This window comes from Lynx rufus, unplaced genomic scaffold (assembly GCF_022079265.1).
Source record: "Lynx rufus isolate CCGP_SWC_20201006 ecotype Redwood Valley unplaced genomic scaffold, mLynRuf1.p SCAF_25, whole genome shotgun sequence".
Taxonomy (NCBI): domain Eukaryota; kingdom Metazoa; phylum Chordata; class Mammalia; order Carnivora; family Felidae; genus Lynx; species Lynx rufus.
The window spans coordinates 8,821,326-8,943,221 of NW_025814840.1; the positions used below are offsets into that span (position 1 = coordinate 8,821,326).

A 121,896-nucleotide genomic window follows, 5' to 3' on the forward strand; every position below is an offset into this window, starting at 1 on the left:
CGGCTCAGGTCATGATCTCGCAGTTTGTGAGTTCGAACCCCACGTCACGCTGTGTGCTGACAGCTCAGAGCCTGGAGCCTGCTTTGGATGCTGTGTCTCTCTGCCCCTCCCTCACTCAGGCGCACTTGCACGTGCTCTCTCAAAAATAAATAAACATTAAGAATAAAAAAAAAAACTTTATTTCTAAATTATGCTAACCATCATCTGAGCTTTCAGGGAGGCGTAACTTTTGGCTGGTGAAGGCTCCTGTCTCAGTGCTGATGGCTGCTGACCCATCACGGTGGTGGTTGTCGAAGGTCGGGTGACTGTGGCAAGTTCCTAAGGCAATAGTGCAAAGTTTGCCACCTCAGTGGATTCTTCCTTTCATAAGCAGTTTCTCTGGGGCATGTGCTGCTGTTTGCTAGTATTCTGTTTCAGGTAGAACTTTCAGATTTGGGGTCTATCCCTCTCAGACCCTGTCACTGGTCTATCAACTATGTTGTGAGATATTCCAGATCTTCTGTTGTCATTTTAGCAGTCTTGATGGCATCTCCATCAGGAGCAGATTCCATGTCAGGAAACCACTTTCTTTGCTCATCCATAAGAAGCATCTCCTCATCTGTTCAAGTTTGATCATGAGATGCGACCATTCAGTCCCGTCTTCGGGCTCCACTTCTGAGTCCAGTTCTCTTGCTCTTTCACCACGTCTGTGGTTACTTCCTCCCCTGAGCTCTTGAACCCCTCAGTGTCATCCGTGAGGGTTGGAATCACCTTCTTCCAGACCCCTGTCAATGTTGATGTTTTTACCTGTTCCCGTGAATCACAAAGTGTTCTTATTGACATCTAGAATAGGAAATCTTCCCCGGAAGGTTTTCGATTACTTTGCCAGATCTATCAGAGAAATCACTATCTCTGGCAGCTACAGCCTTTTAAAATGTATTTCTTAAATAGTAAGACTTGAAAGTCAAAATTATTCCTTGCAGCGTGAGCTGCAGAATGGATGTTGTGTTAGCAGACATGAAAGCAACATTAATCTCGTCCATCTCCATCAGAACTCTTGGGTGACCGGCTGCATCGTCCACGAGCAGAATCTTTTTTATCTGGGTGATAATTGTCAGCAGTTGGCTTAAAATATTCAGTACACTATGTTGTAAACAGATGTGCCATCATGCAGGCTTTGTTCCATTTATAGAACACGGGCCAAGTAAATTCAGCATAATTGTAAATGACCCTAAGCTTTTTGGAATGGTAGATGAACATTGTCTTCAGTTTAAAGTCAGCAGCTGCATTAGCCCCTCACAAGAGTCAGGCTTTCTTTAGAAGCTTTGAGGCCCGGTGTTGACCTCTCTCTCCACGGCATCTTGTTCCAATAGAAGGCTGCTTTGTCTACACTGAAAATGTGTCCGGTGTAGCCGCCTTCCTGAACTCTCTCAGCTGGATCTTCTGGAGAACTTGCTGCAGCTTCCACACTAACACGTGCCCCTCCACCTGGCACTGTGATGTCACGGAGGCAGCTTCTTCCCTTAAACCTCATGAACCAACCTCTGCTAGCTTCCTGCTTTTCTTCTGCAGAGCACCTCTCTCTGCTCTCACGGAATCGAAGAGAGTCAGGGCTTTCTCTGTAGTAGTCTTTGGCTTAAGGGAATGTTGGGGCTGGTGTGACCTGTCCAGACTACGCAAACTTTCCCCACATCAGCAACAGGCTGTTTTACTTTCTTATCACGTGTGTTCACTGGAATAGCACTTTTCATTTGCTTCCAGAACTTTTCTTTTGCATTCATAACATGGCTGACTGGCACAAGAGGCGTAGCTTTTGACCTGTGTTGGCTTTTGACGTGCCTTCCTCACTATGCTGAATCATTTCTAGCTTTTGATTTAAAGTAAGAGACATGCGACTCTTCACTTAACACCGAGAGGCCACGGTAGGGTATAATTGGCTTAATTTCAACATTGTTGTGTCTCAAGGAATAAGGAGGTTCATGGAGCGGGGAGAGAGATGGGACGGCTGGTCGGTGAAACAGAACACACACATTTATGATTAAGTTCGTCATCTTGTGTGGGCACGGTTCCAGTGACCCCAAACAATTATTATACTGACATTAAAGATGACTGATCGTATGACCATCACAACAATAATAATAATGAAGAGGTTTGAAGTACTGTAAGAATTAGCAAAAGGTGACACAGAGACAAGTGAATAAATGCTTTTGGAAAAACGGTGCCGAAAGAGTTGCTGGACACAGGATCGCCACAGAACTTCAATTTGTAAAAAATGCAGTATCTGTGAAGTGCAGTAAAGCAAAGTAAAATAAAACGAGGTATGCCTGTATTTGAAACTTTCTCAAATTTGACCGAAAACATAAATGTACAGATTGAAGAAGGAAAATAAACCACAAGAGGATAAATTAATATAAGTCAATGCACAGACACGTTTGATTAAAACTCTAAAAACTGATAGTGAAGAGAAAATCTTGAAACAAGTTCGAGAAAAACTGTGTATTAACTTTTAGGGAACACTGATACAAATGGCAAGAGATTTCTCCTCTGAAACCTTGCGAGCCTAGAAAAGTATATGGCATAAAATTGTTCAAGTGATGAAATAATTGTCTACTGTGAGCTTTATATGAAAAATAGCTTTGGGGAAACAGATAAAGGATAACAGAATTTGTTGCCTGGTGACCTGCCTACAGACAGTGGCTAAAGGAAGTTCTTCAAGAAAATAGTAACAGAAGGAGTCTTGGAAATTCAGAAAAGAGAAGGAAATGGGTAAAAATTTGGTAAGTATAAGGCTGTTGTCATAATTTTATTAAATTATTTCATATTGAAAACAGACACACAAAAAATAACACCACCTGATTTGGTACTTAGTGTATGTAGAGAAAATACTAAGGGCAATTAGATTTCCAAATAGGACCTGTAAAGAAATTGATAATTTTCCATACTTCATTCGAAGTTTTAAGACATCACTACCAGTGGACTATGAGCAAACAGTAAGAAAATGGTAAAAAAAACAATATATTGAATGTGAATTTTGCCCAGGCCGTCCCTCAGCAGGATCTACTCTGAGGTGCATCCCATACAGTTACCCAGAGTCCACAGTGGTGTTAGACGCCGTTCCTCCAGTGGCGCTTTATTCACCTTCCCTGCTTTCCTGGCCAACTCTATCCATCCCCCTCTGGTTTTCCTAGGTGACATCCAAAATCAATTGTGTGCCCAGTTCCTTGTCTGTCTCTGCTTTCGTTCCAACCCAGAGCAGTAGTGTTGGCGCCACAAGTGGGCCTACAAATGAGAAGTTGGGTTTTGGAATCTAAAACTAGATCGCTTATTAGTCAGATGGCAGTGAAGTCCACATTGCTGATGGTAAGTGGTAGGAGGCTAACCCTCGTCCCGTGAAAGAAGGATTCTCGAATGTGGTAGAGTAGGGTGAGGAGGGGTAGGCTGGTCTTCCGCAGTAGCTGCAGCACTTGAACAGGATGGGGCAATGATAAGTTAATGAGTTGTGGAGTTACTGACTTTCCTGCCTTAGGAGCCTTGAAGATGGGTTCAAGTTAACTGTCAACACAGGGCACACAGTAAAGGACAGCAGACCGCCATAGAAGCTTTCAAAGGAGTCTTCTATCCCGAGATGTAAGGCCATGTCCCGTAAGTCATGCCCCAGCTTTAATTGCGGGGGAGCAGGAGCTCGCCATGGTGCGGGTGTCACAGACCTCTTGTGTGAAATTCAGGAACCTCCTGAATGGGGGTGGGAAATTGAGATCTTGAATGGGGAAATTTGCAGCCGTACACAGGAGACTTGGGCCTTGAGGTTCCCTTAAACTCTTCAGACGGGCAGAAGAAGCCATTTCTCCTTAATAGAAAGAAGGGCACTACCATTTCCTAGAGACGGTGTGGATGCCCTACATGGGGCAGATGTCTTTCAAGATGGTACTTGGCCTTTTCAAAATCTACCTTCCTCTCTTCATTTCTTACATGAAGATGTAATGTGAATTATTGGTGGATTTAGTTCTGTAATTTCATTATTTATGATTGGTCCCTCTGTTGTTGTTGTTCTGATGTCTTGCCTCTTTTACTGTTGAATTTGAATATTTTTTAGAATTCTACTTTAATTGATCCGTTGGCTTTTTATTTTATTCATTTTTTAAAATACATTTAAATGTTTGTTTTTGAGAGAGACAGAGCGTGAGCAGGGGAGGGGCAGAGACAGAGGGAGACACAGAACCTGAGGCAGGCTCCAGGCTCTGAGCTATCGGCACAGAACCCGACGCAGGGCTCAAATCCACAAACCATGAGATCATGGCCTGAGCCGAAGTCAGACACTTAACTGACTGAGCCACCCAGGTGCCCCAATCTGTATCTCTTTGTATTGTATGTTAGTTGCTCTAGCAACTACTTTTTCAGTGTGCATTTCAACTTTTCACCTTCTAGTTAGAGTTAATAATGTACCATTTCGCATAAAACGTAGAAAACTTGCAACTGAAAAAGTCCATTTACCTCCTTCCTGGCACTGTTCTTTTTGTTGTAGTTGTCATATGTGCATTATGAACTCAAGAAAGACGAGGTAATTTTTGGTTTCTAGCTGTTACAGACTGAATGTTTGTGTCCCTTCAGTTGCTGAAACCAAGCCTCCCGATATGATGGTATTAAGCATTGGGACCTTTGGGGACTAGGATTAGATGTGGTCATGACGGTGGGGCCCCCATGAATTGGATTTGGTGTCCTTGTAAGAATCCCCAGAAAGCTTGCTTCCTCTCCTCTGCTCCCTGCTACATGAAGATTCAATGAGAAGTCGGGTTTGCAATCCAGAAGAGGGTTCTCACCAGAATTTGACCACGCTGGCTCCCCAGTCTTGAATTCCCCAGCTTTCAGAACAGTGTGAATAACATTTCTTTTAATTATAAGCTACCCACTGTATGATTTTTTTCTTTTTCTTTCTTTTCTTTCTTTTTTTTTTTTTTTTTTTTTTTTTTTGGTAACAGCCTGAAATGACTGACATGGGTCCAAGATTTTTTTTTTTTTAAAAGGGCCACAGTTTTTTTTTTGTTTTTTTAATTTTTTTTTTTTAACGTTTATTTTTGAGACAGAGAGAGACAGAGCATGAACAGGGGAGGGACAGAGAGAGAGAGGGAGACACAGAATCGGAAGCAGGCTCCAGGCTCTGAGCCATCAGCCCAGAGCCCGACGTGGGGCTCGAACTCACGGACCCGCAAGATCGTGACCTGAGCTGAAGTCGGACACTTAACCGACTGAGCCACCCAGGCGCCCCAATGGGTCCAAGATTTAAAGATTAATGTGTTGTCCATAAGCCGTCACCACAGACCCCTGTGAGTGGAGGCCCTCTCGTTGCCTTTTGGTCCTGTGCCCTGTATAGTATTTTACTCTCTGTACTTAAGACTGTTAGTCTTGCCAGCTGGCTTCTATTTCGGAATTCACCATCTCTCTTGGCATTTGTGAGAGCAGTTCCATAGCAGCGTCTCCCACCATTAGACTTGGCCTCCAGAGGAGAGTCCCTGCTAAGCTCACTCATTGTCCCTGTGCTCCCCTCACGGGTATGTTCTTACCACTTCATTGTCCTCTGGAACCTAACAAAATTGGTGCCATCTCTTGAGAGGACCCAGCAATCCCATTCCTCTTTATAACTCCTGGAGCTTTGGTTTAAAATTGTAGGATGACATCCATGAATAGGTCGCAAAGTTCTTTCCATGGATTTGGGCAAACTTTTCATATACAACACTGAAGTACAGTATAAAACTGCATTATAAGTAGCGAAGGTATTCTTTCCAGAAATTTTTTTAGGATATATATTTCTTCAGTTGTATTTGTATATACTAGAAATAGTTTTTCTTCTGTCTTTAATGCTCTTACTCTAGATTTTAACATGACACATCCCCGTATGTACTTCCAGTGTTACGTCAGTGTGACGTCAGTGAGGACTTCCTTGATCACGCACCCGCCTCCGTCAGTTCTTTAGCTCTCTTAGGTTTTCATCCTAGCACTTCCTGCAGTGAGCCATGAGTTTCTTACTTTTTGATCCCTACCCTGTCTTCCCCACCTAGAATTAAGCCTGTGCGAGCACACGGAGCTTTCTTTTACTGCTTTAAACCCTATGCCAAGAATAGTGCCTCGTACGTAGTAATTGCTAAGACGTTGTTGAGGGTATGACCACATTTAAGTTTTTATTGTCATTGAAGAATACCACATTGCTTAGAGGGAAGTGAAGTTAAAAAAGTAGGGGAAAAAAGTGTTTGGGAAACAAATGAGTTTGGTTAGAGAAACTCATAATCTAAGACTTAGTAAGTGCTCATATCAATAAGTAAAATGGTAAAATAGAATTGATTATCAAATATAGTAATATGTCATAGGTGGAAACGATACTGTTTAATGAAACAGTATTTCAAATTGATATACATATATTCATTTATGAATATGTGTGAATATACATATATACATATATATATATATTTATAGCATTTATCATATATTTACATATCACATGTTCCCACATATATCCACAAAGTTCACTTACTCATTCTTCAGCTATTGGCTGGAATGTCATTTTCTCTGTGAGACCTTCCCTGACTACCTTTTTAAATTCGAATTCTCTCTCTATAATTCTCTATCCTCTTTTATTTTTTCAAATAATGCTTGCCATCTTGTCTACTATATGTTTTACTTTTTTACATTTCCTAAACTCTCTTCCTCCCCCAACACCTTGCGCATCACTACAATACAAGCATTATTAAGGTAGAGATGTTTCTATTCGCTATTTCCAAGTGCCTAAAATAGTTCCTGATGAATGGTAGGTACTTAACAGAATTTTGTGAATGAATTAATTTAAATTTGTGTGGTTATGCTGGGTCATGAAATACAATAAATTATTTCTTATAGTGTGTTGAGATTTTTTTAAATGTTTAAAATTCTCTATAAAGAAATTCTTACTCTGGGCACCTGGGTGGCTCAGTCAGTTAAGCATCTGATTTCAGCTTGCCATCTGTGAGTTTGAGCCCTGCGTCAGGCTCTGTGCTGACAGCTCAGGGCCTGGAGTCTGCTTTAGATTCTGTGTCTCCCACTCTCTCTGTGCTTTCCCCACTCACATTCTCTCTCTCTCTCTCTCTCTCTCTCTCTCTCTCTCTCTCTCTCTGTCTCCCTCTCTCTCTCCCTCTCTCCCTCTCTCTCCGTCTCAAAAATAAATGTTTTTAAAAATTAAAAAAAAAGGGATTCTTAACTCCTCAGCAATGAGCAATAATTACATTCAGCTGTAATAGTGAATCTCTTACTCCTTTATATAATGAAATTATATTTCCCTTATCATAAAAAATTGGAAACTAAATGTTCTACAACTGAAAAGATTCTTGTATGAAGTAGAATAGTATGTACTAGTTTCATCAACTTGACTGTACATAGATCATATAGATAACCCTGAAAACCATAGAATTGAATAGCAAGGTTTAGAAGAGCTTACATGCTACCATAGATAGAAAAATTGCAAAGCAAAAATATATATTATTTCTAGTGTTGTTGTTGTTGTTGTTTTAGTGTTTATGTATTTTTGAGAGAGACAGAGACAGAGTGTGAGTGGGGGTGGGGCAGAGAGAGAGGGAGAAAGAATCCGGAGCAGGCTCCAGGCTCCGAGCTGTCAGCACAGAGCCTGCTGCGGGGCTCAAACTCACAAACCACGAGATCGTGACCTGAGCCAAAGTTGGACGCTCAACCGACTGAGCCACCCAGGCGCCCCAAATATATATTATTCTAGACACAAACATACAGACTAAAAGTATAAGTAGATACAGAGGATAAAGGAGTTTAGAATAGCTGAGAATGGAAAGGGTACAGTGGGGTGAATGATTTTATAAAGATCGGCATGGGCTTTGGTTTTTGTAGCCTTTTACTTGTTAACAGGGCATTAGGTGATCATGTTATTCTCGATTCTTTTCTGCTTGCAAGAAATATTTTCTTCTTAAAATTACCAGGCTTCCGATACCCGAAAAAGGTTATCTGTAGCACAGAACCTTGCACCTCCCCTGACCATATTGCTTTTCTGGGAATTGGATTGGTGACCCCCAGGGCACATGTCATGGAAGGTTCCAGGAATGGCAGTCCTCCAGCTTCATGTTCATGAACATTTTGCACCTAGAAGAGGCAGGGATGGCCTGCGGTGCTACCTCTGGCTCCTCTCAGTCTCTCTCGGGGGAGATTGTGGCCAATTTTAAGCTCCCCTAGGGAGGATTCTAGAATGAAATAGACCAGGCAGGCACTATGTGGAAAGCGGAGGCCAGTCTTCTGACAAACGTGAGATGGGAAGGTCACAATCTTGTGAGGATTTCCCCCAATGTGACGAGAGTTTGAGAGGAAAGGAACGGAATTTCAAGCCAAGGGAATGATGAGGTGAAGGTACTAACTGCTGATTATGATGTTGGAGCCTCTCCAAGGATGTCTGTAATTAGGGAGTCCATATTTTGTCAAAGAATTACTTAAGAGATATTTAGCATTCTGTACACAAATTTACTCTGGTATCATTTACAAATTATACCAGACAGTTGTGCCAAAATAAAGGATTCATTTATGAAGATAAAATGGTAAATCGTAGCTACAATGAGAACAGTGAATCTTACCTTTTTACTTTTTATTTATTTTTTTCTTTTTAGGTAAAGTGAGTAGCTTGGCAGCTAACAGAAATCAGTTTGGGAAGTCTGTCTTTACGTAGCCTATCCAGGACATCCAAGAAAAGATGAGTTTTTATAGATTGTCTGAAAAAAAGTGAGAGCTGGGGCGCCTGGGTGGCGCAGTCGGTTAAGCGTCCGACTTCAGCCAGGTCACGATCTCGCGGTCCGTGAGTTCGAGCCCCGCGTCGGGCTCTGGGCTGATGGCTCAGAGCCTGGAGCCTGTTTCCGATTCTGTGTCTCCCTCTCTCTCTGCCCCTCCCCCGTTCATGCTCTGTCTCTCTCTGTCCCAAAAATAAAGAAACGTTGAAAAAAAAAAAAAAAGAAAAAAAAAGTGAGAACTTAACTGTTAAGTACATGTGACAGGTTGTCTCTATATAATCGGTCAGTGTCCTTCTATGAGCAACTCTACATTAGATCGATATCATTTTCCTCATTAGAAGTTTTCAAACTCCTTCATTTTGGACAAAACAGTTTTGACCATAAAGGCTTTAGTCTCTTTAGTGCAGAATCATCATTTAATGGAGGCTGAACATACTGGCCATGTAGCAACCTTTAAGCACCTGGAAATCAGACATCTAGAAAGATTCTGTCTGTCTACAGTATTCAACATCAATTTTAATTTCTTGGTATTACTCTAATGAATGGAGTTATTTCAGTCTGTAGGACCTTTGTGACTTAAGACGTTTCATCCATTTGTTCCAAAGTCAGAAATAAATGGATGACCTATTCTGGTAATTTTCCTCCATGCTTTTATTCTTGTAGCATTTAAGAATATAAATATAGGAAATGGTCCTTTTCAGTGTGATTTTAAGACTAACATTGATTGGTGTCTCTTTTAACATATATAATATCTTTGTAGACTTTGTAGGTGTTCTGGTGACTTTACTTTTAGAAATGCAGTTTTTACCTTTCAGGCATATGACTGTGTACATGACATTGGCTATTTGATAAATCTAAACTTAAGCTTTATGAGGGGAAAATTCAAGCCAAATCTCAGATCATTTAGTAACAATTTTATGAGAATTTATAGGGATTTTATTCATTTAAAACTTTTTTCAGTGTTTATTCATTTTTTTAGAGAGAGACAGAGAGAGAGAGAGCACAAGTGGGAGGGGCAGAGAGAGGGAGACACAGAATCTGAAGCAGGCCCCAGGCTCTGAGCTGTCAGCACAGAGCCCGACGTGGGGCTCGAACTCACAAATCGTGAGATCGTGGCCTGAGCTGAAGTCCGACTCTTAACTGACTGAACCATCCAGGCACCCTGTGAACTTATAGGGATTTGAAAAGTATAGGGGCACCTGGGTGGCTCAGTCGGTTAAGCGTCCGACTTCGGCTCAGGTCATGATCTCACGGTCTGTGAGTTCGAGCCCCGCGTCGGGCTCTGTGCTGACAGCTCAGAGCCTGGAGCCCGTTTCAGATTCTGTGTCTCCCTCTCTCTCTGCCCCTCCCCCGTTCATGCTCTGTCTCTCTCTGTCTCAAAAATAAATAAACGTTGAAAAGTATAGATCACATTGTCATTATCGTTAGTAATAGTTGTAGAACTTTGGGCTAAGGAATACTAAGCATTTCTCAAAGCATCGTGTATTAATCATGTTTTTTCATTTTCTGTAGTTTATGTTTGACAGCTTAAAAAGCTTGTTGGCCAGGGAGAGTCTGCCTCCCTCAGAGACCGCACAGGGCTGGGCCTGGAGCACCTCTTGCATATGCAGACCAACTAGTAGCAGCCCCAGCCTCCTACTCTCTCTCATAGAATATAGTTCCCCTGCCCTAAATCAGCCAGACAGCTAGAAATACCCCTTTGGTCCAGCGCTATAATGCTCGAAGAGGGAGGGCCCCTAGCCCTGTGTGAACTTTACAGATACAGCATGATCTGGTCAACTGTTAAATCTCTTAGATAGAATCTTTATTGTAGGACAGTGTCTGGACAGGTTCCCCCCTGCACTTGGGTTTAGTCTTTCTAATACTCAGCATACAGCTGTGGCTGGGGCAGCAGCATGAGACAGTCTAGTTTAGCTAGGATTGCTTCTTTTTCGTGGCAATAGATTGTGGTGTGTGGGCAAATCCTTGTTAGATGTCAGATTGAATGGTGGTCATTGTGGTGTTCTTCATGGCAGCAAGACTGGCGCTGCGTGTACCGTCAAACTTTTATGAAAGGAGACTGGTCAGTACGTGAAGCAAGCTTGACTTCTGGCTCCCTGTCGGTTTCACTCATCTATCACTGTGTAACAGGAACACTCAAAACTTCATGGCTTTTATAGTGATTTGTTCTTGTAGGCATTGGCGGAAGTCTCGCTTGGCTGGGCCGGAAGATCTAAGAGCCTTCGCTTCTGTGTCTGGGATTATATTGGGCTTTCACCTCTAGTAGCCTGAGTTTCTTCACAGCTTGGTGATTCCAGACTACTTGGACTTTGTGCACAATGATTAGCTTCAAGAAGGAAAGAGGAAACTGCCACACTTCTGAAGGGTTGGCCTGGAATCTGTCACATTCTAGTGAAGCCAAAGCAAGTCAGGAGGCCAGTCCAGATTGAAGGGGATGAGGAAAAAAAAGTATCTTTTTAGAACGGAGTAAGGAAGGGATTGGTTCTGTCCACCGTTGGCCACCATACTAACCAGAGAAGGGCTATACTCGTAAGTCAGTCCGGGAAAGTAAAGTGATTCAGGGTTTGGGAAATGGATTCAGGGATTGGCAGGCTTTTAGAAGCAGAAGTGTTGGGGGACTGACTTGCTGGCTTTCAGTTGTAAAGGTTTGGTCACTGGAGTGAGGCTGCACCTGACTGACGTTCGAGCACGGGCGAACTGAATGCTGGTGCTGATTGGCTTTCAGAAATGTGGAACTGTCAAGGTTGGCTGGTCTTCTTCATAAGCATGTGTGGTGACAAGACACCGATCGTTTCTCTCTGATCCATCAATTCTCGTGGTTACTAATTCGTGGCTTGAGGCTCTTGCCAAGAAGCAGTCCAGTTCCCATCTTGAATTTGAAGACCAGGAATATTTTATTCTCATCAGAGTATTTTTAGAAGATTTTCATTAGTACAGACTTTATCCTTTTTTTCCTTTTTCGTTTTTTAATGTTTATTTTGAGAGAGAGAGAGACAGTGCGAACAGGGGAGGAGCAGAGAGAGAGGGAGACACAGAATCCGAAGCAGGCTCCAGGCTCTGAGCTGTCAGCACAGAGCCGGATGCGGGGCTCGAACGCATGAACCGCCAAGATCATCACCTGTGCCAAAGCTGGATGCTTAACCGACTGAGCCACCCAGGCGCCCCAGTACAGACTGTATTCTTTTTTTTAAATATGAAATTTATTGTCAAATTGGTTTCCATACAACACCCAGTCAGTGCTCATCCCAACAGGTGCCCTCCTCAGTGCCCATCACCCACCCTCCCTGCCCTCCCACCCCCCCCCCCCCCAGACTTTCTTCTTAATAACAGGTTTGGCAGAGTTACTGGACTTTCCCCACAAAAATACTAATTTTTATTTAATTTTTGGCTGCGAAGCCAGGGGAAATTTAGAAATATATTTGCTTTCAAAGCAGGTTGAAATAAAGAACTACCCTAAAGATGGCTGTAGTCAGGATGGCTTACTTATGTCAGTGTTGGGTAGAATATTGGTAACAATATTGTATTTGAATATTCGGAAGTTCTATAAGTCATGCAGTCACTAAATATGGTAGGTATTCATTAGTGGTAAACATTAGACAAATCAGAAGGAGGCATGCGTAAGAAGTTGAGCATCACCAAAGTCATCGTTAGGAAGGGGAGGTAAGGGCAGGATATAGATTGGAGCAGCATTTGACAACTGAATGAAGTTCAGGCAGTTCAATGATTTTACTAGTAATGTAGGGATACTAGTAATGCAGATTACTGGTAATGTACCTGGTGGAATTGGGTTGGGTATTGTAAGGGTTTTGTTGTTATTAAATTAGGCTAAGTGTGACATAAAGATGGTATTTTCTCATGGGACAGGGAGAAAATTATAAAATGAAACAGGGAAAGTGGGCCAGACTTGTAATAAAGTAAAGGAATATTTTAAGTAGGGACAAAGTAACAATTCTGTTTAATTCAGACAATGTTTATTTCATACATGTAGTGCTACATTCCATCAGAAGATGTTTGCATTTTATGACAGTTCAACAAGTAAAACACATTTCTTTGAAAAAAAATTCTAATGCTTAGGCTTTTAACATATAAATACAATGTACAAAATAAATACACCACAAAAACCACCCACCCACAAACTGCTGTGTGCATCACTCCTGGAACATGTAGCATATATAAAAGTACACTGTATACATTGATTGTGATGTCTTCAGTCCTAAGTAACAGAAAAACTTGACTTTGTAAAGTGCCAGACAGTAACTGTCTTAGGCTCTGTGAGCCATATGGTCTTCCGTCAGAACTACTCAACTCTGTTCTTATAGTGCTGAAGGCAGCCTCGGGCAGAACAGAGACAGCGGTCTCTGTTTTATTACTTTATTAGTGTTCCAGTAAAACTTTATTTATGTACACAAATCTGAATATAATCGGCACATGTCACAAAATATTCTTTTTTTTTTTTTTTTCAACCATTTAGAAACGTAAAACCACTGTTGGCTTGTAAGGCTACAAAGACAGGCAGCGGGTCACACGTGAGTATCTGAATCATTCGTAGGAAAATGCACAACCAAGCCAAAGCAAGGCACTACAGCAAGAAAGTGAGTGATGAATGCTGGGAGCCAACCTTTTTGTTTTCCAGCATCGTTCAAGAAATACAATTATAATGACAGTCGTAGCCAACTTACGCTTTTCTCGTGTCTCAGACGCTATTCTAAGTGCTTTGAAAATATTAATTCATACCTCCAAGCAATTCTAACATTCTCACTTCTCTTATAGAAGAGGAAACCGAGGCACAGAGAGGGTAAGTGGCATGCCCCATGGGATCTGAGCCTTGGCAGTGGGAGTCCAGAGTCCACACTCTTAACCGCTGCCATGTTGTGTGAAGAACATCCTTCCTCACACAAAATTGTCCTGCAGATACCTCTGCACCCTCCTAAAACATCAACAGTAGGACAGACACTACTTCTTCACACAGCACTGTTTATCATACAGACTGTTTTCATCAGCTGTTTTTAAAAATAAACTCAGTCTGGGGCGCCTGGGTGGCGCAGTCGGTTAAGCGTCCGACTTCAGCCAGGTCACGATCTCGCGGTCCGCGAGTTCGAGCCCCGCGTCGGGCTCTGGGCTGATGGCTCAGAGCCTGGAGCCTGTTTCCGATTCTGTGTCTCCCTCTCTCTCTGCCCCTCCCCCGTTCATGCTCTGTCTCTCTCTGTCCCAAAAATAAATAAACGTTGAAAAAAAAATTAAAAAAAAATAAAATAAAATAAACTCAGTCTTTTCTTAGGAATAAATGTGTCCCTAATGCAAAATTTGGCTGACCACGAGACAGCTGGAGAATTTTACAAAAAGACTTTTAGCTTCTTTCTGAAGGATCAGTTCAGGAACATCTGAATTCACTTAAAAATGCCAGGAAATAGAGATGCACTAAATTTTAAAAGAACAGTACACTTAAAATACACACTGGAACAACAGGAGTCGATGCCGAGGGTTGACGTGGGATCTCCTCACGCACGTGAGAGCTGCGGAGCTGAGGTTACGGATTTTCCTGTGTACACTTACGGATGGGATCCGTGTACGCACAGACATCTGTGATCGGCCTAGCAGCACGCGGACACACGTCAGCTCCACTCAAGGACTTTTCACGTGTGTTTAAGGATGTCACCTGGCTTCTCAATGAGTTTGTGCTTTTTAAAAAGCTTCATCTATCTATCTATCTAGACATTTGCAGGTTTCTTCAAAGAAAAAAATAACCCAACCCTCACAATCCAGTCGCTGCAACATGACTTCTGGCGTAACTGTCACTCTCACCCAATACAGATACTGAGTTTTTGTCAGGAAACTGATGTATTTGAGATGTCTGCGATGGTTCTATCCTGGCATCGCTCATCTGAAGGTCACAGAGACGTCACTTCTCAAGAAGGGCTTCTGGATCTGTTTCGACGTCTGGTCACCCCTTTGAGCGTTGGGAGTCCACCTGTAAAGTATTTCTGAAGCTCAGGATGGACACGGATAAGAGGCTCTCATTCACGTGAGCTTTGGGATATCTAGTGATGGCTGCCCTGACCAGAAAGTTCCTGACCTTCTTTCGTTTGTTCTTCTCTCATGTGATTTCTGTGTTGTACAGTATACTGTGGCTTCTAAAAGAATGGTCTCTCTCACGCTTTACAGTTTGTAGAGTGTCTGACACTAAAGTCTAACATATGGTAAAAATTTCTTCCTTCTAGATTCAAAGAATTTTTGTGTATTTGCTGTCAAGAAAAACTCTTATGACTAAAACGTTCCCATATAGATGATATTCCTAAGTTTTTTGGTCTTGTGTGAATTATCTGATTATTCTGATGGATGAACTCAGAAAAAAGTTCCCAATTCATGCTGTTTATAAGCTTTTTTCCTCTGTGTGTGTCTTCTGATGGGCAGTGAGTTTTGATTTCTGGATAAAAGTTTTCCTACACTCCTGACATTCATAGGGTTTCTCCCCTGTGTGTTTTCTCTGATGTATGATAAAATGTGACTTCTGAGAGAAGGATTTCCCACACTCCTTACATTCATAGGGTTTCTCTCCTGTGTGAGTCCTTTGATGTAATCTGAGGACTGAATTCACAGAGAAGGATTTACCGCATTCTTGACATTCATAAGGCTTCTCCCCTGTGTGTTTTCTCTGGTGTTTAGTGAGGTCTGATTTATAGTAAAAGTTTTTTCCACATTTATTACATTCAAAGGGCTTCTCCCCTGTGTGAGTTCGCTGGTGCACTGTGAGGGCTGACTTCTGGTAGAAACACTTCCCACACTCCTTACATTCATAGGGTTTCTCTCCTGTGTGAGTTCTCTGATGAGTTTTGAGGTGTGAATTTCTAGAAAAGAATTTCCCACATTCCTTACATTTATAGGGTTTCTCCCCTGTGTGTGTCCTCTGATGTACCGTGAGGTGTGATTTCTGGGAAAAGGATTTCCTACATTCCTTACATTCATACGGCTTCTCCCCCGTGTGTGTTTTCTGATGTACCATGAGGTATGCCTTAACATAGAAGAACTTCCCACACTCGTTACACTCATAGGGTTTCTCTCCTGTGTGTGTTTTCTGATGTTCCACAAGGTGTGGCTTCTGGTAGAAGGATTTCTCACACTGATTGCATTCATAGGGTTTCTCCCCTGCATGAGTTCTCAAGTGTCTACTAAGAGAGGACAGGTGGTAGAAGGTTTTCGTACATTCTTTACATTCATAGGTTTTCTCTCTGGCTTGACCTTTCTGTTGTCTTGTGAGGTCTCCATTCCTAGGGACCGATGTCCCACATTCCCTGGGTTTGTCCTTTGAGTGAGTATGCTGATGTATTAGGAGGATAGACTTCTGGCAGAAGGACTTTCCACATTCACTACATTTATAGATTTTCTCTCTGGCAGGAGTTTGCTGGTGTTTTTTGAGTTCTCCATTCCTAGAGAGAAATTCCCAAAGTCAGTAATACATAAGGTACTCTAGCTGAGAACCCATTTCTAGAGATGTTCCCATACTGATTCGATTCATGGTTTCTCTACTATGAATGTTCTGACACACACTGTGGTTTAACATTAAGTAGCAGGAACCTTCCTTTGCATTGTATGCAGTCTCTTAATTGCCTGAGATCTGCTTTGGTTAACAAAGCCTCCCTTCCTGTGCAATTGAAGAAATGAAAGACTGCTTCAAAGTTTGAATCTCCTGGTCCTACAGAAGATCTCCACTGGGGAAGAGGGCTTTCCCATTTGGAAAGTGAATTCTTTGGAATTCACTCCAGTGTTTTAGTTTTCTCACGTTTAGTATGAACTAGTGAGTGCCTTCCCACTTCCAGTACTCCCATCAACACTTTTTTTTTTTTTTACAAGTCTTTTCATCTTAAAATCAAAATCTTGAACTTGCCTTGAATTTTCAGCTTGGCTTCCCTGGGATCTTGCTCCTAAGTCATGAATCTTCCAAAGGTCTTCTACAAAGGAATTCAAAATTTAATACCATTTAAATCTTAACATATTATTATGGTTGTAGGGCTGATTCTTAGGCTTCAGGCCAATCTCCCCAAATAAAGGAATTCTTATATGCAAATTTCCTCTATGTCTTTGGTTTAGAAAAAATATAAACACTAAAGACGGTTGGAGCAGACAAGGGAAGAAATGTCATTATAAACCCAAGTACTCTGACACTTTACAAACATTTTAAAAACCTGGAGAAAAAGTTAAGGACAAAGAAAAAGAATGGGGAGCAGAGAACAAAAGACATTCAGAGTGCTGCACAAGAATCTGGGACTCAGAATGCGGTAAGCCCATTACAGACAATGAACAGTAAGTAGGGTGAAAAGAAAAATTAGTAGACGACTGTGTCCACTGGAAATATTGGGGAAAGATGAAATTGGATGCAAAGCTAAGCCTTTGTCAGCCAGAATGTAATTTACTGTTCATTAGTGACTATAAACTTCTACTTTATTTCCTCTGTACCCACACACGACAGTCTAGATGCCTAGTCTAGTCCCTACAGTGACTACATCACAACGTGTGTGGAGGAACAGTTCCACACTCCGGGCTCTCTCCGTCTCACTGGCGTAATTTTCACCGGGACAGAAGACCCAGGAACACATACATCCCAAAGGAAAGATGATTAAACAGCAGTGTGCAAGCCATCGTACAACAGGATGAGTTTCCATTTGTAGCACAGACGTTTTCAAGCCTGACCACCAAAAAATACTGCATCTCCAAAGTAGCGTTACCACGACCCAATGCCAGTCTTCCACTGCATTCCTGTCTTAGTTTTGACATTTCTGCTTCAATTTACTACATGATCTTTAAGGAAGAATTATTGAACATGATCCTGGAACCTTTACTGACCTTTAGATTTACTCCTCTTTAAAGGCCTGAAAGGAAGCGAAAGATAAAGAGCAGGGGCTTGGGGTAGGAATTTCATGGCCTTTGCAGGGAAGATATAAGAAGTTAACGTGATGGGGACATGTGCAAGGCTAAGTGAGATGCACAGGAAACAAGAGCCTGTGTGTCTTTGGTCTTAAGAAAGGATGAGCCCTTGCAGGAGTGACTGTGAAAGGCACAGAGCAGAAGAAAGGGTCTGTCTCTTGTGAGTTCAGATTGAATATTTCCACAAACATCTAGTGAACAACTAAGAAATACCAGGCATTGTTCCTAGTCCTGGCAACGCAGAAGCTCACAAGTACAGGAAAAGCATTTAAGGAGCAGAGTGAGATCATCTTAGTGGGTTTTCTGTTTTTGTTTTTTTATCTTAGTGTTCTAACACTCCAAATAAGGTGCAGATTTTAGGAGGGATAATCAGTACCTGTGTGAAAGACAAACACCATCTAAAAGGAAGTATCAACTCTGAAATAATATAACTGATGAAAGGCATAATGACTTGTAACCTAATTTCAGAGTTTAAAGAGAGAATAGGAAGTTAATAAACTGGTGCTGAAAATAACTGAGGCACATTTCATTGTTAATAAAAGGTGGGAAATGGCATTCGAAGAAAAATTTATGGTCAGATTTAAGATCTAACACTTTAGGGGTGCCTGGGTGGTTCCGTTGGTTAAGCATCTAACTCTTAATTTCAGCTCAGGTCATGATATCACAGTTTGTGAGATTGAGCCCCACATTGGGCTCTGTGCTGACAGCACGGGGCCTGCTTAGATTTCTCTCCTCCTCTCTGCCCCTCCCTTGCTCATGTGTACACGCATTCTCTGTCTCTCTCTCAAATAATAAACTTAAAAAAAAAAAAGAATTTTTTTTAAAAAATTTTTTTTTTTTCAACGTTTATTTATTTTTGGGACAGAGAGAGACAGAGCATGAATGGGGGAGGGGCAGAGAGAGAGGGAGACACAGAACTGGAAACAGGCTCCAGGCTCTGAGCCATCAGCCCAGAGCCCGACGCGGGGCTCGAACTCACGGACCGCGAGATCGTGACCTGGCTGAAGTCGGACGCTTAACCGACTGCGCCACCCAGGTGCCCCAAAAAAAAGAATTGTTAAGATTTAATACTTTAAGATTACAGTGTTCTAGAATTCCCACTTAATTCCCAGGTACTGGAATAATGGGAATTCCAGAAAAAAAGACAAACATCTAAGACAAGGTTAGGCAGGAATTAGTTTTGTATATAGGAAAGAAAAGTAAATCTATTTTACAAAGTCTGGCAAAGGACGAATTTATGTGGAAAGAATGAAAACTGGAGGTGCGATTTATGTTGCTTGCATACGCAGACCAAGTGCCCTCAGTCATTCCCAGATGTATAGGGCATTTAAAAAAGAGATTCCTGAAACATATTTCAGAAGGCAAAAGGCACCAACCACCTCACTAGCGACAAGGGTTCTAATTTCTCTCTCACCTGGGTAGTTCCGACGTGGAAATTCCACCTCCAGTATCCACGGTTCTTTTCCTTGCTTCAGCTTGAAGACTGCATTTGGCTTATTCACACAGTAACCTATGAATGGAGAAGAAAACACGGTTTACTTGGGATTTAGGGCCTGTGAAGGATAAGGAAGTACAGTTTGAGAACACTGAAGTCCTACTTTGGCTCGGCAAATTTAGATTCTTTCACCGGCGAGGGTGGGGACACGCATTCTTTCTGGTGCCCGAAATGGCCTCATCACATTTGACCCCTGAAACAAAGCCAGTATGGCGCAGCCCTACAGGGACCTTACGTGTTGCAGCCACTGGGAAAGGAAATGCGAACTACTGGCAGTTCCACACGGGGAAGTTTTCCTCACCCACTGAGACTAGGTGACCGTAGTTCTCCCGCATCACTTCCTTGTACAGGGTCCTCTGAGCAGCGTCCAGTAACTGCCACTCCTCCCGGGTGAATTCCACAATAACATCCTTGAATGTTACAGGTCCCTGTAACAACATATTTTGGTTGAAACTGAAGTATTCAGAGTGGAGTACCATGAAAAAACCACTTGTGAACTAGCTCTTAACGTGCCATCAGGTTTACTCTAGAAAGCTGGATACATGGCTACTCTGTACATAGATAAAATATCTGCTCACTCTATTTGCTGAGCTACCGCTCCATGCCTGGAATCCTGCCAGGAGATACGTAGATGAAAGAAAGCAACTGTTCCTGCTGTGAAGGAACACACAGTCTGACAAGGAGGCAGAGGCGTAAATACTCAAATGCAATACACATGGCAGGTGCTCTGACAGAAACATGTACGAGATATAAAATGGTCACAAGAGGGAGTGGTTACTTGAATTTTGTATTATCAAGTTAGATTTTCTAGGTTAAGCTGACTAATGGAAACTTTGGGAGCAAAGAAGACAGAATTGACAAAGACATGGATGGATGCATGAAAAATGGCAAGTTGAGGAAAATTACAAAGAAGACAGTCTGATACGAGAATAGGGTGTTGGACAAAGATTAGTTAGAAGGTAATACAGTCCGGTCCGGTGACAGAATATGGAATAATTCTGAATGTGTCTCTGGACCATTAAAATGTATTTTGCATACCCACTGAATTGGTACCTGCTTATTAATTTATATTTGTAATAATCTGTTTATTAAAAATTGGCAAGTTTTATTTCTATTTACAATTAAAAAACTAATTCTAGTATTTTATACTACGTGGACTGTCTTACATGTTTTTGGGGTGTTCACCCCTTCACTTTGTAGATGCGAGTATAGATAACAGAGCTACTGAAGTGATACATGTGGGTAGTAAGTAGAGCTACAGGAGTAGACTGGTGCTTAGAAGAAAACACTAAAGGGGCACCCAGGTGCCTCAGTCGGTTAAATGACCAACTCTAGATTTCGGCTCAGGTCATCATCTGGTTTGTGAGATCGAGCCCTGCCCCGCGTAGGCCTGCTTGGGATTCTCTCTCTCCATCTCTCTCTCTCTCTGCCCCTCCTCCACTCGTGCTTTTTTGAAGTTAAAAAAACACTAAAGAAGAGGCAAGAGCACATCAGAAATATGGAGTGTTACAAAATTAAGAGGCATACATGAGCAATAAACATTTAAAGTAGCAGCAGTGGGGGCACCTGGGTGGCTGTCGGTGAAGCATCGGACTTCGGCTCAGGTCATGATCTCACGGCTGGTGGGTTCAAGCCCTGCATCCGGCTCTGTGCTGTCAGCTCAGAGCCTGAGCCTGCTTCAGATTCTATGTCTCCCTCTCTTCTCTGCCCCTCCCCTGCTCACACTCTTTCTCTTTCAAAAATAAACATGAAAAAAAAAATAAAGTAGCAGCAGTGGGTAAAAAATAACTTCCTTGGAAATTAATTATTGAGAGAAGGGGAGGTTACTTCCCATAGTACCTCTATAGTTTGATAATGGCTAGAACTATAATGCTAATTATTTTCATTCTCTCATTTTTATTGACAGGACTATTTAGGGCTATGAAATTTCTTCCAATCGTTGCTTATATTTCATAAAACCTGAAATGTGAAAATTTGAGGAACTTCGTCATTGGATATAAATTCTTGCTTCACATTTCTTTCCTGAAAACACCATCCTATTCTTTTACATATAAGTTGCTAATAAGAATTATGTCCATTCAAAAAGAAAAGAGTTCTGTCAATTTTATTTTCTTTCCTTGCCAAGAGATGTAGACTTTGTTCTTTGTGGCCTACAGGACTCTTTTTTTTCCCCTCTGCTTTTAGGTCTAATAGTTTTACTAGACTCTCTCTTGGTGTTTACCATTCTGGGTCAGTTCTCTCTGGCACAGAGAGTCTTTTCAGTATGTAATTCAGTTTTCCTTTTCTTTATGGAAAGTTTCCTCTGATTAAGTATTAGTTTTAGATTTTGTTACTGACGGATCCTACTTCAGCTTCTACTTCTGTTACCCTGTCTTCCTCTTCCAGTTAATTCTTCCCCCTCCCACTCCCTGGGGTCTCTTTTCCATTTCTCCTGTGTATCATTTATCAGGCGTTCATTCATCTTCTCCCCAAGGTGCCCTGAAATTTAATCTTCTATTCTGAGATGATGTGCTGTTCTACCATTTCTTTCCTGAGTTAATTTGCTTGCATTTTATATCTACTTGTTTTTCCATTTCTGTTCTGAGGCTTTAATCTCTGGGGTTCAGGTTCTTTCCTGTCTGAAACACGTAATATTGGAAGGCTGTACTCTCCTCTACTTTGTGTGTGTTTGGGGGAGGAGTACTGACGTCAGCTGAAAAAATGTCAGTTCACACATTCCAATTTTTCTTGTATTAGCATTATATACATGTTGAGTAATATTTTTGGTTCATGATAAAATGAAGATAAAAGTTTATTTTATGTTGGGGAGGGGTGGAAAGTGTTACTTAGTTCAAAAACGTCTCTATTGGCATAGTATGTTCACATTTTTTTTTAATGTTTGTTTGTTTTTTTTTTTAACGTTTATTTATTTTTGAGACAGAGACAGAACACGAACGGGCAAGGGTCAGCGAGAGGGAGACACAGAATCTGAAACAGGCTCTAGGCTCTGAGCCATCAGCACAGAGCCCGATGCGGGGCTTGAACTCACGGACCGCGAGATCATGACCTGAGCCGAAGTCGGCCGCCTAACCGACTGAGCCACCCAGGAGCCCCATATGTTCACATTCTGGAAGAAAGCACTACTGGGGGAGGTATCTTTAGATTCTGTGTAGTGTTTTTTGTTTTTGTTTTTTTTTAGGGCACCTGATTTCAGCTGCTTGTTTTCTTACGTGCTTTCAGTACGGGCACACAGGAATTCTATTTGTTTTCCTCTGAGTTGCTGATGTTCCTGCACACATTCTGAGTCCCTTCTTTTTTAATCCCGGTGCCAGTACTTGGACCCCACGATTCCAGACTTTCCCCCATCTTTCCCCGATCAGGGTGAGCGCCTCTGCTTGTGGCAGAGTCCACTTGATCTTCTGTTCCTTTACAACTGTGACCTCACCATCCTTTGTCTTGCATCAACCCCCTCCTGACTTCCTGCTCTGGGGGGAGCTCCCAGCTGCTTCTGCTCTTGACAGTGATCTCCCAACTTATACATAAACTGAAGTGTCCTGCTTCCTAGCTATACAGCAGGTTGTGGTGTGTGGAGATGTTTGTATTTTGCCAGCTAACATTATTCTATAAAAGAAATTGAGAAAATGAGAAAAAGAATCAGTTGGGCAGAAAGAGGCAATGAGTTGAATTTTGTTCACACTGTGAAGTGACTGTTGAACATACAGCTGGAACTGTCCATTTTGGCATGTAAGTGAATTTCCACAAATAATACTGTCATATATATTTAGCAGGGTTCTGGAAGAGTCCAAAGAAAAAAGAAAAAGAAGTCTGTGGAAATAGGAATTTTCAAGATGATGGTAGGAGAAACTAGGCCAAGACCGAAGCCTGACGGAACTTCTCTAAATAGAAGAGCAGGCCAGGAGGAGGGTGCTCAGAGACCAAAGACAGACAGATTCACAACAAATGGGCAGTTCTACTGTGAAGCCAAATGTAAACATCCAAGGTAGAGTAATTGGGTAAGAGCACAGCAAGGGAGTGAAAGCTGTAATCATTAAGCACGATGATTGGAGAAATTTTGGGAAGACTTAAAATTCTTCAGAGAAACCAGCTTTTGGAAGCACATCCTAACAGCTCGGGAAAACAAAGGCCTGGAGTTTGATAAGGACAGAACAATGGATTTGGCAGGGAAACTGATCAGAGTCAAGCTTCTAGGATTCCTTGTCCTCACCCCCTTTTTAAAGAGCATTCAGTTGAAGACAAGAACTGGTGAAATGAACTGACCACATAAAGCAGAGGAAGACACTGGCTCTAAGTGTGGGAACACAGCAGCCAGAAAGAGAAACACAAAATGGTGTTATACACATTGTATTCCCTTGTAATACAAAAGGGTTTTTGTTTTTGTTTTGTTTTGCTTTACAAGGCAACACCTGTGATGAAATACTTACAAGTACTGTTTTCTTATAGCAATATCGCTTCGGCAATTAAGAGAATACCTAAGATAATAAAATGGACATGTGACTTTTCATATGCGGAGCCAAATGCTGCAAGACAAAGAAGGAACACCCACAAAGATCTAATGAAAAACGTTTTGACTCTAAAATCCCATGCCTTGCCAGATTTTCAATCAAGGATAAATTTTAAAAAAGATGTCTTCTTGGGCACCTGGTGGCTAGGTCGGTTAAGCTTCTGACTGTTGATTTTGCCTCCGGTCATGATCACCTGGTTTGTGAGTCAGCCCTGTATCTTGGGGCTCGTATGTATCTCTGTGTGTATCTTTGTGTGGAACCTGCTTGGGATTCTCCTCTCCCTCTCTCTCTTTGCCCTCCCCCTGCTCATGCTCACTCACTCTCTCTCAGGCTTTTTAAAAACAGATGTTTTTGTAAACATAAGGATACTAAAAGCAAACAAACTGTGCAAGTATTCTCCAAAGTACTTGGATACACTGAAAAGGAAACAAGAAGGAAAAGCACGTGGTAAGCCAGAAATGACAGCTAACGGATATGAGGTCACTAAGAACTTCTTTCTGGGACAGCCATAGTAGGAAGCTGTGGGGAGTTAAAACGGACTGCATTCGGAGGCCATGAAAAGGAACAGACTGTTGCGCATACTAAACAATCACACTGTCCTTTCTAGGTACTGATGAGCATGTTAACAACGTGCTCACATCTTTTCATGGAATACTGACAAGATCATTTTCTGACCAGAAGACAAATCTGAAAATAACTGAAATCATATAGAATATTCTCTGCCCACAGCTGATTTAAACTTAGAAATCAATAACAAAATTATGTAGGAAAGTGCCAAATATTTGGAAATAATATTTGAGCACTTTTGTTTAGTGTTACTGGAAAACAAAAAGTTCTCTGAATGATCAAGAAAACTGATAAAATTATATCCAGAATGATGAAGAAAACAAAACAAGTTAACAATATCAGAAATGAAAAGGGTGACAATTCCTATAGGCCTCGCAAATGTTAAAACAATAATAAAGAATACTGTGAACAATTCTAAGTTTATAAATTTGACAACTTAGATGGAATGGACCAATTCCTGGAAAGAAAATATTAAATCTCACTTAGAAATACCTAGAGCTGAATAGTCCTATGTATTTATTCAGTAAATTGCTCTTGTAGTTAAAAACCTTTCGATGTGAGTGATGGTAGAGAGCTTCAAAAATTGTTCCCTCCAACTGAGGCAACCATTAAGCTGGCAAAAACTGACAAAATCAACTTTTTCAGAACTCTAGAATCTAATTCTAAAAACAAATGAAAAGCTTAGAGCAACTAAGAGGTACCTAAGAAAGAGGATGCTAACCATGAAGAAAGCACTGGCATTTCTGCTCGCCCACCTACCAACCCCCTCTCCAGGGTAGCAAGGGCAGTAGGGACAGTGCCTGTGTTCCTGGTGCAGATTGACCGGGTGAGACAACACAGATTTCGTGTTCAAAAACTGCTAAGTGTATTGATCTGTCTAGTGGTTTCCTGGTGGGTGAGTGCAGAGGCTTGCCTGCCTTTTGCCCTTCTAGGTTTGGACTGGCATCCTGGGCCAGACTCAACGAAAACTACGTCACGACATGTACGGTCTGTGGCACGGTGCTGGGAAAAGCAGAGACAACTCCAGAGGCCCGGGAAGGTGGAAGCTGAGGAGGAAGACAGTAGGAGAAAAAGGGCCTGCACAGACGACAGTGCATAAACCAGGGACTCCAGAGAGCAATGTGCATGCCCAGGGCTGGACACAGGCTCAGACAACACTAGAGAGGACACTGGGCCGACATCCATCTCTGGCTAATCTTAGGGCTCTTCAAAAGAGGTGGAGGGTAAGGCAAAAGGGTAGACAGCATGGTTAATGGAGAAGGAGTGCCCCAGTGCAGAGCCACTATGTAAATATCGAGTGAGTATTTGATTTTTCTTTTTGGTTCCAGAAGTTTAAGGAAATCTCTGTCACATCACCGGCTGACCTCTGAGATAATGGAACAGAAATGGCAATGACCACACTTGACAAGAAACATAGCCTTTGAAAAATTGGAGAGTAAACAAATGAACAAGTCCAGCCTTCAGCGAGCAGCAAAAGCAAACCGTGGGGAGGGGGACAACCTGCTTTCCAGAGTTAAGCACATTATAATGTTTATTCATATTACAAAACTTCTAACCAAAAGGTAAAGGCATAAACAAGTAGGCCCATTCACAGGGGGAAAGAAAAGGAAATTGACAGGAATCATCCCTCAGATTATGCAAATATTGGATTTACTAGACGAACAATTTAAATCGACTCTCTTAAGCATGCTCAAAGGGCTACAGGAAACCACTGACAAAGAACTGAAAGAAACTAGGAGAACAATGTATGAACAAATAATATTAAAAAGGTACAAGTTATAAAAAGAAACCAAAAAGAAATTATGAAATTCAAAGGTACAGTAACTGGAATATAAAATTCAATACAACACATCGAAACAGATTTGAGCAGGCAGAAAAATCTGTAAGACTGAAGACATTTGAAATGAATCAGTCTGAGGAGAAGGAAACAAAGAATGAAGAAAGATGAACAGAGCCTAACAGGACCTGTGAGGGCACCATTAATCATACCAACAGAAGTAAACTGGGAGTCCCAGAGAAGAGGCAGGAAAAGAGACATAATATTTGAAGAAATAATGGCCAGAAACTTCCCATATTTGATGCTAGACATAAATGTGTACACACAGGAAGCACAGTGAACTCCAAAAAGGAAAACTCCATACCAATATACATTATAATCAAATTGTCAAAACCAGAGACAAAAAGTCTCTTAAAAGCAGCAAGATCCTCACTATGATTAAATCCTCAACAGAAACTTGGAGACCAGAGGCACTATGATGCATTAAATTCCTGGAAGAAAAAAACTGCCAAACAAGAATTCTAGCAACACTGTCCTTCAGTAGCGCAGGAGAAATTAAAAGGTATTTGAAGATAAAGGCTCAGGGACTAGCAGGCTTGCCCTACAGGAAATGTCAAAGGGAGTTCTTCAGCTTGAAATGAAAAGACATTAGACAGTAATTCAAGGCCACATGAAGAACACAGGTAAAGGTGACCGTAGAAAAATATAAAAGCCTGTATTATTGTATATATTTTTAATGTTTGTTTATTTTTGAGAGAGTGAGACAGATCTGAGAGAGGAAGACACAGAATATGAAGCAGGCTCCAGGCTCTGAGCTGTCAGCACAGAGCCCGACACAGGGCTAGAACTCACAAATCACGCTTACGGACTAAGCCACCCAGGCGCCCCTAGTGTATTTTTTATTATAACTCCTCTTTATGTGCTGTATGGTTTAAAGTCAAATGAATAAAATAATTAACTGTAAATCTAGGTTAGTGGGCACACAAAATATGAATATATGTGACACTAACAAAATGAAGGGGGAAGAATGAGCTGTTTCAGGAGTTGCTGTTATGCAAGTGAAGCTAGATTTGTATCACTTCAAATTGTTAGGAATTAGGGATATTAATTGTAATTGTCAGGGTAACCACTAGAAGATAACTTTTAAAAGGCGAAAGATTTATACGATCTGAAGAGAAACCAGAGTATGAAGATAACTTTTAAAAGTAACAGAAAAATAAAAGGAAATGAGTAAATCAAAATGGTACACTAGAAAAAATTAAACACACAAAAATAAGACAGTCTTAGAGAAATTAAGGGAAATGAAGGAATACACCCAGAATAGATGTCAAATTGCAGAAGTAATTTAATTTAGGGTTTATGCTGGTTAAACTGAAGATTATAGGTTTTGAGGGAGAATAACAAAGAGTCCTCATCATAATATATCAGTATGGGGGCGTCTGCTTGGGATTCTCTCCTCCCTCTCTCCGTCTCTCCTGCTCACATGTGTGCGCATACCCTCTCTAAATAAATAAAACTGAAAAGTGTATAAAGTATAAAAGTATATATCAGTGTGGGTCCATAATACCACTGGTGATGATAACCTAGATTACTTTGTTAAGGTAGTTTTTGCCAGTTTTCTCCACTGTAGAGTAGCTTTTTCTTTTTCACACTGTATTCTTTAAAAGAAATTTACTAAGTCCAGCACACACTCGAAGAGGGAGTAGGCCCCACCTGTAGAAGTTGGCACTATCTACATATACTGTAATTTTTCACAAAGAATATCCTCTTCTCCCTGCTTACTTATTTGTTCAGTCATTTATTTATATCACTATGGCTTCAAGTATTTAATGTTTTGCGTTAGAATCCAATAGTGTGTGGGGCGTCTGGGCGGCTCAGTAAGTTGAGTGTCCGACTTCGGCTCAGATCATGATCTCGTGGTTCGTGAGTCTGAGCCCCGTGTCGGGCTCTGTGTGCTGACAGCTCAGGGCTTGGAGCCCGCTTCGGATTCTGTGTCCCTCTCTCTCTGCCCCTCCCCCACTCATGCTCTGTCTCTCTCTCTCTCTCTCTCTCTCTCTGTGTCAAAAATAAACAAACATTAAAAAAATTAAAAAAAAAGAATCCAGTAGTGTGTTATTTTGTTGCTCAATTGTTCCAGCTTTGCCTACGAGGAGGTCTTTCAGGCTGGCTCCATGTCCCCTTGACACGTCCTCATCTTTCTGAGCACATACGTTGTGACACTACAAAATTATATGGGCTTATTTTAAATTTCTATTACCTCATCCCTCAAATCAAATATTTCTCCATGTTATTCTAGTTCCCTTTCATTGGAGGATGGTAGTTAGAAATCAACACCTGTGAACCACGTATGATTGTTGCTACTAGACCGTCGTCACTGTTTACAGGCACTTCGGCAGAGTTAGAAAATATATGTGTATGAACTCGTGTATACACACATCCGTAATCCTTTCTCTAAATACATATATGTCAAGCTAGTATATATTAAGGTAGTGTATATACATTTGCTTTTCAATAAATGGGAGCTGGAATAAATGAGCATCCGTATACAAAAAGTGAACCTCAGCCAATAGCTTATACTTTATATACAAAAATCAACTCAAAATGAATTATAAACCTAAATGCAAAGTGTAAAACTACAGCATTTTTTGAAGACAGGAAAAAGTCTTCGTGACTCTGAGCTAAGCAAAAACTCTTTAGATACAAGACCACAAAAAATTTAGAAAGAAAATTTGGAAGTCAGAAAAATTTGCTCTGTGAAAGATATAGTTGAGTGGAAAGAGTAGGCATAGAAAGCGAGCAAATATTTGAAAATCACAGAGCACTCTCAAAATGCTTTGATCATATAAAGAACTCAAAATTCAGTAAGAAAATAACCTAATTTAAAAGATTCGGGCAGAGAAGATATATAGATGGCAAATAAGCGCATTAAAACATTTCCAGTATATTAGTCATTAGGAAAAATGCAAATTAAAACCATGATGGCCTACCACTACATCCCTATCAGCATCCCTTTTTTTCTTGAAAAAAAAAAAAAAAAAGAAACTGACAATACCAAATGCGGACAAAAATGTGAAGCGAGCAGAACTCTGCACTTTGTGGTGGGAATACAAAACAGTACGGCTACTCTGGAAACGGTTTGGCAGTTTCTTATGAAGTCAATCAAATACTTACAACATGACCAAGTAAGCACTTGCCTAGGTACCTATCCAAGATACATGAAAATCTAAACATACAAAATCTAAGCACAAAAATCTAATCACAGATATTTGTAACAGCTCCTTTCATAACTGCCAGAAACCCAAATGTTTGTCAGCTGGTGAACAGATTAATGAATGGGGTACATACATACAAGTCCATAGTCTCTAGCAATGAAAAAGGATGAGTTGCTGATACTTGGAACATGATTAAATCTCATGCATTATGCTAAATGCCAGTTGGTAGTCTTAAAAAACTATATACCATTTGGTTCAATTTATATGACATAACAAGAAAAGGCAAAATTATAGGGATAAAGAATAAACTGGTGATTGCCAGGAATTAGTGGTGGTGAGAGGGACCAAGAAAGTTTTGAGATGATGAAACCGTTCTCTATCTTCACTGTGGTGATGACTGTGCCTTTATGCATGTGTCAAAACTCACTAAAATGTATACCCAAAAAGAATGAATTTTGCTGTTAAGTTAAATAAGGAAGATAAGAACACAGCACAAAACAAAAACGACTTTACACCACAGAAGATACCAAGTATTCACAAGGATATCGAGAAACTGGAACCCCTGTCCGTTGCTGGTGGGAATGTGAAATTGTGCAACTACTACAGAGGATATGTGTCGATTCCTCAAAAACCTAAGCCTATAATTAACACATGATCCAGTAATTCCACTCCTGGTTATATATCCAAAAGAACTCGGAACAGGGACTCAAACAGATACCTGTACACAAGTATTCATAGCAGCATTATTCACAATAGCCACAAGGGGCAAATGTCCCAGTGTCCATGAAGACGAACGCGTAACAGAGAAGCTGAGAAGATGGTGGAGTAGGAGGACCCTAAGCTCGCTCCATCCCATGGATACAAGTAGGTAACACATCACTGTGAATAACTCAGCAAACAACCAAGACAAGCAGAACAAACTCCACAGCTAAAAGTAGAGAAGAGGCAGGTGCCTGGGTCTGTTAAGCATCTGACTTTGGCTTAGGTCATGATCTCACGGTCTGTGAGTTTGAGCGTACGTTGGGCTCTGTGCTGATAGCTCAGAGCCTGGAGCCTGCTTCTGATTCTGTGTCTCTCTGCCCCTCCTCATGCTCTCTCTCAAAAATAAAGACACATTAAGAAAATAAAATATTTTTAAAAGTAGAGAAGCAGCTCCATCACAGAAGTCGGCTGAGAATATTATCAGAAGTGGATGCAAAAGTAAAGATGGAACCCATTAACTCATTAAAAGTTATAGAATCTTGATTCTTAATAAAACATCAATAGCAAAAAAAAAAAAGATGAATGCATAAACTAAATGTAAATACAAACAGATGAATATCATTTTAAAGTCTTTAACAGGAAGGAAATCCTGTCACATGATACAGTGATGACACTATGCTGAATGAAATATGCCAGTTAAAAGGGGCAAATACTGTATGATTCTACTTATATGAAATGCCTAGAACAGTCAAGTTCATAGGTGAATAGATTGGTGGTTTCTAGGGGAAGGGGGAAGGGGAGTTACTGCTTAATAGGTAGAGTTTTAGTTTTGCAAGATGAAAAAAGTTTCAGAGATGGATGGTGGTGATGGTTGTACCATGATGTGAATGTACTTGATGTTACTGAACTATGCAATCAAAAATGGTTAAAATGGTAAATTTTATGTATATTTTGCTATAATTAATAAAAGCAAAAACCAATACCCACAAAATGCACTAAAAAAACTATAAAAGTATCAAACGTTGGCATACACACCAGACTTAGAGGGATCAAAATCCCAGAAAAAAAGAAATTGATTGGAATGAGTCCTATGCCTTTAATTCGTATTCTCAGGGTATTTTCAAATTTCATAAGCAGGGAAAAAATGCAGGGCAGAAAATATCTTAGAGCTGGCATCTCAGGAATAAGGATAAGAAGCTAGTTCTGAATAGAATGTAGAAAAGGAAAAGAGAAGCTGATCTCACTATAACCATGAGAACAAGCCCCTAACCTAGAAAATTACAAGTTTTCCAAAACCTCGAAGAGAACCAAGAATCCAAAGATGAACAAAGGAAAAAAACTCAGAAGAGAAAAGAAAACCACAACTTCTTTCACTTTTGGGGGCTAGTAGGGGACAGAGAGAACCAGGCCAACTTTTCGCAAAATGTTCATGTTTGCTTGCGGGCTTCTGTGACGTATTAGAATCGCTAAGAGCTTTAGTCACAAAGCAAGTGATCGCCAACCTGCCATTTGATACTATCTGGTTTCATATTCAAAACAGAAGCCTGGTGTCTGCCGCACTTTTACTTCCCAAGTGTCTCAAGGTGACCAATTTATTTTGAGTTGGAGAACCAGGGAATGTTTCAGCAGCACATATAATAAGTTGGGGAAGCAGTTTCTAGAACCAACTAGGAAGGTCCATAACAGACAAGGATGCTCTGAAGTACAAACAGCCACCAGTTTTCCCCCCGAGCCCTCTACTGAGTACGTGGTGTCAACCCTCCAATGGCTGGGGGCAGAGACGATGGGCAGGACGAGAGGTCGCAGATGGGGAAGGCTCTGCAGGAACTTCTCAGTTACTCCTCAATAGCCTAGCTGGTGGCTAGGCTGCACAGCAGATCACTGGAGACCTGGTGGCGCTCAGATCCCAAGCTGTGCTGAAGAGAAAGCCTGCATCCTGCCCTTAAATCATCTGAAGCCAGTGGTGAACTGACCCTAATGTCCAGGGTCAGCTCAAGTATATCTTAGATCAGTTTAGCAACCAGACTGATGAAGGGATGTGCCTTTTTCTGGAGCTATTATTTACTTTGACCTCTACTGTCCCTTTATAAAATGTCTAGCACATAATACAGAATTAGGGGACATGCAAAAAAGTAGAAAATTTTGATACATACTAAAAAAAGAAGCCTAGGGGCGCCTGGATGGGTCAGTTGGTTAGGCGTCCATTCAGGTCATGATCTCAAGGTTAATGGGATCAAGCTCCATATCAGGCTCTGCATGGGCAGTGTGGGGCCTGCTTGGGATTCTTTGTTTCTCCTCTCTCTGCCCCTCCCCAGCTCACACGCATGCACAGATTCTCTCTCTCAAAATCAGTAAACAGACTTAAAAACAAAGAAGCCTATTGAAGCAGACACAACCTAGATGTTGGGATTAGCAGATAAGGACTTCAAAGTAATTACAATAAAATGTTAAATGACTTCACGAAAAAACAGACTGGAAATGAAAGAATGGGGAGTCATAGCAGAAAAAACAAAAACCCAGGAATTTTTAGAATTAACAGATACAGTATCAGAAGTGGATTCTGTGGGCTTATGAAATGAAGAGAATTAACAAAACAGAAGGAAACTATGAACTTGAAAAAAACTCTGTTCAACAGAAATATTCAAAGTAAAAAACTAAAATAGCCTCCAAACTAAATACAGCATTTGAAGATATTCAGGACAATATGTACATGGTGTCTAACATTTGTGTAACTGCAATCTTAGATCTTAGGAAGAAAAAGAGAGAATGGGACAAAGAAAATATCTGCAAGTGTTCAAGAATTTCCTGAAATGATAAAAGGAACAAACCATAAGTCTTTATCATCCCAGAGGGATAAAACAAAACAAACTGTACCTAAGCACATCACAGTCTAACTGTCAAAAACTAAGGATAAAATGGAAAATCTCTTTTGTTTTTTAAGGTTATTTATTTATTTTGAGAGAGAGAGGGAGAAAGAGTACAAGTGGGGGAGGGCCAGAGAGAGAGGGAAGAGAGAGAGAATCCCAAGCAGGCTCCCTGCTGTCAGCAAAGCCTGATGCAGGGCTCGAACTCATGAACTGTGAGCTCATGACCTGACCCAAACCAAGAGTTGGACACTAAACCGAATGAGCCACCCAGGCGCCCCAAGATAAGACTGAAAATCTTAAGCACAAGTGGAGGAAAAAGACACATTATGTTCAGATGAATAACAATGAGACTGACATCTCAGAAACAGAAGACAAAGGCATCCTATAAAATGCAGAAATGAATAAAATGCTCAGCATAGAGGTCTATATTTGGCAAAAAAATATCCTTCAAAAACCAAGGGGAAATAAAGACATTGTCAGAAAGACAAATGAAGTGAATTTGTCGCCGTCACTCCTGCACTACGTGAAATGATAAAACAAGCTGCTTCGGCTGAAGGGAAAAGACATCAGAGCCAATCCCAGACCTGTAGGAAGGAATACAGATACCTGTATATGCAGATATTTGTATAAACATAAAGCAGTATTTTATGTGCATACACACATGCATACTCAAGTTACTTTAAAAAGTCAATACCGTTTAAAGTAAAAATAACAAATATTTGGGGTTAAAACTGTATGTAAAAGTGAGATATAAGACAAGGACCACACGGGTGGGAGGATGTAAATTGAATTATGCTGAAGAAAGTTACTATGTTGTTCATGAATAAATATTACTTGAAGACATAGGTGATAAGTTAATGGTGCATACTGTAGTCGCCAGGCTAAGCAATAAACAAAATAACACAAAAGTAGAGCTTAAAAGTCAATAATACTCAAAATGCTCAACCTACACGAAGCACAACAAATCTCATTAGGATAATGAAAAATCCACACACAAACGTACTAGAATAAGATCTTAAAAATAGCTAGTCCAAAACACACAAATTTACTTTAGATGTCTGACAAATTAATAGGTGAGTTTTCAATAGTATAATATACTGAATGCTTTCAATGTTTTAAAACAGAAGAACTTCCAACCCAGAGTTGTATACACAGTGAAAAAGTTCATTTATATTTCAGAAAAACCAAAGTGAGAATTTTCTACCAGCAGATCCTCACTAAAACAAGGAAACAAGCAGAATAAAAACAATAATTATAAGGGCACTTGGGTGGCTCAGTCGGTTAAGCGGCCGACTTCAGCTCAGGTCATGATCTCAGTTTGTGAATTCAAGCTCTACGTCGGGTTCTGTGTTAACAGCTCAGAGCCTGGAGCCTGCTTCAGATTCTGTGTCTCCCAATCTCTGCCCCTTCGCTGCTCATGGCTCTGTCCCTCTCTCTCTCAAATGTTTAAATAAACATTAAATTAAAAAAAAAAACAGTAATTATAAAGGGTGTTTTCAAAGAAGAAATTTATGCCAACACAACTTTAGGGATAAAAAAGATCTAATTTGACCAAAATGGCTATGAACAAATAAAAAAATACAGTATCTGCAGACAATGAACTTTTCTAAGAGTTGGTCGTGATGACTGTACTCAAAGTTACTTCAAAAAACAAAAAGGCTCGCTAGTCATTTCTGCTGTCCCAAACTGACCGTTCAACTCAGCAATTAGTTACAGAGCCTAACACAGGGGAAACACTGTAGCACCGTCGAGTGAATTCTGGATCAGGAGAATGGCACATAGATACACATTCAAAACTGACAGAAGCAGAACTGTAGAGTAGGTAAGTTTGGTTTTGTTTGTTTGTTTTTTTTTTTGAGCTTCCTCCTACATTATTTCTCCCTCTTTCCAAAGCCTCTTTCTCCCACTATCATGCCCAAAAGCTACAATTTTTAGTTAGTAACAGATAATGTCTACATAGGGGGGGTGCCTGGGTGGCTCAGTCGGTTGAGCATCTGACTGGCTCAGGTCATGATTTCACAGTTCGTGAGTTCAAGCCCCGCATCAGGTTCCACGCTGACAGTGGGGTTCTCTGTCTTTCTCTCTCTCTCTCTCTCTCTCTCTCTCTCTCTCTCCCTGCCCCTCCCTACTTGCTCACTCTGTCTCAGAATACATAACAAACTTAAAAAAAATCCAATACCAACAAGCCCTGTGTAATAACTGGCTGTAAAATGTTTGGGGCACTGGGTGGCTCAGTCAGTTAAGTGGCCAACTCTTGGTTTTGGCTCAGGTCATGACCTCACGGTTCACGGGTTCAAGCCCTGCATCAGGCTCCACACTGAAGCTGGGGGCCTGCTTGGGATTCTCCCTCTCTCCCTCTCTCTCTGCCCCTCCCCTGCTCATGCTGTCTCTGTCTCTCTCAAAATAAATAAACTTAAAAAACTTCAGCTTAAAAAAAAAAAAGATAATGTCTGTTCAAAAAATTTATGATACAGTAGAAATACCATGTCAGAAGTTGGGCTGTGAGAGTTATGTAAGACTGACTATGTCAAGTGCTTACCAAAGGGCTGGGAATTTAAAACAAAGATATGGTTACCACAGAACTCAGCATTCATTTTTTTCTGGGTAATGAACGGTGAGAGGAGATTAAGGTGGGGCACACAGGGGCTTCCAAGATACTAGTAATTGTCATTTCTTAAGCCAGATAGGGGATACAACTGTGTTTCATTAATATTCCCTAAATTTTACATATACATTATGCACATTGTTTTGAATGACTTTTAAATAAATAAATAAAATAAAATAAAATAAAATAAAATAAAATAAAATAAAATTGAAATTCAGTGTTTCTCCAGCCCACAAGGTCCTACATATTCTAGCCCCTTCTACGTCTTTGATTTTACCTCTAGGTTATTCTTCCCTAGGTTGCCTGTAGCTTCAATGTCTTGAATACTGTTTCTGGAACACGCCTCAAGGTGCTTGTATTTATTGTTCTTCCTATATAGAATGCTCTTCCCCTAGAATTCTACTTGGTTCCCTTATTTAATTTAAGACATTTCTCAAATATTACTTTAAAAAAAATTTTTTTTAATATTTATTTATTTTTGAGACAGAGAGAGACAGAGCATGAACGGGGGAAGGTCAGAGAGAGAGAGGGAGACACAGAATCTGAAACAGGATCCAGGCTCTGAGCTGTGAGCACAGAGCCTGACGCAGGACTCGAACTCACGGACCGCGAGATCATGACCTGAGCCGAAGTCGGACGCTTAACCGACTGAGCCACCCAGGCGCCCCTCAAATATTACTTTTTAGAGCGGCATTCCCCAATCAACTTATCCCCTGTTCCTCACTTCTCTGTATCATGCTGTCCTTGTAACTGCTTGTTTACCTCTGAGCACATACACGAGGAATATCACTCAAATGATGACACATATAGAAAATATATCACATTTATTCGTATCCCCACCAATCTCCTCAGAAAAATCTCATATATTAGAAGTTGTCCGCTTCACGGCGGAGGATACAAGTTTTCCAAAATTCTAAGTTTCACTTGAAACCTCAACTTTTAACATTGGCAATAAATACCAAGAGTCATTTTCCTTGAAGTGACAGGCTCACTTCAGCCATTTTTGGGAAAATGGTAAATACTTCTCCGAATAACTATAGTTTGTCTGACAGTTGCTCTTTCAAGCAAAAAAGGTGGCCAGGAGAGCTCACAAATCAGTTGCACAAGTGCTTTTCCTAAATGACCAACCATCATTCCTCAGTATGCAGCAAAAAGAACTGTATGTGCACTTCCCATTTGGTCATACTGAATAGTAAAAAGGGGTGTGTTTGGGGGGCGCCTGGGTGGCTCAGTTGGGTGTCCGACTTTGGCTCAGGTCAGGATCTCACAGTTCACGAGTTCGAGCCCCACATTGGGCCCTGTGCTGACAGCTCAGAGCCTGGAGCCTTCTTCGTTTGGATTCTGTGTCTTCCTCTGTATCTGCCCCTCCCCCACTTGCACTGTCTCTCTCTTTCCAAAATGAATATTAAAAAAAAAAAAAAAGATGGGTATTCGGGGGGTCAAAATGTAATAAAATTAGTTACTTTTACTGTTTCATCAAGGCTGTCCTTAAGTGAAGGTGAATTTTTTACTGTTCAGTACACTGATGAATAGTCACCTGCTATCATTGTCTCATTCATGTCCAACAGCAATCTATTCACCACTGCTTTTACACCATCAGTGTAAAAGGCAATTTGCATCTTAGTATTAGGTTCTGACCTGATACACTCCTTTGAAAAGGTCTTGGGGAAGCCAGGGGTCTGCATTCTGGAACTGCTGTGTTATTCAAACAGTATTTTCCCTGAAGGTGATTTTTAACTATTTCCACTTTTCTAGTTTAATATATGGGCTCTTTTTCATAAAACTCACTGAAAATACACACACACACACACACACACACACACACACACACACACACACACACAGGGCTAAATAAATGACTCACCTGATACTTGTTCATTTTCTGCTGCTCTTGGGAAAGGATAGAAACTATGAAGCCAGAACAGGGAAAGGTGGAAGACAGAAGTCTTAAGAGACCTTATCTTGCCGCTCAGGAATCACCTGTGAGAAATTTCCATACATTTTAGTCAAACATAAACCCCTAGGAAAATATCCCTTTGAGCCATGAGAAGGAATAGAAAGGGGCATGATAAAGGAATACCCACCTGTCCATTGGTGACTCTGATACAACCTCGATGAATCTGGGAAATTTTTGAGTGAACCTAAACATTTCTTTCCTACTAGCTGTTTTGCAAATTATGTACCCATTTACTAAATAATACAAAAGAATTGAAAACTTCAACATCCAATAAGAGCAAGTTAGGCAAAATGTATAACACATATCCAAAGTGTGGATCCCTATGCTGGCATTACAAATGATGTTGAAAAGCACTGATAAAGAAGTGTTTGTTACATAATAATTGTTCCTATTAACATTATAAACCCCACGAAGTTAGAAAGTCTTCAGAGCTCTCAAAAATTAACATGTCTCTTCTCCCTAAATTGCAGTTTCTCAAAAATCACTTCTCTAAGACACCAGTTTTGACTTAAGCATGGTGCAGTGGACCTGGAGACTCTGGTTCCGTGCTAGTCTCTGGCATTAACAAACCTAGTGACTTCGTTTCAGTGGTATTATATTTAACGTGAGGAGGGATTAGATCTAATTTTGAAACTTTCATGTACCATTTTGATTCCGTAAATTTTCACTCAGTGCCACAAATCCCGACAGTACCCTGGAATTCACTGTCCCCTCCGAGCCTGGGCTGGGCCAAGGGTAAAATTTAATTAGGCCTCGAAGAATTATGACAGGGACACAAATCTAACTTCTAAAATAACAATTTGACACCATAAATCCCAGAACAGGCCCTTGATGTAGGTAAGGAAAAGGTAACTAGATGCCATAATGCTGAGATAGCAGAAAGCTCTTCCCGATGGCCTGATGCTTACAAAAAGGCCTAATAATAAGCCCAGATACACCAGCCAGAGGCATTATGATAGCACCTTAATAACACGGAGCAAGGATGAAATTCCAGTTTTTGTCTTTTTAACAAAGTGTGTCCCATCCCCCCTCTAGAAAGTAGTCTCCGGCTTGGAGAGGATTCCCAGCTTCTCCAATAACACGTAAGATTCAGGGCTCAATTTACATGTGTAACAGTCCTCTGAGAATACAAATAGGTTGGAGAATGAGGGAAGGGCCTCAATTATCCTTTTGACACAAGGGTTCTGAGGAAACCTCAAGAATTTTTGTTAATTGAACACTAGGTTAGGTCCATTACACTCCACAGTTATGCTTAGGGGCAATTATTGTACTAAATACAGCCCAAGGCTGTAGGAAACCGCATGAACCAAAGAGTAAATAAAACGAATTTACCCACCCCCGTCACCGCTAACGCTGAGTAAACCAATCAATTTCCGACCTTTCGTACTCCTGTTTATTAAAATGGAGGTGGTCAATGCCGATTCAAAGGATGGTCATGATGATTATGATTAAATGAGCCAAGAATGAAAAGAACAGCATACCTCGGTAATAATAAAAGCAGCTCACCTTTATTGAGTCCTTATCAAACTTTATATATATACGGCCCTATTTAATACAGCAAACAACCCCAGTAGTTAGTGTGGTTATTTTACAGATGAATGTCCGAGTCGTACCCAGGTCATCCCGCCCAGTTAAGTGGCGGGCACCGGACGCGCGCAGGTCCCCCGGGCTGACACCGCCGCGGCGCCGACAGCCACGCCAGCAGCCACGCCAGCGCGGACGCGGCGGGCCCGGGGTCCACGTCACAACAGCCGTTCCCCCCGCGTCCCTCCCCGCTGCTCCCGCGCCCCGGGCCAACTCGGGCCGCCCGGCTCCGCAGGTCGAGAGCCAGGCTTCTGGGGAGGGGCGGCAGGTGGACAACGGGCTTCCCCGCCAAGCCCCCTGCCCGGCCCCCTCCCCAGTCCTCGGAGGCCAGCCGGGCGCTCAGAGGGGGGCGGCGCCTTCCAAGTTCTCCGACTCGTCGCAGCCGCGGAGACCCGGCTTCCCCCCGCCCCCAGCCTCGCACCCGCAGAGAGGCCTCCGACACACCTGCAGGGGCTCGGCCACCGCTCCCGGCCCGCGCAGGTTCCAGGCCCCGCCCTCTGCCGCACCGCGGAGACCTGCAGGCCCCGGAGTCCTATCCCGCCCTGGGGCAGGAGACAGAAGATGGCGACTATCAAACGGAGGTGGAATTGCGCATGCCCCAAAGCCCCGCGCGCCTCACTCTGGAACTACGCTTCCCAGAAGCCTCGATAGCACCTCCATTTTGGATGACGTATGATAATACGGCCTGGCCTCCTCCAGCCGCCTGAGCGCTGCTGGGATTTTCGGGACGCTCCCCCCCGTGCTTACTCACAGTGACAGCTGGTGACAAGTGGCAGCCGGTGACAAGTGGCAGCCCGCAGTCAGGGGGCTTGAAAACAGATAACTACCCGGAAGCGGTGCGAATATTGATCAAGTACTTGGAACCAAGTACAACAATACATTCAAATGATAATGCCCACTGACATCTGACTTTTATTTTAGGAATGCTAGTTTTCAAAATTATGCAAATGACACGTGAAATTTGTAATAAGGAGAAAATACGTATAGGCTAAAACAGAAAACTAGTACCACACATGCCATTGCCCAAAAGAAAGAAAAGTTTAATGTGAGTGCACAGTCTGAGATTTTTTTTTTTACTCATTTTATGCTAATAGTATAAGATAACTCCTTTCACTAGGGAATATGCACTGAATATGCAGTGATTTCCTGGTCAGTCACATTATGACATTAACTTAGTTTTGTGCCAACAGAAATGAATTTCCATTCAGTGTAATGACAAAAAAATTTTTTTTGGTAAGATTAACTTTAAAACCTAAAATCCATGTAGACAAAATATACATACACATTTGAGTATGTGTATATTATGTATACATACACACATAGCTGGCTCGCAGGGTGGAGCAACTGGATGTGGGAGTCCCAAACAGACCAGATTCAGCCACCAATTGCTGAGAAAATCCAAAGGCAGAGAGACCAGCAGTAGTGAAACAAGAAAGGAATTTACTTTTAGTGAGGCTAACACTGGGAAGACAGCGGACTAGCATCTCAAAGACTGTCCCCCAAGTGCTAAAAATCCTTCCAGGTTTATTTTTCAAAATGTGGGGCAAAGGATGGTGGGTACTTCAGGGAGGCAGTGAGAGTCGAATGATCATTGTCTTGGAGTCAAACATGGGTGGGGTCTTGCAGGCTCGGGGTAGTCCTTATTCCTTAAAAGGGTACTGTCAGGTTTGGGGGGGGTGGATGCTTGGTCCTCAGGGTCCTCCACTCGAGCCATGAGACCAGTTGGAAAGAAGGATGCGACTAGAAAATCTGAGGTCAAAATGGAGGCAGCCCAAGTCCTCTTTCATATACCCCAGTGTTCTGGATGGGAGGTGTTGGAAAAATAATTAAAAATAAAGGGTCATCTTAATTTTGCCTAAACGAGTGATTTCAGATTTTGGCCTGCAGAACCATGGATGTAGTTACTAGTTACCGATGAAGGATAATTCACCCATAGATATACAAGTATTTTTACACAATAAATGTATCATTTTTATTTACTGTTATATTTTATAACTATATATATATATATATATATATTTCTTTTTTTGTAACTGTTTTATATATTAAAGTACCTGCCTTATTCTCAAGAGAGTCTGTGGTGGTCACTCCCACAAGCGATGGACACACACAAATATACAAGTCATACAGAAATAACCTCTTTAACAAAAATGCATACACCCAGACTCACTGACACAATAAATACACTTACATAGCCTGAGTGGAATGATGTCTATTTGAGTCCTTACCTTGTGACAGACACTGTCATATCTCCATGAATACATACATACGTTTCATAGATTGCACCATGTTACTGGCGTGTGTGTTGTTTGTTATTTTTTATTTCAGAATATATTTTGAATATCCCTTGTATGATTTAGTATACTTCTACTTTATCACATTTATTTTTTTTAAGTTTTTGTATTATTTTGAGAGAGACAGAGTCTGAGCAGGGGAGGGGCAGAGGGAGAGAGAGGAAGACAGAGAATCTTAAGCAGGGTACTCATGGTTCCATGCACAGAGCCCGACATGGGGCTTGAACCCACAAAACTGTAAGATCATGACCTGAACCGAAATCAAGTGTCAGATGCTTAACCAACTGAGCCACCCAGGTGCCCCCACTTTATTACATTTAAAGGCTGCTGCTAGTTATTGTACTTCATGGATTAGCATATTTACCATAAAATCTACAGAATATTTGTATCGACTCAACTGAACTGTGAAGGACATTCTTTATATAAATCTTTGAATTATATTAGCATATAACCCAATAAGTGGAATTACTCGAGTGAATTATTGCTTATTTAAAATCTTTTTTATTAAAGTATGCATATATTTTCTGGCTTATTTAAAAAAAATATTGCGTCCTTAATTTAGAAAAGTTATTTTCCTTTTCTTCAATTTCGAGACAAACTCTGCTTGGTAGAGATGTTATTTTTTTACTGTATTGCTGGATTCCATTTTTTAACATTTTAATTAAATCCCCTATTCACAAGAACTGATAACTGATACATGCTTTCCTATCAGTTTTGTGTCTAAATGATACTCCCAGTTCTTTTTACTTTTGCAATCTTTTATTGAAGTTTCTATTTTCATTCACAGAAAAAAGGGAGCACTCACATACCATTGTCTATATTGGACAAATTTCACCTTTTGCCGTATTTGCTTTATCTTATGTTTGCTGAAATATTTTAAAGTAAGTTAGGTATATTTCACTCCTTAATACTTCAGCATGTATCTCTAAAACTAAGTACATTCTTTAATAGCGCATCTATACTCAAATTCCCATAATTGTCCGCAAATGTCTTTTAAAGATTTTTTTTTCCAAAACTAGGACGCAGTAAAGGACCACAAATTACATTTAGTAGTTCTATGTAGGGCCAGAACCACAGACCTGCCGCAGTAACAATCCCCATACCCTTTGAATGGGATAGGTTTATTTACATTTTTATTTACAGGAGTGCACGCGAAGGATTATGGTAGACGTAGTCTTGAATTTTATTTGCTTACCCAGCAGTACTTGCGCCCTAGCCGTGGAGAGTGCTGCGCAGGCGCAGCTCCGCCATCTTCCTGGTACCCCTCCTACGCCTACAGGTTTAGCGAAGCCCTATATTCCGTTTCCAGGATTTCCCAATAACTCTCAAGGGCCTGGTTGCCCACCTTCCTAACAGCAGAGGTTAGAGCGTGGGCCGGGTGGGAAGCGGCGTTGACCCGCGGTGGGGAGGAGCGGGACCCCAGACAGCGGGCAGGGGCGTCTAGGTCCGGACCATTGGCTTGGGTTCGAACGGCCCCCCAGCTCTAACAGGGTGGTTCTGCCGGTGCGTCCGCGGGACGGGGGTGGGGGGCGTGCGCATGCGTGAGGGTGCGCTCTGCTTGCGTGGAGAGCCCCGTGACTTTTGAACTTGGCTGACAGCTCTGTAACAAGTGCCGTGAACGTCATCACCTTTGTTTTTGTCCTCAGTGGCCCCAGTATCTAGAGGGACAAGAAGTTCCAAGAGGTGCAGATTTGGGGTCCTGGGTGAAGGTTCCAAATATGAATTTGCCTTCTAATCTTATATCCTAATTTCTAAAGAACCTGTGGGTTCTTGTGAGGTTAAAGACCTGGGTCTCCAGAAACAAATCGCATCCTGAAGAGACCCTTGGAACATTTGATCCCTCCCCAGAGTTTCAGTCCCAGAAAGGGGTAGATCCTGGAACTGCAGGGCATAGCATAGGAATTCTTTGTTTTCCTGTTGCGTAAGGTGCCACTGTAACCGAACTAACCTGAGTTCACTCCTTGGCGAGTGACAGATGCAAACTACACCAGGTCGAGTTGTACAAAGGAAAATTTGCAGCAGATAAGGAGCTCATGAGGCATAACTTTCAAAGCCTTGACTCCCTGAGTAAGTTTGAAGGGGTTCCTTTTATTTAGGGTTAGGATGAATATTTAGAAAGGGGATCTTTGTCATTGTATTGTAGATGGAGTAAGGTCCTGCAGTCGCCTTAAGGCAACCTACCTATACTCACACACATTCTGTGTTATGTAAATGGTACTCCTATTTGAACCAAGATGTTAGTATTATAATATGGTGCTTGCCGCACCTTCTAGAGGTCACTCCATGATCCCGCCTGCTCAGGGTTAAGCTCAAAGTGGTCCTGGCGGTGTTGGGGCAGTTGGTATTGGGGCATTCGCTATCCCTTGACAGGTGATTCCAATTTCCATTTGCCTGCGTTTAGAGAAGCCGGAAAGAGCTTAAGGAAAAATGTGGAACAGAGATTGGTGAGTACAAACTGGTGAACAGTAAAGGTTAGGTGTTAGGGTCTAGCAGGTGACAAATCCCTCCTCTAGTTTTTTGTTTTTTTTTTTTTCCTCTTCATTCTTGAGGGGCACAGGGCAAAGGTCCATCTTCTGTAGTTGTTTCCTGGTGGACATGGGCTTGGTCATTAGGATTGTTAGTAGAACAGAATTTTCCCTTAGCTCATTTTAGATATGTCTGTGGATCACCAGGTTTAACCTCAAACTACTCATATATTTGTGTTATGACCATCTGTAATTTTTGGCCTTCACGAATTTGCATGTGAATTGTACCAGCCAGTTAACTGTGCAAGGTCCAAACAGCAGTAAGAGCAGTTGGATTATTAGTGGCCACAAGAAAAGGTGATCAACAAATTAAGGTATACATACCCTGGGTGTCCTGGGTGTGCACAGGGTTTGCAGGCTCTACTGAGGTAAAGCCAGTTAAGCAGTTTTGGGCTCCAGGAGACTAGGGTCCATTCCCTGTATTACTTCGTGATTTACTGGATCTCAGGCCCTCATCCTCAATGCCTTGGGTGGCAAATAAAGCAGTTCCCAAACCCCCTAGGTCTGGCCAGTCCTGTTCATGCTCTCCATTTGATTTTTCCATGTCCCAGCAGTACTGTGATATTTCTTTTCTGCACACTAATGGGTTTTGTTTGGAGAGCAATCATCATTAACGTCAAAGGTAAAAGGAACTATAGTTGTTGGGACTTGGCTGTCATTCCCTATCTCAGGAGTATACTTGTAGCGTGGCTTTTGCTTTGAGGTGGAATTTAAGTATCATGTTATCCTCTCTGCATCATTAATAACTGGAGTAAGGTGGACACTTTGAATTGCCCTGTGGGAATTGCTTAGTTGTATAGCTCTGGAAGGGGGGTTTTCAAAGGATTTAGGGGAGCTCATAATGAAGTTAATGTTATGGTCATTTTTTATCGGGTGGAACACAGGCCATACGGTTCTTTAGTTTGTTTCCGTTTGCTATGATCCTTCTTATATCTACTAGAGAATTTCGCTCCCAGGGATGCTTCTCTGTGTTTATGGCTTTTGACATCTCTAGCATATTGGTGACAAGAACTAATATTAAGAGGGTATTCATTATAAAAATCAGAACAAAGTAGATTGGGCTAGATCATTAATAATCACGGAGATAATGATGGTCTATTATGGGACCTGACAGCAAACAATACAGGCTGAAGAAAAAAAAATTATTTAGAGTTGGGAAGCCTTTTTCTTTTCTTTTTTAAGTTTATTTATTTTAGAGAGCGAGTGAGCGAGGGGTAGAGAGAAGGAGAGAGGGAGGGAGAGAGAATCCCATGCGGGCTCTGCACTGTCAGCCTGAAGTGGGCTGGAGCTCACCCGAAGCGGGGCTCAAACTCTCAAACTATGAGAGCACAACCTGAGCTGAAGTTGGTCGCTTAATCGACTCAGCCACCCAGATGCCCGGAGAACTCTGATTCTTTGAGGCTGCACTTATCTTGTGTCTCTGGAACAGAAGTTTCAGGCCCTCGAGTGGTTCACTGGAGTCTCTGTTGTCATCTGGCACTGGTAGCGTCTCCTTCTGGGTCTCTGGTGCAGACGCCTTCTTTACCATGGTGGATCTAAGGTACGACTCCCTCTAATTTTAAGGAGGGGTGTGTGGTTCCTAGTACTGGGTGGGGCCCTGTCCATATAGGGTATAGGTGATTCTGAGGTGCCCCACTTTTCCAAGTTTGAGGTACACCCAGTCCCCAGGGTAAAGCTTGATCTCATTGGCTAGAGGGAGGCCAAAATTCCCGTATTTGTTGAGCATGTCCATCACCTGTCGGGGATTAAGTATATGCTTAGTGTCTACAGAAACCTCTGGGTCTGGAGGTAAAAAAAAATCAGAACCTTTTGGGAAGGGCCTCTTGTAAGTCATTTCAAATGGGCTGAGCTTTAGTTTGCCCTTTGGGGCAGCTCTCATTCTGGTGAGAGCTATTGGTAGTATCTTTAGCCAGTTTTCCTGTGTTTCCTGGCATAACTTTGCCAGGGTGTTTTTCGGGGTTCTGTCAGCACATTCTGTCTTCCTAGAAGACTCAAGTCTCCAAGCAGATTGTCACCTCCACTTGATATTTAAGGTCTTAGCTATCTCAGAAATAATTATTGATGTAAACGTTGACCCGTTATTACTTCGGATTGACCTTGGCAATCCAAATCGAGGAATTATCTCTTATTACGGCCTTTCTTATTTCATTAGCTTTTTCTTTCCTACAGGAAAAGGCGTCAGTCCATCCAGTGAATGTATCTATAAACTCCAAAAGGCATTTAAACCCTCCAGGGGCCATTGGCATTACAGTGAAGTCTGCTTGCCACGCCTCCCCTGGTATTGTCCCCCAGATTTGAGTTGCTCTAACCAGAGGGAGTACCTAAGGTCTGGTTTGTACATTTTGTCCAGCAATAGGCACATTGGTTTGTTATTTTCTCAATAATTTCTTTCACCTTCAGGATGCTCATGATCTTTATTAACCACAGGTATAAAGCTCCTTTACCATAATGGGTTGAGTCGTGTGCACTCTTAGGGAGGCCCCAGGCAGTCAGCTTGGGTACCCAGATTCTTCCATTGTTATGTATCATCCACCCTCTGATTAAGAGACCATTGGTAGCCCAATTTTAAGCCTCCTCTATCTCCTGGGGGTAGGTGGAGAAAACTTATTTAGTGATAGAGACAGAATTAGAGCTAGCTGCAAAATCTCCCTCCTTGGCAACCCTTTTTGCGGCTGCATCAGCCAAATTATTTCCCTTTGTTATCTCTGAATTTCCCTTTGGATGGGTTCTACAATGAACCACTGCCGCTTCTTTAGGCTTCTGTACAGCTTCGAGCCGCCTGTGCATTTCCTTGCCATATTGAATTTCTCTATGGTTGCTGTAGTCCTCTTTCCCTGCGTGTGGCTCCATGGACATGCATTATAGAGAAGGCATATTTAGAATCAGTGTAAATGGTTAACACCTTGTCTTTACCCAACTGGAATGCTCTGGTTAGTGCGGTTACTGCTGCTGCCGTTTGGGCTGAGGTGCCTGGGCCCAGGCCTTTAGCTTCTCTAGGACGGTTTAAGGGTACTACTGCATATCCTGCCTTCCTAGTCCATTTTGTGTAAAACTGATTTCTTCCGCACTGGATAGACAGGTTCACTCTTGAGATCTTTGTGGCTAGAGTAAACTTGATCAAACACTTAGGGACAATCATGGATAATCATCATCAGGGAGTAGGGTGGCTGGATTTGAGGTGTGACATGGCCTCAGTTGTGTCTGGGGGGCATCTCTCAGCATGGCCTGATATCCTAGCACTCTGTTTTGGGACAGCCACTGATACATCCCTTGCTTTCCAGTGAAATAGAAACGTGGTGTGGGGTCCGAACAGCCATAGGTTGGCACGTAGTTTTTCTTCTTTTATCAAGATACACCGCTACAGCTCTTAGGCAAGGGGGCCAACCCTTGGCCATCATGTCCAATTGCTTAGAAAAATATGCCACTGCTCTTTTTACAGGCCCCAGCATTTGTTTTGATATCCCTACAGTTGCCTCTCATTAACATGCAAATCAAATGGCTTAAGATCTGGCAGTGTGAAGGCTGGAGCCTTCCTAAGCAGGGCTTTAAGTTTATTGAAGTCTTGGCCCCAGGACTTATCGCTTGCAGATGAATCTGTTTCAGATCCCCAAAGCTTATTACTAAGAGGTTTTGCAGTCATCCCCAAAGCAGGACTCCAAACACAGCAAAAGCCAGCCATTCCCAAAGACTTATGCAGTTGTTTGCGGGTTTTTGGTGGGGCTAGCTGACATACTACCGTTTTTCTCTCTTGGAGGAGGCTTCGCTGTCAGGTTCCTTAGAAATTTGGGCCTTTTCCTTTGAGACCATATACCATGTCTGCCAGGAAATTTAACATGGATCAACTGTTTTTGTCAGAAACTTTCTGGGTGGGACTAGTTATTGAAATATCATCTACATATTATAATACAGTGCTGTTTTTCTAAATTTGACTCTCTTAAATCTCGTCCCAGAATTTTCCCAAAGATGGTGGGGGAACAGTTCAGCAGTACTGTTGTGTTTGATGGGAGCCAGGATCTTCCCACTCAAAAGCAAATAGTTCTTGGAATTTAGGATCTAGTGGGATACAGAAAAAGGCACCCTTTAGACCTGACACAGTGTAATATTTGCTGTTACTCAGTAAGTTGGTCAGTAGAGTATAGGGATTGGGTACTATAGGATGTATGTCTCAAACAGCTTCATTGACAGCTCTGAGGTCTTGAATAAATCTGTATTCCCTACTTCTGGCTTTTTAATAGGTAAAATTGGGGTGTTACCTAGGGATCTACATGGCCTAATCAACCCCTGTGTTAAGAAGATCCCTTGTATAGCATCTGGTTTTAAAGGGTATTACCTTACCTGGGGCCGGCAATCTAGCTGTCTCAATTTTACTTTTACAGATGGGGCGTTAATGGCATGCCCCCACCTGCCCTTACACCCAGACTTTTCCAGTTGACTTGGCTTAAGGTTTTTTTTTGGGGGGGGTGGTGGTGGGGATTTTCTCTCTTTTATTTTTTTTTTTTATTTTTTTATTTTTAAAAATTTTTTTTTTTCAACGTTTATTTATTTTTGGGACAGAGAGAGACAGAGCATGAACGGGGGAGGGGCAGAGAGAGAGGGAGACACAGAATCGGAAACAGGCTCCAGGCTCCGAGCCATCAGCCCAGAGCCTGACGCGGGGCTCGAACTCACGGACCGCGAGATCGTGACCTGGCTGAAGTCGGACGCTTAACCGACTGCGCCACCCAGGCGCCCCGATTCTCTCTTTTAAATACTGGCATATGTTGTAATAATGCCATGAATTCGGTTCCTTGGTATCTAGGGAGTTGAATTTGTAATTTGCTCTGTCCTGAACTTAGAGTGACCCCTGTTTTGGCTAAAATATCTCATCCTAAAAGAAGAATGGGACATTCTGGCACAGATAGAAAATAGCGTTTTAACATGTTTTGTCTTATTTCACAAGTCAAAGCGTCTAAAAACTTTGGTATCTCCTTTTCCCGAGACTCCTTTTATATTACAGTTTTTGTTAGAAAGGCTACCCTTCTGGGTGTTCAGTACAGAGAAAGTAGCTCCGGAATCAAGTAAAAATTCAACTAGCTCTCCTCCTATTGGTAAGGTCACCTGGGACTCCTCGTAGGAGATGAGGATCTAATGGTCCAAGACCAGCTGGGGAGCCCCATGGCCCTCTCATACCTTCAGTGAGGGACAAGTGAACTGATTCAGCTTTTTGCTTCTTCCTTTCTTTCCAAGAGCAGTCTGAGCAATCCTGTTTCCAGTACCCTTCCTGCTTCCAGTGTGCACATTGATTGGACCCCAACTTTGTTTCTGGTCTCTTGGTCCCGCGGAGGGGGCTGGGAGCACTCACCCTTGGGGTGTCTTTCCTTCTCTTCCTGTAGGCCGGAGAGCTACCATCAAAGGAGACCTTGCTTTCTCATTTTCTGGTCTTAACGTCTTCCATCACATTCTTTCTATTGAACACCTCGAAAGCTAGTTCTAGAAGCTGAGGTGTTAGTTTTGAGACTCACTGCCAAATTCTGGAGTTTCCTTTGAATGTCTGGAGCAGGTTGAGGTATGAACTAGGTTATTAAGGACCATATAAACTATGCTGAGTCTCAGGGTCCCAGTTTGTATTTCATCTTGAGCAATTTTGCAGCCTTTCTGTAAAGGCTAATGGATTCTCATCTGTCCCGTGTTGAATCTCCCTTAAATTTAAGGGACCAATTTATACGAGATATGCTTATCTCCTTCATAGCTTTTTATAAATATAATTTATTGTCAAATTGGCTTACATACAACACCCAGTGCTCATCCCAACAAGTGCCCTCCTCAATGCCCATCACCCATTTTCCCTTCTCCCCCAGCCCCCATCAACCCTGTTTGTTCTCAGTATTTAAGAGTCTCTTATGGTTTGCCTGCCTCCCTCCCTCTCTGCTTGTAACTTTTTCTTTTTTCTTTCTTTCTTTTTTTTTGTCCCTTCCCTTCTCCCATGGTCTTCTGTTAAGTGTCTCAAGATCCACATATGAGTGAAAACATAGTATATCTGTCTTTCTCTGACTGACTTACTTCACTTAGCATAATATCCTCCAGTTCCATCCACGTTGCTGCAAATGGCATGATTTTATTCTTCCTCATTGCCAAGTAGTATTCCATTGTATATATAAACCACATCTTCTTTAACCATTAGTTGATGGACATTTACGCTCTTTCCATAATTTGACTATTGTTGAAAGTGCTGCTATAAACATTGGGGTACCTGTGCCCCTATGCACCAGCACTCCTCCATAGCTTTTAAGAAAAGCCCTGATATGCCCTAAACTTTGTCTCCCATCATGGGAGTGGGGATCCCACTCAGGGTCAGCTCTTACCACTGCTGCCTTGTTCGGTCTTCGAGGATTTGATCCTGGCTGATTATCAGCTTCTTGTCTGGCTTATGCTAACAAAGCAAATTTCTCTCGTTAAGACGGTGGTTAGCAAAGCTTGAATATCTGCCTACATTGGATTGTTGGTAGAAAAGACACCCTGCATTAACTTTGTAAATTAATCAGGTTAGCCCATAGCCCTTTACTGTGCCTTCCAGTAATACAGGTCTGAGGTAAAAAATGGAATGTGGACATTATAGAGACTCCTGTCTCTTTCAGACTCCCATCGGTCTCTGTCTGTCTCAATGGAAACATCCCATCCCTGGCTTAAAATTGATCCCTAGTCTGGTGATCTGGAGGATAAAGGGATACAGGAGACATAGGGGAAGGTTTGAGGATGTTAGTCAAGGTTTAAGGGCTGGTGCTTATAAAACTGGGGGAGCCAAGGCCTGAGTACCAGAGGAATAAGGCTGATTACGATCTAACGACTTGGAGGAGATGGCAATCTGGGCAAAGATTCCCTGACTTTAGGTTTTCTGGAGCAGGATATAGGAATATAGGAATATAGCAGAATATAGGAAGCATTTTTAGGGTTTTAGGTTCAACCGTCATTTTCCAAATCTTAGAATTCCTTTGCAACCCCGCATTTTGATACAATGCCATAAAACACTGACCATATGAAATCTCTTCCCATTTTCTCTCTTTTACAGAATAAGCTCAGAAGAAAGTCCTATGTTTTCAGGTTAAGGGGGGGTATTTGAATAAATGGTTTCCATTTCTGGAGGTTATAGCCCAACGGCCTCTCCTTCAGAATAGAATTCATCCCTCCCATATTCTGGGATTCTTTCTTAGGGTTTCCTCTTACCCTCCACAAAGTAATTTATAATGGTTAGTGGTGACACAAATGCCATGCAACCTCACCCACAATATGTATGAGACTCGGTTGACTTAAAACCAGGCTCACAAGGAGAGAAAGTTAATGCTAAGGCGTCTAAGTGGGTGTGGGTAGTTGTGCCTTCCAGAGTAGCGGCTGGGGCACAGGCTGCCTCTTCCATCCCCTCAGTGTCCAGGTGGTCCCAAAGGGCAGAGTGACCTAGGGAGAACCTGGTTTAGATTCAATAACTTAAGGCACACTTCCCCTTTTAAGAGGAAAAACAGAGCAGTACAGGTGTCCCCAACAGACAGATCAAACAGGTCAAACGGGTAAGATGGAGATATCCTTTACCATGACTGATTCTAGACTAGTCTCAGTTGGGCCACTTTCTCGTTTGCCAGGCTGAGGCACTCAGTCTCTGAGTGGCCAGGTCTTGGCCTGTGCCACTCAGGGATGTCTGCACCTGACTCTAATTGAGTGTTCAGTCCCCCAGAGTGTTTACTGGAGAGGCCCTATTCTTAACTGACTGCCGGCCTGCCAGGCTTTGTGAGACAACTCAAAGAAGATACTCTTCTAGTCACACCATAGGATCCATACCACCTACCTACCTCTGTGGAGAGATTTCAGAGCAAGGGGCTCAGGGCAGCCACAGTTCCTTCAAGGGGTCAGCAGCATCAGTCCAGAGGCACAGACCGCACAAAGGGAGAGTCCCCTCCAAGAATTCCTCTCCCAGTCCCCAGTGTGGATGCGTGAGCCCAGATGAACCGCTGCCAACTGCTCCATCGGTGGGGAACCAGGTAAGCAGACGGCAGGACCTCAGAAGGACAACAGTCCCATCTGCATTGCCAGATTTGTAACCCAAGTAACAAGAGTTTGGTCCTTGGTGTGTCCCAGATAGAAACTACATCAGGTGGAGTTGTTGCACAAAGAGGGTCATGGCGAGTGACTTCCAAAACCTGACTCCCCGAGCAAGGGTAAATGGGTTCCTCTGTTTAGGAATAGGATGAATATTTAGATAAGGAAGCCTCGTCCGCCACAGCTCACACACACACACACACACACACACACTCTCACTCTCTCACTCTCGCACGCGCACGTACTTTCACTTTAATAAACTTTCCCACTGTGTTGTGTCTGTCCTTGAGTTCTTTCTTGTGATGAGACCAAGAACCTTCGGTGACATCTTTGGGAGGGCTCTGGGGTCAAGGCTCCATGGCCCAGGATCTCCCCAGTTCACCCAGCAGCAATTTCTATATACCCCATGTTAATTTTCCCTATTTCTAACATCTTACGTAAGTGTGGTACATTTGTCCCAATTAATAAGCCAATAAAGTCTGTATTTTCTCATATTTTCTCAGTTTTTCTGTACTGTTATTTGTTCTGTGTTCCTTTCTAGGATACTGTACTACATTTAGTAGTCTTATCTGCTTAAGAGCCTCATGGCTGTGATCAGTTTCAAAACTCTCACTTCCTAATTAATTTCCTTCCTTTTACTCATATCTCAGTTCTCTAGGCTATTTATCTATCAGTATGGTAAAAATACTATATTTCTTCCCAACTCTATGCAGTGACATCATGTGGGTAGTTTGAAATTGGCCATGGCAGGAGTATTTATGCCTCCAAAATTGGCAAAAAAGTCACAGCTTTTTTAAAAAAATTATTTATTTATTTTTTTGAGAGCCTGTTATTCGATATTTTCCTCTGTTGGCACTACGTCTACGTGGCCGTCTCTTTTCAGGAGCCAATAGGACAGTGTCCCATAGGAAGGCATTTTACCCACTGGTGTACAGAGTATTTGTAGGCAGGTAAATCCAGGAGCTGTAGGGGAGGCAAGATGTAGGGGAGTCATTTATGACTCATCTCTGTTTTGTTATTTCTCAGTTGTATCTGCACAGGACTCTATGCTTTTGTAAGAACGGCAGAAAATGGACAAATCCCAGGTGAGTTGTTTTTTATTATTATTTCCTGCTTTGTTTACATTAGATCTTCTGAATAAGGTATAACCATTAAGATGTAAATGTAGAAATAGGTACATGTCAACTTAGGAGGAAATATGGAGTAGCAGATTAGTAGCAGAGCTAAGGGTACAGTGTGGCAGTAACCTTCAAGTGCTTGAAGTTTCTATGCTGAGCTCTACATTTGTCTTGGATAGGAGTAGCAACCATTACTATAGGGAGTAGCAAGCATTATTACAGGAAGTGCAATGAAAATAAGAATAAACCATAATGATTCTTAATGGGACATAAAGACTGTCCTGAAACTGAAGTCTGAGAACATGGTAGAAAGAGAGGACATATTGCCAAAGCATAACTGGTTTAGATTATCAAGAGATCATACTACTCAGATCTAAACAATGAGCTGTTCATGGTCCACTCGAATCTGGGATAAAACCTTCTAGTATCTTGAGAAGTGATGAAGGGCAATAGAAATAATTTACTGTAACTCTTCATGAAAATGGTTTTGGTTTTTGTTTAGAATTTCATGTGCTGGTTTTCAGCAGGAAGTTCAAATTATATTCCCTGGAAAATATTTCTGCACATCATGTTTCCATTTTAACCCATTGCATGCAATTTTGGTTCTTTCCCACCACCTGCCTGAATTTGTTCTGGTGAAAATTCACCAGTGAATGTGATCTTACTGCTTGGCAACATTTCTTCTTTTCCAATAAAGCATTTAATATTTTAAATTTCCATCTAAGCACTACTTTAATTGCATCTCACAAGTTTTTGTAAGTTGTGTTTTCACCTTGATTCCACCTAAAATATTTTCTATTTCCTTTGAAACTTCTGTTCAACCCTGGGGTTATGTAGAATTGTGTTATTTAATTCCCAAGTAATTGGAGATATCCAGAAATTTTTCTGTTACGGATTTCTAGTTTGGCCAACAAACATAATATGTATGATTTCCTTCCTTGTAATTTCATCGAGATTTGTTTTATGGCCCAGAATACAGTCTATTTTGATGACTATCCCACTTGCGCTTAAAAATAAAAGTATATTCTACAGTTGTGGGGTGGCATGTTTGGTAAATGTCACTTAGGTTTAGTTAAGTGATGGTGTTGTTTAGGTCTCCTGTAGTCTTTCCAATTCCCTCTTTACTTCTGTTAATTACTGAGAGAAATATTGAAGTCTCCAACTGTATTACTCTGTTTCTCCTTTCAGTCTTATCAGTGTTTACCTCATATTTTGAAGATCCTTTGATAGGTGATATATATTTGATTTTGTCTGGGAAAATTGACGCTTTATCATTAAAGTAACATGCCTACTTATCTTTGATAATATCTCATATAGTCTATTTTGTCTGATATTAACATAGCTACTCCAGCTTTCTTTGGATTATTGTTTGTGTTGTATTTCACCATTTATCTTTTTTTTTTAATTTTTTTAATGTTTATTTATTTTTGAGAGAGAGAATTAGACAGAGCGTGAGTGGGGTAGGGCCAGAGAGAGGGAGACACAGAATTGGAAGGAGGCTCCCAGCTCTGAGCTGTCAACACAGAGCCCAATGTGGGGCTCAAACCATGAACCGTGAGAACATGACCTGAGCCGAAGTCAGACGCCCAACCGACTGAGCCACCCAGGTGCCCCATCCATTTATCTTTAATGTATGTATTTTTTTTTTTTTCCAACGTTTATTTATTTTTGGGACAGAGAGAGACAGAGCATGAACGGGGGAGGGGCAGAGAGAGAGGGAGACACAGAATCGGAAACAGGCTCCAGGCTCCGAGCCATCAGCCCAGAGCCCGACGCGGGGCTCGAACTCACGGACCGCGAGATCGTGACCTGGCTGAAGTCGGACGCTTAACCGACTGCGCCACCCAGGCGCCCCAATGTATGTATTTTTATAGGTAAAGTTGAGTTTCTTCTAGACAGTATGTAATTTGTCCTACTTTTTTTAAAATCCAATCTGACAATCTCTTTATCTGGTATGATCAGAATATCCACATTTAAAAATTGATTATTGACATGTAGGTTAAAATCTTCCATTTTGCTAGCTATTTTTCTATTTGTTCTTTATCTTTGTCTTTTTCTTTTCTTGGATTTTAGTTGAGTGTTTTCTATTATTCCATTTTATCCTTCCTATTAACTTATTATTTATACCTCTTTTTTTAAGTTTTAAAATAACCAAGGACTTGGGTGCCTGGGTGACTCATTTGGTTGAGTGTCTGACTTTGGCTCAGGTCATGATCTCACCTTGAGTTTGAGCCCTGCATCAGGCTCTGTGCTGACAGCTCAGAGCCTGGAGTCTGCTTCAGATTCTGTCTCCTTCTCTCTCTACCTCTCCCCGCCCCTCACTCTCTCTCACTTTCTCTCTCAAAAATAAATAAACATTAAAAAAAAATTTTTTTTAAATAGCCAAGGACTTATAACACACATTTTTAATCAGATTTATTAATTTAAACCAAATATTAAACCACATGATGGATATAGTATAATGACCGGACAACAGTATATTTCCCAGTTCTTCCTTCCTGCCCTTTGTGTTATTTTTTACTTTACTTTAACATATTTTATTTTTTACTTTAACCTATGCTATATACACATAGTACAATTCTACTATTTTTCTTTTGGACAGTTTAGCAACCTACAGTCCCCGTGCAACCACCAGTTTGTTTTCCATGTTTATGGGTCTGTTTCTCTCTTTTTTGTTGTTGTTAGGAGTCTTTTTTTTTTTTTCTGTTGTTTGCTCGTTTTTTAGATTCTACATGTAAGTGAAATATAAATGAAATTATGTGGTATTTGTCTTTCCCTGTCTGATTTCACTTAGTATAATACTCTCTAGGTTCAACCATGTTATCACAAATATGCAAGCTCTGATTCTTTTTTGTGGCTGAGTAATAATTCCATTGTGTATGTATACTACATCTTTATCCATTCATTTATCAGTGGATACTATTGTTGCTTCCATATCCTGGCAATTGTAAATAAATACGGGAGTGCACATATCTTCTTGAAGTAGTATGTTTGTTTTCTTTGGGGGGATACCCAGTAGTAGAATTACTGGGTTGTATAGTATTTCTATGTTTAATTATTTGAGGAACTTGTAGATTGCTTTGCATAGTATGAAAAACAGTGGCGGCAATGTTTTACTTTCCCACCATTCTGCCCACTTTTTGCTTGGACTATTTAGGGTTTTTTAATGTTTTTAAGAATGCTTTATATATTTTGGGTATTAACCCCTTATCAGACATGTCATTTTGCAAATATTTTCTCCCTTTTATTTGGCTGCCTTTTTATCTTGTTGTGGGTTTCCTTCACTGTGCAAACGCTTTTCAGTTTGATGTATTTCTGTTTATTTTTGCTTTTATTTCCTTTGCATAAGGAGATTGATCCAGAAAAGTATTGCTAAAGTTGATATCCAAGATATTACTTTCTGTATTTTCTTTTCAGAGTTTTATGGTTTCAAGTTTTACATTTGGGTCTTTAATCTATTTTGAGATTATTTTTGTCTGTAGTGGTCCAGTTTCTTTCTTTTGCGTGTAGCTGTCCAGTTTTCCCAGCAGCATTTATTGAAGCAGATGTCTTCCCCATTGTATATTCTTGCCTCCATTGTCATAGATGAAGTGGTAGTGTGTGTGTGTGTGTGTGTGTGTGTACACATACACACACACAGACACGCACATACACATATAGGTTTATCTCTGGACTCACAGTTCTGTTCCATTGACCTACGTATGTATTTTTGCAACAGTATCATACTGTTTTGATTACTCTGTCTTTGTAGTATTTCTGGAAATTTAGGATTGTGATACTTCCAGCATTGTTCTTTCACGACATTGCTTTGGCTATTTGAGATCTTTCATGGTTCCATACAAATTTTAGGATTTTTTGTTCTAGTTTTGTGAAAAACAGTATTGGTATTTTGATAGGGATTGCAGATCTGTACACTGCATTGCATAGTATGGACATTTTATTTTAATTTTTTTTAATGTTTATTTTTGAGAGAGAGACAGAGCATGAGAGGGGGAGGGGAAGAGAGAGAGCAAGGGAGACACAGAATCTGAAGCAGGCTCCAGGCTCTGAGCTGTCAGCACAGAGCCCGACGTGGGGCTCGAACTTACAAGCTGTGAGATCATGACCTGAGCCGAAGTCGGATGCTCAACCGATTGAGCCACCCAGGTGCCCCGTTTTCTGTTCTGTTATTAACGCAACAGATTTATGTGATTGATTTTGTATCCTGCAACTTTACTGAATTCATTTATTAGACCTAATAGTTTTTTGCTGGTGTTTTTAGCTTTTTCTATATGTAGTATTATATCATTTGCAAGTACTGACAGTTTTATTTCTACTTTACCAATTCAAATGCCTTTTATTTCTTTTACTTGTCTGATTGCTGTGGTTAAGAATGCCAGTACTATGTTGAATAAATTGATGAGAGTGGACATTCTTGTCTTGTTCCTGATCTCAGGGCAACAGCTTTCAGATTTTCACCATTGACTATGACATTGATTGATTTGTGTATATTGAACCATCTTTCCATCCCTGGAAGAAATCCCACTTGATTGTGGTGAATGATTTTTTGAATATATTGTTGGATTAAGTTTGCTAGTATTTTGCTGAGGATTTCTTTTTGTGTGTGTGTCTTTGTCTGGTTTTTCTATCAGACTAATGCTGGCTTCAGAGAGTAAATTAGGAAGCATTCCTTCCTCTTCTCTCTTTTGGAATAGTTTGAGAAGGATAAGTATTAAGTCTTTAAATGTTTGGTAGAATTCACCTGTAAAGCCATCTGGTCCTGGTCCTGGACTTGTGTTTGTTGGGAGTTTGTTTGGTTTTTTTAAAGTTTATTTTTGACAGAGAGCTTGCATGAGCCAGGGAGGGACAGAGAGAGAGAGCATCCCAAGCAGATTCCACGGTGTCAGTGCCGACCCTATTGCGAGGCCTGATTCTACGAACTGTGAAGTCATGACCTGACCAGAATCAAGAGTCGGATGCTTAACTGACTGAGCCACCCAGGTGCCTCTGTTGGGAGTTTTTTAACTTCCAGTTCAGTTTCATTTCTAGTAATTTTTTTACCAGGTTTTTCTGGTGTTCTAGGAATTTATGTTATGTTATTTATTTATTTATTTATTTATTTATTTATTTATTTATGTGTTCTATGTTCTAGGAATTTATTCATTTTTTCTAGATTGTCCATTTTTTCTAGGTTGTCCAGTGTAATTTTTATAGTAATATAATCCTTTGTACTAATGTGTCATTTTTAACTTAGCTTCATTTCTGATTTTATATGTTGGAGTCTTTTCACGTTTTTTTCTTGATTAGTCTGGCTAAAGGTTTATCAATTTTGCTTATTTTTTCAGAGGACCAGCTCTTAGCCTCATTGATATTTTCTTTTTGTTTCTTTTTAGTCTTTATTTCATTTATTTCTGCTCTGATCTCTATTATTTCCTTCTTTTGTGCTAACTTTTGGTTTTGTTTGTTTTTCTTTTTCTAGTTCCTTTAGATGTTAGATCATTTATTTGAGTTATTTCTTGATTTTTGAGATAGGTCTTTATCACTATAAATTTCTCTTAGTATTGCTTTTGCTGTGTCTCAAAGATTTAGGACTGTTGTGTTTTCATTTCTGTCCAGATATTTCTTGATTTTGTCTTTGATTTCTTCATTGACCCATTGGTTGTTTGGTAATATGTTGTTTAAACTTACATTTAGATTTTACATATTTGTGTTTCTTACAGTTTTTTTCTTGTAACTGATTTCTAGTTTTATCCTTTTTTGGTTGGAAGAGATACTTGGTATGATTTCATTCATCTTTAAATTGTTGAGACTTGCTTTGTGGTCCAGCATGTGATCTGTCCTGGAGAATGTTCCATGTGCACTTGAAAAGAATGTGTATTCTGCAATTTGTGGGTAGAATGTTCTGTAGATGCTGTTATGTCCATCTGGTCTAATGTGTCATTCAAAGCCACTGTTCCCATATTGGTTTTATGTTCTAGCGATTTATGCATTGATGTAAGCGAGTTGTTATAGTCTCCTACCATAGTATTAGTGTCAGTTTCTCTTTTCATATGGTAATATTTCCCTTATATGTTTGGATCCTCTTTACATTGGGTGAATATATTTTTTCAATTGTTATATCCTTTTGTTGGGTTTGATCCTCATCCCTTTGTTATTGTTAATGACCGTTTTTGTTTTTTGTTACCGTCCTTGTTTTAAAGTGTATTTTGTTTGATTTTGATAATCCCTGGTGCTTTTAGAATTATTATTTCATTTGCTTAAAGTATTTTTTCCATTCCTTCACGTTCAGTATCTTTGTTTCTTTAGTTCTGAAGTGAGTCTTTTGTAGGCAGGATATAGTTGGGTCTCGTTTTTTTATCCATTAAGTCACCCTATGTCTTTTTATTGGAACATTTAGTTCATTTACATTTAAAGTAATTGTTGATAGGTATGTACTTACTGCTATTTTGTTAATTGTTTTCTGGTTGTTTTGTAGTTGTTTTCTGTTCCTTTCTTCTCCTGCTCTCTTTCTTTGTGGTTTGATGGTTTTCTTTAGTGTTTTGCGTGGATTCCTTTCTCTACATTTTTTTGTGCATCTGTTAAATGTTTTCAGTTTGTGTTTACCATGGGGTTAAGGTACAATATCCTACGTGTATGGTACTCTATATTATGTTGAAGGTCACTTAAATTTGAACATACTATAAAAGCACTAAATTTTTACTTCCTCTTCCGTGTTTTACGTATGTGATGTGACATACCTTTTTATTTTGTGTATCACTTGAGTAATTTTTGTAGATATAATTGATTTTACTATTTTTGCATTTTAACTTCCATAGTGACTTTATAAGTAACTAATCTACTACCTTTACTATATGTTTGCTTTTACTAGTGAAATATTTTTCTTTCTTAATTTTCCTACTTCTACTTGTGACCTTTTGTCTCCACTTCAAAGAGTTCCTTTAAAATTTCTTTTGAAGCCGGTTTAGTGGTGATGAACTCTTTTAACTTTGTTTTCTTTTGAAAACTCTTTATCTCTTCAATTCTAAGTGATAGCGTTTCTGGGTAGAATATTCTTTTTTGTAGGTTTTTTTTCTTTACAGCACTCTGACTACATCATACCAGTCTCTTCTGGCCTGTAAAGTTTCTGCTGAAAAATCAGTGATAGCCTTATAGGGTTTTTGTTATGTGTAACTGCTTTTCTCTTGCTGCTTTTAAGACTATCCTGGGGCGCCTGGGTGGCTCAGTCGGTTAAGCGTCCGACTTTGGCTCAGGTCATGATCTCACAGTTTGTGGGTTCGAGCCCCACGTCGGGCTCTGTTCTGACAGCTCAGAGCCTGGAGCCCATTTCAGATTCTGTGTCTCCTCTCTCTCTCTGCCCCTCCCCTGTTCATGCTCTGTCTCTGTCTCAAAAATAAAAAATAAACAGTAAAAAAAAAAATTAAAAAAAAAAGACTATCTTTTATCTGATTTGTGTCAATTATGTGTCTCAGTGTGGGCCTCCTTGACTTCATCTTGTTTGGGGCTCTCTGTGCATCCTGGACCTAGGTGTCTTTTTCCTTCTCCAGATTACGGAGGTTTTCAACTATTATTTCTTCAAATAATTTTTCTGCTTCCTTGTCTCTCTCTTTTTTTGGGTACCTCTATAGTATAAATGTTACTTGGCTTGATGATGTCACAGAGCTCTTTTAACTTATCCTCAATTTTTTCTTACACTTTTTTATTTTTGCTGTTTGGCTTGGTTGCTTCTGTTAACTGTCTTCAGGATTGCTGATCCATTCTTCTGCGTCCTCTAATCTATTGTTGAAGAAGTATTCTAATGTATTTTAAATTTCAGTTATTCTGTTCAGCTCTGAGTAGTTCCTTTTCATATTTTATATTTCATTGTTGAAGTTTAGGTTACTTCATTCACTCTTCTCTCAAGTTTGGTATCTTTATGACCATTACCTTGAACCATATGTGGCACATTGGCTTATGTTTATTTCAGTTAGCTCTTTTTCTGTTGTTTTGTCTTGTTCTTTCAAATTTTATTTTATTTTTTAATTTTTTTTAACGTTTTATTTATTTTTGAGATAGGGAGAGACAGAGCATGAACAGGGGAGGGTCAGAGAGAGGGAGACACAGAATCTTAAACAGGCTCCAGGCTCTGAGCCATCAGCACAGAGCCCAACGCGGGGTTCGAACTCACAGACCGCGAGATCATGACCTGAGCCAAAGTTGGTCGCTCAACTGACTGAGCCACCCAGGCGCCCCTCAAATTTTATTTATAATGTTTATTCATTTTTTGAGAGGCAGAGAGGCACAAAGCACGAGCAGGGGAGGGGCAGAGAGAGAAGTAGACACAGAACCTGAAGCAGGCTCCAGGCTCTGAGCTGTCAGCACAGAGCCTGACACGGGGCTTGAACTCACAAACCGTGAGATCATGACCTGAGCTGAAGTCAGATTCTTAACTGACTGAGCCACCCAGCTGCCCCTGTCTTGTTGTTTAATTTGGAACATATTCCTCTGTCTCCTCATTTTGTCTACCTCTCTGTTTCTATGTAATAGGTAGGTCAGCTATGCATCCTCATCTTGAAAGTACTGGCATTGTGTAGATAGGGTTCTTTTCCCTGTTGTGCAGTCCCTCTGGTCACTAGAACCCGATGCTTCAAGGGTGTCCTATTATTGCTGAGCTGTGATTGCTGTGAGCATGCTGATAGGTGTATCTTGCACTCTGTTCAGCTACCTGTAATGACCCGCTTTGCCTGCTGCATGCACACTGGGGTGGGAATCTTTCTCCCTGTCTAGCCAAGAGGCTTAGCTGCACCATGCCAGCTTGCTCACAGGTTGAGCCAGTACTCAGCCTGGTTGTCTGCATTTAGCTGCTGGGACAGCTTGGGTGCACTGATCACAGCTCCCTGCACGGCCAACTGAGAGTCTCAGCTGCTTGAGCTGTAGGTGCATTGGTGTGTGCGGTTAGCTCCCCACCTCCCCAGGGCTTGAGTCACTTTGGAGAGGCACTTTCCTCACCGGGGCTGCCTGCCAGGTGGGTGGGCTGGGAGCGGTTTTGGAGAAGCACCCTCCTGGGTGGGTTGATGGAGTAGGTCTTTAGAGGAGCACTGGGTGGGGTACATTGTGGTAGAAACGTAGATGCAGAGTGTTTGTACTGGCTTGTATAAATGTCTGGCCAGGCTCTGGGAGGGCAAAGAAAAATAGTGCCCTCTAGCTTCCTCGTTTTTGGAAAAAGCTTCTGCAGATCCCCACCCTTCCTGCACACATCCTAAAATTAGTCAATAAATTTTCATGTATACCCCCAGGTGCTTTTCAAATGACTGCTTTTATGCTGGGATTATAATAACAGTGATTTTCTTCTAACACATTAGGCATGGCACTTTGTTGTGTTCTAGTTTTTATGGCTCCTGGTGAAATTGTCTTTATTCCTTGTCTGTAATGTTTCTTTGTTCGCTGGCTGCACTTAGGATTCTCATTCTTCTCTCTCTCTTCAGCGGTTTTAATATGTTGTGCATGGTTAGGCTTTTGGGAGGCATTTATGCTACTTGGTATTGTTGAGCTCCTTGGATCTTAAGTTTGTTTTCTGTCATTAATTGGGAGAAATTTTAAGACACTATTTCTTGGGGTTGCCTGGGTGTCTCCGTCGATTAAGTGTTCAGCTCTTGATTTTGCTCAGGTCATGATCTCACAGTTCCGTGAGTTCGAGCCCCATTGGGCTCCATGCTGATGGTGCAGGGCTTCCTTGGGATTCTCTCTCCCCTTCTCTCTGCTCTTCCCCCACTCATGCTGTTTCTGTCTCTTTCAAAATAAATAAACTTTAAGACACTATTTCTTAAAGTGTTTTTCTGTTCCATTCTTGACCCCACCCCCCAGGTCCCAATTATGCGTATGTCAGAACATGTTATTATATTTCACAGCTTTCTAATGTTTTGTTTTCTGTTTTTCATTTTTTTCTTCTCTTTCAGTTTTAGTTGGGTAATTTCTATTGACCCATTTTCAAATTCGTTTATTCTTTCCTTACCGATGTTAACTGCCGTTCAGCCTGTTGAAGCTTATTTTTCGTCTGTTATTATATTTTTATTTCTAGATTTCCATTTAGTTCTCTCTGCTGAAATTATCCATTTGATTTTGCATATAATCTTTTCTGTTAGAGTCTGAAACATATTAGTTATAAGTAAAATCTTCTTAGGTAGTTTCAACATCTCTGTCATATATGACTCTGGTTCTGATGGTTACTTTGTATCTTAGTAGTATCTTGGTAGTTTCTTTTCGTATGCTTTGTAAATATGTTTTGAAATGCGTATATCTTGGGTCAGACTCTAAACTGAGGTAACTAGATTCCTGGAATCTGGGCATGACTTTCCTGCTAGGCCTTTAGCCCAGGGGTTTGTTTAACTGTTAGGAGTTGGGCAGCATGTGAGGGCTACTGTTTCTGCTATTACTCACAATGCATTACAGGCTTCAAGTTTCTATAGAGACACCTTGTGTTTTAGGATACGGGTTTCTTTACAGCTATGTCTGTTCATTTCTGAGTTTTAAGGGTTCTCTTTGCTTTCTGTCTCAGAGACAGTCTCGTTCCATGTATTTATTTATCTCCTGTCCATCTATCAGCAATATTCTATTGATACTTGTTACGCCACGCTTGTTAGCTTGGTGGTGAGAAGTCGTTGACAGAATGTGTCCTCTTTCTCCAATACAGCCTCAGTGTTAGGTCTGACCTTGTGGCCGTGGCCTTCTTGGTTCTCTTGCCCCACCCCCAACCCCAGCTGTACTTGGTGACTCAGTGCATAATCCTGCCCTTCCCCCAGGAGTAGTGTAAGTGCCCAGTGGGGTTCGCAGAGACAAAGCTGGTAAGAAGGGGCAAGTCTCAACGTCTGTGGTCTGAAGGGGTTTCACACTGTCGTGTCCGTTCACACTCAGTCTTCATTAATAAATGTGACCCCTATTCTGGTTGAGTTCTTACCTGTGGTGCACCTCAGGCAAAAACATACATTTTGTCTCTTCCTAGATTTGGGACACTTGGGTGCTTTGTGACCTTGGCTCTCCTGTAAGTTAGGGGGGGAAAAAGTTGTGAATTTGAAATTAGTCTGGCTCATTTTCATCGTAGGAATGAGTGGTTTTCTTATTTGGTTTATATATCCTGGGGTAGAAGCTGAAGTCAACCCATGTTTTTAATACTTTCAGTATTTTATGTATACTGTGTTGCTTCGTAATCATAAAGAACATTTATCCATCATGTTTCAAGCCCTGCATCTCTAACTCTTTAATTAAGCATAAGCTGTGACACAAAATAGTTAAATTTTTGACTCCAGTATACTTTTTACATATTCTAATACATTCTAGTAATAACCTTATTTTCAGTTTTGGACTATGTCATGTTTGTGTAATATTTAACTTTCTAAAGAAAAGGAATAGTGTTTTATTTTTTTTAGTATTTATGACACCCAGAACATTTCAAGGCATAGGGTATTAATAAAGTTAAACAAGCATGATGTTGTTTCATTTTTCTTTCTTGTACAAAACCTAACCCAAAGTAATGTACACAGTAGGCATATTGTAACAGATACTCAACAACGAACCTGACAAGAATTAGTTCCCATGTTTATTTCCTGTGCCACTCCAATTCTGACCACTTCAGACTAAGCAAAAATGTGCTGTTTCAGGGGTCACTGTCATTTGGGGATGTGACTGTGGACTTCTCCTGGGAGGAGTGGCAGTGCCTGAACCCTGCTCAGAGGACCCTGTACAGGGACGTGATGCTGGAGAACTACCACAACTTTGTCTCATTGGGTAAGCAATTTGCACGCCAAACTTTGTATAGCATGCGTTTTGTTTCTTAGATACCAAAACATTTGGTCTTTTGTGGTTAATATTGTTGGGACTTTTGCTTCAGGAGTCTGAGGTGGTTAATCTCTTTTGAGCACAAGGAAGAATATTTGTATTTTCACATCCCATGAAAGGTTTAAATGAGCCTCATCATGGTCCACCGCCTGAAAGTATACCTTCTCCCTCCTTTAGAATTGCTGTACCCATGCAGCTTTGCCCAAATTCTGTGTCATTTTTCCTTTTACAGGGTTTCTCATTAACAAGCCAGAGGTGATCTTCAGATTGGAGGAGGGGGAAGAGCCATGGATAGTAAAGGAAGAATTTCTGTACCAGAACTACCCAGGTGAGTTAGTGAGTACCAGGAAGGTTAGTGAGGAAGCCAGGAGAGATTACAATCTAAGTGGTCAGTTTAGGAGTTGGACATTTCAAATGTTTTCTAAGAATCTCTTAGTGGCACCTACTTTTCAAGTAGAGAAAGGATATGTATATGATAAAATTGAAAGCGAAAAGGGTAATGCCTGAGAATGACTGTATGCTGGTTTTCTGATTATTCAAAGCTCCGGGTCCAAGGGTATCGTTTATGCAGACGAGTCAAGTGATAAAGGGTTTTTTGTGTGTGTTTAATAGCACAAAGCTAAAACTTAGAAAGGTAATAAAATCTAAAATTTGGTTCTTGAGGAGGAGGGAGGAAATATTTTCACTGCTACATGTAGTACTTGATACTATTTAAATAAGTAGGCAATAAATTAATGGGATTACAAGCTTGTATTAGATTAACTACTGTAACAAAAGCACAGCCATTGTTATTTTACAAGATTATATCTTTGTACCTAAAAACAATGGGAAAAAGACCATTATGTGCCAGAAGAACATTGCTAAAATGAAACCCTCAGTAAATCCTACAAAGTAGAAATAGGACGTTCCCTAGTTGTAGTCTGATAAAACCAGAAATCAGTAACAAAATTATGAAGCTCAGAAGACAAACTAATTCTTTTTCTTTTGCATTTGTATTTCTTCCTTGTAAACTTCTAATATTTCTCATGTTCTTAGTTTACATCAATATCAGGTAGAACTACATTCCCTCATACTTTGCTTTATTCTAGTTCCTAATTGTAGTTGGTGAGACGTTTTTTTGTTGTTGATGGTGGTGGTTTTGTTTGCCTTAGAACGTCTTTTCTTTCAGTAGTAAAAAAGACAAAGTAAATCTGTGTTACTCCTATTATTTATTTAATGAAATTTAAATTAACTTGCCTTTTGCATTATGCATTATGGCCACACTTGCCATACTCCATTATGGCCTTATTTGGCTGCTGCAATCTTATTTTTATCTTGCTTACACTCATGCTAAACACCATTTGATCCCCTCATCAAATATCACTTAAACATACTCTAATCATTCACACCTTTCTTCATTGTGTGCTTTCTCTGACTGAATACTAAATGAGCTAATGAATGAAAAGTCCTCAGAACAGTGTTTAGTATATAAATAAAACATTTTTATTGTTATTATGTTGAATAATATAATATTATAGTGTAGGTTATAATACAAAAATAACCTATAATAGTATAATAACCTATAATAGTATAGGTTAAGTGTATCTGCTTCCAAGAAACAGACCTTGAATGTTTGAGCCAATGTAATCTCTTCTTTCTCAGAGTGTCCAGCATGCAGTGGGTCTTTCACAAGAAACAAAAGCAAAATCATGATGTTTCCTTATTGTATCTATCTTTTTTCACACCTGATGAATGATATTACAGAAAATGGCAATCATGGTACTCTTTCTTACTTTGGTATTTAACCTGAAATAGACATTTCATAAGCACGTGTTGATTGGAATCAAGTAGAAGAAAAATTTCATATTCTGCAAACATTGTGAGGGAACTCATTCTGATTACTTGCATGAACCTATAGTTCTGATTCATCGGGTATAAAAAGGCATAGTGTCGAAACATTTGTGTTTGAAAAAATTCTCCAGGTAATACTGATACGCACAGCTTGTTGAAGTCTATTAATTTAAAATTACTCAGGTTCAAAGGAAATCAGAGAGTTAACAGCACTTGTTATGAGCAGTGGTTATAAACTATGGTCTGCAGACCTAACACATGTTATTGTAAATAAAAGTGGTTTTTTTGCAACACAACCATACTCATTTGTTTACATATGATCTTTGGCGGATTTCATGTACTAATAGCAGAACTCGATGTTGTGAAAGGCAGGTATGGCCTGCAAAGCCTAAAATGTGTACTGTTTTGCCTTCTAAGGAAGTTTGCCATCCTCTGGATGGAAAAATGAGGATTAAATTATGTGAAACATTTTAAATTCAGTGTTTACTTAAGAAAAATTTGTTGTATTCCCTCAAATCTAAGAAGCCATAGTTTGTAACTGGACCATTATGTGATGAATCACTAAGGTAAAATATTATATTGTGATTTGTTGATCACAGATATGTGATCAATTATAACATGCATTCTGAGTTTAGAACTTAAATATATGTGTATCATATTAGGTGAGATACAGTATGTTACAAAGCAGTGGTATTGTTGTGTTAAAACAGTTGATCTACGTAGGAACTACTTTTAGATTTAGGATAAATTTTGAAAGTCTTGAAGAAGATTTGAAAAGGAATTCTTGAAATTTTGGAAAAATAGTGCTACTTTGTCTTTTTTTCTAGATACTAAATTGACTATATCCTAGCCTTGGCTCTGAGTGAGGGAACACACTTTGACCTTGTAGTCACGAATGAGTACTTTAATGAGACAACTGACTAAACTGGAGCAAAGGATATTGACTGGGGAGTTGTAGAATGGAAGCTTGAAAATCTGATATGCAGGGGGCACCTGGGTGGCTCAATTGGTGAAGCTTCCAACTTTGGCTCAGGTCATGATCTCACAGTTCATGACTTCGAGCCATGCATCGGGCCTGCTGCTGTCAGCTCAGAGCCTGCTTCAGATCCTCTGTCCCCTTCTCTCTGCCACGCCCCCACTCACGCCGTCTCTCTCAAAAAGGAATAAACATTAACAACAACAACAAAAATCTGATGCGCATTTAGTTGGTGTAAATTTTGTTTGTCTGAATGGTGACTTGTAACAGTTTCCATGTAGTACATGCTTCAGGCCAGTGGCACTTTTTTCAGCTTGGGGTAGACTTTGTTGCACTGGGCAGAAAATGTGGACAATACTTTTTAAAATGGTAAATCAACGTAAACATTACTCATTTTCTGGGATTTGGTTGAAAAAATATGATCCTTAAATTTTGATAATAAATAGAAATGTGGAAATGTGAGCTGTGAACTGTAAAGCAAAATTAAGTATTAGTATTTTGGCACAAGAGTGTTGTTTCAAGGAAAAGCAAGTGAACATAAACGTGTCATGGTAGGTTCACCTATTGAATAGCTCCAGTAGAGCGATATGAAGGTATCAGAGCCAAAACAGGGTGATACATCCGATCTATATTGGCACAAGATTACTTAATGTTGTCATTGTTTTATACTTTCTGTTGGCTGTTGGTATTCCTGTGAATCATAGTTGGGAGGGGAGTTATAATGCAATCAGTGACTCTACTTAAACATCAGCCAGTTGGCTCATTCAGCAATTTACCTTGCTATTAATGCATAGGAGGAAACTTCAGCTGGAAGAATGAAAACTTGTTTAGATGTTACTAGAACAATATAGGTTTGAGAGTATGAGGTCTACTCTGTAGTCTCTCTCCTTAATGTCTCATGTTTTCCCTCTGAACACCTTTGTCTACTGGTTTTTCTTGTCACTCCAATTACTTTTTATTAGCTCGGTTGGACCCATCTTATGTTCTGTGATTTTTCTCCTACTGAATCTGTCACTCCTATAGAATCTTCCATCCTCTGTACACTGCTAATTGCATTTATATCTTCATTTCTGTTTTAAATGTTTTATTTATAAAGGGCTAAATAATTACATGTCCTTGTGTTAATAGCTTTTCTCCCTTTTTCCACTTACGTTTTCTTGAACTAGATGGGAAAAAAGGCACTTTGATCCTAAGAGACTACCAAAACCAAAAGTCAAGTATATAATAGGACATTTGTATCTTAATCCAGTTCCATTAGAACTGTGAAATCTTATGGTCTGTTCAATATTTTCATTTCTAGAAGACAACAAAGCTCATTACCTAACAGAGAGAATCCAGGAAAACCAAGACAAATATTTGCCACAAGTTGCATTTAAGAACAAAACACTGGCCTCAGAAAAAGTTCATGCTTTAAGAAAACCATCTAATATGAGTGCAAACTTTGTTCCTTCAAGAAAAATGTCCTGTAAATACGACTTACATGGAGTGAGTTTGAAAAATATTTTAATATCAATTGGTAGTAATAGAAATTCTTCAAGAAAAAAATATGGCATTTTAAATGTATATGAGAAATTACTTGATATTAAGCAGGAAAAACCTCATGCTCAAGAGATTTCTTGCGAAAATAATCAGAATGAGAAAACCTTTGGCCATAAGAATGGTATTATTCAGCACCTAAATACTCAGACTTCAGAGGAGACTTTAAAATATAATGATGGTGGAAAACCCTTAGGAGAAAAGACCATAATAATTCCACACAGGCAAAATGACATAGGAGAGGAACTCTGTGAATATAAGGAACATGGGGAAACCTGTGAGATATCATCTCTGTTGAAATGTCATGCGGTCTGCACAGAAATAAAACAATCCAAAAGCAATCAAATGGAAAATAATTTCAGTAAGATGTCACACTTCACTCAAGTTCGGAAAAGCCAGAGAGGTGAGTGTCTATTCAAATGTAATGAGTGTGGGCAAACATTCAACTACAAGTCAAATCTCACAGCGCATCAGAGAACACACACAGGAGAGAAACGCTGTCAACTTAATTCACGTAGGAAGACCAGTCACAAATCAGTTCTCACAGACCATTGGAGGACACATACAGGGGAGAAACTTTATAAATGTAGTGAATGTGGGAAGTCCTTTTACAAGAAGTCATCCCTCATTCGACATGAGAGAACATACACGAGGGGGAAGCCCCATGAATGTAATGAAAGTGGGAAAACTTTCACCTTCACTCAACATCAGAGAACTCATACAGGAGAGAAACGCTTTCAGTGTAATGAAGACAGTAAAACTTTCTGTCAGCAGTCAGACATAAAGAGACATCAGAGGATTCACACAGGGGAGAAACGCTTTCAATGTAATGAATGTGGTAAAACTTTCCATTGGCAATCAGACATTAAGCTACATCAGAGAACTCACACAGGAGAGAAACCCTTTCACTGTAACAAGTGTGGTAAAACTTTCTATCGGCAGTCAGATGTTAATGCACATCAGCGAATTCACACAGGAGAGAAACGCTTTCAGTGTAATCAGTGTGGTAAAACTTTCTATTGGCAGTCAGACGTGCATGCACATCAGAGAACTCACACAGGAGAGAAACCCTTTCAATGTAACAAATGCGGTAAATCTTTCCATAGGCAGGCAGACGTTAATGTTCATCAGAGAACTCACACAGGAGAGAAACGCTTTCGATGTAATGAATGTGGAAAAACTTTCTACCGGCAGTCAGACGTTAATGCACATCAGAGAATTCACACAGGAGAGAAACCCTTTCAATGTCATCAGTGTGGTAAAACTTTCTATCGGCAGGCGGACGTTAACGTGCATCAGAGAACTCACACGGGAGAGAAGCGCTTTCAATGTAATGAATGTGGTAAAACTTTCTACCGGCAGTCAGAAGTTAATGTACATCAGAGAACTCACACAGGAGAGAAGCCCTTTCAGTGTAATGAATGTGGTAAAACTTTCTATCGACAGTCCGATGTCAATGCACATCAGAGAATTCACACAGGAGAGAAACCTTATAAATGTAACGAATGTGGGAAATCTTTTTACGAGAAGTCATCCCTCACTCGACATGAGAGAACTCACACGGGAGAAAAACCCTATGAATGCCAGGAGTGTAGGAGAACTTTCTGCCAGAGGTCAGCCCTCACTCAACATCAGAGAACTCACACGGGAGATAGACCCTTTCATTGTAATGTGTGTGGCAAAACTTACCGTCATCTCTCAGCTTTCAATGTACATCGGAGAACTCACACAGGAGAGAAACCCTTTCAGTGTATTGAATGTGAGAAATCTTTTCTTACAAAGTCGACTCTTATTAATCATCAGAGGACTCACACAGGGGAAAAGCCCTATGAATGTAATGAATGTGGGAAGAGTTTCCGTCATAAATCTACCCTCACTACCCATCTGAGAACTCACTCAGGAGAGAAACCTTATAAATGTTGTGAATGTGGAAAAGCTTTCGGGCGGAAATCAGCCCTTACAAATCATCAAGGAATTCACGTAGGGTAGGAACCCTATGGCAGAAATGTGCTATGTTTTTCCCAATACCCATTTCTCTTTCTTTATGGTTACACAACTAGTCCAGATTTGCTAGCCTGTCTTCCATACACATGAGGCCATATGACCTGTGACTCACAATATGGGCCCAAATTCCAAGCCTGTAAAAGACCTCATTTGGAATTTTTCCTACTTTCGTTTTTCTTTCCTTATCAGGGGGTAATGGAGATATCCTCAGGACAACGTGGAAGCTAGTCATTAGAGATTACAGATTCTTTTTTTTTTTTAATTTTTTTATTTTTTAAAAATTTTTTTTTTTAACGTTTATTTATTTTTGGGACAGAGAGAGACAGAGCATGAACGGGGGAGGGGCAGAGAGAGAGGGAGACACAGAATCGGAAACAGGCTCCAGGCTCCGAGCCATCAGCCCAGAGCCTGACGCGGGGCTCGAACTCACGGACCGCAAGATCGTGACCTGGCTGAAGTCGGACGCTTAACCGACTGCGCCACCCAGGCGCCCCAGAGATTACAGATTCTTAAGTTGGGAGAAACCAGGGTCCTGGGCAGAGTTTTGCCTTCACTAACATCACTTCGTAAGTCTTGTCGTAGACGAGAAATAATTTTTTTTTCAGCCATTACATGTTTAGAGCTTTCTGTTGTCATAGTGTATGCTAGCCATGCTTTATCCCATCTATCCTGTGACTCTAATGAAGGTATGAGAAACACTGTAGGTCAGAGAATTCATTAGGGGAGAAACCGCTCTCAATATCCTGCATTTTAATAAACCTTCATCAACAAGCCAAACATTTTATAAATCAGAAATTTACAGTGGAAAACCCCAAAAATGAATGTAGGAAAATTTTCACAGTCTGATTGTCCAGTAGATAATTGAGAGTAGAATAAAGCTAACAACCTGAAAAACATTTCAAGAGTTATATATCAGAATACGTAACAAAAGAAAATTGTCAGTTTAGGAAACGAGGAAAACATCCTTACCTAGAAATGATCTTATTCTAGAAGCGATGTTTCGGATGCAGTATTAAATAACTTACAAATAATATGACACAGGATGTTTATTTAACGGTCTTGCTCATCAAGGAACACATCGCTTTGAGAAAGGCGCGAGTGAGTTGAGTCAGAGCAGCGGCATTAAATGTATATGAGTAGCGTCTGTGCTAGGTCAGGCTTGCACATGACAGTGCTCTTTAACAGCTGTTTTCTGTATCCTTGATTTTTGTTTTGTACTCACAGTAGTTACAGTAGGAGCATTGCACCCTTATCTAAGTAACTTTTGTAACGTACACGACGATTTCTGACACTAAATACTATTGTCCCATCACATGTTTACACCTCAACATATATGAATTTTAAAAGGAACATTGAATGCGTGAATGTCATATGTGTTTTCTGCTTTTTGGTGGCATATATAACTCCATATAGACATTGTGAAGAAACTGTCCTTTTAGTAAATCACCCATATAACATTTAATAAAGTCAAGATTTATTGGAAATCTGCAACGATTCAGCACACAGTTGTTTATGATACACATATGAGTTAATTTTCAAAGGTGGCCTTGAACATTAGTACTTTGTACACTGTTCGGATTGAAAGCAGGGCCCATTGAAGACATTTCCCCCATTTTTGTGTTTTCTAAAGGGTATGTTTATGTAAGTTTAAGTGCAAAGTGCAGATATTAATGTGAGCACAGAACTCTCTGCATTTATATTTTTTTGTGGTAGGCTGCCACGTTTCCGCCCTAGAATTATGCATGGTTTCTGCAAACTGTTCTATGCCTGTCACTTACTATTTGAGTGACCTGTGTAGTGATTTAATCTTTCTGCTTCAATTTCATTATCTACCTCACAGATAGTGAACAGTTTGGGTTGATGTTTTCTGTTATTAGAGCCAAAGGCAGTTATGTTTAGAACTTGAACATTAGAAATAAAATAGTCATTCCATAGTATGAAGTGTATTTCTGCTTCTTGAGTTGATACAAGAAGATTCTTTTTAGAACTTTGTATTTTGTCAGGTTTGTCTTTAAAATATATGAAACAAATGTGTTTAGAATAAACAGAATAATCTGTTGACCTCTTTGTGTTGTTGATTAAATATGGTGTGAACTAAAAATCCAACTTTTTTTTTTTTTTTGCAAATGACTAGCCAACGGATCTTTCGCCTGTTCATTCATTTGCCCTTACTTCACTGATTTGAAACCCCATTTTTTGTATAGACACCCTTTGATGTGGCTATTGCATTTCTAGGCCCTGCGTTCTTGTCCCCGTTCTTGTCATGTCTACTGCTGGTCCATAATCTAGATGGACCAACCACAGGACACCACCCTCCTTCCCTACACTGAAGATTTCACTGCTGTTCACTCTCTGCTTTTTGCCACTGTGTATAAACTCATCGTGAATTTCGGTGGTTCTGGTAACATTTTGTCATCTTCCACACTGTGCCTTGAACACCATTTATTAAAACCAGCAAAATGGTTTTGAGTTATGACCATATTTATATATGTAGCTTTTGTTCTTTTTAGCATCTTATGCTCCATTCTATTAAAATAACTTCATTCTGTTGAAAGGCATCTTGTTTCTAATTTTTCATTGTTCTGAACAATACTACTTTGGACACTTTGTGTTTATGTAGACTACAGCTGCATCCTCAACCCACAGTAAGAAACACATTTCTGTAAATACAGCCGAGCACTTGTTGATTGAATAAATATTAGTCACTATGTAGAAGGCGTTGTACAACAGTGAATACAACAGAAGTTCTAATCTAATCTTCCCAAGGTTAAATTCCAGTGAGACATAATCAGTGTTGTCAGAAGAGAGAAACCACAGCAGCGATTTGAACAGAAACAACATGATACAAGGAATTGTTAACTTGGTGTACTGTTGTCTAGGGATCTGGAAGGGTATACGGGGAACCCTGAGATATGAAGAAGAATCTGAAAGGGAAAAATAAGAGTCAAGTGTATCCCTAGGATAGCAACTGCAGACAGCAGCTTCAACCTCTAGGCTGGTAAAATGAAGGGAACAGGGTAGGCATCCCTCAGAGCTGAAGTGCAGAACTCCAAAGGAACCTGTTCCACTGCTGGGGGTATCTGAGCCCAGAGGAATGGCCTCACAGGTCTGGGACCCATATTGGCTGCCTGACGTTGGTACTTCTGATGGGGAAACACTGTAAAAGTGAATTCAGCGCCTTGTCCTCAGAGGACATTACACCTCACCGGGTGAAGAAGCATTGGTAAGGTGCTGACAGCTCAGGACATAGAGGGGAAGCCCACAGGAAACAGGAAGAAGCATGTCCCTCTTCCCTCCACGCTTGCAACCCGCCAGCATATACTATTGGCAAAGTATGACAGCTGGCAAAACAGAAGTGTGGTTACAGTAGAAAAAGTTGGCTCAGCCAGCCTAGTCAAGCGATTAAAGTTAACATAAGTAATACTGACAATTAGTGTCATTCGATAGTATTTAATTTGTGTACCATCTAATAGGATGCAGTGAGAATACAGCCAAAAATGCATAACCTGAGTCAAAGCAGAGAGGAACATCAAACCCATGTTGAGGCACACTCTTTAAAATAAATGACTTGTGGGGCGCCTGGGTGGCTCAGTCGGTTAAGCATCTGACTTCGGCTCAGGTCATGATCATGTGGTTTGTGAGTTTGAGCCCTGCCTCGGGCTCTGTGCTGACAGTTCAGAGCCTGGAGCCTGCTTCGGATTCTGTGTCTCTCCATCTCTCGGCCCCTCCCCTGCTCATGCTCTGTGTCTCCCTGTCTCAATAAATAAACGTAAAAAAAATTAAAAAATAATAAAATAAATGACTTGTGGCACGACTGGGTTGCTAGTCGGTTAAATGTCCAACTTCAGCTCAGGTCAGGAGCTCGCGGTTCGTGAGTTTCAGCCCCATGTTGGGCTCTGTGCAGACAGCCTGGAGCCTGCTTCAGGTTCTGTCTCCCTCTCTCTGCCCCTCACCTGCTCATGCTCTTTCTCAAACAGTTAAAAAAAATTTTTTTTAATAAATGACTTGTGATCTTCAAACATGTCATGATCATGCAAGTCAAGAAAACTAAGAAAGTGTCCCAGGTTGAAGGAGACTGAAGAAATAGCAAATTACAATGCAGGATCATGGATTAAATCATTTTTCTGTAAAGGAAATTATTTAGAAAATGGGTGAAACTTGAATGAGGTCTGAGGATGAGGTGGTAGGTATTAGTGTTAGTTTCCTGATTTTGAGGATTGAAATGTGATCATGTATTCTTGTTACTAAAGTATGTGAGGTGTTGGAACATGCTGACAACCTACTCTCGATAATTCAGAGAATAAAAGGTTATTTGCGCTACTCTTGCAAATGTGTTCTGAGTTTAAAATTATTTCCAAAGGCTAATGTAGCTTGTACTTGATAAGTAAATCACCTACTGTTTAACTTAGTTAATAATGTTAAGCTACAAGTTAAAACACAGACTTAGTTAAAAATTGAACTGATTCTAAGAATCTTCCCTATAGGAAGTCCGTGTATTCAGAGCAGAAGAGACAGGACTGTGAGCTGATTACTGTGTGCTTATAACTCATATGTGGATCTTTGGGTCACATTCTTTGAAACAATAAAGGAAATTGGAGGGCATTGGCAGCTGTAACTGGTAACCATGCTTTCTCCTGAGTTGATGGTCTCTCGGCTCAGGCATTTTATTCTTGGGCTGACACTAGCCATTGTACGGGGAGGAAGAGGCATTGTGGATGTCCTGTGGGGAGGAAGGAGTGACTGGGTTATCTTAAGTAAACTTCCCCCCTCTGTGCCCTCTATATAATTACTAAACATATGTTGTCAAACATTTACTAAGTATCAGGCCCTGTGCTATAAGTTATCAAATTTAACTTTTAGTAAGCTAGGGGAGTGTGAATGAATGGCTATATTAGTGATGATGAGAATGTGGATCAGGGAGGAGACATCACTCTATCAACGTCATGTGGAACGTAGGAGCTATAGGTAGGAAACTTGTGGCATCCTTAATGTGACTAGAAATTAGACCCTGTAGACCGTGTTGTCTAATTGTACATTTTAGTTAATTCAGGCTGCTATAACAAAGTCCATAGACTGGGTGGTTTATAAACAGCAGATACTTATTTCTCATGCTTCTGGAGCCTGGGAAGTCTAAGATAACAGCCCTGGCAGATTTTGTGTCTGGTGAGGGCCTGCTTCCTGGTTCATAGAGGTTCGTTTTCTCCCTGTGTCCTCACATGGCAGACGTGGTGAGGGATCCCTTTGGGGCATCTTTTCTGAGGGCACTAATCCCATTCATGTGGTCTCCGCTCTGATGACCTAATCATCCCCCGAAGGCCCCACTTCCAAATATTACGACATTGGGATTAGTTACCCACAAAATGATTTTTTTTTTTTGGAGGGAAGGTGACATGGGGCATAAACAATCTATAGCATTATTTCATTTTTATTATTTTTATTTTACAAATAATATTGGAATACATGTATATATTTTTTAATTACAACTGTTCCTTTTTTTCTTCCTCCCCTTCCCAGTACAGGGACAGCAGTCCCAATGCAGGCCAGTGAGGGGAAGTGAAGAGGAACTGAATAGTGTGGCTGCTCCCATTACGGAAACACAGGACACTAGGGAGGTAGGGGTTAAGGAGATTATAGATAGAAGAAATGGTTGGCATGGGTGGAGATTGATTACATTGAGGGCAAGATGAAATGTATTGAAACTGGTGGCCAAATTTCTCCCTGTTGAAAGTATTTACAAATATAGAAAGGCAGAAGACTAAGCAGAACGCTGAGGTGTTGACACAGAAATATTTATAGGTGTGTGTGTCTACATATGTGTGTAGACACATGCATGTGTATATGCAAATGTACGTGTGTGTGTGTGTGTGTCCTCCATACATGTATTTCCTAGCTCTTTATACTGAGATCGCTTAGAAGCAAGTACATCCTCACAGCAATGAGCACTACCTTCCAGAGTCTGGTGCCTAGATACTACCTTCCACTTAAAGGAAACAGAACTCCTTTGTAAATGGCTGATTCCAAACTTGGGCCAGGGAAAGCGGATGAACCTTAAATATCTTCTCGAGGGAGAAGGCAAAGAGCTGCTCAAGGAATAATGGGGGCATAGCAAAAGTACACAAAAGCCATCTCAAAGATGCTCCTGTTGGCCAAATCTGAAACAATTTGAGCATAAAAACAAATACTAAGAATGGAATATAATCTTTGGTACAAAACAGAAAGCCATGAATCCGTATTGATATAGAAAGAAATGAATGGGAGAAGGGGAACCTTTTCCTTACTAATATATGTATGAGGAATAATGGAAATAAAAAACCAGTATTTGATAGTGACTGATTCAGGTGAGATTATTAACAGATACTAAGACTGGTGAGTGGATGAGGGACAGATTATTGGCATAATCTCAGAATATATCTCCACAAATACCAGTTTCAAAGGGGATAATGGTGATTTTTTTTGGCAGGGAAACTTACCAGACACCAAAATGACAAGATAATCAAGGCTAATATCACCACTGTCAACAACGTGTGCCCCACGACGCGACGCATTGATCTATCTTCTCTGTGGTTACTACCAAGAAAGCATGACCTAAGTCTGGTGATGAAACATAAGATAGACCCAGACTGGTGGCATCCAGGATCAGGAAGGAAAAAGATGTTGGGACAGCTGTTGAGATTTGAAGGGGGTTTGTGGATTTGACAGCAGTGTTCTGTTAAGGTTGATTTCCTGACTTGCTTGTGTGGATGGTGGTTCTGTAGGAAAGTGCCCTCATTTTAGGAAAAGGCATAATGGAGTACTTAGGAACTGTGGTGTATGGTGTCTGTTGTTTGATCTCAAATAGGAAAAGAATGATCATACAAGGATAGTTGATTAAATAGGTACATGCAAAAAGAATGCAGTGAAATGTTAACAGTTGGGGAATCTAGGTAAGGAGGATATCGGAATTTTTGCATTGTTCTTGGAACTTTCGTGAAATTTGAAATTATTTCAAAATGATTCATTAAAGAATTAATTTCTTTGGACCCACCACCTTTACATTGGTAGCCTGCCTTGCTTTAACCATTGCTACTAGTTCAGTGTGTAACCTTTTACATCTTCTTTTACCGTATAGTTAAAACCCACATATATGTATGTAAAAAGAATATATAGTAAGAGTACTGTCTTTAAGATTGTTTTAGTTACGCAAATTTTAAATGACCTCATATAAACATTGATGAAGTCTGATTTATTATCGTAATGTTGAAAGAATACAAGTTCTGAATTATTATTAGTTGTCTGGAATAACAAAATGTTAAAACTGACATCTCAGACGAAGTACAGATTGTCCCTCTGGTTGCCATATGGTAATGATACTTTAGCTAGTAAGCCAAAATGCATTCTGTAATTGTTTGTATCTTGTGAATGAACCCCACTCTTAAATAAGTGCATAGGAAGTTTTATGTGTTATTTGATGATTTGGGCTTCTTTTATTTATTTTTAATTTATTTTCTTTTAAATGTTTATTTTTGAGAGACAGAGTGCAAGTGGGGGAGGGGCAGAGAAAGAGGGAGACAGAAGGTCCAAAGCGGTTCTGTGCTGACAGCACAAAACCTGACGCAGGGCTCAAACTCATGAACTATGAGATCATGATCTGAGCTAAAGTCAGACGCTTAACCAGCTGAGCCACCCAGGCGCCCTAGACTTCTTTTAAATTACAAATTGAAATTGAAAATATCTCTAAAAAAGGGAAGAAAGAAAATGTTTCTTAAAATCTTTAAAAGTCAGGTGCCTGAGTGGCTCAGTTAGTTAAGCGTTCGACTCTTGATCTCAGCTCAGGTCTTTTTTTTTTTTCCTTAATGTTTATTATTTGAGAGAGTGTGAGCAGGGTAAGAGCAGAGAGAGAAAGAGGGAGACACAGAATCCAAAGCAGGCTCCAGGCTCCAAACTGTCAGACAGAGGCCGATGCAGGGCTCAAACCCACAGACCGTGAGATCATGACCTGAGCCAAAGTCAGATGTTTAACTGACTGAGCTACCCAGGTACCCCTCAGCTCATGTCTTGATCTCAGGGTTTTGAGTTTAAGCCCCGCATTGGGCTCCATGCTGGATGTGAAGCCTACTTAAAAAAAGAACCAAAAAAAACCAAACAAACCAAACAAACAAAAAACACCCCAAAACAAAAAACTTCAAAAGTCATCTAAATAAAGGAAATAAAAAACCATCATTAGGCAAACAACACATCAATGATTGCTGTAGACACTATCCATTAACAGATACTAATATTAGAAGGCTATAAATTTGAAGAGAAATGGCATAATTGCATGGCCTGAAATGATCTCCTCCAAGATACTCACAATGTGAAAAGTTGTAACTTTACAGCAGAGGACCCTGGCAGACAGAACTTTACCAGAGTGGTTACCATCTCCAGTAATAAGACACAGCAGCATCATGAACCCCCTGACCGGATGCTCTGAGAAGCACAGGTCTCTTCTGTGGTATTCTTGCCCAAAACATACACTATCCTCCCAATCATGAGAAAACATCAGCCAAACACATTGAGGGACATTCTACAAAATAACTGACCAGTATTCATCCAAGTGTCAAGGCTGTGAAAGATCAGGAAAGACTGAGGAGCGTCCCTCCAATCAGGTGACATTTCCTGCACAGACTGCAGATACCACGTCTTAGAACTCCAGCTCATACTCTCTTCTGAATCTAGGACCAAACCTTCCACAGTCATAGTCCTCGATGGCTTCTGAGAATGGCAACATCTTCCGGGTTTTGCCCACTTCTTGGGAGATGAATAACAAATTCTGATCAGAAATATAAAATATGCTCATTTTTGGACTTCTCTTACTGCTCTTTAGCTCTGGAGAGGGAACTCAGGCTAGAGAGTGTTATCTTCCAGGTCGAATTCCTGTTCATTGTGCTGGGCCTTGGGTCCTTGAGAATGATACACTTGCATAGAAACTTCATCCAGGGTGCCAAAGTCTGACTCTCTAAGGATGCTCAGTTCCCTAGAAACTCAGACTGTATTTTGTATAAACTCAAATGCCACTGGGGACACAGCGTGGTGGGACAGTGCAGGTATGTCCTAGGGACTTCAGTTATGCTGTGTTCTAAGGACTCTGAAGAGACAGCCAGAGATCACAGAAAGATAATGCCCATTTAGTAATCCCTGGTCCCATATCCATCCCAGCACGTCCTGGGGAGCTTGGAAATGCTAAGTGAGCTGAGAGCTCGCACAATGGACCTGTATTCTATAACGCATAGGGATTATATATATATATAAAGATATATATATATATAGTTATATATATATATATAAAGATATATATATATAAAGATATGTATATATATATATATATATTTAGAGCTTGGTTTCTGAACATGGGGCACTGTTGCCTTTAATCCTTTTGGTTGGGTCTTTCCTGGGTCTTGGGCAGTTCCCTCACACACATGCTTATCGTCTCAGCAGCTTCCTGTCTGGGCCGCTCTGTCCTTTACCTCGGCCCTGCAAACTTTAGCTGCTCTCATGAATGCTATGTAATGGTGCCCTTTTACCTGTAAGAAGGTAACTTCATCTGGTGTCAAGAACTTACAAATTAAGTACAAGCTTATTTTCTATGCCTCGGAATCTTTTCAGATGATCTATTGAATCATTGTGGTTTCAACCTTTAATACCATTCTGATTAAAAAAAAAACAAACCTCTGGAGTAGAATTTTGATGCGAACATGATGCATAGAATGTGAATACCCCACCATTCTGCAAGTAATAATTTAGAGGAAGATACTTTGCATAATATACATGAAATGTTGAGAAAATAAAGTATTGAAATACAAGTACCTTATAATGCTCATAGATTAATGTTTTTGAAAACTGCACCCATCCTTCTTTGCATTTATTCTTGTTTTGGCGGAATAGTGGCCCCCAAAGAGGTGCACATCCTAATCCCTAGAATCTGAGAATATGTTACCTTACCTGGCAAAGGAGACTTAGCAAATGTGTTTAGGTTAAGGATCTTGAGATGGGAGACTATCTTGAGTTATCCCAGGGGGCCCAATATAATCACAAGAATTCTTCCAAGGAAAGAGGGAGGCAGGAAAGTCAAAGTCAGAGAGATGTGACAACATGGGCAGAGGTGGCAGTGATATAGGATGACAAGGCAAGGACAGCCTTTAGAAACTCGTAAAGGCAAAGAAGTGGATTCTCCCTCCCATAGAACATCCACAAGGAATGCAGCCCTGACACCTTGATTCTAGCCATGTGATACCTGTTTTGCCCTTCTGAATTCCAATAGCATACTCAACTTGTGTTGTTTTAAGCCACTATGCAGTAATTTGTTACAGCAGCAACAGGAAATTAAAACACCTCTAAACGGTTAATTTTGAATTATGAGGAGTATGAATTTGTTTTTCTTTATTTATCACTTTAGGATAAGTGGGTACGTTTTTATTGAGATATAATTGACATATTAACATTGGGTTAATATGGACTTATATATCTACCAGCTGCTAAGTTTGTACCCTTAAACAACATCTCTCCTGTTCCCTGAACGCCCAGCCCTCAGTAACCAACATTCCACAATCTGTTTTTGTGAGATAAGCTTTTTTAGATTCCATATAACTGTTATCCTGCAGTATTTGTCTTTCTCTTTTTGACTTATTTCACTCCCATAATGACTTCAAGGTCTCTTCATAGAGTTGCAAGTGGACAAGATTTTCTTTCTCATGGCTGGGGAGTAGTGTGTTTTATGTATTTACCACACACCTTCTTCATCCATTCATCTGTTGATGGACACTTACATTGTTTCCATATCTCAGGTATTGTGAATAATAATGCAGTAAACATGGGAGTGCATGTATCTCTTCAGTGTCCTGTTTTCATTTAAAAAAAAAATTTAATGTTTATTTTGATAGCGCATGCACACGAGTGGGGGAGGGGCAGAGAGAGCGAGACAGAATCCGAAGCAGGCTCCAGGCTCTGAGCTGTGAGCCCAAAGCCTGACATGGGGCTTGAACCCACAAACCGTGAGATCATGACTTGAGCCAAAGTTGGGCCCTCAACCGACTGAGCCACCCAGAAGCCCCGAGAGAATATGCTTTTGTAAAGTACATATTAAAAGTACACAAAAATCAAAGAGAAAAAAGTATGTACAAAAATTTGTTCAGATTCTTAGAGGAATGTTGTTAAAGAATATTGAGTCTTTCATTGAAAGGGTCGATCTCTTGGGGTGCCTGGGTGGCTCAGTTGTTTGGGCGACCAACTTCGGCTCAGGTCATGATCTCACCACTTGTGAGTTCGAGCCCCGCTTCAGGCTCTGTGCTGACAACTCAGAGCCTGGAGCCTGCTTCGGATTCTGTGTCCCGCTCGCTCTCTGCCCCTCCCTCGCTCCTGCGCGCGCTCTCTCTCAACAATAAAACGTTAAAAAAAAAAAAGGTCAATCTCCATTTCTTCAAGTAATTTTAACGTCACAGAGGAAAGAATATGTAGACGAATAAAGAAATTTTGTTTTGGACTGTCGATTTTCTGATGTATCCTCAATTATCATTCATTGTTGTCGTGATTTTGATGAACAAGCTTTCTTGATACCGCCCTTGACCCCTGGCTTTTTATTTCCTGAGAGAGTTGCTGATGGTGACAGATCCTAATTTTTTTCATATTCTTTTATTGTATTGATGGAGTCTATTTCATCGTATTTCAAAAAGTGAACTCGACAAGCAGGTTGCTTTCCTTGACAGCTCTAGTCTAAATTGCACACTGGTGTCACACAGAATTCAGCTGCAATCCGCAACTTTTGGGGAGTCCCTGACGGGCTCTGACTGCTTGGGTAACTAGGTCAAGCTCCCCAAACTTCCCACGTCCTAGGTAAAGACTGCACTCTCAGCCACCCTCCAACCACTGGTCGGTGAATCTGCAGGGAAAGGTAGTTTTCTGCCTTTCGGCGCGGACTGCTCACACTGTCCGGTTCTGCGCATGCCTAGTTCTGCGCATGCTTAGTACAGCCTTCTGCCTCTGGGCACTTCCGCCAGGCTTTTCCTCCCCTCCCGTTTTCCTCACTTCTCGCGTGGGAGGCGGTTCCCCGGCCGCCGAATCTCTGCGCTTTTCTGGGGTCAGTGCCTCATGACGAGGGAGCGATAGGTGAGCGCGGGACGGTTGGACGAGGGCCGAGGGGGGCGCTGCGCTGACTGGGAAGTCGCGGGGCGGCTGTAGACGGTCGGTGCCGGTTTGTGTGGAGGAGGTCCGTGGACCGGTGACGGCGGGATGGGGACGAGTCCATCAGCACTAGAGGTCGGGCCCCCCGGTGCTCAGTCCCTGCCGGAGCGGCCGGGGCCGTTCGCGGGGCCCGGTTCTGGAGGCCGCGGGAGGAGGGCGTGTGTCCGGAGGCGGTGGGAGAGGGACGGGGCTGCGGCCGGGAGGGGGGCGCGAGCGCGTCGGGTGGAGGCGGGGTGGTCCGGGAAGACGGGCGCCCCTGCCTGGGCTGACTCGGTTACCGCCCCGCCTCTTGGTTCTCCTTGTATCCTTCCTGGAGTCTGAGCGGCTCTCCAAGTCGGGTCGGTGACTGCTTCTTGAGGTGTGGTGTTACTCAGTCCGGCATTAGGGAAGGATCTCCAAGAATCCCTTACTTTTTGTCTCATTGAATAGAAACATTGTTTGTTTGTTTGTTTGTTTTTCTTCTCGAAGGTTACTGACTTATTCAGAATCACAGTTTGTTAGTGGCGAAGACTGGAAGTTGTGTCTCCCGACTCCAGAGAGACTGCCTGCTTTTCCACACGAGGAAAGGCAAATTACTTTATAAAAAGATCCTTGTTTTTAAAATTTTTATTTTTGAGAGAGAGAGAGAATGACTGTGAATGGGGGAGGGGCAGAAAGAGAGGGAGACACAGAATCTGAAGCAGGCTTCATCCAGGTTCTGAGCTGTCAGTACAGAGCCCGACGGGAGGCTTGAACTCACGAACTGTGAGATCATGACCTGAGCTAAGTCAGTCGCCTAACCTACTGAGCCACGCAGGTGCCCCTGTGAAAAGATCCTTTTGAGAAACCCAACCAGGACAAAGAAAACATAGACCTGTCCTTAAAGCACTGCTTTTTATCATTTTCTGTGGAATCACTAACCAAAGGTTTAGTAACAGTAGGAAAATTGATAAACAGAGTAGTCGGGAGTATTTTTTTGTAAGTTTATTATCAAGACAGAGAGAGAAATAGAGCGAGTCAGGAAAGGGCAGAGGGGGAGAGAGAATCCCAAGCAGGTTCCACACTGTCAGCACAGAGCCTGATGCAGGCCTTGGTCCCATGAACCCTGAGATCGTGACCTGAACCAAGAATCGAGGCTGAACTGACTGAGCCACCCAGCTGCCCCAGGTCGGGAAGTTTTTTGTTTTTTGTTTTTGTTTTTGTTTTTGTTTTTTTACAGTAGTTTGGTGAAGAGTTAATGTTGCTTCACTGAGTATATTGTTTTATTTAAACTAACTTTTTTATTTAAATTTTTTTTTTGTGAGCATCAAGAGAGGTTTAAACTGTGAAAAAATCCCCAGGAAGCAAATATTTACATTTAGTAGGTGGTCTTTGAACGTCTGCTGTCCTTTCTGAAGATCAGAGGAACTGACACGCTTCCTATCTATTGGGTTGTATAGTTTTATAGGGCAGGAGCATTCAGGAGCCGCCAGGCAGGCCAGGTCTTTTAGGACCTCATTCCTCCTGTAACTCAGCACAGCACCAGAGTTGTCTACACTTTTCCAAGACAGCAGAAAATGAACAAATCCCAGGTAAGTTGTTCATTCCCCACTTTATTTTGCGATGGACTTGGTGAATCCCATTGTAATGGGAAATTAGCAATAGATAGAAATCTACCTTTACAGAAAATAGAGAGTAACAGATCAATAGCAAGACTAAGGTGGCTTGTAGATACATACTGATCATTCTATATTTTAGAGCTTCTAAACTGACCTACAAATAACATCTCTGTTGTTTCTGATAACCATGGAGAAAGGAGGACACAGTCTTTTGGATACAGACAGAATTTTTTCAAGACACAAAGACTTCTTGGATGATATCTTTTTTGGTTTTAACATAGGGACACATAGTGAATATCCTTCCTGTGACAGCCCCGAAATGAATGCCTAAAACTGTTCCTCACTGAGAGTAAAAGGGTCTGAGAGAGAGTTCAAGTAGTTAATTTAATGATGGTCATGTTCGATCCTGGTGTAAAACCCGATATGTTCAGAGGAATGAATGGTCTACATGCCTGTTAACAAAAACTCTCCATAACTACTTTAGCCAGGTTGTGTATGCGAGTTTTATAGCAGATGGTTCAAAGTTAAATTCTCTGGTAAATGTGTCTGAGCTTCTCAAATTCATCCTATAGATTTCTGTCTTGGTTTTTCCCTTCCACTTTTTTGGGGTTTGTCCAGGTAAAATTGCCAATGATTTAATTGTAATTGCCTTCCTTCAAGAACTGCTCCATTACTCTTCTGACAGTCTCTCCTGGGGAGTCTTCTTTGTCTCTTCTGTAGCTTTCCTCATTGTACCCCATCGTTCAGTTCCAAGTTTGTATCCTTTGTCTACTAGTCATAACGTTTATCTCTACATGTATGCTGGAAAAATAATACTGTTTACTATTTTGAGCACTTCTAAAAATATGTAAATTATCTTAATGTTTATATGACAGGCATTTTCTCCCCTTAGTACACTAGTAATTTGAGATCTATCCATAGGAAGTTTATTTATTTACTTTTTTAAGTAAATAGTTTTTTAAAAATTTTATTAGAGTTTGTGAGTGGGGGAGAGGGGCAGAAGGAGAGAGAGAAAGGAGACAGAGGGAGAGAGAGAGAGAATGAGAATATCTTTTTTTTTTTTTTAAGTTTTTTAACGCTTATTCATTTTTGAGACACAGAGAGAGACAGAGAGCATGAGCAGGAAAGGGGCAGAGAGACAGGGAGACACAGAATCCGAAGCAGGCTCCAGCCTCCAAGCTGTCAGCACAGAGCCCGGCGTGGGGCTCGAACTCACAAACCGTGAGATCATGACCTGAGCCGAAGTGGGACGCTCAACCAACTGAGCCACCCAGGTGCCCCGAGAATGAGAATATTTTGAGAGAGAGAATATCTTAATCAGGTTCCACACTTAGGGTGGATCTTGACCCAGAGCTGACTCTCACGATCATAAGATCATGACCTGAGCTGAAATCAAGAGTCCGATGCTTCACCACCTAGGCACCCCTGTAGTTTGTTTCTTTTAATGTTGGATTTTCCTGCTATCTGGACACAGTATATCCTAAATACTGTATTTCATTGGTAGATATTCAGGTAATTCCATTTTTCATTGATATAAATACTGCTGTGAATATCCTTGTCATTCTCTATGGTAAATGCAGATGTATCTCCAGACCCTGGAGCATTGATTCTCAGAGTGAGGACCTTTGCCCAGAAATGGCAGCATCACCTCGAAACTTGTTTGACATGCAGATTGTGATCCACCATCCCAAACCTACTGGAAGAGAACTTTTGGAGGCCAGGCCCAGTAATCTGTGTTTTTAACAGGATGTCCGTGTGATGGTGTTAAGTTTAAGAATCATTGCTCCAATGTCCAGTGATTAATATTTTTGAGTTATAGGATATGAAGATTTCTAATTTTTCTAGGTAAATTGTTATTTATTAGAAAACTACTTTTCCTCCTTTCTCTCCAGATGTAAAAATTATTTTTACATTAAAGGGTGAAAAACTTCATTGTTTAATTTCCATGGGTCTGATTATTTAGTTTGTGCAACTTTCATAAATTTATGGCTTTTTAGGTTGTTTTATTCTACTGAGTTTTGTAAGAATTCCTGTGTATTTTATTTATTTGTTTTTTAAAGTTTAATGGGTATTGAGGAGGGCACGTGTTGGGATGAGCACTGAGTGTTGTATGGAAACTAATTTGGCAATAAATTATATTTAATATATATAAAAAAATTATTTATTTATTTTGACAGAGACATAAACAGCGTAAGTCGGGGAGGGGCAGAGAGGGAGACATAGAATCTGAAGCAGGTTCCAGGCTCCGAGTTATCAGCACAGAACCCGACTCAGGACTCAAACCCACAAACCGTGAAATATTACCTTAGCTGAAGTTGGACACTCAACCAAGTGAGCCACCCAGGTGCCCCACCAGGCAGATTTCTAATGCATTAAAAGCTTAAAATTCTACCTCAGTGGAGATTTAACATGCCAGTGTGATTTTCCAGGTACTTTTCAAAAATTGTTAAATTTCCCCCACATCCTGGAGTCTTCACAATTAGATGGTAATTTCAAACAATACTACTTTCGGAAATCTCTTTTATTTAGAAATCCTGCACCTCTTTCTTTTGATCAGAAATTACATAGCTTTTCTTCAGCTTATAAAACAAATTCTACTTAAAATAAGTTTTATTTTTAAAATAACAAATAGATTGCCAGCTTGCAGAGACCTGGGGGAGCATGTTCCATCCTCAGTTCTCTTCAAATGCTGCTGTCACTGTCGGTGCCCCGATGTCCCTCTCCCCGAAGCTACCAGTTGTTCCGTCTCCACATTTAATGTATGTATAAGCCATTCCATTGCTTCTCGGCCACTCTTAGCATTTGCAGATGTTGTACTTACTGTCAGTCCTTCAAGGTAACTGCTGAGACAGACTCCTTTCACAATGATTATGGCTTCTTGAGTCAAAAGAGTTTTTTCTGGGTCCTAAGAATGTGGTTTGTATAGAAGTCTGTCATCCACTGAAACCATATTTGTAAATGAAATACTAGCAGACCTAAGTTCCATTGTTTTGTCTATGGGAACAACTACAGAATGTTTTTGCACATATGTTTTAGTTCTTGCTGCGCCAATAAGAGATTTCACAGTGGAAGGCAATCCTCGCTCTGTTCCGAGAAGTCTTTGGCTGTGAAACTTTCCAAAGGGATCTGTATGTTCTGTCTAGTACATCAACTCCAACCAAGCTTGAGGTCATAGGGTTCAGGTATTTCTGCACTGTGACTGTGGAAACAGTTTCCCATGGGTGATTAGAAATGCGCTCTGAAGTCCGTATCTTCATGGTGCTGTCAGCCTGCATGATGACCCTGGGGTTCTGTAGGAGACAGACATCAGGTCACTTTCTTCCCATACGATTTGTCTAAGAACTCTTTTTGAAAACTTGAGTTTCCCCACTGTTTTGCAGTGTGATGTATGTCATAGTGCATACATCTCTGGGTCCTTTTGTGCTCTATTCATTTCCACTGCTTAGTTTGGCCCTTCTTAGGCCAGTACCACATTTGATAAAAAATATTTCAAGTGAGTAGTGTACATCCTTCCACACTTTTCTCGTCTTCAGCAGGATCCTGGCTTCAGTTGGCCCTTTGTGTTCCTGTACAAATATTGTTAGCATTCACAAATAACCTGCTGGAACTTTATTTGCAGTTGAATTGAATCTATAAGTCAATGTGGGAAAAATTGCTTATTTTCTGATATTGAATATTCTGCCTGTGAACATGATGTATTTTCTACATTTATGTAAGTCTTTAGTAATTTTAAAAGTTTCTTTGTGGAATTCTTGCACACCTATTGTTAGAGTTATTTCTATGTGTTTAGCATTTTTATTAATATATATGCTTTTTTTTTTTTGAGAGAGAGAGAAAGAGAGGGTGAGAAAGAGAGGGGAGAGGGGCAGAGGGAGAGGGAGAGAGAGAATTTTAAGCAGAGTCCACACTCAGGGCAGAGCCTGACAGGCCTGGATTCCATGACCCTGGGATCATGACCTGAGCCTAAATCAAGAGTTGGATGCTCAACCAAGTGAGCCATTCAGGATCCCCTAATATACCTGTATATATTTTTTTAATTTTTATTTTTTAAATTATTTTTTAATTAATTTATTGTTTAATTTACATCCTAGTTAGCATATAGTGCAACAATGATTTCAGGAGTAGATTCCTTAATGCCCCTTACCCATTTAGCCCATCCCCCCTCCCACAATCCTCCAGCAACCCTCTGTTTGTTCTGTATATTTAAAGAGTCTCTTTTTTGTCCCCCTCCCTGTTTTTATGTTATTTTTGCTTCCCTTCCTTTGTGTTCATCTGTTTAGTATCTTAAATTCCTCATATGAGTGAAGTCATATGATACTTGTCTTTCTCTGACTGACAGATTTCGCTTAGCATGATACCCTCCAGTTCCATCCATGTAGTTGCAAATGGCAGGATTTTATTCTTTTTGATTGCTGAGTAATACTCCAGTGTGTGTGTGTGTGTGTGTGTGTGTGTGTGTGTGTGTGTGTATGTATGTGTATATATGTATGTGTATACACATACATACACATATATATACAGATACACACACACACACACACATACACATACATTCATTTTGCATCTTCTTTATCCATTCATTCATCCATGGACATTTGGACCCTTTCGATACTTTGGCTATTGTCAGTAGTGCTGCTATAAACATTGGGGTGGATGTGCCCCTTTGAAACAGCATATCTGTATCCCTTGGGTAAATACCTAGTAGTGGAATTGCTGGGTCTTAGGGTGGTTCTATTTTAAATTTTTTGAGGAACCTCCATACTGTTTTCCAGAGTGGCTGCACCAGTTTGCATTCCCACCAGCATTGCAAAAGAGATCCTGTTTCTCCGCATCCTCGCCAACATCTGTTGTTGCCTGAGTTGTTAATGTTAGCCATTCTGACAGGTGTGAGGCGGTATCTCATTGTGGTTTTGATTTGTATTTCCTTGATGATGAGTGATGTTGAGCATTTTCTCATGTGTCTGTTAGCCATCTGGATATCTTATTTGGAAAAGTGTCTACTCATGTCTTTTGCCCATTTCTTCACTGGATTATTTGTTGGGTGTTGAGTTTGATAAGTTCTTTGTAGATGTTAGATACTAACCCTTTATCTGATATGTCATGTGCAAATATCTTTCCCATTCCATTGGTTGCCTTTTAGTTTTGCTGATTGTTTCCTTCGCTATGCAGAAGCTTTTTATTTTGATGAGGTCCCAATAGTTCAGTTTTGCTTTTGTTTCCCTTGGCTCCAGTGACGTGTTGAGTAAGAAGTTGCTGCGGCTGAGGTCAAAGAGGTTTTTGCCTGCTTCCTCCTCTAGGATTTTGATGGTTTCCTGTCTTACATTTAGGTCTTTCATCCATTCTGAGTTTATTTTTGTGTATTATACATATATTTTCAATTGTACTTTTTAATTGCTTGTTGCTGACATGTTATTTTTTATATATTGACCTTAAATCCAACAATTTTTCTACACTAATTTACTATACCTAATAATTTATCTCAACCTTATTTGCATTTTTAATATATACACATGTGTGATCTGGTATTAGTGACACTGCTGTTTACTTTTTCCAATTCATAAAACCTTTTTTTCTTTATTGCCCTCTTAGGTCCTCCAATATATGATACTCAATAGAAGCAAAGAGTAGGTTTCCTTGTCTTTATTCTATTCTCAAAGGGGAAGTTTTCCTCTCAATATGTGATTTTTGCTGCATTTTTTTTGCATTTCTTACCACATCAAGGATGTCCAGTTCTATTCCTAGTTACCTAAAGTTTTTATTTTCTTCATGAGTGCCTTTTAAACTTTATTAAATGCTTTTGGACATCTATTGAAATCATATTATTTGTCTCCTTCATTTTCTTAGTTGGTGAATTACATTAATTTTTAAATGTAAAACTACCTGGAGATTTCTGAAATAAATCTAACTGGGTCATGCTAATATTTTGTTTCGGGTTTTTGTTTCTATGTCTATGAGAGAGATTGACCACTAAGTTTTTGGCCAGGGGGAGATATGTTCTTCTTAGGTGTTAGTATTTAGCATCAAAGTATGTTGAATTCATAACATGAATTCTTGAATGTTTTCTCTTGCTTTCTCTACAAGATTTTGTTTTATTGCTACTTCTTTCTTAGATATACATCCATATGTGGCACCATCTGTGCATGGAGTTTGTTTGTTTCTCCTTCCTTCCTTCCTTCCGTCCTTCCTTTCTTCCACACCCAATCAGGGGCTCATTTTATACTCTGTTTGTATGATGTTGGCCTTTTCTTTTAGGAGATTCTCCATGTAAGTAACACCATATGGTGTTTGTTTTCTCTCTTGACTTACCATAATGCTCTCAAGGTCTGTCCATATTGTCACAAATGGTAGGATTTCCTTTTTCCTTTGTTTTTATGGTTGAATAGTAAGTATTCCATTGTGTGTGTTTACACACCACATTTTCTTTATCCCATCCATTCCTCTGTTGATGGACACTTACACTGTGTCATGCCTCAGCTATTGTAACCAATGCTGCAGTGAACAGGGGATTAAGGTGTGTTTTGCAGTTTTGATTCCATTTCTTTTGGATTTGTGCCTAAAAGTGGGATTTCTGGATCATCTGGTAGTTCCATTTTTAATTATATGAGGGACCGCCATAGTTTTCTCCAAGGTAGCTGCGCCAGTTTACATTCCCACCAACAGTGAAGGGTTCCCATTTTACGCCACATTCTTGCCATTTGTTATCTCTTGTCTTTTTGATGGTAGCCATGCTGAGAGGTGTGAAAGTGATATTTCATTGTGGTTTTGGTTTACATTTCCTTGATGATTCATGATATTGAGCACCTTTGCATATACATATTGGCGTTTGTAGGTCTTTGGAAAAATGTCGGTTCAGGTCCTTTGCTCATTTTAATTGGATTATTTGCTGGTTTGCTTTTTGAGTTGTATGAGTTGTTTGTACATTTTGGATATTAACGTCTTATCAGATACATGATTTGTGAATATCTTTTCCCAATCTGTAGGTTCTTTTCAGTTTATGGACTGTTTGCTGGGCAGGGCTCTTAAGTTTGATGAAGTCTTGTTTGAGCTTTTGTTGCCTTCCTTTTGGCATCTTATCCAAAAAAACATGATCCTAGAGAACAATGTTGAGCTTCTCCCCTATGTTTTCTTCTAGGAATTGTATGGTATCAGTTCTTATGTTTAAGTCTGATTCATTTCAAGTTAATTTGTATGAGTGGTGTAAGATAGGGGTATAGTTTCATTCTTTTGCGTGTTGGTATCCCGTTTTCCCACCACCATTTACCGAAGAGACTATCTTTCCCCATTGTGTGTTTTTGGCACTGTGTCAAAAATCAGTCGACCATATATGCGTGGGTTTATTGGGGGGTGTCTCTTCTGTTCCATTTGACTGCAACTGTTTTTATCACTGAAGTAAGTCTCTCTTTCGCCGCAGTTGGTATTCCCTGTAATGTACCTTAATTAGGCCTTCATTCACTTCGTTCGTTAACCATTTATGAATAGTTAGTACGTGTCTTAATGTGTGCCAGCTGGTGAGGATTCTAAGAATGAGACATCGCTCTTTATAAGGAGAAACTCTTAGGACTGTGTAGGGCGTTAAAAGAACTCACGTGATTTTGACGTTACCGTAAGTCCTACGGTGGGGATCCTGTTTTGTTTTCCTTATGATTTTTCATTTCTGGTTAAAAATGAAAAGACAAGATTTTCAAGCCTAAAATAACATAATTGTTTTTTGTATTGGGTGACGTAACCCATTTGTATTTGTTCTTGTTAGGCTTTAGTCCCTCCATCTGACAATGTATTTCTTCCCTATGCTTTTTCTTGGTTGTGTGGGGCACCCCGATTGAGTGGGAGCCGGCAGGCGCCAGTGAAGAATTCACTCAAGACAGAACAGAAGAAATAGAAGTTTACTGGATACCCTGCAAGGGAGCAGCTGGCAGGATGGCAAAGGGGAGACCGTCTGCTACTAGGCGGTGGTGAGGGGCTGTAGTTCTAGAGTAGCTGTAACTTTTCCTCCTTTTTTGGTAATCTTAGGCACTGTGCCTGCCGTGGGCAGCCCATTGGTCAGTGAGGGCCTGTGGCTTAATGAGCCTGTTCACGTCAGCTTGGTGGTCGTGGTCGTGGTCGCTGTGGGTCCTTTTGCCTTGCTCAAGCTTTGACTGCTCAAGCCTGTTGTATACACAGGTGGTCTCTAGAGGTTGTTCTTTTGTATTTTATTGGATTATTTTGTTTTGTTTTTTCAACACTGCATCAGTCAGCTTGTGTCATAACAAAGGATTCCTAAATTTATTTTTTGTTTGTGTCTATGATCTTAGGGGCTAAGGCGTGGCTCTGTTCCCTGTGCTGTGCATTGTGGGGTCAAGGATGAAGGATGATGTCTCTGAAACTTCTCCCTGAAGTGACACATTTCCCTTGTACTACTTTTCATTGGACAAAGCAAGTCACGTGGCCCAGGTTCATGTCAGGGGCAGGATTTGTAATGTACCCTTATGGGCAGGCAGGGGGCCAGGAGTTAAAGTTTACTCCTTCTAGAGTGGTTCAGTATTTAAGTTTTATTCTAATATTAATTATCATTTAAGTTTAAATTGTGGTTATAGTTTGTAATTTTCTTTCAACATATAAAAGGACTTTTATTATTACTGCAATTCGACCTTTACCTTCAGTCATCTTCTGCTATCCCATATTTTGTGGAAGCCCTCTGAAGTATTTTGTTTTCCTTAATGAAGAATATTTGTAATACTGTTTTTCTAATTTTTTTTTTCAACATTTATTTATTTTTGGGACAGAGAGAGACAGAGCATGAACGGGGGAGGGGCAGAGAGAGAGGGAGACACAGAATCGGAAACAGGCTCCAGGCTCCGAGCCATCAGCCCAGAGCCTGACGCGGGGCTCGAACTCACGGACCGTGAGATCGTGACCTGGCTGAAGTCGGACGCTTAACCGACTGCGCCACCCAGGCGCCCCTGTAATACTGTTTTTCAAACAGTTTGATGGGGCACCTGGGTGGCTCAGTCACTTTAGCATCCTTCTCTTGATTTCGGTCCAGGTCATGATCTCGCAGTTCCTGGGATGGAGTCGTGCTTGGGGCTCCACACTCACAGCATGGAGCCTGCTTGGGATCCTCTGTCCCTTTCTCTCTGCTCCTCCCCTGCTCGTGCTCTCTCTTTCTCCCTCTCAAAATAAATAAAGAAACCTAAAAAAAATTCTTGAAGCAGTTTCATTAAAGGACAGAGCTGGTATTTCAGGAATGATTTGGAATCGAATATATCTCTTGATTGGTGAATTCTAATTATGTGCCTGGATTATACTATGTTAAGTAAGTTTTCTGGATTAGCTAGTGCAATCCTACACCACCTTTATGCTGTAGGTACTGAAATTACAGAAGCATATAAAGATTTACATTTGGGATCTATATAGAATAGTTCATTTGCAGAAAATGCAGTTTGAGAAGTGGACAAATTGGAGATCTCTTGACTCCTAGTCGACCGGAAGATGCCTCTTCTGCCAATTTGAAGCTTGAAATGTGGGAACCGGAACTCACATTACAAGTGATACTGGAAGTGTTCTCAGTGGTTCCTGAGGTGCCTACTGGTTTTGAAAATGACTCAGGAAGATCTTTGTGTGCTGCTGATTTTATCATCTTGCTCCACCTCACTTCTTCATAGACTTGTCATGTCTCAGTGTATTCTCCCACTTCAGATACTTAAGGAACCTCAGCCTTTATACTCACAATATGTAGCTGCATCAACAGGTAGAAACATGTTATTTACATATATTTTTTTAACTTTTTTATGTTTATTTTTGAGAGAGAGAGAGAGAGAGAGGGAGAGACAAAGACAGAACATGAGTTGGGGAGGAGCAGGGAGAGAGGGAGATACAGAATCCCAAGCAGGCTTCATGCTGTCCATACAGAAAACGATGTGGGGTTCAAACCCGTGAATAGGCAGAACATGACCTGACCCGAACTCAGAGGTTTAACCAACTTAGCCACCCAGACACCTTCGGCTTTTTCCTTTTAAACTGGAGAATAAAAATTTGTAACAAAATGTATTGATAGTATATTCATGTAATTCATAAATATCAACTTTGGTAGTACTCAAAAATATTTTTTGTTTTTAAAGTTTTTTTTAACGTTTATTCATTTTTGAGAGACAGAGAGAGACAGATCATGAGCAGGGAAGGGGCAGGGAGAGAGGGAGACACAGAATCCGAAGCAGGCTACAGGTTCCGAGCTGTCAGCACAGAGCTCGTTGCGGGGCTCGAACTCACGAACCGCGAGATCATAACCTGAGTAGAAGTCAGACGCTCAACCGACTGAGCCACCTGGGCGCCCCTGTACTCCAAAATATTCTTTAAGGTGGAAAGTGATCACACATTTTGAAGACTTGGTCTAGTTTACTCTGTGATCCATTGCATGAATTCCTTTATGGCCCTTTCTGTCATCACAGATCCGGGGTGGATTCTCATCTTTTCCTCCGCTATTTGCCCTCTTCTCATTTCACGAATGTGGTAGAGGAGCCCCGCCTTTCCTTGCACCTGGGACCATGACCCTGTGTTCATGAGAGCACGGGGTTCCTGTTCTCCTACAGCCGTTGTTCAGTGAGGCCCCACTCAGAGCTAATTTTGCTGCTTGTTTTAGTTTGTATTGTGCGTACTTCACCTTAGCGATTGTAACTTGTTACTGCATGTTTTCTTATCAGAATATGTGCTCCTTGAATACAAGAACAGTTTTATTAATCTTAGCATTTCTAAGAATTGGAACAGTTCCGGATACATTGTGGGATTCGGTGATTTTTACATTAATAATACCCTGAAGCAATGGCATAGTGTTTGTTAGATTTCTCGTCTCCCCTCAAAGCCTAAAGCCAAACACACCTTCTGCAGACTATTTTGGTAATCATGAGAAGGATCGGTTCCCATACAGCTTTTTCCATGTCACCCACTTCTGAACATTTCAGATTGAACAGAAATTCCAGGGGTCAGTATCATTTAAGGATGTGACCGTGGGCTTCACCCAGGAGGAGTGGCAGTGCTTGGACTCAAGTCAGAGGTCCCTGTACAGGGACGTGATGCTGGAGAACTACAGCCACCTTGTCTCAGTGGGTAAGGACTGTTTTTATATAATTCCAAGTAGCATGTTTTGATTGTGTTAATTATGAGGCGTATAGGCTCTGTGCCGCGTTGAATGATATTTAAGATCGGAATTCAGGAGTCGTTGCCGATTGACCGCCTTTGGGCGCCAGGAAGATAGTTGTGTTTACCTCTCCAGTGAAGTGTTCCGTGGCTTCTTCACTGAGCAGCTGCAGCGGCTTCCTCCTCTTCCAGAGGCCCTGAAGCCTAGGCCACCTGGTCTGAATCCTGAATGATTTCACGTTGACAGGGTCCTGTGCTACCAAACCAGAGGTGATCTTCAGGCTGGAGCAAGGAGAGGAGCCGTGGATATCGGAGGAAGAATTCCCAAGCCAGAGCCTCCCAGGTGAGTTGATACATACGGCACCGATGAACATCAGGACATTTATTACCTTCCCATGATTAACCCAGGGCTGGGCAACTTTGGAATGTGTTTTTAAGGTACCTGTTTAGAAGTCATAATCCAGTGAGTGACTGAGAATACTGGTTATTGAACCAAACCTCCAGATTCTGCTCTCACGAAAAATGTTCTCCTGTTTGATTCACATTTTGAATATTCACCATTCTTACATTGGTCAACAGACCAATCTTTGCCTTCCTCCCCTTTGCCATCGTTTTCCTGCATGAGTCTGTGTTTCTCAAAGCAGTGTCAGCCTGCGACCTTACCTGGGTTGTTGCACTGCATTCCTGCTGTTCCCAGGCATTGTTTCATACACTGATTTTCCGACTCAAATAATTTTTGAGTGCTTGCTGTTGTCTAAATACCATAGTAGTGAGAGGCGCGTGGGTGGCTCAGTCAGTTGAGCGTCTGACTTCAGCTCAGGTCATGATCTTGCTGTCCATGAGTCGAGCCCTGCATCGGGCTCTGTGCTGACAGCTCAGAGCCTGGAGCTTGCTTCAGATTCTGTGTCTCCCTCTCTCTTGGCTCTCCCCCACTCGTGCTCTGTCTCTCTCTCTCAAAAATTAATAAATGTTAAAAAAATTTTTTTGATTAAAAACAATTAATAAATGCCATAGCAGTGAAAGAATAATGTGCCAGTGACTTTATACAAGTAGCACTAGTGGCCAAGAGATGCACGCAGAGGTGGTCAACATCACTAACGTGAGGGACATGCGCATCCAGCCACATCACACCATTTAGAATGGCTAGCACCAAGAAGACAAGAGAGAACAAGTGTTGGCGAGGATGAGGAGAAGAGGGAACTCTTGTGCACTGTCGGTGGTGGTGATGTAAATTGGTTCACCTACTGTGGAAGAGGGTGTGGAGATTCCTCAAGCAGTTAAATATAGAACTGTCCTAGGATCCCGCAGTTGTACTTGGGAACATACCCGAGGAAAATGAAAAGAGGATATCGAAGAGAATATACACATTCATGTGTATCACGGCCGTATTCACAATAGCCAGATCTGGACACAACCTGCGTGCTCGTCAGTTCATGAATGGCTAAAGAAAGAAAAGAGAGTAGTATCATTCAGTCATGAGAAATGACATCTTGCCACTTTAAGAGAAAGACAGTTACCGTGTGGTGTCACTTATATCTGGAATCTGGAAAAGGGAAACTCATGATAACAGAGGGTACTGTGGTGGTTCCCAGGGGATGGGGAGTGGGAAAGGAGGGATGGTACAAGATCGGAAGAGATAAGTAAGCCGTAGAGATGGTGGATACCATATCAAGAATGCAGACGGTATCGTATTGTGATCATCACACTTGCCAAGACACCAGAACTGAATCGTTCCAATCACTAATAAGGCATGGGAATTGTGTAACATAATAAAGGTGCTGATTATTGGTACAGTAGCAGTCATAATACAGTTTATAATTGTCTGAAACTAACGTGCACCTTGAATTTATATAGTTATATGTCTCATACATTTAAAAAGTAGCACTAGAAAGAGATACTTCTGCGTATTAACGCTGTGTAGTGGTATAAAATGACCTTGGAAATTAGGGCAGAGTTAAATTGTGGTGCTTTAAGAAGAGTAGTCAGGGGAGACCTAAAGTAGGAGATCAGCCACCATTAGAGCAGGATTTGAGTGAAATGTTTGTGTGAGTTGGGTGGTTTCTGCCTCTTCTCGGCAAGGGGAATAGCACCCACTAAGCCAATGAGCAGGAATGTGTTTGGTGGTTTTTGGGAAATAGCAGGGAAACAAAAAAAAGTCACAGTGGCCAGAGGGGAGTGAGTGATTGATGAGTGTGGGACAGGAAATGACGTCAGGCAGTTGTGGTCCACAAGGTAAATATCATAAGTCTTATTAAAGTTTTTAATGTTAACCTTTTTAGTATATTTTGGTTAACAAGCAATGCGTGGTTTATGTTTATAAGATCTTTCTCGCCCGTGGAGAAGATATTGGGAAGAGCATAAGCACTACAGATGTCGCTAGAGGACGCTTGTCGTTTTCCTTAAGGGTGATTATGGTCAGTCCAGATTGGAAGGCATGGAGGTAACGAGAGGAGGGTGGATTCTCTCTGTGTCGGGAAGAAGAGTAACAGAAAGGGAAGAGAGGGTGGGACTTGAAGGATTTTAAAGAATAATGGTTGAAAGCTTCCCAAGTTCGGCAGAAGACCTAATAGTATTCATTGAAGAATCTGCGTGAACTCCAAGTAAGATAAATGCAAAGGGATCCACGCCAATGGCATGTCATGATTACATTTCTAAAAACAAGAGAATGTTTCAAAGTAGCCGGAGAGAAACATCTCCTTTTCTTTGGAAATGATAGTGGATGTTTCAGCCAAAAGCATGGAAGCTAGAGGGAAATAATGCCCTTATTTGATACTGAAAGAAAAGAACTTTCAGACAAAAGCGGTATCTTATGAACATATATTCATGAAAGGAGAGCTGAAGATACCATAAAAAGGAAAACTAAGAGAAAGTGTTGTAAGCAAACAAAGGTTTTAAAAATGGCTAGAGGAAGTTCTCTGAATCGAAAGGAAATAACACTAGAAAGCTGGAACTTTAGAAAAGAAAGAAAATGGAAGTGGCAAAAATAAGGGTAAAAGTAATGGAGTTTCCTTCTCATGAGTTTCTATAATCATATTTGATTCAGGCAAAATTTAGAAATATCTTATGATTTGATGCTCTATGTGTGGAGAAAATGATATAATTACATTTAAAAGATAGAATAAAGGGCTTTAAATGGAATTAAAGTGTTACATTTCTCTTGAAGCGATAAGATGTTGATCCTAGAAGACTGTGATAAATTATATATGTGCCTTTTACCTAGAAATGGACTCAAATACCTAGAACAACCACTAAAAAGTTATATGAAGTGGTACATTCAGAAAAAGCATAAACAGAAAAAAATGAAATACTCTAAATTAATGAAAATGGAATGTTTAAAATAATGTTCAGGTAACCAGTAAGAAATTAGTTAGGAAGAGATGAATGAGAAACTGAGAAAACAACCGAAAAATAAAATGGCAGACTGAAACCTTGACATTAGCAGTGTTCACCATCAATGTAAATGAACTAAATACACCAATAGGCATATAAATTGGTAGACTGCATGAAACAGAAAACATGATGCAGAAATATGTTATCTACAAAAAATTCACTTCAGAGAGAACATAGTGAGGTTGATAGGGAATAGAAAAAGATGGGGGCACCTGGGTGGCTGGGTTAAGCATCTGAGTTGGCTCAGGTCATGATCTCACAGTTCGTGAGTTTGATCCCCACGTCAGGCTCTGTGGTGACAGTTGAGATCCTGGAACCTGCTTCAGATACTGTGTCTCCCTCTCTCTCTTCCCCTACCCTGCTCATGCTCTGTTTCTCTCTCTCTCAAAAATCAACAACAAAATTTTATGAAAAAGGTGTACTATGCAAATATTAATGAAAACAAAAGCAAGATTGACTCCATGAATATCAGATAAAGTAGTCTCGACAGCAAAGAAAATTATTAGAGAAAAACAGGCAGTGATCCAAAATGTGACCGCAGCAAACAACAGAACCTCCTAGGACACAAATCAAAACTGACTGAACTGAACGGATAAATAAACAAATCTTCAGTTATATTTGGGGAATTCAGCACCTTACTCTTAGTAATTGGTAGAACTTGTAGACCACAGATATGAATTAATAGCAGATGTGGAAGAGCTGCAGAGCACATCCCTGAACAGGATTGAACGAAAATGTAGAATACTACCTAAAAGACTGGGGTACCTGAGTGGCTCAGTTGGTTAGGAATACTACCTAAAAGAGCAGGATATGTGTTCTCCTCCAGTGCTCGTGGAGCATTCAGTAAGGTAAAACATATACTGGGCCATGAAGAAAGCTTAGGAAATTTTGCAGAACTGAAATCATGCTATGTTGTCCGTACATAAAGAAATCAAACTGTGGGGGCACCTGTGTGGCTGAGTTGGTTGGGGTCTGACTTCGGCTCAGGTCATGATCTCACGGATTGTGAGTTCAAGCCCCATGCTGGGCTCTGTGCTTACAGCTCAGAGCCTAGATCTTGCTTCAGATTCTGTGTTTCCCTCTCTCTCTGCCCCTCCCCGACTTGTGTTTTGTCTCTCTCTCAAAAATAAATAAAAACATTACCCCCCTCCCCCCAAAAAAAAACCCCACAAAACAAAAAACAAAAAAGAAAAACTGAATCAGTAACAGGGAGTCAACAAACCTTACGAATTAAACAAGACCCATGTAAGTAAAGCATGAATCAAAGAAGTCTCAAAGGAGATTTTAAAAATACTTAGAACTAAATGAAAAAGTATACCAATTTGTGTGTGAAGCAGCTTAAAGTGCTGTTATGGAAGTTTATAGTAATAAATGCTAACATTGGATAAGATGAAAGGTCTCGAATCCGTAATGAACTTTCTACCTGAAGAAAGTGGAAAAGAGCAAAGTAAATCCACAGCCAGTAGGAGAAAGAAAATGAAAAAAGCAGAAATCAATGAAGTTTATAATAGGAAAACAGAGAAACCTAATGATACAAAGCCAGTGCTTAGAAAAAAAATAAAATTGATAAACCTAGCAGTCTTCACACACACGCACACACACCCCAAACCACCAATGAGTGGGGCTATCACTTCTGCATTCATTAACAGGATGATACTTTAAATGTTATGCTTTTCATTTGACAGTCAAGAAGAGATGGATCAATTCTTTAGAAATCCTAAACTACCAAACTCAAGATGACATGGACAATTTGAATGGTCCATAGATTGTCATAAAGGTGACGTAGATAATTTGAATTAAAGAAATTTAATGTAAAGAAATAGATTAAAAAAATCTACAGATGTTTTTACCGTCTATCAAACATGTAACCATTTAAGGAGGAATTAACACTGATTTTACACAATCTCTTGTAGAAAAATAGAAGGAAAAAGTTCTTTTTTTTTTCAATATATGAAGTTTATTGTCAAATTGCCTTCCATACAACACTCAGTGCTCATCCCAAAAGATGCCCTCTTCACTACCCATCACCCACCCTCCCCCCCTCCCACCCCCCATCAACCCACAGTTTGTTCTCAGTTTTTAAGAGTCTTTTCTGCTTTGGCTCTCTCCCACTCTAACCTCCTTTTTTTTTTTTTTTTTTTTTTTCCTAGAAGGAAACAGTTCTAATGGAGTTTTTTCTTATCCCGATACCAAAACCATGTAACGATAGCCCAGGAAACAATCTATAGATCGATATGTCCCATAAATTTACTAGCACAATTCCTTAACAAAGTATTAGCAAATAGAAACTAGCCATATATAAAAAGAATCCTACACTGTGACCGAGTGGGATATATTCCCAGTATGCAAAAGTGGCTCAACATTCTAGAACCAATCAGCGTAATCTACCATAGGCTGACAAAGATGCTGTTATACATAAAATTGCTTTATTAATTTCCTTTCAGATTGTTGATTGCAGTTGCATAGAAGCCTCACCTGATTTGGGGGTGGTTATATTGTGGCTTACAGCTTTTCAGAATTTATTTATTACCTCGAGTGGCCTTTTTGTAAATTCCTAGGGATGATTTGTAGTTAGAGGGAACTTTTCCACTCTTTCTTTAAGGCCAAAGAATTGTTTCCTTAATCCCAAAAGCAGATGGTCGCTCTTGGAAGAAAAACTACAAATAATTCTTAGGAATATAGATGCAGAACTCCAAATAAAGTCCAACAGTGTAGGAAAAGAATTATATACCATGACGAATTAGGATTTATTCCAAACCTGCAAGCTCATTCAACATTCAAAAATCAATTAACATAATCCATCCCGTCAGTAAGCTGCAGAAAGAAAAACTGTATGATCCTTTGATAGGATCCTTTGATGCAGAAGAAGCATTTAACAGAATCCATGTATGATTAAAATTCAGCAAACTAGGAATAGAGAATTTCCTCAAGTTGATGAAAAACATCTACCAAAAAATCTGTTAACATCACATATAATAAAGAGAAACTGGGTGCTTTCTCTCTAAGATCAGGAGCAAGTCAGGGCCATCCGGTTTCACCACTCTTATTTAGACATCTTAGTAGAAATCCTAGGTAATGCAACAAAACAGGGATATGAAAGGTGACAAGGGAAGAAATAAAACTCTTCTTTTTGCAGAGATTCGATTGTCTAAGAATCCTAATGCGGCACACTCCTACAACATAGAAGTCATTTATAGGAAGGTTGCTGGATACAAGCTTAATATTCAACTGGCATTTGCCTTATTAATATTTAAAAATTTTTTTTTCAACGTTTATTTATTTTTGGGACAGAGAGATACAGAGCATGAACGGGGGAGGGGCAGAGAGAGAGGGAGACACAGCATCGGAAACAGGCTCCAGGCTCTGAGCCATCAGCCCAGAGCCCGACGCGGGGCTCGAACTCACGGACCGTGAGATCGTGACCTGGCTGAAGTCGGACGCTTAACCGACTGCGCCACCCAGGCGCCCCAGCCTTATTAATATTTTAGTTGTAGTTGTCTTTTTATTGGTGAGTTGTAAGCATTCTTTCCATATTCTGTATATCAGTCCCTAATTAGGTATATTGTTTACAAATATTTTCTCCCGTTTTGGCGTTGTCATTTTACTATCTTGGCTGTGCGCTCTGCAGCAAAAGAGTTTTTTGTTTCATGAAATACAGGTTATCTGTTCTATCTTTTGTCACTATTGGTTTTGGTGTTGTACCTAAAAGGGTTGTGTCTATCCCAAGGACAAAAACATTCATTCTTATATTTTCTTTAAGTAAATAGTTGTTACATTTAGGTCTGTTACCCATTTTTGTGTATGGTGTGAGAAAGGGGTTTAATATTTTTACATGTAGATATCCAATTGGTTCAGCATCAGTTGTTGAAAAGGATTTGTGTGTGTGTGTGTGTGTGTGTGTGTGTGTGTGTGTGTCCGTGTGTCTGTGTGTCCGTGTGTCCGCGTGTGTGTACCCATTTTACCTACCCGCAAACCCACACCTCTGGAACCAGCAGTATGTTCCCTGTATCTATGAGATCCCTGTTTGCGGTTTTCTTTTTTCAAATTCCATATATAAGTGAGATCATAGAGTATTTGTCTTCCTTTTTCTTACTTGTTTCACTTTGCATAATGCCCTCAGGATCTATCCATGGTGTCCCCACATGGCAAGATTTCATTATTTTTTATGGTTGAATAATATTCCACATGTATATAATGTTTGTAAAATGTATAGTAAATATACACATATATACATATGTAAAACATGTGTAATGTAGTATATGTAATTTATGTAATTTAATATATAACTATTTACATGTTTATTCTTCATTTATTTATATAATGCTGCAGTGAACAAACGTGTGTATATCTTTTCAGGTTAGTGTTTTCATATTTTTCAGATAAGTACCCAGAAGTGGAATTGCTGGATCATATGATAGTTGTATTTTTAATGTTTTGAGGAACTAACTACCATGTTGTGTTCTATGGTGGCTTCACAGTTTACCTTCCCACGAACAGTACCCAAGGGTTTCCTTTTCTTCACATCCTTGTAAACAGTGGTTATGTCTTTTCTTTTTGATAATAATCATTCTAATAGGCATGAAGTGATCTCTCATTGTGGTTTTGGTTTGCGCTTCCCTGATGATGTAGAGTACCTTTTTCAAGTACCTGTTGGCCGTCTGTATGTCTTCTTTGGAAAAATGTCTATTCATATCCTCTGCCCATTTTAAGTCAAATTTGATTTTTCTTATTGAGTAATATTAGTTCTGTTTTGGACATTAACCCCTTATCAGATAAATGGTTGCAAATAATTTCTCCCATTCAGTGGATTGTCTTTTGATTGTATTGATGATCTCTTTTGGGGTACAGAAGCTTTTTAGTTTGATGCGGTTCCATGTGTTCATTTTTGCTTTTGTTGCCTTTGCATTTAGGGTCAAATCCAAAAACTTATTGCCAAGATTGATGTGTAGCCTATTGCCTGTTTTCTTCGAGGACTTCCATAGTTTCAGGTTTTGTGTTCCAGTGTTCAGTCCATTTTGAGTTAGAGTTTGTGTATAGTGCAAGATAGCAGTTTAATTTCACTCTTTTGCATGTGGCTGTCCATGTTTCCTAACACCATTTATTGAAATGGTGACTGTCCTTTCCCTATTGTGTATTTTTGACTTCTTTGTCATAGATTAGTTGACTTAGATGTGGGTTTATTGTGAACTCCCTATTCTGTTGCATGGATCTTGTGTCTGAATTTATGCCAATACTATATTGCTTTGATAACAATACCTTTGTAGTATAGTTTGAAATCAGTGAGCATGCTACCTTTTGCTTTGTTGTTCCTTCTCAAGGTTGCTTTGGCTATTCAAGAATTTTTTGTGGGGGTGCCTGGGTGGCTCGGTCCATTAAGTGTCTGACTTCTGATTTTAGCCCAGGTCATGATCTCATGGTCCGTCAGATCGAGCCCTGCATAGGGCTCTGCACAGACAATGTGGAGCCTGCCTGGGATTCTCTATCTGCCCCTTCCCTGCTCACATTCATGTGTCCTCTTTCTCTCAAAATAAATAAACATTTTGGGGGCAGGGGGAACCTCTTGTGGTTCTACACGCAAATTTTAGTATTATTTCTTCTAGTGTGACAATTGCTTTTGCCCTTTTCTTAGGGATTGTATTAAGTCTGTAGGTTGTTTTTGGTTGTAAGGACATTTTAATGCTAATCTTCCAATCCAAGAGCATAGTAGATCTTTCCAGTTGTTTGTGTTGTCTTCCATTTCTTTCATTGGAGTTTTATAGTTTTTAGAATACAGATCTTTTATATTCTTGGTTAAGTTTATTCCTAGGTATTTATTCTTTTGGTGCAATTGGAAACGTATTCTTAATTTTCATTAAGAATGTTTTCTTAATTTTACCTCTGTTGTTTTGTTATTAGTGTATAGAAATGCAACAGATTCTTGTATATTGATCTTTTTTCATTCTGCGATTTTACCTAACTCATACATCAGTTCTAATAGTTTTTTGGTGGACTCTTCAGGGTTTTCTATATATAGTATGACTTCTACACATAGTGATAGTTTCACTTCTTTAGCAATCTGGATGCCTTTTAGTTATTTATTTTTGTTCTGTGTTGCTGCAGCTAGGACTTAACTTCCATTACTGTGTTGAATGAAAGTAATGAGAATGGATGGACATTCTTGTCTTGTTCTTGATGTGAGAAAAAGCTTTTTAGTTTTTCACCATTGAGTATGCTGTTAGCTGTGGGTTTTTAATACATGGCCTTTATTATGTGGAGGTATGTTCCCTTTAGCCCCACTTTGTTGATTTTTATTCTTTATTTTTTATGATTTTTATTCTTTATTTTGTTAATGTGTGTGTCATGCTAACGGATTTGTGGATTATGGACCATCCTCGAATCCCTGTAATAAATCCCACTTTGTTACCGTATATCATCCTCTTACTATATTGTTGCATTCAGTTTCCTAATATTTTCTTGAGGTTTTTTGCATCTGTGTTCATCAGGGATATTTTCCTGTAATTTTCTGTTCTTGTAGCATCATTTTCTGGTTTTGGTATGACGGTAATGCTGGCCTTGTAAAATGAGTTAGGAAATGTTCCCTCCTTTTCTATTTTTTGGTGGAGTTTGAGAGTAGTATTCTATTTTAGGTGATTTGTGGAATTCACCAGTGAAGGTGTTTTATTTGGTGGGCTTTATTTGGTGGGTGTGGGGAGGGGGCTTTATTTTTAGGGAGGCTTTTTTTTCCTCATTCAGTTTCCTTAGTATTAATTGGTCTGTTCAGATGTTTTATTTCATCATGATTCACTCTTGGTAGACCATTTTTCTAGAGATTCATGCATCTCATCTAGAGTGTCAAATTTGTTATGACATAATTGTTCATAGTCTCTTAGAATCCTTTGTGTTTCTGTGGTACGAGTTATAATGTTTTCGTTTTCTTTTCTGATTTATTTGAGTCCTCTTTTTTTTGGCGAGTCTAGTAAAAATTCAGATAATTTTATCTTTTCAAAGAACCATCTCTTAATTTTATTGATCTTTTCTATTGTCTTTTCAGGTCATATTTCATTTATTTCTGCTCTGATCATGATTATTTCCTTCCTTCTGCTAACTTGGGTTTCATTACCTCATCTTTTTCTCGCTCCTTGAGATGTAAGGTTAGGGATTTGTTTTGTTTTGTTTTTGAGAATTTTCTGGATTCTTACTGTAAGTATTTATCACTATGAATTTCCGTCTGAGAACTGCCTTTGCTGTATCCTGTAAGTTTTGATATATTGTATTTCCATTTTCATTTGCCTCAAGATATCCCTTGGTTTCTCTATTGAGTCATTGGTTGTTCAGGAGAGTGTTGTGTAGTCTCCACATATCTGAATTTCTAGTTTTCGTGCTGGTAATTGATTTCTAGTTACATGCAGGAAAGATGCTTGATATGGTTTGGGTCTTCTTAAATTTGCTAGGTTTTGTTTTCTGTCTTAATATATGATCAGTTGTTGAAAATTGTTCATGTGTACTTGAGAATTTTTCTTTGTGGATGAAATGTTTGTAAATGTCTATAAAGCCCATCTGGTCTAACGAGGCATTTAAGGCCAGTGTCAAAAGTTGACAACACCTGATGATTGAACATATTCTAAAGCTCTGTGTTTGTATTCCCCCCTCCTTGTTTTATGGTTTTGATGTCAAATCCATAACTTTTAATCTCCTGTATCTCTTAACTAATCATTATAAGTAATGTTTTTGTTTTGTACTTCGGTCTTTTATGTTTCATACTGCTTTTGTAAGTGATTAACCCACTATCTTCACAACATTAGGATATTCTGAATTTCACTATATATTTGTTTTTACCAGTGAGATTTATACTTTAATATGTTTTCATGTTACTAATTTGTATTCTTTTGTTTCAGCTTAAAGAAGTCCCTTTAACATTTCTTGTGAGGCTTTTCCGGTGTTGGTGAATTCTAGCTTTTGTTTGGGAAACTCATTTATTTGTCCTTTGATTCTAAATGAGAGCTTTGCTGTGTATTGTTGTCCAGTAAAGGTTTTTCTTTTCCCATTCTTTGAATATACCATGCCACTGCCTTCTGACTGGAAAGGTTTCTGCTGAAGGATCTGATAATCTTACGAGAGTTCCCTTTTCTGGAACCAGTTGTGGATTTTTTGCTACTTTTAACATTCTCTCTGTGTCTTTAGTTTTTGGCACTGCATCTCATAATGTGTTTCAGTGTGGGTTTTTTGAATTCATCTTACTTGGAAATTTCTGGGCTTCCTGGATATGGATTTTTTTTTCCGCCCAATTTGGGGAAGTTTTTGGCTATTATTTCTCTCAGTGAATTTTCTGCCCCTTTCTTTTTCATCCCCTTTTGTGATTTGTATAATGCAAATGTTGGTCTGCTGTATATTGTCTCATATGTTTCTTAAGCTGTGTTCACTTTTCCCCCTGCTCTCATTGGGTGAGTTCCACTGTCTGCAGATTACTGATTCATTCTGCCTCATTGTTCTGCTATTGAATTCCTCTAGTATTTTTCAGTTGTCTTACTGTATTTTCTGTTTGGTACTTGTATTTTCTTCATGTTGAGGTTCTCACCGTGTTCATCTGTTTTCTCCTGAGTTCGATGAGCATCTTTATGACTATTATTTTGAACTCCTATTAGGTAAATCACTTGTCTCCATTCCATTAAGGACTTATTCTTAGGTTTTTTTCTTGTTCTTTCATTTTGAACACACATTTCTTTGTGTATTTTTCTTGATTCTCTGTGTTGGTTTGTGTTCATTAGATAAAACAGCCACCTCTCCTAGTATTGGAAGAATGGCCTGGTGTAGGTGATGAACCTTATCATTCGACCCTGACTTAGCTCTTGGTTGCCTGTCAAATTTTCATGGTTGTTTAACCAGCCTCTTTTATTTTTAGTGGCTTTCAGTAGTTGAGGGTGTTCCAAGACCTGTCACTGTCCCAAGGGGAGGATCTCACTCAGCATCTAGATTCAGGCTGATTGGAAGGAAGATCTTCAGACGGTATCTCTGAAAGTATACAAATATGTACAGTCCTGTGAGACCGGAAGCAGAAGTGATGCTGGCCACCAGAGCTGGGGACTCTAAAAGTGTTCACTAGGCAGTAGGCGCCCAAGTATGGTGGAGGAGTATACACACTGCTTTCCCGAAGACACTGGCGAGCTGGAGTGAGGCAGAGGGAGAACGCGGAGAGAAGATACCCTCCAGCTCGAGTGAATCAGAGGGAGAGTGCACTGTTGGTGCTCACTTGCCATTGTCGGATGATAAACCAGCCTTGCGTTAGTAGGATAAATCTCACGGGGTCTTTGTGTGTAATCCTCGTAATGTGTTATTCGATAACATTTGCTAGTATTGTGCAGAGTATCTGTGGGTCTGTATTCCAAAGATGTTGCTCTTAGTTGTTTTAGACATTGAACTGTAGTTGTCTTCTCTCATCATGTCTGAGTTTAGTGCCGATGTAATATAAGGCTCATATAATTAGGGGGGAGGTGTTCTTTTCTATTGTTTGCAGGAGTGTTTGAATAATCAATATTAATTATTACTTAAACGAGTTTAAAAATTCACCAGTGAAACCATCTGGACCTGGGCTTCCTTTATGGGCAGTTTTAAAATGACTGCAGTGTGTTTACTTCTTACGCTTTTTTTCAGATAGCTTATTTCTTCTTGAGTTGTTATATTTTTTCCGATTCTAGGAATTTTTGTATTTCAGCCAAGTTGTCAAATTAGTTCAGAACATTCACTTATAATTTTGTTTTTGTAGTGTAGAAAACATTCCAGGTTTGTAATGTGAGTACATTCTATCCCTAGCATGTGTACCGTCTTTATTCCACAACTTCAGTAATTTATTTTTTTTAGAAACATTTATTTGTTTGTTTTTGAGACAGTGCACATGAGAGTGAGCAGGTGAGGGGCAAAGCGAAAGGTGGACAGAGAATCCCGAGCAGGCTCCACGCTGCCAGCACAGAGCCCGGCGCAGGGCTCAGTCCCACGAATCATGAGATCATGATCTGAGCCGAAATCAAGAGTTGAGTGCTCAACTGATTAAGCCACCCACCCAGGTGCCCCATAACTTCAGTAGTTTGACTCTTATGTCTCTTATTTCCATGTCAGCCTAAATACAGTTTAGTCAGGCTTATTGATATTTTAAAAGCGTCATCTATTGCCTTTCTTTGCTGGTTTATTAATTTTTATTCTTCTCATTTCACATCCTTCCTTGCTTTGGTTTGTATTGCTTTTTTTCTCCCGTTGTTCTCAGGTATACACAGCAGGTTATTCATTTGGGATTGTTCTCTTTTAATATGATAATTGCAGGATAAATTGTCTTCTAAGTACTGTTCTCTGTCTCATAAGTTTTGGTATATTTTGTCTTCGTTTTTACTCAAAGTATTTTCTTAAGTTTCCTGGATATTGTTCCCCTCTATTTTATTCAGAGATGTGTTATTTAATATACTATTTGAGTTTTGAAAATTCCTTCATGTGATTGATTTATAATTTCCTTCCATTTTGGCGGGAGAACATTTTAGAATGTATTCCTGGGAACCTTTCATGTGTACTTCTGAAGAATGTGTAATCTGCTCTTCTTGAGTGGAGTGTCTTATATATACTTGTTAGTCTGGTTACCTGACAGTGTTATTTTTATCTCTTTTTTCCCCCTTTTATTTGTATTCTACCAGTTGTTTTATCCATTACTTAAAGTGGAATTTTAAAGTCTTTAATTATTGTTGATGTGTGTATTTTTACTTTGAATTCTGTCAGTACTTGCTTGAGAATTATCGTTAGCAGCGGATAATTGTTCGCATTTATGTCTCCTTAACTGATGGACTGTTTTGATCATATAATGTCCTGCTTTATCTCTAATAACATATTTTGTGTAAAAATGTATTTTGTCAGATATTAGTATCGCCTCTCTAGCATTATTGATGCTGTGTACGTGATAGATCTTTCTCTGCTTTTAAAATTTGCTAATTATTTGTTCCTTTGGAGCTAAGAGTGTCTCTTGTATACAGCATCGGTTTGGATTTACATATTTTCTGCAACCTAACAGTTACTGCTTTTGATTGGATTTCTAAATCCATTCCCAGTTTTCTGTTATTGATACGGCTGGATTTACTCCTGCCATATTACATTTTGACATTTATCTGCCCTAAACAGCCTTATGAACCTGTAGTTCTTTTATATTACTGCCTTCGTTTTCATTAAGTGAATATGGTTTAGCATAACATTTCAATTTCTTCAATGACCTTTTCACTTCATTATTTTGGTAATGGTTGTTGTTATAATTTACCTAAGAAATTCACCCTATCAGACTCTACTTCAGATTTATACTCCCTTATCTCTAGTGAAATATAGAAAGGTCATTCATATGTAATTCTATTTCTTCTCCTCTATCTTTGGGCTGTTACTTTTGTACATAGTAGATCTGTATATGTTTAAATTCCAACAATACATTGTTGAATTACTACTTTATATAATTGGATGTCTTTTAAAGAAACTGAGAGAAGAAAGGATAGCAAATATCTCCTTGTGGAGTTTGTTATATTAACTTTCTTATTCACCATTTCTGCTTCATTTCATTTGCTACTGTGGATTCATGTTACCATCCAGGGTCATTTCCTTACCCCAGGTTACCTTTGCTTTTCTGCCTCATTTTGCCTCATTGTCAAATATATGTAATTTCTATGGTTATGGACTGAACAGTATAGGTATATACATAATCATTGTTGCATGGCCTTGGCCAAATGGTTAGGAGAAGAAATACGTCTTTATCCTGTCTTTTAAAATACAGTTATTACGGGGCACCTGGGTGGCGCAGTCGGTTAAGCGTTCGACTTCAGCCAGGTCACGATCTCGCGGTCCGTGAGTTCGAGCCCCGCGTCAGGCTCTGGGCTCATGGCTCAGAGCCTGGAGCCTGTTTCCGATTCTGTGTCTCCCTCTCTCTCTGCCCCTCCCCCGTTCATGCTCTGTCTCTGTCCCAAAAATAAATAAACGTTGAAAAAAAATTGAAAAAATAAAATAAAGTAAAATACAGTTATTTTTCCTACAGTCCTTATAGATTTGAAGTCACGACTGGGAATCTATGGGTTTATTTACATCACCTTCAGTTTTCAAAGCAGTGCTGGTATGTTGGTTGACTGTTTGGGTTTTTTTTTTGTTTGTTTTGTTTTCTTCTGCCAGCACACTGACTGTGTCATCCTACCTCCTGGATTCTGTGTCTCTGATGAGAAGTCAGGTGGTCATCTTACTGGAGTTCCCTTGTATGTGATGAATTGTAGTTCTCTTGATACTTAAGAAGTTTTCTTTCCTCTTTAGTTTTTAATATTTTTACTGTGATGCATTTTGATGTGGATCTCTGTTTATCCCTCGTGAAGTTTATCTATCATCTTGGATTTGCATATTGTTTTTCTCTAAGTTTGCAAAGTTTTACAACAACTATGTTGAATAATTTTTCTGCCCCTTACTCTTTCTTCTTTTCTTTTGATATTCCCATTATGAATATGTTGGTGCAGATAATGGTATCTTTCATTTATTTGAGGCTTTGATCAGTTTTCTTCGTTCTTATTTCTAGTGTTTAGACTGTATTATATCTACAAGTTTACTAATTCTTTCTTGTATAAGCTTCATTGTAGTTATTGCAAATTTTCAAATTTAGAATTTTCATTTTATTCCCTTCTCTGTTTATTATATTTTCTGTGTGAGAAGGTATCACTACTACCTATCACCACTACCTCCCTTTTTTCCGTAAATATGGTTACTTTGTTTTTAGTTTATTTTTGAGAGAGAGAGAGAGAGAGACAGAGAGAGACAGAACATGAGCAGGGGAGGAGCAGAGAGGGAGAGACAGAATGCGAAGCAGGTTTCTGGCTCTAAGTCAGCACAGAGCCCCCTGTGGGGCTCGAACTCACAAGCCATGAGATCATGACCTGAGCCGAAGTCGGACACTCAACCGACTAAGCCACCCAAGCGCCCCAGTGTGGTTCCCTGTTGAACATGTTTATAATAGCTGCTTGGAGGTTGGCTAAATCCAGTATCCAGACCCTCTCAAGGACAGTTTGTTGCCTATTGTTTCTCCCACGTATGTGAAATTTTCCCGTTTGTCTTGTGAACCTGTAATTTTGGATGAAAGCATATTTTAGATATTTTGTACCGAGTCTGATAGGGCTTCTTGTTATTTTTGCTTGCTTATGTATTTGTTAAGTGACTTGACTGTATTATTTGACTGAAGTCTTTTCCTCTTGCAGTGTACTGTTGGCTGATGTCTCTTGTCAGAGGGCTCTGCCTTGGGCAGTGCACATGGTTCGTAGAATGGCAGTCGTGTTGTGAGGGTGCTCTTTGAGTGTGTCTGTGATGATTAATTCTGGGTGTCAACCCGAGTGGCCTCAGGGATGGCCAGACTGGTAAAAGTGTGTCTTGGGGGGTGTTTCTGGAAGCAGCATTTGACTCAGTAGACTGAGTAAAGAGATCCACCCTCACCATTATGGTCAGATATCCTCTAATTCGTTGAGGATGGAATGGAACAAAAGGCAAAGAAGGACAAATTCTCTTTCTCTTTTTGCGCCGGGACGTCCATCCTCTCTGGACGGAATCAGTGCTCCTGGTTGTGGGGCCTTCAGGCTCTGGGACTTACACCACCAACCCTCTAGTTGGCAGGCCTTTCATCTTTGCTGGGAGTTACACCATCACCTCCCCTAGTTCTCAGGCCTTTTGAAATACAGTTGGCTTTCCTGGTTCTCCAGCTTTCAGACAGCAGACTGTGGGACTTCTTGGCCTCCGTAAGTGCAAAAGCCGGGTCCTTTAATAAACCTCTTCCTTTGTCTGTGTCGCTCTCACACGTACATATAGTACCTGGCTCTGTTTCTCTGGAGAACGCTGATTAACAGTCTCTTTCACTGATCTCTGTGTTAACCTCCCTGCCTCTGATGGTGTCATATTCTGCCCTTAGCCTCTACTCATTGTTGGCTCTTCGCTCAATGTTTCCACCGTTGTCCTGAGTCACACATTCTATAGTTTGGTCCAGTTAAACGTGAGTCCTTTCAGAGAGTAGTGTGTGAGGCGACTCTTTGGTACTGCCCTTCATGCCACCATTTTTGAGATCATCTCCTGGAAAACACAGTTGGAGGAAATCATTAGAATATCTTCATCTATTATAAGTGTATTTGTGTGAATGGTTCTGGTGGATCGGAACAAATGCAATAGCCTGGGATGCCTCTTCTTTGTCTCTTTGCCTTGTTCTTTCTGGTGTAATGTCTCTTGTGTTCCAGAGCTGCACACGCCACCAGCTGAATTTGCCAGGTGCCCCCAAAGAACCAGGTTTTTTTTTTTAAATTAATTTCTCTTTTTGTTTGTTTTTTTTTGAGATAGAGTTCACGCGTGAGCAGGGATGTGCAGAACGAGAGGGAGACACAGAATCTGAGGCAGGCTCCAGGCTCTGAGCTGTCAGCACAGAGCCCGACCCAGGGCTTGAACCGAGCCCTGACATCATGACCTGAGTTGAAGTCAGATGCTTAATCTACTGCGCCACCCAGTTGTCCCCCAAATTACCAGCTTTTTGAGTTAACACTTGTACAACTGTTTTTCTGTTTCTGTTTTATTAACAGAAGGGATCATGAGGGACCTGGGAAAACTGACCTGGAATGACTCACTCTAAGGCATCCTTTAGTAAATCTACTGGGCCTTAATAATGAATAAAAAGTTTTATCTGTGTTATTATTTTTTAAGTTAATTTATTTTGAGAGAGAGAGAAAGAAAGAGAGTGCAGAGGGCTCGAATTCAGGAACTAAACCGTGAGATCATCAAGTGTCAGAAGCTAAACAGAGTGAGCCACTCAGGCCCCCTCATCTGTATTATTTTTAAGTTTATTTTTGTATTTCAGTGTTTTTACCTTTATTATTTCCCTCCTTGTGGTTTCTACTTCTTTCTTTTACATTATTGTTGCCTTTTTGTACTTTTTTTTTGGGGGGGGTCAAGGATTCAGTTGTTTTTCATTCCTTTTCACTGATACATGTAATGCTCTGAAATCTCTGATCGGTACGTGTATTCCACATAGACTCATAAGTAATATTTTCAGTGGTTTTTTTTGGTTTAGCAATTCAGCTTTCGTCTGTGTTTCCTTAAGAAACAGAGCAGTTTAGGGGCGCCTGGGTGGCTCAGTCGGTTAAGTGTCTGACTTCAGCTCAGGTGATGATCTCACGGTTCATGGGTTCGAGCCCCGCATTGGGCTCTATGCTGACAGCTCAGACCCTGGAGCCTGTTTCAGATTCTGTGTCTCCCTCTCTCTCTGCCCCTACCTCACTCGCACTGTGTCTCCTATTGTCTCAAAAATAAACAAACATTAAAAAAATTTTTTTAAAAGAAACAGAGCAGTTTACTAGACAGTTGTTTGGTTTTGAAGTCCTGATGGAAGAAGTTTGTTCTTCCTAAGTTCTAGTTTTAGTGCATTGTTCCCTGAGTGTGTTACCTCTATCAGGTTTTTTTTTTTTTTTAATGTTTTGTGCATCCTTGAGATGCAAGTGTATTTTGTATTAAAAGTTTTCATATGAGAAAATTGTATATGGGTGATAATACATGTCTTCCTGATTGTTTGTCATTGCCTCTTCTATACCCTGACATTGTACTTTCTGATCTTTCTTGAAATACTCTTTTTTGTATCAGTGTGTTTTATTTTTTTCCTTGCTTCTCTGAGTTTTGCTTCTCTGAGTTTTGTTTGGTCTTTCAGTACTCCTCACTGTTATTTGTACACTCAGAGTTGTGGGTGTTAGCCTTGCAAAGTGTTTTGGTTTTCTTTTCTTTTTGTCCTTCCTGATAACTAGATTGTATCTGTTTCCTTATTGTTTCCCTTTTACTGGAATAATATTGCCCATTCCTTTGTTTTTAGCTTTTTGAGTCATTTTCTGTCAGTGTGTTTCCACTTTGCAGCAGAGATTTGGGATTTGTTTGTGACTCAGTTTAAAGTCATTTTATAAATTGGTGAGATAAGCCCATTCACATTTACTAACATGACTCCTGTTTGGTCTCATACCAGTCATTTTATTACATTTCATGAATGTATCATTTTTACAGAATCATTTTGTTTGAACATGTGTTTTTTTTGGTTTGGTTGTTTGTTTGTTTGGAGGCAGCTAATTAGAAAATACTGATGTTTTTGTTCTAGTAGTTAACTTTTACAGTAATGTCTTTTATACTGGCCTTAGTTGCTCATTTCCTTATTTAACCTTTCATTTGATGTTTCAGCTTTTAGTGACCTTCTTTAGACTATTCTATGGCTCTCTCTGACCTTATTCTTTCTTCCTTTTTTTCCTGTTTCCTGTAGGCTTTTTAGTTGCATTATTTCTGCTTCACTGGAATATATAACATTTATATATTACTCTTATGTTCTTGTTCTCAACTTTCTTTTTGTCTTAGTCCTGCACTGCTCAGCTTTTCTGCCAGTGTTTCCTATCAAATACTGGTTGCTTGAAATTTGTCCTCTTCTAGAAAGTTCCGTGATTACATTATTACCTGATTTCTTGAATATCTAATATGATTGACCTCTTCCCAGAGCCTGGATACTTTTAAAGGATCACGTGGCTGGATATACAACCCTTGACTTCTACTTGGTTATTTGTTGAAAAGGTTGCTGCACTGACCTCACTTTGTTTATTGGTGACAGAGTCTCTTGCCCAATCTACATGTTTGTTTGCTTATTGAGACTTGATCTTTCTGTCCAGAGGAGACTTCTTCACTTTTAAGGTTTACAGTTTCATTAAAGCATGTCTTAGGAAGGACTGTTTCAGGTCAGCTTTCCTGACGGAAAAGGAAAGTTCATAGTGGTCCTTAAAATATGCGGGTAAGATTTCTTTTTATTTCTGGGCAGATTTCTTAGATAATGGTTTTTAATACTGTATTTATTCCATTGTTTTCTTTTTTTTCTCTTTAGAGACTACAGTCACACATATAATTTTAATTTAAAACATGTATTTTATTATTTTGTAGATCACCTGCTTTATCCAGAACTTTCTCTGTGATCCAGTTTTCTTTCTTTGGTTTTATTGTCATTCTCTTTTTTCGCTCTATTGTCATGTCTTTTTTCCATGCTGTTTATTAAATTTCATTTAAGTCTCCTTTCTCTTCATGCTTCCTACAAGTTGGCCTGAACCGCTCTAACAAAACACCACAGAGTGGGTGGCCTATGTAGCAGAAATTTATTTTTTACTCATCTGGAGGTTGTAAGGCAGGATGAAGGTGCCTTCAGGGTGCCTTCTGGTGAGCCCTCTCTCTCCAGCTTGCAGAGAGCACCTTCTGGCTCTCTCCTCACATGGCTTTTCTTCTGTGCACACAGGGAGAGCAGACAAGTGCTGGTGTCTCTTCGGCTTCTGATCAGGAGGTCATTCCTATCCGATAAGTGCTACACCCTGATGATGTAATTCAAACCTTAATTAACCTCCTTAAAGGCTGTGTCTCCGGATGCAGTGACACTGGGGATTAGGGCTTCAGCATACGAGTTTGGGAGGGGGACAGTTGAGCTCATAACCAGGTTCTTACAATTTGAGTCATATTCTAAGATCACTCTGGCCTTTTTACCATTGAATTCTTCACCCGATCAGCCCTTGCCTCCGTAGTTCCCATTAATACTCCAAGTCCCTTGTGTCGGAGTTCTCGGTGGTCTGAGCTGTCATCTGTCAGAACGAAGGTGTCTGCTCCATATTTTCCCTCTCACAGTGGGACTTCTCCTTTGAGGGAGTGATTTTATTTGCATTTAATTATCTATACGTTCTAGGGGCGCCTGGGTGGTTCAGTCCGTTGAGCGTCTGACTTCAGCTCAGGTCAGGATCTTAACGGTTCGTGAGTTGGAGCCCCATGTCGTGCTCTGTGCTACAAGCTTGGAGCCTGGAGCCTGCTTCAGATTCTGTGTATCCCTCTCTGTCCCTTCCTCGCTCACACTCTGTTTCCCTGTCTCTCTCTCAAAAATAAGTATTTAAAACAAAGGACTTTAATTATCTCTAAGTTCTCTGTCTCTTCCTCTATGTGTAGTTGCCACAGGCTCAAGCTCTTTCTATAGATGTGAGCTCTTTTATCAGTTTCTTCTGTATTAAATGTTTGTTTCCTCAGTGGTGGTTTGAAGTCAGTAGTATTTTGTATTTCCCAGTTATGCTGAAGTCACGGGTTGTTGATTGGTTATTTTATTTGCTCTCCTTATGTTGATCCTTAGAGGCATTTGGAGGATAGATGGAGACGTTCAGAATTTAGTAGCTGCCGTTACTCCTCAGACGTCGGAATGCAGATGTATGCTTGCAGTAGTTTCCTCTCCTTTCTTCCACCATGCCAGGGTTTTGTTTCTTGTTTCCATTTTCGTATTTTCATGTCCAACAGAAGAAATCGAAAAAATAAGTACTTATAGTTATTTTCTTCCCTGGAGACTAGACAAGAAATCAAATCCACTAAAACATAGGGCATTTGTATATATGTTGCATTCTAGAAGAAATGTGTTAGTATTTATGTGTACGGTTAATTTTTCCTATCTTTAGAAGTCTGGGAAACTGATCACAAGAAAGGAAGGAGGCAAGAAAACCAGCGTAAACCTATGTGGGAAGTTGCATTCATCAGTAAGAAAACACTGACCAAGGAACGAGGTAATGTAATAGGAAAACCATTTAACCTGGACACAAATTCGTTTCCTTCCAGAGAAAGCCTCTGTCAGTGTGACTCATATGGAGTGAGTTTCAGCTGTATTTCTGAATTGTGTATCTATATGAAAAACTATTTAGGAAAAAAGACTGATGAATTTAATGACTGTGGAAAATTGCTACTCAGTATTGAACACAAGAAAACCCCTACTAGCGAGAAAAGTGAATTTTTTAAACATGGGGAAACTTTCAGTCAGGATGAGGACCCTGTTGATCATGAGAAGATTCAAAGTGTAGATCAAACATTTGAATATAACATGTATCAAGAAACCTTCCCCGAAAAGGCAATATTGAGTACGTACAAGAGAGAGATCACTGAAAAGAATCACTCTGAATGTATTGAATATGGGAGAACCTTCTTTCCTAACTCCTCTTTCCTGTTACATCACATGAATGCCTCTGAAGAGAATCACTGTGGACTGGGTACTTGTGGGAAATCGTTATGTGTGAAGTCTACCCTTTTGAAACCTTATGGGGCACGTATGAAACCCTCGGAGTGTAGTGAGAGTGGGGATCATTTCCGGGGGGATTTATGCCTTCCACAACTTGAAACAAATCATAAAGGAGAGAAACACTTTGAATGCAATGAATGTGGGAAAGCCTTTTGGGAGAAGTCCCACCTCACTCGACATCAGAGGATACACACGGGAGAGAAACGCTTTCAGTGTAATGAATGTGGAAAAACTTTCTGGGAGAAGTCAAATCTCACGAAACATCAGAGATCACACACAGGGGAGAAGCCCTATGTGTGCAACGAGTGTGGTAAAGCCTTCAGCCACAAGTCAGCCCTCACGTTACACCAGAGAACACACACAGGGGAGAAACCCTATCAATGTAGTGCATGTGGAAAAACTTTTTACCAGAAGTCAGACCTCACCAAACACCAGAGAACACACACAGGGTTGAAACCCTATGAATGCTATGAATGTGGCAAATCTTTCTGTATGAATTCACACCTTACAGTGCATCAGAGAACTCATACAGGGGAGAAACCATTTGAATGTCCTGACTGTGGGAAATCTTTCTGTCAGAAGTCACATCTTACACAACATCAGAGAACCCATGTAGGGGATAAGCCCTACAAATGTAATGCATGCGGGAAAACTTTCTACCACAAGTCAGTTCTCACTAGGCATCAGATAATTCATACAGGGTTGAAACCTTATGAATGTTACGAATGTGGAAAAACCTTCTGCTTGAAGTCTGACCTCACAGTGCATCAGAGAACTCACACAGGGGAGAAACCCTTTGTGTGTCCTGAATGTGGGAAATTCTTCAGCCATAAGTCTACCCTCTCTCAACATTACAGGACACATACAGGAGAGAAACCCTTCGAATGTCACGAATGTGGAAAAATATTCTATAATAAATCGTACCTGACTAAACACAATAGGACACACACAGGGGAGAAACCCTATGAATGTAATGTATGTGGGAAAACTTTCTGCCAGAAGTCTCAGCTCACTCAGCACCAGAGAATCCACATAGGAGAGAAACCCTATGAGTGTAATGAATGTGGAAAGGCTTTCTGTCACAAATCAGCTCTAATTGTGCACCAGAGAACTCATAGAGAAGAAAAGCCCTATAAGTGTAATGAATGTGGGAAGTCTTTCTGTGTGAAGTCAGGACTTACTTTACATCAGAGAAAACACACAGGGGAAAAACCCTATGAATGTAACGAATGTGGGAAATCCTTCAGTCACAAATCATCCCTCACAGTGCATTATAGGGCTCACACAGGGGAGAAATCTTGTCAGTGTAATGAATGTGGGAAAATTTTTTACCGAAAATCAGACCTTGCTAAGCATCAGAGGTCACACACAGGTGAGAAGCCCTATGAATGTAACACATGTGGAAAAACCTTCTCTCAGAAGTCAAACCTCATTGTACATCAGAGAACACATACAGGAGAAAAACCTTATGATTGCAGTGGGTGTTAGGAATGTTGAGCTGTGGTTCAGTAGCCACTATGCTTCAGAGAACGCACGCTGTAGAAGAAGTAATGTCGATGTTCTGAATGTTGAGTAACCTTCATCCACAAACTGGCCTTATTTTACCCCGAAGCAGACTGTAAAACATATAGGACAGTCTTGCTAAATAATATTCCATTAAATGTACCCTAGTAAATGTGGGTATAAAACCTTGCAGAATTTTGCTTTTGTGAATGTTTTTTTTTCTTTTTTTTTTCGTGGCAAAAATACAAACTAGGTTATGTCAGAATTTCTATTAAGGAGAAATCTTCAATTTGAGACATATAGCTTGAAGATTGTCTTTAGAAGTAATATAACATTGGAATTTGTGGTTTGGTTTTGATGCCATATTTGTCTTTAGGAAACATGAGAAATTGTAATTTATTGTTGAATATTGTGCAATGTACAAACAAAAAGTAGTAAAATGAAACAATGAATTTAAAAGAAGTTGCAGTAATACACAGAATTCTCATTTGCCCTTTCCCGAGCTACCTCTTAAGATATCTTACCTAAGTATGGTATATTCTCTAGCAGAAATGTGGATGGTACCATAATGCTAAGTCACATACGTCATTCACACTTCAGTCGTTTTTACATGCACTTTTGTGTATGTGTAGTTCTACAAAATATTGTCGCTTATGGTTTGAGTACCTGTCGATACAGGCTACAAAATCGAAAAGGAATCTGGAACCTGTGTTGCATTAGGATTACAAAGGAATCAGGATTTCACCACAAGAAGTTCCCTTGTGTTAATAACCATACCGTTTCTGCAATCTTAATCCTGGCAATTGATGAGAATGTGAAGTTTTAAAAAAGGAGATATAATTGAAATATTAGGGCAACAGCATTAAATGCTTACGTGAAGTATCCCTTAAGTTTACAGGACTCCTGTATCTACACATGCTGCCTTCTATAAACTGTGTGTGTTCCATATGCATAATGCAAGTTAATATGATTGTGAATCGAAACCAGACACTCATAGTTCAGCATCTCCCAGGTATGTCAGGGCCAGGAGGAACCTCTGGAAAGGAGGCCCCCAAAGCTAATATGTAACCACTTAAAACACATAAATCAAAATAACAAAATGGTAAATAAAATGTGTTCTGTGCAGAGGGATATCTAGTCCGTAATCTCATTTTTCCCTTTCAAGCCGTAGGGTGCCTTGAGTGTACATATGTGAATTCTCCACCCCTCAGCCTCAGTTGTACAAACCCCTGGAAGTAACTGCCCTCTAAGGCAGAGTTCAGAATAGAAGCCACAGACAGTCTATATGTCACTCAGAGTTGTAAACTAGGCTGTAAAATCACAGGTCCAGCGTACCCAGAAACATATGTGGGTCATGGGTTTTTGATTATATGAGAAGGTGGGTTGAGACTGGAGCAGAGCCAGAGTGAGGTCAGAGTGAGGCTTTTATGGACCGACAGGGTATAAAGGTGGTATACTACATTTCATTATACGATTTCATAAATCAGGTTACACAAACTAATGATCTTAAATTGCACAGATATTCTAAGCGTACGCCTTAGGAAACTAGAAACAGAAGAGTTATTGAATGAAAAGGAGCAAAACAAAGGAAATAATAAGAATTAGAGCAGAAATCAGATCTTTGAAAAGACAAAAAAAAAAAAGGAAGAGTTAATTATTTGAAAAGGTCAATAAAACTGATAAACCTTCAGCTAAGTTAACTAAGAAAAAGAGTAGATACAACTCACCAATACCAGAAGTGAAAGAGAGACATAACAACTGATTACATGGACATTAGAAGGATAGTAATGTTACGGACAACTCTGCCCACAAATTTCATAACCTAGATCTATTCCTTGAGAGACACAATCTGCCTAAACTCACAGAAGTATAAATTGTACAGGCAAATATCTATTAAAGAAACTGAGTTCATCCTTAATCTTCCAAGTCAGAAAGTTCAGGCCCAGATGTGTTCACTGGTGACTTCTAGCAAACAC

The 121,896-nt window shown here is 40.3% G+C and overlaps 3 protein-coding genes and 1 pseudogene across 3 annotated transcripts; 2 read left to right on the forward strand and 2 right to left on the reverse strand.

Annotated features, from left to right (window-relative positions):
* Nucleotides 1-13,923: 13,923 nt before the first annotated feature.
* LOC124518723 (zinc finger protein 25-like) lies at nucleotides 13,924-39,481 on the reverse strand. The gene is given in 6 exon segments (XM_047088785.1): nucleotides 13,924-15,206; nucleotides 15,208-16,162; nucleotides 16,621-16,684; nucleotides 19,072-19,167; nucleotides 19,454-19,580; nucleotides 37,249-39,481. Coding segments are annotated over 6 exon segments (1,383 nt in total). The 5' UTR covers nucleotides 37,264-39,481; the 3' UTR covers nucleotides 13,924-15,080.
* A 3,115-nt stretch (nucleotides 39,482-42,596) lies between these two features.
* LOC124518719 (zinc finger protein 33B-like) lies at nucleotides 42,597-121,051 on the forward strand. Its single transcript, XM_047088767.1, is given in 8 exon segments — nucleotides 42,597-43,663; nucleotides 50,790-51,750; nucleotides 52,835-52,893; nucleotides 64,536-64,662; nucleotides 64,946-65,041; nucleotides 96,185-96,280; nucleotides 117,807-119,878; nucleotides 119,880-121,051. Coding segments are annotated over 6 exon segments (2,520 nt in total). The 5' UTR covers nucleotides 42,597-43,663; nucleotides 50,790-51,750; nucleotides 52,835-52,878; the 3' UTR covers nucleotides 119,994-121,051.
* On the forward strand, nucleotides 68,943-71,296 carry LOC124518724 (zinc finger protein ZFP2-like). Its single transcript, XM_047088786.1, has 2 exons — nucleotides 68,943-69,004; nucleotides 70,162-71,296. The coding sequence occupies exons 1-2, from the start codon at nucleotides 69,000-69,002 to the stop codon at nucleotides 71,042-71,044; spliced, it is 888 nt and encodes a 295-aa protein (XP_046944742.1). The 5' UTR covers nucleotides 68,943-68,999; the 3' UTR covers nucleotides 71,045-71,296.
* LOC124518680 (PRELI domain containing protein 3B-like) lies at nucleotides 87,524-88,085 on the reverse strand (annotated as a pseudogene).
* Nucleotides 121,052-121,896: the final 845 nt, after the last annotated feature.